This window comes from Melanerpes formicivorus, unplaced genomic scaffold (genome assembly GCF_026170545.1).
Source record: "Melanerpes formicivorus ecotype bairdi unplaced genomic scaffold, bMelFor1.0.p_v2 SCAF_13, whole genome shotgun sequence".
NCBI classification, from domain to species: Eukaryota; Metazoa; Chordata; class Aves; order Piciformes; family Picidae; genus Melanerpes; species Melanerpes formicivorus.
Window position 1 is genome coordinate 8,542,271 of NW_027142365.1, and position 144,179 is coordinate 8,686,449.

The 144,179-nt window shown below is 42.1% G+C and overlaps 1 protein-coding gene and 1 long non-coding RNA gene across 2 annotated transcripts; both read right to left on the reverse strand.

Moving 5' to 3' along the window:
- Positions 1–998: 998 nt before the first annotated feature.
- On the reverse strand, positions 999–11,307 carry SHH (sonic hedgehog signaling molecule). Its single transcript, XM_068146008.1, has 3 exons — positions 10,621–11,307; positions 5,554–5,815; positions 999–2,037 (listed from the first exon to the last, which is right to left on the reverse strand). Exons 1-3 carry the CDS (start codon positions 10,927–10,929, stop codon positions 1,331–1,333), a joined length of 1,278 nt encoding a protein of 425 aa, XP_068002109.1. The 5' UTR covers positions 10,930–11,307; the 3' UTR covers positions 999–1,330.
- A 36-nt stretch (positions 11,308–11,343) lies between these two features.
- LOC137444889 (uncharacterized) lies at positions 11,344–60,620 on the reverse strand. The gene is made up of 3 exons (XR_010988298.1): positions 60,381–60,620; positions 14,383–14,572; positions 11,344–11,536 (listed from the first exon to the last, which is right to left on the reverse strand). It is a non-coding gene; the product is annotated as an uncharacterized lncRNA (long non-coding RNA).
- Positions 60,621–144,179: the final 83,559 nt, after the last annotated feature.

Below are 144,179 nucleotides of genomic sequence, written 5' to 3' on the forward strand. Positions count from 1 at the left end.
ACGGCTTCTTCTGGCAATTAAAAGCTTTGTGTAACAGTCTTGAATTGCATGAACGTGGCCAAACAGCGTTTTGTCGAGTTTTGGGGTTTGGTTTGGTTCGGTTTGGGTTTTGGTTTGCTTTTGCTTTTGGTTTTGGTTTTGTTTTGTTCGATTTTTGTTTTGCTCGATTTTTGTTTTGTTCAATTTTTGTTTGTTCAGGGTTTTTTGTTTTGTTTTGTTTTGTTTTCTTTCTGTTTTGTTGGTTTCGTTTGGGTTTTGGTTTCGTTTCATTCTCGTTGGTTTTGTTTTTGTTCTCTTTTTTTTGTTTGTTTGTTTGTTATTTTTTATACAAAGCATGGAAAAAAACAATACAGAAAGGACGTTACATTGGCAGCTATTTAAATTAAAATAATATATTCTCGTATTTTACACTATTTCAGAAAACGAAATGTGATTCAGTTAAGTATTGATCTCTCAAAAAAAATCTAATTTACAGTTCTGTGTATAAAAATATAATTTACGGACTCCCCCCCTCCTCCCCCACAAAGTTTCTCTTCTATTTTTATTCTTTTTTTTTTTTTTGTCTTTTTTTTTTGTCTTTTTTTCCCTCCCTCCCTCCCCCTCCTCCCCACCCTTGCCCTGTGTCTGCTTGCTTGTATTTTAGACTCGGTGAAATGAAGGAGCAATGCAATGGAGAGATGGGAACGTACAGAATTTTGCTTGCTGAAAGTCAGGACACACGTGACACGTAGAAAAATAGACTCTGCGCGCTTTTGCTTGGCCTCACAAAATAATTTCCCCCTCCCCCTCCTCTCTCCCCTCCCCTCCCCTCCCCCCCCCCTCCCCCCACCTTGTGAGTACAGTTCACATGATAATAAATTATCAAAGAAACTATTTAAGGCTCTTGAAGGTCCAGTTTTCATATCCTTTAAAACATCTATTCAAAATACCAAAGAAATAAATATCCAGAAGAGGAGGAAAGTAAACAACCAACAACGAACAAAACAGCGAAACAAAAGAACAAATAAAAATATATATATATTTATAAACTAAACAGAACAGAACTTCCCGGGGTCTTTGTTTCCCTTAAAGTCTACTTTGGACTGTCCTACTTAATTATTATTATTATTTTATTATTATTATTATTTTAAAGTCTTATTCCGTGCTCTCTTTTAAAAATATGTAATTTTTTTCTCCTTTTTTTTCTTCTTTTGAGTTTTTCTTTTTTTTTTTTTCCTTTTCTTTTTCTTTCTCCTTTTTTTTTTCCAATCCTTTCTCTCTCTCTCTCTCTTTCTGTGTCTCTGTCTTTCCCTCAGAGGCTGGCGGGTGGCCAGGGAGGTGTGGGACGCTCTCAGCTGGATGGTCCCACCATGCCCAGCGGGTGCAAAGAGTCACTATCCAGCACCCAGCTGCCGATGCGGTAGAGGAGGCGAGAGTACCAGTGGATGCCGTGGGTGGTGGGGGCACCCACCAGAGCCCCTCCGCTGGAGGGGCAGAGGGTGGCCAGCAACCCCTGGAGCAGGCGGAAGGGAGCAAATGCCCAGTGTGCCCAGCTGTGCTCCTCGATGACAGCGTAGCAAGAGGCCAGCACCCGGTTGATGAGGATGGTGCCCTGGGCGGTGAGTGGAGCGTAGGCCCCCGAAGCCTCCTCCCGCAGCGAGACGCTGTGCACAGCTGCTGGCAAGAGCTGCTGCCCACCCTCACCCAACACGTAGACCCTTTGGCCCGGCCGTACACGGCTGGCGAAGAGCGCCCGGCTGCTGGGGGTCCCTGGCTGTGACTGGTTGTGCTGGGGAGCCACGAAGAGGAGGTGGGCAGCCGTCAGCAGCAGCTGGGCCCGAGGTTGCTGTGTCTCGATGACGTAGAAGAGCTTGTGGGAGCCGTCCTCCCGGTCGAGGAAGGCGAGGAAGTCACTGTAGAGCAGCTTGCCCTCTGTGTCAGCCACCAACACCCGGTCCCCAGGGCTCAGGTCCTTCACCAGCTTCGTGCCTCCTTGCTCCAGGTGCACTATGGCTGTGCCAGGGAAGCAGCCCCCTGATTTGGCTGCCACTGAGTTTTCTGTGTAAGGAGAGAGGCACAATGGGGTTAGAGGAGACACCTTCTGGGCCAGGATGTTGGGCCACAAGGGGACACATCACTTCCCCAGCCACCCCAATCCACCCAAGAGGCAAAGGTGCAGGATGCAGCCTCTGTGCCCTCTGAAGATCCTCAATCTACAGATGTGCTGTATTTGCACTCAGTGAGTCAAGAGAGAGTCCACCCACTTCCTGACAGAATTGAGCTGGTTCATCTCCCTCTGGATTAAGAGTTACAGAGGTGGTTTTTCTCATTAAGGAAATGCATTGAGAAAGCTGTTCCAGAATAAATCTCTTCTGGAAGAGCTTCCCACTTGGCTACTGTTTGGCCTGCACTGACACTTGATGGCAGATATCTCTCAGGATTCCAAAGACAAGCAGTTTTGCTGACATAAGGTTTCTCCTCTAGGCAAGTGTCCATGCTTGCAGTGCCCAGGGTCTCCACACAGCTCTTAAGGAGCCCATCTATGGCAACAAACAGAAGAGAGCAAGAGAAGGCTTTGCCCCAGGAAGCCCAAGGAGTTACACAAGGAGCCCAGATTTCCCAGGACACTCCCCATCACCCTGTACATGACCCCTTGCTGTCCTCAGCACTCGCTCCCCTCCTGCTCGATATGGCAACTGAGGCATGCCACCCCTGCAGCTGCCCTGTCATCCCCAGCACTCTGGTTCACCACTCTTCCCCACTGAAAAAATCATCTTCTTCTCCTCTGCCACACCACTGGTAGGAGGATGCTGTTCTCTGTCCCAGGGCATGCGGTCCTTGGGCAGCCCCATGCCTGTGCCAGACCCAAGCACTTCTCTCATCTCCTCCATCTTATGAAGTTACTCAGAGTTACTAAATGTTGTCTCTAATCACTGCTGCATTCCAGTGCTACCAAGAGGAACAATCACAGGTTTAAAGAAAGCAGAAATAGTGATGGGACTGTAAGTCACTCTTGCAAATCCCTTTCTGGAAGCTCAGCCATGAGTAGGTCAGTGGAAGAGGACCTCTGCCTAATTCTAGCCTGGTCTCTGACTCAGCCATGGGACTCTGCAGCATTCCTAAAGGCTCTGATTTTCTATGCATTAGGTAGTAGCCCACAGTATGTCATAGTGGCAAGTATCTTTGCTACAGCTGTTGACATTCCTCATTCTTCTCTTGCCTTCCCCTGGTTTGTCCCAGTTACTCTCTACAACAGTTCAGAGTCTTGGTGATTTATCTCCTAAAGGTAGTCATATTTTACATATTTATACTGAAGCTCTTATGATTTAAATAAATCCTTGGAGTGTCTTTTAATGACTTTCTCGGGAAGGACAGGAAGGGTGAAAATTAGACCATTATTGATTTGCTAACAACTTTATCACTTCTCCTTCAGAAACAAAGCAGCGAGATCTCCAAGGCCTCTTCAGGGAGGACATGGCAACAAACAAGGTATGTGCTTTATGTGGAGCCCTCCACTAGCAAACTACACCTTCCTACAAGCAGGCGGTAAAGGTCTGGCTAGAGCTTTGTTTGCATATTCAGGGACTTGATGAATAGATCTAGTAGTGTAGCAGCTCTACAAACATGCCAGTGAATTGGCAGAGGTGTGAAAATCTGCTTCTTTGAGCAGTGCTTGTTTGGGTTCTCTAATTAAAATCCAATAAAGGATCAGCATTGTCATTCTGATTCATGTAATAAATGCAGACACTCTTGGAAGAGAGGACACTTCCATTTTTTTCCCAGCTTCTTCCCCCCCTTGTCTCCCTCTCCCTATTTGTTCAGGTGCAGAAACCCTATGTGCCAATTCACACACATACTCTCCAAAAAACCCAGGACCTTCCAAGCACTATTTGCACAGCAGAGCCACTTTTCCAAGGCACTCAAGATCTGTATTTGAATTTTAAATGTAGAAGCTTGCTCTAAATACTTGGTGTAGAGCATTATCAATGTCCCTTTTACCACCCCTGCCTCTCCCTCCTCTGTCCTGGTGACAATAATTCAGGCTTTGGGGGGAACTCTTCTTTGCATTCCAGTCTCTGGGATCATACTTTTTGCAAACAGAGATCTAGATAAAGAATCTTCCTGCCTGGCATTATGGGGTTTAATCTTCTCATAAGATGCTCTGTCATGAAACGAGGTTTGGACAGTTTGAAATCAGGCTGAGAGGGTGGAATTCAAGCCTGCTCCCTTGCAGCCTGCGTGGTACAGTCACACGACCCTGCCTGACACCCTCTAAATATTGCCCCCAAGTCCGTGTGTGCCGAATCTCAATGAGCAGCTTGGGTCTGCGCCTCTGCTATGAAATACCCGTGGGGGTGGATTAGGGGGTGCGCTTCAGCTAAGGTCATTGCACACCACAATCAGACACCTCGTGCTGTAAAGCACATCTTCACCATTGAAAGGGACCTTTCTTATCACCACGCAGCTGACAGCTTTGGAGGGCCTCCTTTTGCCTGGAAAGGACTGGGGAGCTGAACAAAAGCAGTAGCAGGCTCTCGGGACAAAGCCCACATGGACCAGGAGAGGTTCTACCTCGGCTCAGCCCCTGGGGAGCTTCGGGCTGGAGTTGGGGGGATGAGCCCCTCTTGCAGGCAGGCATGGTGAAGCCAGGTCGGTTTCCCTGACATGGGGCTGCTGATTTTGAAGCAAACGGCTATATTTAAAGAAAGACCATTGTTTTCTTTTGCAATCAGGTGTTTCTTGACACTTACAGAGGGCTGCTGGGCTAGAAGATACTATTAAAAAGCGCTTTAGCTGCCACGCAGCTGGGTGGAGGGAGGTGGCAGGGCGGGCTGGCACTTGCCAACTGTTTTGGTCCTCTCCCCCGAAAAGTGTCAAATGTCAAGAAAATGAACTCGAAGAGTCGAAAATTTCTTGCGAGCTGTTCCCGGGTTGGGACAGCGTGTGGCGTTGTAAGCACAGGGGAAGGAAAAAATTACATGTATGTGTATGCCTAGCTGGGAATTTCCTAGCGGCTACCGCTGAAGGAGGCAGGGGACCACTTTTCTTATTTATTTTCCTGGCCGTCTCCCACTCGGAGATTAGCGATCGCGAGTAGGGCGTGCAGCCAGGGGAGACGGCCACTAGTGTTTGTCTTGAACATGCTCTTTGGATGGAGAAAGCAGCAAATCCCACGGGGGGAGGAGAAAGGTGTGTGACTGCTGTGCAAATTACCCAAACAAAAACGCTGTCAAAAAGAGCTGCAGCTGGATGGGCTCTTTTTTATTATTATTATTATTATTATTATTATTATTATTATTATTATTATTATTATTATTATTTCCCTTCCTTTCCCCCCTTGCCTTCGTTTCCCTCACCCTTGAGCCGGCAGGTTCACTAAGAGGCGGAGATGGGGTAGGCTGCTCTCTGCACCCCCAAGAAGCCCTGACGGGGAGCACGGGGCACCCTGCGAGGATGGAGAGGAGGGAGCCCGGGCGGCACCGGGCAGAGTGAGGAAGGCTCTGGGCTGCTGAGCTCTGACCCAGGGGTGTCCTTCCCAACCCCGACGTGTCCCTGGGCAGCTGGCCGCCTCACCTGCTTTGACGGAGCAATGAATGTGCGCCTTGGACTCGTAGTAGACCCAGTCAAAGCCCGCCTCCACGGCCAGGCGGGCCAGCATGCCGTACTTGCTGCGGTCCCTGTCCGAAGTGGTGATGTCCACGGCGCGGCCCTCGTAGTGCAGAGACTCCTCGGAGTGGTGGCCGTCCTCGTCCCAGCCCTCTGTCACCCGCAGTTTCACCCCGGGCCACTGATTCATCACCGAGATCGCCAGAGCGTTCAGCTTATCCTTGCAGCGCTGCAGAGATACGGGCACATGGGGAGGAGTGCATTGTGGGGGGGTGCTGCAGCCAGGGACAGACGCCCCCCTTCATCATCCTACCCTCCCTTCCCCAGCTAAATCGGCATCACGATCCCTTCCACCCCCCAAAAAAACCTAAACGAAACCAAACCCTCAAAACCCCAACCAAGGCCACAAAACAAACATCACCCCCAAAACAACAAACTGCTCCACAGGATGAGCAGAGCCAGGGCTGAGCATCCTGTCCCCTTGCTGCCAGGGAGGGACGGGGAGGCAGGTGAGGAAGAGGGGAGCGAAACTTGGGGACACAGGAGGAAGAGGGGATAAACACCACGAAGACCCGCGGGGACACCACCTCCTCCCTCGGCACCTGCAGCAGGGACAGGGGGAGCCCCGGCCCCATCCGTGGCTCTGAGGTGTGAGTGTGTCACTTCAAAACCACCTGCACAGAGCAAATTCCTGCAGCTAAGTGCCCTGTCCCCTTCCCAAGAGCAAAGTTTCTGCCGAGAACAAACACTCGGCGTGTAGCTCGAAGTCATAGATTCCCCTTCGGAATGTCTCTCGGGGTCTTTTCAGCTTAATTCTGTGTTGAAAGGGGTCTCAATACATGTTAACAGCCTTTATGTGCTGGAGGGAGGAGTGGGTTGTTTTTTCTCTCCCTTCGCCCATCACTCATTAGAACCCTCAAAGCAGCATGGGCTGGGAGCATTCACTCCGCTTCAAACATACATCGGCACTCGCCTACAAAGCCCAGCAAATCCAGACAATAATATAGCTCTTAGTGGGAAGATGAAAAGCAAGGGAGGGCCGAGGAGGGAAGTTAAGCGAAGCAGAGATGCTATGCAAGGAGAGAACCCTTGTGTGAAATAAAACATTTCCAAATCCTGGGAGAAGCCATCACCCTCCAGAGCCACAGGCCTTCCTTGGAGCTGAACCGGGCCCCACAGCCCCGGGGGCCTGTGAGAATCAAGCAGGACAGGGGGGAGGGAAGGAGGGAAGCAGGGGTGAAATTGGGGGGAACTCCAAATGAAACCCTGAAAGTTTGATGAGAAGATTCCTATCTTAGCCAAGGGGGGAGCAGGCATGCCAGCAATAGGGTAAAGGGACTTGGCAGCCCCCAGAAACTGGAAATCAGCACCGAAAGCATTGAAAATAGCCTCACTGAAGGTATGGAGTTAGAAACAAGTTGTCAACTTTTCCTCCCTTTTTTGAGAGGAAAATAACTCGTGGATATACACAACGTGGCTTGCCTGATGCAAGTATTGATGTGGATTAAAGCTGCAGTAGGATGCATCTGGCTTGACTGAGATGCTTGGCCTTCTGCAGGACCATTCTCTTCAGCATGTTCCCAGTACTGCCAGTAACAGACCACAAAGTCTGCTTTCACAGCCCCCCGAAAGGCACAGCCCTTCCACTACCCTGACGATGCTACTTCCAGGGACATAACAAGGTTGCTCAACAAGAAAGTTTCCATGTGTCTATCAACAGCCATAAAAAGCAATTCCAGTAATGTGCAGGTCCCTGAGAGATATAAAATGCAATCGTGAGCTCACTTTGGACTCTCTGGCCTACTGACTGCTTCATGGAAAGAGTCGGGCATTTGGGTTTCAGTACCGTACCCAGCAGCACAGCCCAGCAGCACAAGGAAGCTGAGTTTGATTATTTTTCTTTTCCCCTCTCTGCCTCGCACACCTGGGAGGATGGACATGCTCCTCCACTGATTTAGGGGGGTAAAGGGGGAAGGACCAGACATTGCAGCTACTGATAAGGCAACAGCCCTGTGTGACACAGTGATGGCAGGGGTGCGGATAGGTTGGCAGTGGTGTGGGTAGGGATGTGGGCAGCGGTGAAGGCAGTGGCAGGGTGTTCCTGACGATCTGGCCCTGTCAGCACCAGCTCCCAGCTTCAGGCGAAATAAAGAAGAAACGACCTCCTAAAGGACTTTCCTCCCTTTTATACTGCCTGAGCTGGATTGTCAGAGTCAAAAGCCGTGAAGCACAGACTATTTATTAATTCATTGGGTCGTGTGCCACAAATCAAGCCCAATTCTGTTCAGCCACCGTGAAGCTCAGCAGGGCTGCCTCCACTAACGCTTTGTGTGGAGGCAAAGTTGTTCAACAAGCCCTCTCCTGCCAGCTCCTAATCTCTTCACAAATGAATTGCTTGAAGGAAACACTTAACAGGTACCTGTCAGTGTAAACAACCTGGTGGGCTTCCTAAATGCCAAGTTGATCTCTAAATTCCTCACATCATGCACCGGTTGTGTGCCTGCATTACACGAGATTGCTATTTTATTTCATACAAATTCCAACTTTATCATACTGACCTGGCCTCCTTATCTCTCCCCTGAATCCAGCCAATGGCTGAGGTGGGGGGGAGGGAGGGGAGGAAGGGAGAGCCTTCAGCAAACTACTGTTGTCACCTGCAAAGTTGAGAACCTGACTTACCCACCTCTGTTTGCGTTTCCCCCCCTCCCCTTTCTGGAGTTAATATTAACTAGCGGCTAATGCATTCGGCAACTATTCTGCAAAGTTTAACAGTTCTATTCAAGGAAGATCTCTCCATGGTTGAAGGGTTCGCCAAGCAGGGGTTTAAAGGCTGGGATTTAACAAGAGGTTGCCGGCCGAAGGAAAGAGGGAAAGAGTAAAAAGCAAGGCAGCGAGGCTGGCAGCAGCACGGCACCTCGGGGCGCTGCAGCCCCGGTCGTGCTGGGGAGAAAGTGCGCAAGGGCAGCCTCTCCTCCCCCTCCTCTGCCCCTGCCTCGCCGAGGGGTGTCGGAGCCCGGCTCTATCTCCAACGTTGCTCCACTCTTTGCCCTGGGTACCCGGAGTTGCGGCCTCTCTGTCGCCCTACTCTCATCCTATCTCTGCTCTTTGTGTCTAAGGCACAGGAATAAGCAATGAAGGGGGGGTGGTGTGTGTGAGTTTAAAAAAAAAAAAAAAAAAAAGTATTTGTTTTCGTTTCGTTCGTCTGAGGGAAGTTGACAGAAGGTCAGGAGTTCACATGCTGCCGGCTAATGCAGGGAGAGCGGTCAGCCGCTTAGCCGGTGCAGCGTGCCCCGGGAGAGCGGCGGGGCCGGGGTGAGCGCGCCCGCTGTCCCCGGCCCGCATCCCCCAGCCCGCAGCCCACCTCTCCTCACGCAGGCTGCCGGCTTCCCCCCACGCCCCGCTCCGCCGCGCACACGCACCGGCGCAGCCGCGCAGAGAGAGATGCGCCGTGCCCCGGCGGGAGACCGTCTCCCGCGGAGCCGCTGCCGCCGCCGCTGCCGCCGGGCTGCGGAGGAAAGGGTGAAACCCGAGCCGCCGCGATCGATACGCGAGGGGAGTAAGTGGAGCTGAAAATGCGAGAGATGCGGCTGCCTCGCCGCACGCACCGGAGGCAGCTAGGGCGGAGGACCGCGGGTGCGCAGAAGGGCGCGGACCGCGCTGCATCCGAACCGAAGGGACCGGCACCGGCTCCGGCTCCGCTCCGCACCCTTGTGCGGGGCAGCGGTAGGCGGCGGGCGGGCAGAGGCGCGCCGCCGCGCTCCGAGGTACGGTGCGATTTAAGGTGGTCGGGAGGAGATGGTGGCGGCCGCCGGCCCCTCGCCCCGAGAGACCCGGCAAACGTGCGGAAAATCAGGCCGAGGAACGGGGAGAGTTTGGGAAATTCCACCCCCACCCCCCTTCCCCGCGTCCACTCCCCGCCTAGTCCTTCCAGGCGAGTCCTGTTCTAGCACTGAAGGTGGGGCTTAAATGTATTAATATTAAAAAAGCGCTGTTGACCTATATTTGGAGGAAACCCATTTCCAGTGACTAGATTGCATGTAGTTTCAGAAACTCCGGGATTGACAAGAGCAATTGACTTCACCGAGCTCTCTGCTGAGCATGAATAATAATTACGAGGTGACTATCGGAGAGATTCACTCTCCTTCTCCCTCTTTTTCTTTTCTTTTTCTTCCCTCCTTCCCCCCCGCCCTCTCCCCGAAAATGGTTCCGCAATCTGATTCCACCCGAGATCTAATATTTACCCAGTTATAAACCTTGTGCCATCAGATTTTTTAAAACAGAAGGCGCTGCAATGACGATAAGTTGCAAGTCCCTTCCCTATCCCTACCAGAGCATTGGTGGCGAGCATCCTTAAATATCAATATATTTACGCTCTGATAGGCACAATTGCAAATGATGGTATTGCAATACAAGCTATATAATACGGAATCAAGAGAGAAATGGTCGATCCGGCTTCAGCTGCCTTTTGTGAGTGCACGACTGCATGTCTTCTAAATTTAGAATATGATCGCGAGGGAAATAATAATAACAATAATAATAATGAAGAGTAAAATGAAATGAAGCAGGAAGAAAAAAAAAAAAAAGAGATTAATTAAATAAAATATATATTAAAAAATCAAGTCAGCAGGCGTAGCAACCGAGGACTGCGTTTGTAATAATGAGTGAGTGGCCTGGCGGTCACTATACACTTGGGGTCCTCTGAGCTGTATGCAATTCGTTTGATCAAAGTGCATCCTTGGGGACAAATGCAAACAGCAATCTCTAACCAAGTTACAGGGAACGCCATGGCACGGTATTAACTGTAAGTATCACACAGATTCCCCCGCCAAATATCTAGATAGCTCCAGCGCCTGCTAACTTGTCTGAATAGATGGCATTTACATTCAATGGGGGAAAACTAGCAGAGTTTGGAGGGGCGGGGGGAGGAGGGGGAGAGGGAAAGGGGGGACTTTCAAAAATACTAAGACAGATGCGTCCTTTAGGATTGCTCAGAGAGGTTAACAAACACAAAAACAGGTATCTCTGTGGCTCTACCTGAGTCATCAGTCTGTCAGCTCCCGTGTTCTCTTCATCCTTAAAAATAATGTCAGGGTTGTAATTTGGGGTTAGTTCTTTAAATCTCTCGGAGTTTCTTGTGATCTTCCCTTCATATCTTCCACTGGCCCCTAGGGTCTTCTCTGCCACATTGGGAATAAACTGCTTATAGGCTAAAGGGGTCAGCTTTTTGGGGTGTCTCCTTTTTCCAATGCCCCTGCCTGGTCCACAAGTCAGCCCAGAGGAGACTAAAAGAGCGCAGATGAAGCCCACCAAGAGAATTCTTGTCAACAGCAGCATTTCGTCCATTGAATCCAATTACTTCAAAGCTCTCTGTGCCTATCCCTGGCTGTCTCTCTAGAGCTCTCTCTCTTCCTATGTCCTTGTCTGCTTTCTGAATCGTATACTATCCACCGATCCCTAGCAAGACAGGTGCTGGAATGGCAGGCTTTAGGTCGCTGATAACGGAACACATCGGAGTTTGGTCGGGAGACAGCAAGCGAGAGACAAAAAAAAGGGTCTGATTTTAATGGTAGCAAAGCAAGACGCTTGTGAGAGGAGTCTGCCTTTAGTTCTATATTATAGCTGCCAGGGCCGAGAGCTGATTGGCCAAGGCGAGACAAGCTTGTCTTCTGATGTTTTAACCCTCAAAAAGGCAACAAATTCTTGAAAGATTTTTTTTTTTTCCTTTTACCTGAAGGGCTTGGAGCTGAGAGGGGTGGAGATCGCGCTTTCTTGGGATAACATCAATTACACACTGTTTCTTTTTTCTTTTTTTCTTTTTTTTTTTTTCTTTCCCCTTTTCTTTCTTTCTTTATTTTTTCTTTATTTTTTCTTTTTTTCCTTTTTTTTTTTTTTTTTCTAATAAACTTTCTTGGCAGAATGGTACATTTGTCAGCAAGAGGAACAGATGCCTCTATGAGAAAAAAAAAAAATAATAATAAATAAGATTAGCAGGCTGCCTCAGTGCAAGTCAAGTTTCTAAGGGCAGTTGCGGTTAAATAAAATGCCGAATTATCGGGGAGCCGTGCAAATAGAAACCTATTGGGGAAATATTAACGCCCGGGGGGAGGGGAGGGAGTGTGATGATGCCATTTAAGAGCGCACCCACCTAAGAGCTTTGTAACAGGTTTCTTCCCCCTGAAAAAGGCGATTGCTCTCCCCCCTAAAGACACACATTTTCAAACACACTTGCCTTTTAGCCGGTAAATGACTACTTTAGAGGCAAAAAGAAGTAAGTTTGATGGGAGGCGGCTGTTACATGAAGTTGGCGTGTTTGACTTGCATATCTCACAACTGCAGTGTGGAGAGATCTAAATGGCACCTTCTTTATTTATTTATTTATTGAAATAAACCCAGGACTCTCGCCCAGTTTAAAACATTGTATCTTCAGAAGTGCATGAAAAGTCAGCTGATTAAAAATAGATGGTCTCCTGAGCACACTGGGGCTATATTCTTTGTTTCTGTGGTCGAAGTGGAAGAGGAGCGTTTCAGAGTCTTCCACCCTCCTTGCGGGGTGTCATTAAGTTTTTAAGAAAAGCGTGGTGTTGAAAGCATCCGCAAACACAATTAACAGAGATCGATCCAAGCAAAGTGAATGGAAAGGGGATAAGTTTAATGTTAAATTAATTGTTATCTCATGCAGCGTGGCAAGTGATGTCTTTATCCCGATCTCCAAAAGCTACTAATCAGACAAAGGTGTTGAGAGACGAGCAAAATTGCAGAGATGGGGCTGATAGAGCAGGTTAGACAGAAAAGCAGAGTCCCATATGAACAAACACTTCTCTGCCTGCAAAGAGCTCATTTGCTTTTACTCCTAAGAAAATACTATTTGCCCTAAGAGTTGGAAACTTTCAGGAGGTTGTGGGTTGGTGGTTTTTTTTTGTCGAGTTCTTAAAAATGCCAAGACGACGTGCTCATGCAATTTCGAGTCCATTTTGTCAGGAAAAGGGGAAAAAAATCAACTTTATTTACCTTAAAAAAAAAAAAAAGGCTCTTTGAGGTGAGCAATTATATGGAAGTTTTCCGGTTTGTGACATCGAGCCGAGTCGTAATCAACTTAAACCATGTGAAAATGGACTTTGAAATTACTTTTTAAGTGGTAAAAAGAAGCTGTATATCCGCAAACTGTAAGAAGCAGGACAGCGCGGGCTTCTCAAGGGGCAAAGTGGGCTTTTTTTTACCTAAACTTCAGCAAATAGCCGGCAAAAGTGGTCGGAAGCTCCCACCTCGATTCTATCTGGTGCTGTTCCCTCTTTTTCATCCTAGACCTTTCTTCTGGTATTTAAGTTTCTTTTCAGAGTTTCAGCGAACCACTTATTTGTCTTTCCGAGCTTGAAATGTAGGAGTTTTGACTTGGAAATGGGGGGAAAGTTAGAAAGCCAGCAGCTTGGCTTCTGGTTTTTTTTTTCCCCCCCTCTTTACCAACTAGCTCAGTTGCAGAAACAAGTTGTTTGATAGCTAAATACCTGCTTTATGCTGTTGAAAAATAAATAAAATTTTAATAAAAGCACCCAACAACAAACCAACAACAAAACCAAACTGAAGTTTTATCTCCCTGTCTGCGTGCATGTGAGAAGACAGATACAAGGAATATATAATTTATACAAAAGAGGGCATGTTCTTTTGATGTGGTTGTTTAAACAGCATGACTTGATATAACAGTTGATTAAACAGTGCCAAGGAATAAAAGCTATTCTTAATGGTGTGGGATACTGCAAATCTTTTATCACCCCTCTTACCTTGTCCCCCTCCCCAAGGAGAGATGATCGATATCCCAGGCACTAGACGAGTGGACATCGCAGTGAAGAAGTATAAAGAATAAGGATAAACTCCCTCATTATCAGATTGCCATATGTACAAAGCAGTCACCCAAAGATTAACAGGAAAGGAAACGCAAAGAAGGAATTAATTAAATGCAAGTAATAAATGCGCGGGAAGGGGGTGGGGGGTGGACAATGGGAGAAATCAAGAAAAGTTGTAACTGTGGGAAGCTTGAAATCACCCTCCTATCAAATTAGATGTGAAAGAAAGCAGAGCTGGGGGTTACGGGGAGGGTCTGCTCAGTTTCAGCGCAGGCTGGAGCTGGCCGCGGCCCCGCCGGGAGCCGAGCGGGGGGAGCCGTGCGGAGAGAACCGGGGAAGCCGGGGGACGCCCGCCCACCCTCCCGTTCCCCGGGCCTCTGGGATGAGCCCTGCCTCTCCTACCCACATTAGGCTTTTTTTTTTTTTTTTTTTAAATTTATGCTTTCTTTAAATGCCACAGCTTCTGGGGAAGAATAACCCCCACCCCCCTTAAATTCACAGCAGTCCGTAAAGGCACCGGAACACATTTCCACCAGAGGGGTTCCTGTCCCCAGCACCACTACCATCCATGTGCAGTCACTCCAACAAATGCTGCTGAGGGGAGCATCAGCACCCAGCCCACAACTCCCCCTGCTCACACTCTGACAACAACAGCAAGAACTCCAAACCAAGATTCAACAACAGCCCCTGCTGTCCCCCATGGGGAGCAGCCCCCAGGGTCCCTTCAGGACTGCACAGGGTAAGGGTGCTGGGAAAGGACCCTCTATACAGGCTCACTTGCTCCACTGCCCCAGCTCACACAGTCAGGTCCCTCTTGAAGCTGCCACCAAGTTCCCTGTTGGGCCCTAAATCCCTGATGGGGAGCCCATTGGGTCATCTGGACCCTTTGCTCCCCGCCATGAAGCAAACATCACAGTCCTGGGAGCATCTACCACCAGCCCCATGGGGTCCTACTTACTTTTCTTGCTCATGTGCAAGCACCCATCACAGTTTCACTGCTCAGCTTTCCTCATTGATGTACAGACTCTTCCAGCATTTCTGCCAGCAGCATTCCTGTCTGTGGTAGCTCCAAGTCTTCCATCACCCTTCAGGGCCATGCATGATGCTGTGGGTATGCATTGGCCTGGGCCATCCCCATGGGGCCTGGGCTGAAGAGAGGCAGCAGTGAGTGCACCCTGGCCCAGACCAAATAATTTATCTTCTTTTGTGTGATTGTGGTTTTGTGTTTTGTTTTTGTGCTAAACCTGGACTCACTGCTGGCTCTTCACTCTATTCAAACCCAGAGAAGGGCTCATTTCTACAAGCAAGGTTGCTCATTGGCCATTTTAAGCTCCTGAGTTTTCTAATGCTTGAAATATTTCACTTGATAAATCCCAGAATACAGGATGAAAACTGGAGATGCAAATGTTTGTGGAGCTTTTAACTGGATCTTAATTACTTATCACCCTTAATAGCCACCATTTGTGCTCATCCTTAATGTATGATTTTTAATAAATTATCTATTTTCAGAGTGTCAAAGTTTCATTCTTGTAGCCTCTTTACAATTTGGGTGTTTTCCAAGACATTTGGGACACAGTCATCATTGACAGAGATATGCATCATGAACAACTCCAGTGAAAACAGATTATGGAAGAGTAAAACTGGTATAAATGGAAGAAGACCTACACAGGCTCTTCATCTGAAGCTTTGTTTGTTTCTTTTATGTATTCCACCCTCCTTCATAAAGATGTTAGATTATTTCATTTAAAGGAATTGTTAAACCTCCCTTGTTGCCTGTTGTGGTGGTATTGCAATATCTATCTTGAAAATCAATGTAGAGATTTCAGTTCAGAATTACTGGATAGCTGGCTGCTCTACCTTCACAGTGATGAGCAGAATGAGTCTTGTTCCTTGGAATTTCCTTCCAACACCCCTCCATCCACACCCCACACCCCTCCCTCCCTCCCCAGTCCTGGCACCAAAACCAAAAATTAAGCTTACAATTCTCCATTCATTTTGGTTTGATAGCAAAATTCAGGGATTCATGCAGCTGAAGCTGCATGTTCTTCAAGATGCCCTTAGTCTGGCAGTAGTCTATAAGCATTTCTGCTACAGGAAAAAGGTATTCTATGCATATGGAGAGGCAGAAAATTATTGCTTTCCAGAATAAATATCTATATGCATTGATTTTGCAGTTTTCATATTTATCTGCTTATGGATTTATGCTAATCATTGACTTGAATATGCTCAACAGAGCTGTCCATCATACACACACAAAATAGCCTAGGCAATGTGATTCATAAGACATTGTTATCTGTGCTGTGTGTATATTTGTTGTTGACCCAAACTTTAAAGCAGAGTTCCCCACAGGTTTCCTTATATCCTCAGCAGTGTAGTAATACATAGCATCTGATTAAAGATTTATAGAGAAAACCTCAGATTTCTTTTTTAGGTCTTTCTGCTTCTTGAATAACCCAACGTTTGCCTATACCAGAAATCTTGGGTAGAAATGATGAGAGTTTGTTTTTTGCTGGGTTTTTCTTTTCCCCCACCCCCTCTTCTTCCTGGATTGTGATCTATGTCCCTTTTTAGTCATTTCCTTCTGGTTATGAGTGGGGAAAATCCCATCCAGGGTGTTTCTAGCCAGGCAGGGAATTTGGAGGGGAAGTAGCCACTAGGGGAGCTCCATGTCGGGAGTAACCTTTGAGCATCTTCCTCACAGCTTACACAGCTTTCTGCGGTCACCAGGAGTAGAAGTTTGAAAATGGGTGTTCAGTTTTAAAACCCCCAACAAAAAGTAGCATACCAAACAGGCAAGGTTTGGGTTTGTCTTTTTCAATAGCAGACAATTTTACAAACAAGTATTTGAAAGTTATTTTCTTGTCCCTCTGTACATTGAGTTATGATGTGTGTGTATGAATTTCTTCAGTGTATGGAGGAGAGAAGCAACCATGCCACATACTTCTTAAGTGTCTAATGACCTACAAAATTAAGAGATATTGAAAGGCAGCTGCTTAAGCACCAACCATGAGTAGGAGAATAACCAATGCTTAGTCCCTGTTGTAATTTTTGTTTTGCTTTTCTGGCCATTGGCAGGTGACTGAGATCCAAGGCTTGCATCAAATAAATATTGCTAAGAATAAACCTCCAAAAGAAATCACATCTTCTTCTTCTTCTTATAAAAATTAGCTGGATTAGTCATGGTTAGGACATTCATTTGCATTGTGGTTTTTTGTCTAAGGAGTTTATCTGGGCAGCTGAGGCAATGGTCATTAGAGGTTATAGCTGTATGAAAAGCCAAAATAGATCATTTTCCCATGCAGACTCTTACTTGGTTTTCTTGGAGTCCCACCTATTCTCAAATGTACCTCTGAGTGTGAAGAAACCATTCATTTTAACAGACTTGCTCTCGTTGCTTTCAGCACCAGTGTTTATTCAAGCTAATAAAAGCCTATGTTAGATATCTATTACTACTCTCCATAAATGGTTAATTGGGGAATTACCTTTTAGCAAGATCCACACTTCTTCCTGTTCAGGAAAAAATAGAGAAAGAAAGAAAAAAGGGGGAAAAAGGGGGGAAAAAGAAAAAGGCAGATACATAAATAGTATTATGAAATGCAAGTAATGCTGTCTGGCTGATTTGGACTGTTCTTGCATTTTAGGGGAAAAGTGCAAAGTCATACAGATTTTGGAATATGGAGTGACAATAGATCTGGTCTGTATGATATGACAGCCAGACAGGAGATGCTAAGAGAAACCTGAAGGCATGAGATAAATTCAAACTTAACTTGCTGGATTTTGCAGTGTGAGGTTGGCTTGCCCAAAGTACACAAACCAACAGACTGGATCAAGGCTCTCTGTTTGGGCAGAGATCAGAAACAAAGCTTGCCCTCTGGAGTCCACCTCATAGTCAGATCCAGCCATGGTAACCACTGTATTCACTGGGCCATGGTAGCAGGAGAGGTATGTGCATGATTGTCTTAGTTTTTCTTGTTTCCTTACATTTGCAGACTATTTTTGAGCATAGTTTACGTGTTTTCTGTCTTTTTTTTTTCTCCCTGGCATATTTACACTCCAGCTTTTTAAAATGCTTTGTTCATGCCAGTCAGTTTAGCAATGTGCTTGTTAAAACAGTTGCTAATATATCATATATGAGTGAAAATGACTTAATTGTTTTGTTTCTTCTTTACTCCAATAAAAATGTCCCTGATATTGTTTGAATGGCTCTCTGTTCACAAGTGCTTACATGTATGTTCCTGGGTGACTCTGAAGCACTTCTTAGATACATCAATTTGATTGCTCTTATTTATTTATTTAGATTTGTAATAATGACAGTAAATGGCCATCTGAATCAATCTGGGCACTTTGCAGTCATTAATACTGCAGCATCGATATCACATAACACAATTATAGCGCAATAAATTACCCATATGCCTCATCTGTTGTCCAACCAAAATAAGAGCTCCCCATATCTACCACATTGTTCATTTATGTCCTTTCCCTCTGAAACACCTTGACAGCGGAAAAACAGGGCTCTGAAATGTTCCTGAAAGCTTAACAGAATCCTGTCCTTCCAAGCAGAGATGCAGCTCAGGAAATGGCGTGTGGGATGCTTCATCAGCTAATACGTCCTCATGAACGGAGAAAGGGCCAAACCTCTGCACAATCAACCAATGAATTTGCTTATATGGACCAGAAAAACCTCAGAAGGACATCTTTCATTGATCACATCTTCAGCTGGATTGTATGATGGTTCAGGAAGTCTTCTAGTCCCTCATCTCGAGCCACACAGGGCTTTTTACACCAAAACCAAAGCTTTGAATTTTGTGTAGAAACTCACTCAAACTAAGTCATCAACACCTGTGAAATACATAAGAAGGCAGAATCAGGAGCAGGCTGCCACAGTCCACATCATCTTCAGTGTCCAGACTGGTTATAGAATTGATGTAATGAAATGCCCAATTCAGCAGCTAACTTCCAAGTATGAAAGAACTGGATATCTGTAGAAATATTTGCATCTAACCTTGTTATCCTCTGACAGATGATGATGCAAGGAACTTATTAGCACAGCTTCTTTCTGGGTATGTGCTAGCAGCATCAATCATTTTTATCTCAGATGGTTTCTGGAGCATCTTCCTTGGGGTGACAGATGGAGGAAAAGTTCTTGGGTGAAAAGTTTCCTTTGTGTAATCATGAATCTCAGAGTTCCCATGCTGTTGTGTCATGGGCTGGAAGGGGAAAGAAGCTAAAGCTGAACCAATGATTTTGCAAAAGCAGTATCATGAAGCCTCAGTAATCCCTGGATTCAAGAAATTAGAATCCTTTTTCCAATTTCCCACAGGATCCCCTTAGAAAACCCATTAGGACAGCAGGCTTGACCCTGGTATGCCTTGATTCAAAGTCCTCTGGCTTCAGCCGGAGCCTTGCTGTTGTTTTCAGTGGATTTTGCATCACTTTGATGTTAAGTTCGTTACATTTGTGTTGCTCAGAGCAAACTGCTCTTGGTGCTGTTAACAATTCCTCAAATTCATACATAAAAGCAGAGAGGTAACACAATGGTTTTATAGCATCAAAGTAACATGCCCTGCTCAGTTCCCCAGTGAGATTTCTTAGGGTAACTCAACATGCAGCTCTACAGGGTAACAAACTGCATTAACTATTCATGCTAGACGGTTACGTCCTCTTCGCAACGGCAGCAGCGCTACCCAAATCTGCTGTAATGTCACAACTAATCCATTGGTCAAATTTGTTTGTAGAATTAATCAATTCCAATCACTAATTGCCTTTGGGCAACAGTTCAATTATGCCCTCGTCTTTTGGCTCCTGCTGTCATAAATACAGCAAAGTTTTGAAGAGCAATAGGCCTCACTACTGCTCACAGCTAGATACTGCTGATGTTGATGCTCATTGTATTCATATCACCACATCTACTGCACACGGTTTCTCTCTGGACATGGAATAACCACTTCATGGCAGTACTGTAGTGCACAGTGCACCCTGCTATGTGTAAAATAGCATTAACAACCAATAAAGGCCACTTTTGAGGAGTATGATGTATCTCTCACTCCAGTGCTGGCACTATGAGAACTTAGCATCTATTAAGGTGTGAACAAGAGATACTGTGTCTCTTTTTATTTCAGCTCTATTCTGTGTATACTTTTTCTATACAGAAGGAAAAAAAACCCCAAGTTGTTGGAAGTGCAGAGTTTTCTCCCTAAGAAAAACACCACAATCTTGAAATATTCATAATAAAAAACAACCCCAAGCCCCCACACTCTATTACCTCGCTCAGCCTTACTTTCAGAAAGCAAAATAAATCATAATTTATGCATGGAGACTTGAAAATCAAAATAGTCACAAAGTAGCATCAGGGCAGCCTGACAAAATAAGGCACAGATCACAGGCTAGAAAATAACCGACCATGTAAACAAGGAAAGTGACACAGACAATTGGGCACTGAGAGCTTAGTGATTTTTGAGTCAGGGGAAAATGTTTCACTAATATAACCTAAGGGAATTTTGAAATTGCTCCAAAAAGCACTACCTGAAGACAAGCAATTTTTGGAATGTGTTCATATTATGTCATTATATCTAAATATGCTGAGCAAAGAGCAAGATAATATTTACCCTTCCTCCATGCTGTTAAAATGAAGTCAATTTGGGGCAAAATTACTGAGCCTTAATCAGAGGTTTTTTTTTGCTATTAGTATCCAGCTGAATCTCAGGGCAAGTCAAATAAGCTGCAAACATCAGTGCAGCTTGCTACTGCTATTTCTGTTTACTGTGGCAAAGCTTAGAAGTCAAGAGAGAATCAAGCACCATTTTACCAGACTCCAACCAACCAAAGGCAAGAAAGTCTCTTCTTCAAAGATCTTCCTCTTTTATTTCTGCTGTTTGTAGAATCACAGAACTATAGAACAGTTCTGGCTGGAAAGACCTCTAAGATCACCAAGTCCAACCACTAACACAGTGCTGCCAGGTCACCACTTAATCACATCCCTCAGTACCACATCTACACAGCTTTGAAACCCCTCCAGGGATGGGGACTCCACCACTGTTCTGGGCAGCATGATCCAGAGCTTGACAAACCTTTTTGGGAGGATATTGTTCCTCATGTCCAACCTAAACCTCTGCTGGTGCAACCTGAGGCCGTTTCCTCTTGTCCTATGCTCCAATCTCCTTCCAGGGAGTTAGTTGAAGAGAGCCAGATCTCCCCTAGACTTCCCTCAAAGGACCCCAAATTCCTTGTCATGAGCTCATTTCGCACAGAGGCAGAGATGGCAGCAGGGAGGTCTGGGATAAACCCAATCCCTTTCGCTAAACACCAGTCTGCTCCTGGGGGACCTGCTGTCACCTCGATGGGGCTGGTGACAGGGACGTGCCACCACTGCTCACCTTACCTTGTACTTCACCTTACCTGCATGAAGACCCATTGAAGTAAGTGGAACAATTTATAGAGTGAGATACATTAAGATTTCCAATCTGATGTAGCAAAATGAAACTCCATGGAAGTCCTCAATTGTAATTAATAGGATGTAGTGTGAGAAATGCCTCCCTTGGCTTGGCTGAAGGCCTCATCCACATGTTTTAAAGCTTTCTGGCCAACCTCATCTCTAGATATTGCTGATGCAATTATATTCAGAGTGTTTCAAAAAGGACTGGGTACTTATATAATGGAGTATCCATGCTGAGCAGACAGTTTTAAACGAGGTGCAAGCTTTAGTAATTTTTGACAGAAAGTTCCATTAATTATCTGGAGCCAGGAGAAAACTCTCTCTTTAAACACTTTGTCATACAAATATTCATTCTGAGGCTTAGCCAACAGTAGTCACTGGGCCTGGACGGAGATAAGGGGGGAAAGGTTTCAAAGACCTCTCATGATTTGGCAGCAGAGGGGCCCTTCTTAGGGAGTGACTTGTGCATCTGCAAGGTCCAGCACAAGGTTGAATTGCAACAGCTTCATGAATCACCTCATAGTGAGTGTCTGATGGGGCATCTTCTCTTGTAAATGTATGAGAGGAGGTTTATGGGACAGTCTAGGCAAGCTCACATTGTTTGGTAGCTGCAGTATATTAGGAGCATGTGTAGCCAGTTCTGGTAGATAAGCTGCAGCACTAATTCAGCTTTGTCAGCTGAGTACTTCTTTGAATCTACAGGTCCATAAGTGTCTCAGTGGCTTTTGAAAATGTCATTTAGGTATGAAATGTTGTCAAGGTTGCTCAGTGAGCCAAGAACCAGACTGCAGACAGCAAGCCTGCAGAGGAAAGAAGCAAAAGAACCCCAGAGCTTTCCTCCTTGAAGTCACAAACCCCACATGAAGTAAAAATACATTTAATTTGTATTGCTATTTTAAAATAGATTGTCTTGAAATTAATTGTCTAAAGTTGTATTTTGACTAGAAATAAGGATTACTTCAGACTCTGTTTATAAGATATTGTTAGCTTCCAAAGTAACCTCTGCTAATACCTTAGACTTTTGTGCATGGCAGCCACTTAGAAAACCAAGATGGTTTTTGTTTTTCTTGCACTGTACTCTTTTTTATTTCCTGTTGAATGCACTTATTATACACTAAGATAATTACTTTAATTTATTACCTTAGTAAATGTCAGGCCCATAAGAAGATGTCAGCACATTATGCTGCACTCATTCTGTTTAACAAAGAGTCTCGAACAAATGATCAAACTAAGCGTCGACTTTCCACTTCAGGTAGGCATTTTGGGGTGAGCATTGTGCAATAAAATGTGCACTTCTAATTAAATTTTGCCTTTGTTTATACTTGTGTACTTCTGTTGGGCTCCATGCAGCCTGAGACCTGCAAAGCCAGGTCCAGCTGGCTGGGCTGCTAGTTCTAACCATAGTCCTTTTAATATATTAAATGACTTGAAGAGTGAAAAGGAGTATTTTCTCCTGCTATATGAGAATCTTTCCTTCATCAGTAAACCACAGCTACCAGACTGCAAAGGACCTGAGCTGGGACTGCCTTTGGTACAAAGGTGTAGTTCTTATTTTGGATTTGAATTCCATATTTACTTTTGATTAGAAATCAAAACCAGGGAAGTCCAACTTTGCAATTATCTGTTGCATGGTGCAAGTGCTGTGGCAGCAGATGGCATGACTCATAAAAGACCCCCTTCCCTCCATAGACAGAGAACATGGCACAGGTGGCAATAACATGTGGAACCTTTGCTCAGGTAAGTAGGTTGCAGCCTCTTGGCCTGCTGACATCAGTTTACATTTTAGTTTTTCCTTCACAACCTCATTTTGAGATCAGCTATGGAACAAGAGGATATTACTGAGAGTGTGTTGTGGAGTAACTTGTTTCCTTGTTATTATCTTCTTTCTGCTGGGATCCCTTGATGCATCCAGGATCCAGGATGTTTTCATGAAAGATGCCTCCATTACTTGTACAACTTTATTAGAATAAAATAAACCTTTATTAGAATAAACCAAACCAGGTTGGAAGAGACCTTCAAGATCATCGTATCCAACCCATCAACCAATCCAACCCACCCAAACAGCTAACCCATGGCACCAAGCACCCCATCAAGTCTCCTCCTGAACACCTCCAATGACGGCGACTCCACCACCTCCCCGGGCAGCCCATTCCAATGGGCAATCACTCTCTCTGTATAGAACTTCTTCCTAACATCCAACCTGAACCTCCCCTGGCGCAGCCTGAGACTGTGTCCTCTTGTTCTGGTACTGGGTGCCTGGGAGAAGAGACCATCATCTGCCTGTCTACAACCTCCCTTCAGGTAGTTGTAGAGAGCAATAAGGTCACCCCTGAGTCTCCTCTTCTCCAGGCTGAGCAACCCCAGCTCCCTCAGTCTTTCCTCATAGGGCTTGTGTGCCAAACCCCTCACCAACTTTGTTGCTCTTCTCTGGACTTGTTCCAGCAAGTCAACATCCTTCCTAAACTGAGGGGCCCAGAACTGGACACAGTACTCGAGTTTAATGCTATGAAGTATTGTACCCTGGGCTTTCTTCAAAAGATTTTTGGTGGAAAAATGAATCTCACATAAATTCCTAAAGCATCCCTTGTGGTGAATGCCCACCACACTTTCGGAACCTGTGCTTACCCATGTCCTCTGAATGAGTGCTTCAAGCACCTTCAAGTTTCGGGTGAATGCTAAGACTAATTAAAGATAGTTATCTTGGTGCTGTACCTCTTGAGTGAAGTACAGTAGAATTTATCTTTGCATGAGCTTTCCAGGAAAGCTGGGTCATTAGACTTCAGTCACAAGTGGCTAGCAGCTACCCGGTTTTACTCTGAGCAGAGACCGTCATCAACGTTGGATTTCATTGGTTTTATAATGTGGCAAAGCATCCAAAAAGTAGCAGTCTGAGGCCAACAAACTCATTTCATTCTTATTCTATGGTAGCTTTGAACATGGCTTTTATAGTGAAATACCAGGGCACAAACCAGCTGGTTGCACCACATTCTTGGTGCTGCCCCCTCCTTTAACCCACAGTAGCAGAATCACATGTAACAGTTTATGAGCTCATGTTCTCCCAACAGGTTGTGTTTCTTTGCTTACTGTACCTTTCAATCTATAAAAGAATTAAATAAATATGCTTAAATGAGTCAGTGATTATTGAACTGGGAAGCAGATCTGAATTTGACAACTCAATGTAACATGTCCATATTGGGGTGGGGGAAGTAAAGCAAAACCAAAAAACCCCAACCCCCAAACTTTCACATTTTCACGTGCCAGAAAAATGAGCTTTCATGTACTTTAAATAAAAGAAAGGTAAGACATGTTTGGGAATAAAGCTGTAGCAATCAAATTCACTCTTCAAGTATACTCTGTTACAGCAGCATGATTCCTTTTATGATTGTATCCATCATGCTGTCAAAAAAAGAAATCTTATCTTCACTCATTACTAAATATACAAAGAGCTGGGATTTCCACTTGGCAAATGCTCCTGTTTACCTGAAGGCTTGATTTTACCTGCACTTTGATAAAGTTCATTTGCAGAGATAGACTAAACTTTTTAATCCTTAAACTACTTGAGTTTGTAAACCAAGTTTTGCTCTGAAGTAAGGAGCGTGTGCATGAGGTTGCTGTTTTCTTCATGAAAATTAAAGATTTTGTTATGGAAAGAAGCCAAAGGGCCCATCTGGATCTGTCCTGTCTGACTTGTGAGTTCACAGCTCCTGTTTACAACTGTTCTGCAAAAAGAAGTCTAGGTAAGGATGCCTTCAGCAGTCATCTTCAGCCTTGTCTTAAGCTTTTTGTCTTCAGGAAAGGTCTATCAATAATGGAGATAATTTCATGGCAACTGTCATCCCTAGTATGCTTAGCTCTTTTTAACACTCATCTCATCACCAAAACCTTGTAATAAATATATCAAAAGAGCCTTGTCATGTTAAAAGACCTAGAGTGAGGTCCCTCATATGCCACATATGTACTTTCCTTTATAATGAATGTGAACAATACTCTCTGCACATGATGCTCTGAGTGCCCTGGATTGCTTCTTTCTGCTGCATTCTTTTAAAACAAAATGAGTATTTGTTGTCATTATTTCTGTTATAACGATGACCACAGACCATCAGGTAAATCGTGGCCCTTTGATTTGGGACTTTACCACCCACTTTACTGGCCACTACTGCATCTGCGTCTCAGGTTGGCAGAGCTCTGTGGCCTGTATGTATCTCTACAACCTCTACTACACACCATCTCTTTGCTCAGAAACCTGTCTCCTTTGACTTACAAGCTTTGAGTTGTGTGGGTTGGTTTTTAAAATCTTAATATTATTTCTTACTTTTCATTTTAGCTTTGTGCAGTTTCCTGCAGAATTCAGCCTTTAAACTTCACTCTGGAGCCACCAACCACTAAAACAATCCGGTCCTCCTCTGTCTAATATAGCAATGCACCAACAGCTGCTGCTGCTGAGGGTAATGCTGAAATTCATACAAATTGGGTAAGGAAGAGTTAGGCTGAAACAACAACAACAAAATAATCTACTTCCTCCCTCCCCCCTTTCCCCTCCCCCCTTCCCCCTTCCCCCCATTTAACACTTCTTGTCCTTAGTATTATCTTCCATTATAATACCATATATCCTCTACAGCATTTGGTCTCATTCATCTCATGTTGTTAATCTCAAGTTTGGAGCACTCTTCAATGACCATCCTTCCAAGCAGGTACAGTCTGGATAATTTAATCACCTGGTTCACTGACTCCTTAAGGTCACTGGCATAGCTACATGAGCAGCTCTCATCCATGTGCTCATAGTATCACAGAATCATAGAATGCTTTGGGTTGAAAAGGACCTTTAAAGGTCATCTAGTCCACCCCCCACTGCAGTAAGCAGGGACATCTTCAACTAGATCAGGTTGCCCAGAGTCCTATTCAGCCTGACCCTGAATGTTTCTGGGGATGGGACTTCTACACCTCTCTGGGAAACCTGAACCTGTGTTTCCCCACCCGCTTGTAAAAAAATTCTTCCTTATATTTAGCCTAAATCCTCTCTTTTATTTCAAACCCACTGCCCCTATAGAGCCTGCTAATACTAACTTTTGAGATTTCCCCTATTTTGAAATGATTTCACATGAACTTAATCTGTAGTCCATTTCTTCATCAACAGAGTGTCCTGCCCTTCAACCAATACTTATATATGATGTTATGCTTTCAATACCCAAAAGTCAAGAATTCTGATTTGCTTACATGTGACTTCTCTGTAGTTATGTCAACTATCTTTAGTTAAACAATAGCTTTCTAGGTGTTCCCCTACTGTGTTCTTGATTAATGTTTCCAGTAACTTCCATTTTATGGATCTAAATCTGCAATCTCTTATAATTTCAATACTATCATTGACTAAAATTCTTTTCCTGAAACAAAGCTGGACTTCAAACTCAAGAAGATTTTCCTGTGTAATGTGCAGATGCACAGACACACACTCACTCCCAACTTGTCCTCAGCTGCTTGACAAACATTCACCTATCTTTGTCCTCTTATTGACATTCAGAACTTTGGGTGAATGGCGTAAACCTCATGAAGGTTCAGGACAGAAGAACCAGCTATGCATGGCATTAAGCTTTATTTCCCCTTTATATTTCCCCACAAGTACTTGGTTGATTTTCAGTGAAGGGTATTTCATGTAGAAATCCTTGTGGAAAGCTGTGCTTTTCCCACACCTGGCTACATCCAGTGGGACTGGTGTATTTCATATGGGACAGAAGGATGTTAGAACCATAATACTCAGTGAACTTCTTTTGAGAATCCTGACTGGAATCCTGACTTAGCCCAGACAAGGATTAGAGGGTATCTTTGTAGCACTTGCACAGAAAGTTGCATCATTCTGTTTGAGAGTCAGGGTGGTTTTTGGTGGATGTGATGGTGCAATCAGACAGTGCTCATATTCAAAGGAGTCCCAGCATTTCCAGGTATTTCCTGGACTAGTGCACTTCTGTCCTTTCTCCACCCCATGACCCATAGTGGGTATTGCTCACTCCTGGGCCCTGCTCCTACCTGCCCTTGTGAAGGCTGAAATGAGGAAATAGCCATTAAGTACTCCAGTTGAGAGCAATTTTTGTTTGTTTGGGGGTTTTGTTTGTTTGTTGGAGTTTCTTTCTGTTTGTTTGGTTTGTTCTTTGTATTTTTTATTTTTTTAAAGGAATGATACTAAAAGTGACACTATTTCCTCCCAAAGTTCAGTAACTGCTTTTCTGATGACTGTTCTAAGAGATGTCCACCCAAATATCTGGATGACATGAGCTCTCAGTGGCAGAGCTTGGACTGGGTTTTTCCCACCGCAAAGGGCAGTGACAATATCAACCTCTTTCCACATCAGGATGAAAGCAAAAGCCAACAGAATTTTCACACAGGAAAAAAAACAAAACCCAAACAAACAAAAAGACAGAGAAGCACACCTGACAGCAGTGTCTGCACCTGGGATGCAGGAGACCACAAGAAGTCCTGGATTTATTTGCTGGAGAGTAGAGACTGAGGATTGGGTTTCCCGTATTTACAGCACGTGTTCTAAACGCTGAGATGTTTGGGGAGTGGATTTTCTCAGTCTTTCTTGTGAGAACTTGATAATTTGTATAAATAATTCATCACCACAGGGACAATATCCCACTTTTTTTTTTTTTTTAATTATCCATCATTATGTCCTAGCCATTAGGTTATTAAGACTCATATACACACTTACCCATTTTGTTTTGATCAGAACCTTCAGTCTGGGCTCGTGTAGGGTGTTTGGTTTCCTCCCCCCCCAGCTCTGTTTTCACCTAACTGGAGATTTCCAATGGAAAAATATTTTCATCAACCCAAAGCTGCCAGGACACAGCCCTGTGCAGCCTGCCATAGGTGAGCCTGCTTTGGCAGGGGGCTTGGACTCCACCTCTGGAGGTCCCTTCCAAACCCTAACATTTCGTGACTCTATGATTTCTGACTATGGGGAGGTTTATACTGTCAGAAAAGAGAAATCATGTCATGTCATGTCTTCTAATCAACCAGTGTAATTGATATCTTCAAATTAGAAACCAGACAAAAGGAGACACGTGCAGTGGATATACAGGTGTGCATGTACACACTATACTAATAACAACACCTGCAGACATTTTGATTGCTGTTTCTCCACAATTTTTGTACATTTCTGTGTATTTTTCCCCTTGAGAATGAAAAACAGGTAGCCAAGCAGTGCTTGCTGCCATTCTGACAGCATTATGCAGATGATGTGTTCTCCTTTCCTTGCCTGTTCTTTGGGTGAAACGTTGCTCTTTGAAATTAATTATTTTGTTTTGTTTTCTTTGCCACTGCCTTTAATGGGACCAAATATTTCAGCCATATTCTTTAGTCTTGCAAGATCCTCAGGGTAAACCAAACCTTAGTACCTCTATTCCCATTGAGTAACATACTCCTTGAGTAATCCCATTGGCTTCTGTGAGACTATTTGTGACTATCCAATGGGAGAAAAAGCACATGAGTCTGGCCTCAAGGTACTTACACACCCCCTCTCTCAGTGGCACCTCAGTTTCGGTCAGTGCCTTTAGGTGCTACTGCATTGCAGCCTTTAATAATCAGGTTGCTTCAATTCCCAGAGCAAAAATGTTATGAATAATCTATTAGGTACATGTAGAAACCCAATCTGTGACAGCGAGAAGATGCTCAAGAAAATGTTTTCCTACAGATGCTTCACAGAAGAAGAAAGGATGAACTCATCCCAGCAGCTATTTGCTGAGTTCTTGGAGATTTATGGGTCTACGTCAGTGGTTCAAAGGTTGTCTGAACTTGCAGTGGACTCAGACATTCTGTGTTTTCATTCAAGAACTTGCTTTGTGATGGTGCTGGGCTCATTGTCCTCAGAAGACTTCTCTGCTTCTGCTTTGTTCAGTCAAACCATTCAAAATTCTTGACTAAGCTAGGAAGGAACTTGGTTAGAGAAGAACATGCTTTGACAAGAGGACTGTCAGGAGGGTCAGGTTTCGACACGCCAAATCAAACATACGAATTTTGAAACGGGTTGGTAAGGTGAGGTCACCAAGATACTGTCAAGACTGAGAAGTCAGATCACAGGTCATCTCACCTAAATTTATCTCTTTGACACTTAGTTATCTAATCTAAATGGATAGTCTAGGGTCCCTCTATTGTTAGTGAAGAGATACAGTGCAATGGATGGCCTTCTGGAGGTATTTATGTCTCTCTGCGTTGACCATAGGTGGAGCCTAGACAACAGGTTTAGGGTAAATGTCTAACTTCTCAGGGGCTACAGTTAGAAATAGGTGGATCCCACCCTCAATTCATAAAGTCCTCATATTCCACCAGTGGCTCAGGAAAAGAATGATATCCATGTCTACATGCAAGGAATGTCCACACTAGAGGAAAATATCAATTTGTTGCAAATCCTGGCCTAGGCTGAGGGTATCTCAGAGGCATGAAGCAGGAGCCAGTCACCAGGTTCACTAGGGGGAGCTAGGAAGAAACCTGTTACTCTCACTCAGATAATGGAGCTCCTTATAGTTTCATTCAGGGTTGGAAGGGACCACAAGGATCATCTAGTTCCAACCCCCCTGCCATGGGCAGGGACACCCCACACTAGATCAGGCTGGCCTTCTGCAGAATTAGTCAAGAAGAGGCAATTGTGGTGAAGAGTCTGCTGAGGTTTCTTCTTTGCCAGCTCATGGACATGGTCCTGGATTTGTCACACCTAATTTTCCAGCAGGATTACAACTTCTTGTCCTTTTGATCTTAAACCCTGTTTCTGAACACTTTTCCTGGATAGGATTTGACTTGTGTACAGAGGTAAATGTGGTACCAAATAAACATGCATTTGTCTTCAGAGAAACAACAACAATAACAACAGTAAATCTATCTTCCTGTAAGACTACATTTCTGTCTCAGAAGTCTTTGGACATGTGGCCGCTGAAGTACTTCTAGGGTTGTAAGATGTGTTAGGTGTGTGTCCACATATGTATATAGAGATATATGTATCCTAGATCAAGATTTATATTTCTGAGGGAACATCAATAAAACAGGCTGACCTGTCTCATTTCCTTCTAAATCATCCAGGCCAGCTCACACTTCAAATCAATGGCTCTCCAGATACACAATATTTTCTATTTCAGTGGGGTGAGTCAAGACAAAAACCTTGTTACTGAGGTCACTGCTTCAGCAGCCATTGTTCTGGATTGCTGAACTCAGATGAGCATGAACTTTTCACAGGAGTAGCCTCAGCTCTGCTGGATCTAGCTGGTTTCTGTGAAAGTGCATGTCTGCCTGCAAAATTGATATCCCAAAGCAATCTATTTTTATTCTGCGAGTTGCTGTGTTGAGATCTAAAATATTCAGAATTATTTTTATTGGACAAACACAAGTACTGAAATCATGAGGTTCTGGCAGGCTCCAAGCTCTGCCAGCTTCACACTATTTGTGCTTGGCAGACAAACCAGTTTTTAATGTTTTAGATTTACTTTGCTTGTCTCTGCACAATGGGAATAATTCTTGGTGACTTTAATCAAAAGGTAGGAAGCATGCTGCCACTACTGTGAGACTTTTAATTGAATTGAATTGGATACAGCATTCTCTGATCGATTTTAACAGCAAAAATGTGAATTTAATTTGGGGTGCAAACTTGCATTATTTGCTGCAGCTTGTTAGGCAGCTGAACTACCTGGGTTGCTGTGTGCCTCATTGTACAGCTGAATGATTATGATTTATTTCCAGTGCTGGTTAGGGGATAGAAACCTGCTCTCTCTAATTCAGTGTAAAAGCCCAAACAATCCTATTATTTTGAAGGAAGTTATGTTCTGTTGACCTTGGACCCTCTCTCCTCTTCCTGCAAAATACAATCTCAGTGAGGTAGGTTTGGTATTTGCTTCATGCAATAAGAAGAGGGGGGTAAGGAAGGAAAGGAAAACCTGGATCATCTCCAGCAGTAAAAGAGCTCCAGGTAGATCATTGCCAGGTTCTTTTCTGCAGATAAGCTTAAATAAGTGTTACACCCAGCAAATGCTACTGTGACCTGCAAATGCACAGTGTGACAGAGCCTTGTAAAAGAGGTACAAATGAGAGAGAAAATAAAGGGAGAGTGTAACCTGCAGGGAACCAGCTCCTCTCTTTTCTTCATAATGCTCCTCTCTTTTCTTCATAATGCTGGAGCAAGTTTGGATTAATTCTACCAACATTACAATGAGACTGCAGCAGGACTGCTGAGCCAGGACTGTGTTGTAAAGACAAAGCAAGACATCCTTTTAGAAGCTGCTCTTGCAAAACACTTTCTTCCTGGTGATATGCTTCTTTGCCTCCTGATTATTATTTCTTGTGTGTCTGACACAGAAGGACAGTTGCATAAAATGCAAACTGAAACCATGGCCTCAGTGAGGATTCAAGCAGCTCAGTGAGCTCATCGTGGCTCAGCAGTCAGGTAGAACTATAGATTGTAATTTACAGCAGAGCCCAAGTTGTGAGCAGCAGGTTCAATTTTATAAGTGCCTTTCTAGTTCAGCCTAGGTAAAAGCCTCTGGAAGAGACATCCTCTGCCTGTCCTATAAATAGTGAGTGGTTAAATGTGTCACTCGCCTCCCTCCATCCACACCATTGATTGCGATGCAAAGCACATACTCGAGAACAGCCAGCCTCACCCACCTCATCAGGTACAGGGCTATTTATTTATGCCTTATTGTCATTACAGGCACATGAGAGGCTTGACCTAATGTAACAGAGAGGTGGAAGGCTGATAATTTTATTTCCACAGCTGTTGCATTGCCGTGTTTTATAATATGTTTATGAATCATCAGCCTACTGGCACATTAGTGCAGCTGGAAAGTTGTATCTTCAAGGAAATATATTTTTGTTTACCAAAAAGGCTTATGAACAGCTAACTATCTTATCAGAAAGCCTGTCTTAAGTCCAAGAACAAGGCCCACCCAGATACTGATTAATATCAACAGTATTGATTTTATTACTCATACTTTATAAATGACATTGGTATTCCTGAAGACTGCAAACATTTGCTTTGTTGTGCTATTGTCCTGGCTGGAGTGTAAATCTCTCACTTTTGATATACACACGGTGATTATTGTTCTGGTCATTGTTTCATGACTGGAGGCATTTTAATGATGATTTACAGGGTTATATATAGTTGGACTATAAACTTCTGAATGCAATTAAAAACTAGTTAAATGAAAACTTCCAGCTTGAAGGCAGTGTCTGCTTATCACAGAAGGACATAAAGGACTAAAGTGTGATATTCTGGGAGGGGGGGGAGGAAATCAACACATAGTTGGTTTTATTTTTCTCTTTTCATGCCACAAGGCAAAGGAAACTTAAAGAAATCATTACTTTCTGCAGATTTTCCAGGAGGAGAGTTTTAGAAATAAGCTACTCTACTACTTGAGAACAGCTACAGATTTCCTTTTTCATTATTTATACTCCAAGTGTGTGCTCAGCCTAGAGAAAAAGACCTTCTGCTCATGTTTTGTGAGAAGAACTGTGGACCAACGGTACAACCTGGGGTGCTCCTGGCTGCATCTTGCTGAGAAAGTGATATAAATCCTGCAGGTCATCAAGAAGAAGAAAATAATTGTATTTGGTATCACAGTGAAAGAGTTCTTTTACATTGAGGTTCTCCACTCCGGTTTCCTCAGGTACTGCATTTCTATTTCTGAGTCTTTAGGAAAAAAAAACAACCATTATCTCAGCCAGCACTTTTCCTTCTGTGTCATGGGTCCAGCTGTGTTGGTCACTGAAGACTCTGCCACCAATGGAGTGGGCTAGAGGTGGGAGGGGTAGTTAGGTAGCCTGAATTTGAATTTTGCTTAATCTTTTGCTGGTGCACCCTGTAAGTCTTGATAGGAACACTGTCCCTATCCAGTCCCATATTTCGGCCCAGTGTTATTCTGGGTTTGTCATTGACTGGGCTAAAGTTTTAGCCCTGGCAGTTGCAGTACTTTGTGAAATGCTATTTCTAGGGTGCACAGACATTTCTGATCTGGAAACAGACCAAAAATACACAGAGAGGCTGAGCTTTTCCATGCCCCGTCTCCTGCTTAAATCTCATCGCTCTCCTACAAGAGATTTCACACAGGTTGGTGCCATTTGGTATATCCCCGCCAAATACTAATGCCCTGTCTATACAGTGGAGCTGGGTCTCATTCCTTTCTGTTTTCAGAATACCACTAGAAGAAGCTGCATGTACACTCCCAAAACACCTACATACTTCATCCACACTATTTACTGGGTAAGCAAATGAAAGACAAGACATGCTGTGTTTAAAGTTGCATCCTTGACTCTAATACAGGTCTTGTATTAAGTATTCCCTGTAGCCCATTTATATTACCCATTCCCAAAGGCCTTTTTAATCTCTAGAAGAGTGTGTTTGAATGGTAAGGATGAATTTGACAATGGCTTAGCTCCTCTGTCCCTTGTGAACTTATACTCTTTCTGGGGAGCTTCCAAGGTAAAAAACTTGACAGTTGTTGGTGTCTCCTATTTGCTTTGTCTGTACCTAGCGCTGCACATGAGCTTGAGAGGAAATGCCTAGCAAGGCATTTTTCACTAGCTTGGGTTGGTAATAATATACTTGTCTGTAATGAACTACATCCTACTGAGCATGATCTTTTGAAATCAGACTTTTTTTAATAAGAGAGAAGAAAAGAAATGCTGCTTTCTCTAGTTCTGGTACCGACTTCATGTAGCTGAGGGACTCAGGTGAGCTAGTGTGTGCATGGATATTGACCATTTACTGATGAGTGTTCCAGGGCTTTCACAGTCTTATGCACATGCAGAAATGTGAATTTCCTTGAGGACATCATTCTTACCTAAACCAGGCAACACTATGGTACAGCTGACAGACCCGCCTCAGCTTTATTCCAGTTGTTTGCTCCACTCTGGTAGGGTGTTCTGGTGATCAAACCATTCAGCTGATTTTCTCTTTTTTTTCCCCCTTTCTGATGATCACTGACTCCTGCACTGACTCCTTAGGCAGAAGCTATGCAGAGCATATGTGGACTGGGTTGTTAAGGCTTCCTAATCCCTATACTTGAACAGTTGTTTGAGCCTCACACCCATACGCAGAGCTGTGGAGACTTTTATTTTCCATTTGCCCTTCCAATATATTTCTTTCTTAATTCCTGTCACCTCCAGAAAATCCAGAGTGGGCTCTTTCGAGTGACCTTCTGTTTCATCTGGCCAGAGGATCAAGGCCAGGTTGTGAAGAGCTCTGCTATATTGCAATTTAAGTTTATTGAACTTTCAACTGTACTTGAAAGTAGTTAAAATCAAATCATCTGAGGGAAAGGACACCAAGAGTTAGTAGATGATTACAGTAGAATGTATGTGGAGGCACTGCCTTTGTACCCCTCACTCCTTTTTAAGGGCCTTCAATGCTGTAGTGTTGTTCCCATTTCATACTGCTGTCAATGAAGTGAAGCCTTTTCAATTCCTCTGCTGTGATTGGAGAGAGCCAAGGGGCTCTACACAGGTTTTAAATATGAGAGCTAAAATCTTCTTAGGACATAAAGGATCTTGATGTCACCAACTGGCATGATTTTTGCCATGACTTTGGGACAAATTGCTGGCTCCACTGGGATCAGTATGTTGAAACATTGGTCACCTGCTGTGGGGTTTGATGGTGTTTTAAATAGCTATGAGGGTCATCTAGGCAAGAACCTCATCTTTTCCTTCCTTCATGAGGAATAAATATAACTTTAATGATGCAAAGGGAAACTGGACTGGAGCCTACCAGTACGAGCACCAGATTGCAAAGAAAAACATGTTTTTAATTAACCTCTTGTAGTTTGCTAGCCAGACTTACAGTTTTTTTGAAGCCTAACTTGTGATTTTTAAACACTCATGGCTGCTAATACAGTAGGATAGCTCCACAGTTATGGAAACTGACATCAATGGGCAAGCTAGTCTAGCTTAAGGTCTATGAATATTGGCCAACAACCTTAAGTCACCTTAAAGTGCAGAGCATAACAGATGGGGCAGTTACACCCTTAGACCAAATAACAACCAACAACATAAGCAGTTCTCAGGGGCTGAGGTTTATCATTGTGATAACCCTTAACTCAAGAACAGGACTGTGTATTTTCTCTTCTTGATCCACCACGGGTTAAATTGATAGTGTTATGTGTCTGCATCTGAACTCTAGTTTCTGCTGCAGTATTGCATGGGCTTGGGCTGCTTTGTAAGATGCATTTTTAGGAGATCTTGAGATTATTTAGGATGTGTTTGTTCAACTCAGGCAATTTACAAAATGCAATTTGTCTGGTGCTCTTCCTCTTTCGCCCCGGCACAAATGCAATAGATCCTTCTGACTCCATGGCAGTGACTCTCTCTGCTTCAGCTTCTCTGTTTCAGAGTGCCTTTATTTAATGAATCATCACTGCCTTCTGGATTTTTAGTAGCAGATACTGTGAACTGACATATTAAATGAAGGACTAGGTGAAACCTGCAAGACAGGTATGAAAAGCTGAAAATTCCTCTTTACTGTGGCTATAAATTTACATCAACTTTTCTTAAATAATTGCTATACATTGCTATTTTGTGATTAGTCATAGGCTCCTGTATAAGCCAGCACAAATGAAACCACTGTAGCTAATGAATCAGGCAATAAATACCTACAAAAGAATTATCTTAATAAAAATGCTCAAAGAGCAATATTGTAAAGGAAAGTCTCTGCCTGCACAAATCAGGTAGGAAATAATCTTAGAAAAATCTGAAAATGAGTACAAGCTCTACTGACTGTTACTCAGAGCAAAGAATTATTGATCCTTGCCTGCTTCTATTGATTTTATGTCACTTCTATGATTTAATCATGTTTTCCTTGTTATCTCTTTGCAGTCTTTCTTCTATTGTCTGGTATGAAATCTCAGCCAAGGCCTTTCAGCCTGTGGTGGTGGATCAAAATAACTTTGCCTTCCATTTGCATTGTTTTAAAGAAATGATTAAACAATCAAGCTTAGGTTATCCTTGGACAGGATTACACAGTATAAATGCATCTCTGAAAAACAAAAATGCCTCTTTCTTCTCCTTAGTCAGGGACTAAGAAAGGTCATGAAATGCTTCTGCAGACAATCCAGTATGCAAGCCTATGAGAAGCGTTTGCTTTTACATTAATCCATCTCTGTGCCTCTTTTTAAAACGCTCAAATTGTGTTAGAGATGCTGGACACTGAAGTCTATGGGAACAAATTTACATGTTGGAGAGACAAAAAAACCTGCATTTTATTAAAGCAGTGTGGTTACTGTCATGCAAACTTCTCTTCAAGATAGTACTGTGCTTTTCCTGCAAAGTGCTCGGATTTCACTTTCAGGATAATGGATGCAGTGAGGGGCAAGGTTTGGCCTAATGTCTGACATGCTTAGCCATACACTTATGCTTAAGTTCCCACTATTGGTTTTGAAGTCAAAAAAAGTAATCCTAGAAAGATCTGTCCTTGAAAGAACAAATATGAGCTACATATTAATAGGCATATGTAGTGAGGCAGATACTAATAGGGCAGCATTTAGATATCTACTGCTCTACAACTCATTGCTTTCAGAGTATATTTCTTGATTATTTTCTTCCCCCTAGTTTTGATCAGAATATGTTTTGTGCAAGCAGTTGCACACAACTGGGAAAAAAGGTGACTCCCTCATATGCACTTGAAATTGTTAACACTAGATGTTTCTTGCTTTCTGGATCTCTTTCCACAGTGGAGTACTTTTTTTCACTCTGTGTATTAGGATTCCATTTATGAAGGGTTCAGAGAGGTTTAATATAGAGTCAGTGGATTTATGAGTGAGTTATATACATAATTATTATAGATGGTTATAAGCACATCAAAAGGACATGTAATAGATGTTTGTAAGCTCTGGTTACATGAAACCCCTTGGACTCCAACCACTGAATCACCATTTATTAAATGTACTTTAATAATCAATCAGAGCCTGATTATAGCTTCCAACATAACATCTGATTGTTTATTTTTCCATTTTAATCTGGAGTTTTTAACCTAATATGAATAGGCCATAGTAAATTCCACCCCGTGAGAGGACTGCACTCCCAGGGGCTGGGAATTACAAAATGTTATGCAGGTTTCCACCATCCAAAGGTCTAGTCCATAGAAATACATATATATACACACACATGCTTGTTATGTTCTTGTTTAAACCTCATAATGAGATTGTGTCCCACTAGATGTATGAAGGACAGAAAAATACTTTGTCAGATTCATTCTTCGTGGACTATGGTTCTGCATGAATCTGTGAGATCTTTTAATACACAATGGACTATGTAAACCTTTCAGTTCTTTGAGGTGTGGTAGAAAAGGCATACAAAAGTGCCTTGGAGACCTCTAAAATTCAACCCATCAAACTGGTTTGTCTTAGGTGATGTGGTGACCCAGTTGGCTTTCCAATGGACATCTGCGGCAGGCAAAAGGTCAAATTGGAGGCAGAAATCAGAGTGGGTGGGGAAAAAATCAACACATAAAAATGCCACTGTGCTACTTGTTGCCATATGACAAAGATAGTGTGGGAAGATGGATTGGAAATACAAGTAAGACCTTCCCTGGGCATCCACAAGTTGTTCTTTGCAGCAGCCCAGCGTAACTTCTGTGTTCTAGTTAACAGCATGTGCTCAAAGTCCTCAAGTATAAATAGTTCCTGGTGACTCATTCGGTGTAATTCTTCAGCTATGTCAGTGGGATGCAAGGGTGGCCTTATGGGTAAAGCCATGGCTTTCAGGCAGGAAGTGCACATTTCATTCTTGCCACTTGCCACAAGATAAGTCATAAGGAACTTCTTTAATCTTTCCATTTGTAATTTGGTGAAAAAGAGAGAAAAAATGTGACTCCCTTCAAAACAGTATTGTGAATTCATCTGGGGTCAGCAAAGCATCCATTTGTCTATGGCAGGGCTGCCAAGGACTGCCAGGGCCTCAATGCCCACTTTGCTCATGCCAGAGTCCTGGAGAGCTAGTCTGGCTGCTGCTGCTGGGATGGAGGCTTAGGCCAGAGTAGTCTTCCTGCTAAGAGGCTGATCCCACTCAGAAAGCAGCAGACACAACTGCCCCTGCTCCTTCCACTGCTGCAGATCTACAAGCCCAGATCTCCTCCCATCCCTAGTACATCATCTGCTTCTCTACTACTATTTTGCATGCAAAAACATCTCCATCTCCCTTATGCTCCTATCCCTGATCCTCAGTCTAGCAATATTTGATTTTACAGCTGGTGCTGAGAAGCCTTGGCCTAATTCAGGTCAAACTCTCTTGCATATGTGACCTCTTGAGACCTGAGACTTGCTTGGGTACTTCAGGGACTGCAGCATTCCAGAGGAACAGATGTAGTATAAAGCTATTCAGTGCAGATATGAGCCATGGATTCTACCTTTCATATCCAGCATATCTGGAAATTATAAATTAAATAACACTTTAGAACTGTTCAGCTTTGGGTGGGAAAAGATGCTTCATATGCTGGGATTTTACAGCTGCTCATTATATGTGCCTATGATTATATATAATTGCACAGGATAGTATTTGCTTTTAAACATCAATCTCCTTTCCACAAGGAGAACAGGGTCACTCAGATGTTGAAGTTAGCAGCATTTGCAGTCTTCACTGTTCTTTGTATTTCAAGGTCTACACAACTTAGGCCTGAGCAAGCAGAGAGCCTACGCTCTGCAAGAAGACTACACAGTAAAATCTGAAATCAAATAATCAGCTGCCTCCTTGTCTGTTTGCTCAGGGGGAAGTGGGGTTTAATGGAAAGCTGGCAAAAAACCTACAGGATTATGAGCATTTCCTGCATGTTCAGTTTTTGGTCAAATGCAGAGAATAATGCTAGTTGATTTGCACTTTATTCAAGCTGAGACTCCCTTGTGCCTTAAATTTGCTTTCTTTTAGTTATGTGTAATGTATGTGCCCTGTGCATGTCCTCTCCCTGTGCTTCACTACTCCTGAAGGGTATAATTCTGAGCTGTTAGTCATATAAGCAGAAAACCATGAACCAAAGAGTTATGCTCAATGGAAAGCTTTTCCCTGTTCCAAATAAGGGCTTAACCTCACTTTTGTTTCTCACATGTTTGATAACAGTGTTTTCAGATGGAGCATTTCAACAGTAACACACAGCTCACTCCCATATATTCAACAAATAGGTTATTGGCAGTGTTAAAACTAGGGTACCAGGTAAAAAAGGGCAAGTATTTTCACAGTGTAATAGAGAATGTAGCTCTGTTGTGAAGCTAAATTCCTCTCATGCAGGGGAAAGACTTGATCTACAGTGAGAAAGCATTGCAGTGTGTGTATCTCGCTGCCTTCCCTAAAAGGCTCCTGACTTGATGTAATGTCTATATAATTGCTATTCTTTACAAGTTCACTTCAAGAGCTACATCCTGGTATTGAGCTTTGTTATATTATACTGCTGTGCTAACACTTACACGTTTGTTCTTGCTGATGAATGTCTCCTAATATTGAGTTATGTATCAGGTTATTGCAGGAAATCTGAGTGAAGATGTAATATTTCACATGCTTACCTTAAGAGGAAAGAACTGCTAATATCATGAATAATTTCTCACAATGGAGATCCAAGCTGTCAGCTCCAACTATAATATCTAGGCCCCAAGGGAACCCAGGTTTTCATCTGGAGATGTACAGATCCAAAGGAAACTTTGGCAGTGTTATCTTGACAGTGGTGGAGAGTTCTACGTCCTTGCTCCAGAGTTCCGTTAAATACATCAATAGATACACCGTATTATGAATTTTTAAGCACCTCTCCAGAGACAGTACTTAATACAGAATATTTGAGGACTCAGCCACTGCAGGGTTTGTTCAGTGCCTTAGAAACGTTTCTGTTTGGTAAAATTGTGTGGGAATGCATTTCAAGGTGCATGTGTTTGTTCTGAAGGTCCAGGTGACACTGGCAGATTCATTTAGCATTTCCACACCCCACGACTGGAAGATATTATAAATTTTATAGGATCATAGAACCATAGAATTGGTTTTGTTGGAAAAGACCTTTAAGATTATCAAGTCCAACCATTATCTAACTCTATCAAGTCTGTGCTAAACTGTGTTCCTTAGCACCACACTTATGCATCTTTTGAATGCCTCCAGCAATGGTGATAGCACGACTTTCCTGGGGAGCCTATTCCAGTGTTTGAAAATCCTTTCAGTGAAGAAGTTTCTTCTATTACCCAAGCTAAACCTCCCCTTATGCAACTCGAGGCCATTTCCTTTGTCCTATCACTTGTTACTAGGAAGAAGAGATTGACATCCACCTTGCTACAGCCTCCTTTCAGGGAGTTGTAGAGAGCTAGGTCTTCCCTGAGCTTCCTTTTCTCCAGAATAAACAACCTCAATTCCATCATAACACATATTCTCCAGACTCTTCACTAGGTTCTTTGCTCTCCTCTCCAAAACCTCAATGTCTGTCTTGTAGTGAGGTTCCTGAAACTGAACCCAGTAATCCAGGCATGGCCTTACCAGCACTGAGTACAGGGGGACAATCACTTTCTTACTCCTTCTTGTTGCTTTATTTCTGATACAAGCCAGTATGCTGTTGGCCTTCTTGACCACCTGGGCACACTGCTGACTTGTGTTCAGCCATCTGTTCATTACCAACCCCAGGTCTTTCTCTGATGGACAGCTTTCCAGCCACTCTTCCCCAGGCCTGTAGTATTACATGGGGTTGTTGTGACCAACATGCAGGACCCAGCTCTAGGCCCTGTTGAATGTCATACAATTGCCTTAAAATTCATTGATCTAACCTGTCCACATCTCTCTGCAGTCTTCCTGCCCTAAAGCAGGAAGACACTCCCTCCCAGATCAGTGTAATCTGCAAACTCACTTAATCCCTTTGTCCAGATCACTGATAACATTTTATAAGATGAAGTTTTAAAGTGTAAGAGTTTTTTATCATTGACCAAGACAAAATGAAATGTTCCACTGTTTTCAATGTTCTTATCATTTTCCTTGGGAAAAAAAACAAAACAGTGACACAGAGAAATCATTTCCCTTTGGAGGAGAAATGAGCAGACTGTGTTCTTAAAGAGAACACAATATGATCCTAGGACATCATCAGCATGAGCCCTCAAGTGTGTGAAATACTTTCTGCCATTACTGCAGACTGGGTCTCCCAAAAGTACCTTCTGCCTCACTTTTTAACAAGAGACAAGAACTACCTTTAGTATTGCCTGAAAGAAATGTGCTTGATTTTGTATAATGGGATGCACAACTGAACTTAATGGCTGCTTCAAATCCTACAGAAGACAAGAAGGCTCCACAGAGCCTTTTGTGCTTAAAGCTTTAATTGCAACTTCAGAAAGTTTCAGAACCACGCTGGAAGAGTCCAATGGTTGTCATTTGGCAGCCTATGTGATACTGCAATCCTTTCTACCTTGTGTACCAACAAATACATGGAAATTTATCTTTTAAAAGGACTGTAATAATAATTAATATAGATTTTTCTTCACTTGCCCTGGCAAAGGTCTTGCTCTGCTACCTGAAGTCCAGCACAATCTGCTATCTCAGTAGTGGGAGTGAATTGTTTTGAATGCATGACTTCATAGTGTGTAAAGAAAGCTTCACATTTAAGCTAAAACTGTGACAAATATGTACTATTAAATTATGTCAAAATTATTTAAAACAACAAAATTCTTCCCAGTGCTAAGTTCAGTTGGAAGACCTGGCTTTAAGGATGGGTAAAGAGACTATTTCAAAACCTAATATCTTCCTGTTGGGCATTGCTCTGCCTTCAACCTCGGGGCCTGCTGCTCAGCTGATGTAAATGTGGCAGACTTCTCACTTGCTTGTGCCAGCTTATGCTGAAACTAGCTGCTGTATTTAAAAACAAAACAAAGCACTGATGACTATATTTTTGGTGCATATGCAGAAAGCGTGTGAAAATAAACAAAGAAAATGAACTTGCAGCTAAATTTAAAGACACTGAAATACATACAGGGTAGTAAGCATCACTTCTGCAAGGAAAACGCTTACATCATTCTGATGTAAAGATCAGCCAAGGAGAAAAAGGTTAAAGAGGCAGGAAGACTCATTGGAGAGGCCAGTGACCTGATGGCAGGTGCTCAGGAGCATCTCACATATTCACATGTCATATCTTGTGCTAGTAAACATGGCAAGGGCAAAATCATGTTTGCAATTTGCAGATAAATAGTGGCTGTATTTAAGCTAATTTATTACCTAAGGTATTTTTATTTGCCAGTATAAGCTTTCCAGCTAGGCTTAAACTGCAAAATCAGATACTGCTAGCAGAGCTGGTATGTTAGGACAGCAATTGTGGTGCAAAACCCTGTCCACCTACACCAGGCTCCCTGCCTGAGTTACTGTGGTCTTCTTGTCAGCTATCTGAAAAAGTGCTTGCAGGCTCAGAGAAATTGATTTGAGCTTCTTAAATATCTCTGCATAGTCATGGGTGGTGGCTTTTTGATTTGGGCTCGTTAAATAGCTCTGCATAGTCATGGTTGGTGGCTTTTTTCAGACACTTGGTGTGAAGGGGCAGCATGAACCTGTATGCAAGTTTGCATGCAATAACATCAAATGTTTGACCACTTCCTTGAGTATGCCAACACTGTCCTCAGGATGTTTGACCAAGCAGATGTGTTGGAACAAGCTCTTCCTGCCAGTCCAGAATTAAAGATTCAAGTTATTTTGGCTTGGCCTATCAAGATGTGTTTGATATGATAGCACTGTCTATTTACAGTTGCTTACATGTGATAACTGCATGTGTTTGCTTTCAAATTAAACCTTGTTTCAGAAGATTTATAACAGTTGTGATGTTTTCTCGTCCCTGACATAAGGAGGCTGCTTATGTGTTGGAGTAAGAAAGATGTCCTATGCAAATAGTAGCTCTCTTATGCAAGGAGGGTAGTCACTTAGGAACAGTGAACTGAAGCGTTCAAAAGAGGAAATGTCTACCTCTCATTCATAAAACATTGAAGCTGTCCTACAATGTGAGATCTGGATTCAGCTACAGGGGTTGCACTCTTAATCACTGTCTATTTAACAGCAAAGAAGAGTTAGTACCTGGATAGATTTACCATTATGGCTTAAATTAAGCAAAACAGGGCTAATTGAGAGCAAGTGCCTCATCCCATTGTGATCAGTGGGATGTAAGTACATGCCCATGTTAGACACGTTGGGAGACTGCTGAATTGGTGCCTGAGTGAGGGACAAAACTGGTTTATTTATAAGCCCTCTATTTATAGCTTTTGCTGTGTTGGAATACACTAATTCATTTTAAGTGCTCTATCTCTGCGAATGAGCTCATAGCTCTTGAGAAGGTGAAGTTCTCTCTCTGTGCTGCCTTTTCTGATGCAGCTCTGCTCTCATTGAACAGATCTGTACTCCTCAGCGTGAAAAATACCACCTAGGAAGCAATCAAAATAATAGGCATGACCCATCATAATCTTACAAAGTTGAGAAATAATTGAAAAAATAATTGAGGGAGGGCAGCCACAGCAGTTTCTGCCACGGGAAAGCTGGGCCAACAGGACAGAAGTAGCATTGTGGCAGGGCTTTGCTGAAGAGAGTTTGGTGCAAGAAGAGTACTGCATGATGCAGGACTTATCTGTGGAAATGTGTTGGGAAGCTGCAAGGCTGAAGTGAGCCCAGGAACTCAACACAGAGCTGATATTTTAGGCTGTGGCTAGCACCAGAGTTTTGCTGGTGTTTGGCCAAAGGCAGCAGTGACCATCCCCTCCTTGTGGCCAGGTGGCCACTAGGGAAGAGCATTAAGAAGGATGCTATCCTGCCAGTCCTGAGGTCACCCCAAGACTGTCCACACAAACCTGCTTACTAAAGCCTTTCCATGTAGTTGAAGATTTGACCCACAGATAGCAGGATGAGTAATCCACAGCATGATTCTGCTGAGTACCACTTGCTTGTTGAGTTAGCTTAGAGTAAGCTCCACCTTGGGGGAAAAGAAAAGTCTCAGTGTTACTCCAGCCTTTTTGGAAGATGCCATAAGGCTAGCCTGCTTACAGGGAGGAGAGACAAGCCCCCAACCTCCAAGGAGCAGAAAATGTAAAACCAGCTGAAGCTGAGGCTGGAGGAGACACAGGGTATTTCTCTTCTTCCCCTTTAAACAGAAGCTGCTTCTGAAGCCATTGTCCATATCCCTGGTGATGTATGCATGAATTTCAGTTCATCTACTTCAAAGGATGCACACATGGAAGTGGGAGGAGTTGTGTTTCATGTGGGGCAGACTCCTGGCTTGCATCTCTTTCAGGGAGTTCTGAGTCATTATTTGATCCTGGTGAGCATGGCAAAGGTGGTTCTGGGCTGCCCCCATTTTCCAGGCTCAACTCCTTCCTCGTTTGTGGTCCTCTCCTAACTGCATCTTGAATTTCCAGTTTGGGCCTGGTCTAAATTTGAAACTGGACCAACCAGTCAAATCCCACCCCCAAGTCGGGCAAACCCTAAGAAAACCCCACAGTCCTGCTTTATTAATGGAGATGCCATCTGAATCTCCAGGAGGGGACAAGCAAACGGAAGTGGGTGACAGAATTCTATGCAAATTTCACAATATAACCACAGTCTCCTGTTTACAAACTGCAGAGCCTCACCTTTGATCACTTTCCCTTAAGCCTTGAGCACATAAGAGTGAGTAAATTAGACAGGGGAAAACATGTGCATTCCCCATGCTTGTTCTTTTCCAGAAATAACAAGAAAGTATGGGTTTAAAGGGCTATTTAAAAAAAAAAAGAAAAGAAAGAAAAAAGAAAGAAAGAAAGAAAAATAGAAATAAAATAAAGTGCTTTAAGAGTTTGTTGTTAATTTGTGAAAAAAAAAATACAGTAATACCAGTTTGGTCTCCTCTTGTGTTTCTCTCCCAAACACAAAGGAAATGTTTTCAAGAGCACAGAGGGTTTTTCCAATGCGGCCTACTCTTGGCTTTATCTTTATTTTCTATCAAGTAACTGAAAACAAAACAAAGATCTCAGACATAGGTACATCTTTAAGAGAATTTGCTCACTCTTAACTTTGTTTGAATGGGTAAACCTCCTCACTGTTTGCCCTTAAAGCTCTTCTAACAGAGAGCTGTTTTATCAACACTGGCTGCTCAGTAAGGAGAGGCATTTTCTTCCACCTTCAGCCCAGTTTTCTATGCCACCGTTGGGGGGTGGGAAGTTGACCTTATGTGGACCCTCAAGACAAAACCAGAGGCTTTAAGCAAGTGAAGAATAGGCAAACACTAGCCAGCAGTTGCCATATACAGAGTACACTGCTCAAAAATCTCAGAAATCTCACTGATAGAGCATTACCCTGTGACTGGGTAGTGCTTCTCCCCTTGTAATTTATACATGTGTCAATAGGAGATTACGCCTGTAAGTACAGACTCAGCAAACTCACTTCTAGTGTTTATTATGGAATTTGGGGGGAGAAAAGTAAAAGAGGCACTGCAGGTATTTTCACCAGTCACTGTGCCTCGGAATGATGAAACTGCCTCCAGAGCTGTTTTGTAAAAACTCTTAAAAAATTAGTTTAAACAATTATATTTTTTTAAACATAGGATTTTTTGGGGGGGGGCATTGTGGAGAGTGGTGGTAGCATAATGTTAATATTCACAGAGAAACAGAGCTGCAACAAACTGTCTGCTTGTCATTACTAATTGAAGAAAAGTCCCTAAACCCCAAGAACTCTGAATTTTGCAAGCTGGGAGAAGCAGATCTAAATTCTTCTGACCCATGACTCAGTGCTATGAGAAATCAGCAGTTAAACATTTAAAAAACAAAGCTTGCATTGCACAGACATTTTCTCTCAAGTCTGTTGGGATCAGGTTCATGAGAAAGTGAATTAAGCTACTATTTAAACTGTGGCAATAATGTCCACAGACCTTTTGCAGCAGTTTAATGCAATAAATGGAAGGAAAAGAAGTATGGTAAAATTCCTTGGAATGGGTTTGTGGCTGACGCACAGGAATGCGTTATAGGAAATCTTGAATCTAGTTCTAGCTTTGCTAAGTCATTTATCCTCTCTGTACTTCCATTCTTTACCATTCAAATAGCCATATTTCATATATCTCCACCAGGCATTTAGCAAGGGCGAAACTGGATTTGCTCAAAGCCTAAATGCCGTTTATCAGAGGAAAAACATAAACATGTACAGGGGAAGTTTTTCAACATACTAGCTGTTACCTTTCCAAAAATTCCAGGTCCTGGATATTTTACACACTTGGTTAAAAAGTGAAGTTTCTACCATGCATTGGTATGCTCAGTTCTGCTGCAAGAAAGTGCAGGGAGTTCTGCTGCAAGAAAGTGCAGGGAGTTCTGCTGTAGTGTGAAGGTTGTTCTACAGCTCTCCAGGAAGGACTTTGGTAGTTTGGTGTTCAGATGCCATACATCAGGGATATTTGCACACTTCCATATTAAAAACAACCAACCAACCAAACCAAACCAAACCAAACCAAACCAAACCAAACCAAACCAAACCAAAACAAAACAATTCCAGATGTCCAGATTTGAAGCTTTATCGTGGACATGAAGATTTTCCAATGGATTCAAAATGAATTTTCACTGCATTTTAGGGTCTCAAATGCTAGTCCTGTTCTAAGATTGTATATAGAGATTGATACCTCAGCATATAAAACCCCCAAAATTCTTTTCAATTGATTAAAAAACATAAAGAAGTAAACCTAAAACAACGCAAAACCCCCAAAACCCTGATGCTGAAGTAAAACTTAATCTCCCTTCCCCAGGTTTAATGTTAAAAAATCCCAAAGCCAACGTAAATAACTCTTTACATTATTAATTTTTCTTTCATTACTGAAATTCAACATATGTGATGCAAACATCACAGTACTGTGATCTAGAAAGTGCAACTTGCTCTCCGTTCAGCTGAAATGACTTAATGTGCTGCTTAGCCTTGCAGCTGCATTGCATAAATATTATTAGTGATGAAATGTGGTCTGGGTGTTAAAGCATTATGTTAGAGTAATCCAAGGCAATGTCCGTGATGAAGATTTTTAGATGTTATCTAAAATACAGCAGATGAGTCTCCCATTAGGAAAAATGTTTCTCAGGAGACAGGGTCATGCATTGGCAATTCTCACTTTATTTGATCTGCCAATTAAAAGTATGGAGAGAGATGCATTGGTATGTGGAATCCAGCTCTGCCTATTTGTGGATGGAGGTGTGGTTTACTGCAAGGTATCTCAATATAGCAATGAATAAAATAGGGGGTTTAATTCACACACACAGAGACACCCCAAATTTGTAGAATATTAGGGATAGCCATGCAAACTGTCATCAAAACTCTTAATAAAGGGCCTAATAAAACCTCTCTGTAAAGTCAGTGTTGTTTAGGAAGCAATTCATCTCAGCCTGAGCTAGACATTACAATAAGTCAGATGAACCTGTCCCTGTGCTCCTGGAAGCAGACAGACAACAGGTAAGCTATGCATTGTGTCTGAACTGGTTTGGTGGGAATTTTTAGCTTTCAGGTCTTCTATGTGAACTCTTGCTCCTACAGAAATTGCTTTATGGTCTTTGTTGATTATATGGAGGAAATGGGATCTTAGATCTAAAGGGCTCATTTGAAAGGCATGTATATGCACAAACGCACATGTTCAAATATTCACGCATCACACACACACAGAGGCAGTGAAATCTACAGTTTGAAAACACACTTTCAGAGCCTTCACTACCTCAGTGTCACTAAAGAGGTGCTGTCAGTGTTGTGAACCTCAGTGTTTCATCTCTCTAGATTTTCAGAATGGAAATAATGCCACGCTTTCTGTTAGCTTTCAGTATTTTGCTTAGCTGGAGCAACGATGAACAGCAGAATGCTCTATCTTTTCGTTGACAATTTTTTTCACAGTCACTGTGGATTTGATTTCAGACTGCACTGGGTGGTGCTCATTCAGGCCAACTGCTTTCAACAGGAATTTTTAAAATGTATTGTTATTTTTTTTTTCCCCCCCCAATATCAGATCACATCTATTGATTGAAGAATTGCCACACCGGGTTGCTGCTGGTTTTGTTAATATAAATTAAATTGATCATTTCCCTTAGTGCTGAGGAGCAAAGAAAGAATATCTTTGTTTTGAAACTGAGCTCCACCAAAACAGAAATCCCACCACGAATAGAGGACTAAACGATTACAACAGCCATATGTTTATAAATGAGTAATAACCTTTACATCAGCAGAGTCCTTCACCAGGAACATCACAGATGGCGATATTTACAGTAGTTCTCTCTGAAGGGCTGACACCTAGGGTGGGTGAGCCTCTGTTAGCACAAGCAATCTTAAAATGGCAATTTTTGACCTTCCAGGCCGGACAATGAAGTAGTTTCATTTTCCAGAGATTTTTTTGCCGCCCTTCTGTCATCAGTTTCGCCACGTTGTTTAGTGACCTTCCGGCACTTGACCAGTCGGCGATTTTCAGAATGCGGGAAAATGTCCATCGAGAACAATGCAAATCCAAGTGCCAGCTTTCCTCAATACCCTGCTTTTGTATCTATCTGTACAACCCAAAACCTGTAGGAGTTGGAGAGATATAATAGTGCAGCAAGTAGGCCTTTAAACCAGCTATTGAAAATTCATATGTTTTGATGAGATAGCACATAAAACAGTGACTGGCTCCAGGCCACGGTCTGATTGCAAGTGTTCATATTTGTTGGCAAAAATGAGTCTTCTATGACCTCCCAAGGTCACCTCTCCAGATTTCTCTCTCTGATTCATCAGTAGCAGTTTTGTCAGTGTGCAAGCACACAACTATGAGCTCTTCTCTTTCTCCTCTGCTGGCTGAGAGCCACCTCTGAGCAATAAAGTTTCCGGAATTGCTTCTGAATATTGCCTGTGACACTTGCCCTGCTCTAGCTCCCACTGCCTGCCTGCAGAGAGATGGCAAGAGACTGAGCAAAAGCTCACCCACGTGCGACATCAGAAAATCAGTTGGCTGCTGGAATGCCACGCAGTCTACAAAAATGCTGTGAATTTGGGGCATTCTAAGGCTGAGAAATTCTGTTCCAAGGGGACCAGAGTCTTCTGGCAGGGGAAGGGGATTTGGTTGCCTGAGGCATACTGAGATGCCTGGGTTTCTGGAAGATGCATGATGTTTCTGCTCTTGTTTGACCGCTCAGGTTCTGCTGAGGTTGGGTTTCAGCACCCACCAGGGATGTTTGTGTTCTCATTGTGCAGGGGCCAGGAGGATTTCTGGAGACACCTCGGCTTCCTAGCCTGCATTTTGGTCAGCTTCATGGGCAGGTGCATCTTTGCATTCAGTCCTTGGGCTGTCTCTTTGCTGTGCTGGTTAGCAGATGATTGTTTCAGGAGCACTTAATGCAAATGACAGGGTGGTTCCCAAATCTTTGATCTCCACATCCATTACCTTGTGGATGAAGACTCTGCCTGGACTCTAACCACTTTCTGTATTGGTTTCCCTTACTGCCCTACTGGAGTGTCCAGCTTGCACTGTGCACTTCAGTATTGTAGCTGACCTCTTATGAATCAAAATCCTAGCATAGCACTTTTCCTTAAACACTGGAACATCTTAGCTTAGAGTCTCCTCTGTTTTCACTCTGGTTTTAAGTTCAACTGATCCTATTTACACCTTCTCTTGTCAGTGAGGCACCATTCATTTCCCCTTCACTATGGTGAAAGGCTCAGGAAACTGATCTTATGACTTAAGCTGTACATTTTCATAGCCATTTTGTTCACAGTTAATCCAGCTCTGAGTGTTTTACTCCTCTCTATGCCTCAAGGTAAAACACTGGCCCTTCCAGTGAAATCAGCTAAGTAGAAACACCATAACTGCCACAGGTCCCCTGATGGTACCTTTGACTCCTCCTGCAGGGTTTCAGATTTAATGACTTGGAATGGGTAGCAGATACTAATGGTTTGCACATCTGTTACACTGCAGTTGGAGAGTGTGTTCCTGTGTTAGAGGCTTATTTCATGTACTGAAAGTAGATGGACAAAAATAAAGGCTCATTAAATATTGAAAAGAAAGATATCTTTTTTAGTCAGAATATTTATGTCTCTTCTGGAAATCAAAGTGTGTTCTGGTATGAAATTGTTCTCTTTAGCAAAGGAATACACATGTGTTTCTTGGAGTCATCTCTATTTTCACTTCAGTCACTCATCAAACTACTCCTCATCATTGCTGTGGTGCTGTAAGATAATCTTTGAGACTCAGTCCCTTCACTGGCAGAGAACTCAGACATGCACTGCTCTTTCCAGCTATTCCCATTGCTCCAATACAAATCGTTACCTATCTATTTAAAATCTTGCAGGTTTAGAATGTAGCAAACAACAAAACATTTCAAAAACCATCTAAAACAACCCAGCAGAAGAGTGCCTTACTTTCTGTGTTTTTCTAATGAAAACTGAAATCATTGTTTTGCTTTCTGTTTTGAGACCTTGCAGTGTTACCTCCTTTGAACCTCCATCACTCTTTGTTTTCCACCACTGAAGTGACACTACAAGGATGTTTGTCCTCAATGAAGTCCTAATTTTCCTAATATTACATTGTTCTGTGCAGGAAGAGCACCTAAATGTATTTGAACAAGTAGCCTTTCTTATACAAGAAAGTACAAAGAAGAAAGAAAGAAGTCAGATCCTTGAGAATCTGCACTGGAGTAAACAAACACAACGAAAATATTACCGTGACAATCAGTGAATGCTGACTGAACTCAGTGGGAGCTATCCACATCCATCTGAGCACTGGCTTTGACTTGCTTTAGGAGTGAGGTTTAGACATGAATCTGACCTTGAAAGTTCAAGGGTGTTCTGATTTAAAGTTCTGGTTTGATCTCATCCGCATTCACACCAGCAGGACAACAACTTCTGTTTTCTCCTGTTTGTAAAAGAGGTCACAACTTTTTTATCTTGGAAGAAAATGCAGGTAGAAGAGGGTGAGTTTGTTTGTTTGTTTTGTATCATATTTTTACAAGTAAAAAACAAAATAGAAGAGAAATGAAAATTATATAAAAGAATTGTTTTACCTGAGAAAAAACAGTGCTTTGTTACAGTAACTGGTTTTATTGCACAGACCTTGTTTCCCCACCACCACCACCACCTTCTCTTTGTACAGCAGACAGAAGATGGAATGGGTCTGACTGTGAACATGAGTATAAAGGTATGCATGGATGTGGGACTTTATGAACTGCATGGGGTAGCAGTCTTGATTAGTGTTGCTGAGTAACAGATTAATTCCTTTAGCACTTTCCTGTAAACATGCCTGACTGTTTTCAGTGTCAAGGGCTTTAAACTGAATGCATAACTTCAATTCTGCCTCTCTTGTCTGTGAGCTGACATCATCTGTTTCTTCAGCTCATTTCTCATATTTCTACCTCACCTGCCCTTTCCCCCTTGGTGCTTTGTGGGACTCGTTTGCAAAGGCTGTGTGATCACAGCAGAGCTTTGCATGCATTTGCAGGGAGCAGAATGGGGATGGGTGCCATGCAGTCAGATGCTGAGCAGCCACTCAGGGTTTCAGTACTGAAGGGGTTAGGTCTGCCTCTACTGCTGCCAACAGGAATCCTTCCATTGATTTTTCACCAGGAGCAAGTTCAGGCCCTTCTTTGGTAAGTTACTGACAAAAGTATCACTGTTGGTAATAGCGGCCCTGCAGCAGATGGAGAGCTTCAATTATCTTGGGCCCATGATGAATGAGAGCTATTGACAGCTGCTGCAAAATCCATAGCAGACTGAGTACTGCACAGACAATTATGATATCACTGGTAAACATATGGCAGGATTGGATCTCTTAAAAAACTACAAACTCAGGCTCTGCTGGCCTTGGGTTTGGTCCAGAGCCAAGTTCTAGGCTGAACTTCGGTCACACATCATTGGAAAATCCCATAGGGGTGGCAATCTGGGGTCTTAGGACTTTGGTATTTGGAGCTCACTCTGCCTTTTTTGAACATTGTCTTTGAGTGTCATTGGTGTTTATTTGGTGTGAGAAAAAGGAAAGTTTGTTTTCCTATAATACTGCTAAAAATGCATGTGTGAATTCTTTTCAGCCTATTTTAAGTCATCTTAATACATACAATACTGCCTACAGAAGAGTCTATGTTTGAGCAGGAGGCTCAGGAGGGGAATGTATTCCTCTACTGACCAAGCCAAGAGACCAGCAGTACTGTTCATTTCAGTCAGTGGCCTTCAGTTAGTATACCAGCTAGTGAAGCAGGAGAGTGGAGTTGGTTTTAACAGCTGTTCTCTTGCTGATTCCCATCTATCTTTTCACTACAAAAATCTGGTGGATTTGGGAGTACTCAGGCAAGCTTACAGTCCTAAGAAAGGAGCAGCAGATGAACTAGAATGGTTCCTCCACAAGATGATCCTTGCCTTGGCCTTGGCTGAGGCACAATCGTATCTGCATCCTTTGAAATGGAGGCACTGCCAGGCAGAGGCAATGGATGGACCCTGACCCTGAGATTTCTGCACCACTTTGTACTATATAGAATAACAGAATTGTTTGGCTTAGAAAAGACCTTTGAGATCATCTAGTCCAACTGTTACCAAACTCCACCAAGTCTGGTGCCAAACCATGACCCTCAGCACAAGATCTCAGAGACTTTTAAACACCTCCAGGGATGGGTATTCAATCACCTCTTTGGGAAGCCTGTTCCAGTGTTTAAAAGCCCTTCCAGTGAAGAAGTTTCTTCTAATACCCAAGCCAAACCTCCCCTTATGCAACTTGAGGCAGTTTCGTTTGGCTTATCACTTGTTACTAGGGAGCAGAGACTGAAACCCCCCTTGTTACAGCCTCCTTTCAGGTAGTGCTAGAGAGTGAGAAGGTCTCCTTTTCCCTAGAACAGACAACCCCAGTTCCCTCAGTGGTTGTGATCCAAGTTCTCCTCTGAATTGCACACAGGTGCTGAGGGCAGATTCAGACAGGGACCACATGTGTTATCTGTGCAACCTCACAGGAGCTTTCCCTCCTCACAGCTGGGATCATCCCTGTTACACTGGTTGCTGCAAAGGGCTCCCTGGATGCAAACTACCCTTTTGCTCTCTGTGGCCTCCTGAAAGTCATCTCCCACTTCATTTATGATTGCTTAGTGTTTCTGACAAAGATGCTTATATGACTGCACATCTGCTTCAGCCTCCAGGATCATTTTGAGCACAACTGTGTCTCACTGGGGTCTGGAGGACTCAGGACCTTCAAGCCTTCTCCAGGTTCAGTGGCTCACAGGGTTCTACCTCATGGATCTTCCCAAACTCTAAGATGATATCTTATAGTCTTGATGAGCTTTTGTTTCACTCAGTCTAGGATATAAAACAGAACTCTGGTTTTCTGTCTTTTTCTTCTGGGTTAGGATAGTTTTTCACTTGCTTTGTTATTTAGTTGTTGTCCTCCTTTGGCAGTGTTAACTGTATTATGTGATAAACAAACAGATGCAGCAAGAGCTGTGCATAATAAATATCCTATTATCTCAGAGGACTAAAAGAAAGGTTGGATAATAGCTCTTTCCTTTATATACTGAATTAAGAGTTTGAACCAATCCTCATTCATTGGGCCATATTCAGAGCTCTGCACGTACATTAGGCAGTTGAGAGCAACATTTGCCCTTCATACACACTTTGCTTCTCCAGTCACATCACATCTTAGTGCCTCCCTAGAAAAGGCACTGATTTTTATTCTTTCTGTATTGTCCTTAACGCTTATTATCTCATTGTCAGATGGAGAAGCTATGAGATCAAAGGCTTGAGTATAGCAGACAACCACTACTCTAAAATATTAGGAGCATAGCCAGAGCGATCTTATCCAATACTTCACTGTTTGGTTGTTTGGGAGAGACTTTTGGATCCTATTGTCTGCAGTGTCATTTGATTCTTTTTAATGCCAGCTTGTTTCTTAAATGTTGTAAATTACAATACCAGGTGCAAGCTTTTCCCAGCACAGACCACTCTCTCAAAAACACACCTTTAGTTGTAACAAATGTTTTTGGTCTGTTTTGAAATAAATAAAAATATATGAGCACACCTACGCAGGCAAGGTTGTATGAGCTTGTTTGCTTACTTTGAAACCTACTTACACACAAAGAGTTCAGAAGCTTGACTCAGACATCATGCTTTGCTTAGGGGAGGCGGAAAAAAGAGGCGATGAGGAGTGAAAGAGAGAATAAAGTCCAACCAAAAGGGGATCTGTAGATGGCCACAGTAGATGTAGGGGGCACCTGTTTGTACTGGACTCATCAGAGGTATCCTTCTTTGTCTGAACTGAGCATTTGGTGTTCTTTAAATACTAGAACCTTATCTCAGCTACTAGTATATGGTGCCTCTTTCCCCTTTGTTCATGGCACAAGCTTTTTCTTTGGTTGAAAGCAGGAAAGGGATTACCATCAGGTGAGAACTAGGTTTAAAGACCAGAGCAGAAAGTCTGTAAGTTTCAACCAGTATTGATAAAATACCTTGTCAATTGAGACCATTAGCTCTGTCACCATAAAGCCCAAGCCACAACCCATTCCCCTTTGCCCAAATAAGCAGAGGAGCCTTTTTGCCATACAACTGGATGAACTGGGTGGTCAACTTTGTTATCCTCTCTGTGCAAGGCTTGTTGTCTCCAGCCTCAGGCTCTCCTCGACCACCTCTTCCAAACAATAAGTGTGAGGCTAGCCTGTTGTAAAGTATTTAACAATTTTGTTGTTATTGTTTTTAGTTTGTTTTTAAAGGAAGTGGAGGAAGGAAAAAGGAATAGCCTATCTTTTGGGTCCCAATCTTGTCACAGTGAAGTTCAAGGTGGAGCACAGATTAAACAGCAAATTTCAAAATGCAGTAGATATCTCTGTAAATAAAAGAAAACATTTTCAAAATAAATTTAACACCACCACCACCACCACCACCACCCCCCAACACACAGAAGAAACAAATATATCATTTGCTAAAACCAGCTCATAAAGAAATAGAGGAACTGGGGACAAAAGTGGGCATAGATGTGCCCAGAAGACCATGGCACTCTTTCTCTGCAAGGCAATACCAGCCTCTAGTTGCCATTGTGCCTCATTTCTACAGTGGCTCCTCTTCCTTTTAGAATGCATGTAGGGGTTCAGCATAAATGATTGTGGGGTGTGAGATGCTTACCAGAGTCATATTAGTGGAAACACCAGCCTGATGTACAAATATGTTCTGTTCCATATGGGGTCAGATTGCATTTGTTATCATTTAAATTTAAAATGAGGCTACAGAAGATATAAAACACAGATACTCTAGGAACTGACACAGCCCCAGGTCTGACTTTGAACAATTTATCGCAGAGACTAGAGTTGTCAAGGGATCAGTCATAGCCTGTAGCTGAAAGTCATAGACTGTGTGCAGGAGAAATCCAAATATGCAGGAGGAAAACATTCTGTTATATTCCATTTCTCTGTAAACATAAGATTTTTGTCCTTACAGATGTTTGGGCACTTCACACAACACTAACTAGGAAAAATCCATAAATTGCCCCCCCAGATAGTAAGCTGGGACCAGCAATGCATTTTTTCCCGATTTTGGTGAATTTTTGTACAAGGGTGCTGGTAATTAAGATTAACACTATATCCACTTGACACTTAAAATGCATTTTCATAATGAAGGCTGGTTTTGCCACTGGTTTTAATAGTCTTGTCACTTAAATGGTCACAAAGGGGTTTAAACATAATATCCATATTAAGATGTATGAAAGAAGCTCAAACCTCTGCTGGATTTTTTTTCTTACTTCCTCCCCCCCCCCCCCCCCCAATCTGGATATAGATTTAACCAGATTCAGATGCAATGATCTGCACAGTACAGACAATGTGGATACCTAGAAATCATAGGCATTTCAGGACATATTTCCCCCCTCAAATCCATTAAATCGAGGAAAAGTTTCTGTGTGGGTGACTTAAGGGGAATAGTAGACTTGTGAACTTAAACAGAAGTGACCTTGTTGCTGAAACAGTTAAAGAAATGCTTTGAAACCCAGAAGCTTAGGAAATGCTTTCCATTTGGATTGATGGTAGCAGGGGGAAGAAACACCACGCCCCAAGTTACAGCCTGTGGAGAGCTGAGGTGCACCTTGCTCAGCCCAAGCACATGGAATGATGGACACTCAGAGGCCAGCATGTCTGCTCAGTCTGTTACTGTGGTCCCCAAACAGCTAAGGATGGACTTGAGGTGGGCTCCTCCAGAATTGGTGGTGTCTGCTGCAGTGTCTCAGTGGATGTGAGTTGTCAGAATGAATTTACTTTTTAACACTAGGAGATGTAAGGCAGTGGCCTGTATCCAGTACGCAGTGGCGTAATAATCTACTTCAAGACAAGGCTTTACACCCCTCCTGAGCCACACTCAGAGGGATGTAGCTAGTTTCTTACCAGCCTCTGCCAAACCCCACAGGTGCAGTCACCAGTACAAAGGCACAGTCGGAGTGCTTGGCTTGGAGGAACCCAGCTGGGTGCTGCTGGCTGGACTTCTCCCCATCTGCGTGTCTGGACATGGGTGGAGATTCATTAACTCTGTGCTTCTGTTGGAATTCCTGTGCTGTGCCAGTCTCCTGCTATCTGATCATTTCAGCAAATTATGTGGCCAGTCACGTAAAATTACGGAAAACTCTGACAAACTAGAGCAAACTATTTATTAAACCCTCAGATGAAACAATTCACCTTTGCTGCAATCATTTACACACAAACGGCTTCTCACAGATCCTAGTGAAAGACAAGGGGAAGCTTCAAGCAATACACCAGTGACATTTACAGCTCCACAGGTTGCTTTGATGTTTTCTTTCACTAAAAGATGTCTTAGAAAGAATTCCTGTGTGGACTTCAGCTGTGAACATGGCATACATCTCCATAAGCCTTGCAAGTCACTTAGTGGGCAGGCTTCCCTCTGCCCAAGACTCATTTACTCTACTTTGACCAACCTGTATGTTAAAACTGATATTCTCCTTCTACTGAAATCTCTTTTCACTTTACAGCTGCCAAATCCTCTCTGACTCTCTTTCTTCAGCAATCACAAATGCTTCAGCCCCGACATGGATTCAGATCCTACTCTTATTTTGTTTCCTTAACTTTATGCAGAACTACCTGTTCCCACCACTGGGGCTGCAGAAACCTGGAATGGTTAAGGGTTGGAAGAAATCCTTCCTCGGCTCAGTGTTGTGTCTCTGACATTGGCCTATAGCAGGTATTCAGGGTGAGAGTGTAAAAGCAGAGCAACCATACAGTGATACTTTCTTCTGGCACACCCTCCCAGCAGTCTGTGCCTCAGGGGCATCAGGAGCCAGAGATTGTATCTGCATCTTTGCATTTTGTAACGCTCGATGAATTTTTTCAGCCAGGAATTCGTCTAATTGCTTTTTTGAGCCCATTTATACTTTTGGCCTCTGCAACATCCTGTGGCAATGAGTTTTGCAGCTTAATCATATGCCATGTGAAAAAAATAATAACAGTAAAAATATATATATATTAGAAGTCCTTTTTTTGAGTTTTAAAATCTTCTGCTTGATAATTTTATGGCATATCCTTCCTTGATAGCCCCTTTCTGGAGTGGTAATAACAAATTCAGGATATACCCATCCTTATCTTATGTAATTTTCTCTTCATCTGTACTATCTTACATTTATCAACACTAAATTTTTTTTTTATTATTATTATTATTATTATTATTATTATTATTATTATTATTATTATTATTGTTGTTGTTATTGTTATTATTATTATTATTATTAAATGGAGGCAATGAGGCTGGTGAGAGGCCCTGAGCACAAGCCCTATGAGGAGAGGCTGAGGGAGCTGGGGTTGTTTAGCCTGGAGAAGAGGAGGTTCAGGGGAGACCTTATTGCTCTCTACAACTACCTGAAGGGAGGTTGTAGCCAGGAGGGGGTTGGTCTCTTCTCCCAGGCAACCAGCACCAGAACAGGAGGACACAGTCTCAAGCTGCACCAGGGGAGGTTTAGGCTGGAGCTGAGGAGAAAGTTCCTCACAGAGAGAGTTGTTAGCTATTGGAATGTGCTGCCCAGGGAGGTGGTGGAGTTACCATCCCTGGAGGTGTTCAAGAGGGGATTGGATGTGGCACTTGGTGCCATGGTTTAGTAGTCATGAGTTGTTGGGTGACAGGTTGGACTTGATGATCAGTGAGGTCTTTTCCAACCTTATTGATTCTATGATTCTATTCTAAATTCCATTTGACAGGTTTTATCAGCTGGTCACAAATTAACATCAAACCCTTCAGCAGCATGTCACATTTTTATTTTTGCTTTTGATATTTTTATTTTTTCTTTGTATTGCTTTTATTGATTGATTTTGTATCACACACAAAGAAGGAAAGAAAGAAAAAAGAAGTAATTTTACTGCTCAGCAACTTTTCCCAGTTTGTTTATGATTTTGAATAGTATAGGTCCCAGAACAGATCTCTGTGAAACTCCACAGATCATCCCCACCATGGTTAAATGTGACCATCAGTTCCTACTTTTGTTTTCTCATCCTTTATCTTGCTATTGGTCCACATCTTAATTTCTTTACTTACAAGTGCAGAGTTTCCCTTGCTGTAAATATTAGGTATCTAAGTGCAATATGGAAATAGCTGTGTTCTCACATTGCAGTGCTCTTTTCTCTCTTTTTTTTCTGGTCTCTTAATAACCCACACTTCAGGCAAGCCAGTTCACATCTCAGATTCAACTTGGCCCTCCCAGTGCAACATTTGACCTTGGGAGTCAAGAGGCATTTTTCACAGGAACACCTCAGCTGGGCCCTGTTTATCTATACTGGGCTCTGTGAGTTCAGGGAATACACAACATAGCCACAATCCAGGTGGTTTCCTAGCATTTCTGGTGTCTGTCTGTGTCTCCTGAAGGAGAAAGTGCCAGGCATGCACAGATGTCAGGTTTTGGTCCTCGGAGGTCATTGATGGTGAAAATGTCCCTAGTGATTATCTGAGGCTTATAATCACTGTACTTCTAAATGATGCTATAGTGGGCCCTCTCTAACTGGCACCTCATGAAGGCATTAATCAAATGCCCCTTTCTTTCTTGCACCTGTGTTCTTGATGAAACCTGTCCACACTGTCAAGAGGATGTCAATGCTTCACACAGAACTCTGAAGTACAGGCATCCTCATGGGGAAGCTGTGCCTGCTGCTCTAGGACCTTGCTTTTCAGGACCAAATAGTTCAACAAGTTGGGCACTCTCTCTTTCTGCCAAAACTAGCAAACAAGGAGACTGAATTTGCCCCATCCACAGATTGCACAGATTAAGGTAAAAAGCAACCTTCCACTTGCCCTTAATCACAGGAGAGACCTGTGAATTTCCTTCATCCTGTAGGGATGCTTGTTTCATATGTTACATTCGCTAGAGTCCCCAGATACAGCAGCAGAAAGAACAGCAGGAGTAGAAGGAGTGCTCAAACAGCAAAAAGGAGAAGGGTTGGGCCATGTCCCTGCTTTTAAGCATATTATCATGATAGAGGCAAGAGCAAGAACACACTGTGAGATAAGATCCATGAATCTGTATAAAAGTGTGCCACAATACATGCTATTTGATGGATGTGGCATATCCATGAAAAAAGATCCTGACCTTGGACAGAACAGGAGGGAACCAACCAGCGTAACCTGACCTGGAAAATACAGAGGAGCTTTCAGGCATGGCTGCAGAATGCAATGTAAATCTAGTCTCTATCTCCCATGTCAACATACTCCAGCTATGCACATAATAGACAAAACCTGCATGTCCTATCTCAACACAGTTCCTTCACCAAACACGAAGAATAAAATGCCTCTAAATTCTTTGCCTTCTTCTGTGTACTACAATTTGATCATATTTGCCTGGCTTGCCTTCATTTCCAGGACCCATAGGCAGAGGAAGAGCATCTCACAGTAGCATACATCTTCCAGCAGACTCAGTATCTACCAATCCGTCAAGCCTGACCTGTTTCTGCACACAGTTCTTGGCAACAGCTGTCTTGATTTTTGATCCCTGAGGCCTTCTTTTGAGATGCTGACTAAGTGGAAAGACCAGGGGTATAATTTTAGAAGTAGACAGAGAATCAGGAATTTTGTCCTTTTTTTCTCCCAAGGTTTTCTCTTCTATCTTTAGGTTAAGAAGTTTGCTGAGTCTCCGTAGTCTATCCAAGCTGCAAGAAATATTCATGTTTCACAGTGCCCATTTTCACAGGCTAGTAATATGCTTCTCCTTTGACACTGCTGGCCAATCATGGAAATAGTTCTGATTCATTTCTTCATCTCATCATCACCTTTTTTTCCACCCAAATAGAAATGTCCCTTTCTTCTTCAGACATGAGCATTTTTGTCCTCCCTTTGTCCACACAGTAAGAAACAGCTTCATCACTGCAAATTGACTGATCATTCTTCTTTCAGAAAAATATGAAACCCATTGCCAGTTATCTTTGTCTTTCAGGTTTCAATCAGCCAAATATGTCTTTAAAATTGGCTTCAATTATTTTAATTGAATTGGAATAAATGCCACAAGAAACACAAAGCAACAACAACAAGAAAGAACCCTATTAGCATGGTGAGTGAGTTCTTATCTCCAAAGCACATCCAGCACTATTTCAGACCCAGTCCCTGGTTTAAATTCCAGGTGCAAAGCATGGGTAATCAAAAAGTTTTTCTTAACTCACCAGCACAGCACATTCCAGACCTTAACTGTATGATGACTGCGGTGTCACAACAGCTCTTCAAATTCCAGGCAGCACAGTAGAAAATGTTGCACTGTAAATCAGCCAGAAGCTGTAACCTTCTCCTCACTGAATCTCATGCCTATGCACCAGTGTCATTTTCTTGGCTTCCTTATCCTTTTCCTTTTGCACACTGGTCATTAGTACAGTGACTCCATTCTTCTGAATTTTCAGAGGCCAACGTCTTGGTACTGCACCTAGAACAGGCATGCTTGGGTATTCATTACATGGGAATTTCTCATGATTCAGCATTTAACACTGTACCTTTGACTCTCTGTTATTATGTCACCTTTGTTTTCCTCCAGTGCCAAAGGGTTTTATAAAAAAAAAAATGCAACCACTTTAAACAGCTACTTGATAGCAAAGATCCTGTGCCCTTTTCATGTGGATCAGTCCAGAGAAGGGAGTTCGGAGGCTCATGCTTCAAGATCCAACATCAGTAGTCTGACAAGGGTATTTGCTACATCATCTGTGAGAAGGAAGGAGCATTTAAAGCAGTGAGCTTAGGTCACAGTGAGAACCAGACATTCTGCAGCGGTGAGAACGATTAGTGTTCCTTCCTGTGAGGAGCTGCAGTTTCAGGAACAAGATGTCTGCACTGTGGTCAGAGAGAGAGGACTCTGTATAAACATTTCTGATGAAAGGTGGCACAAATGGCTCTTATTTTCCTCCATGGGACCCTCTATAAGACATCACTTGTAGATCAAGATAAATAATGTATGAGTGCATGAGTGCAGACATAGATCACACCTCAGAGTTCAGATGTTTCTCTTCTTTTAGAGGGTTCAGAGCAAAAATAAAACCAGCATTGATGGTCTTATTCATCAACATATAACATGCCTTGAAAGTTAAATATATAATGCCTTGGGGGTGAGGACAATGAGTTACATTGCATTACATTATTTGGATACAGTGAGCAGAGAGTAGCCTATTTGTCGTTTTTGATCATAAAACACCTTGATTTCAAACTTTGTGAACATTTATAGAAGTAAATAAACCTCTGTATTTTCCTCTCTCTTTCTTATGCCAGCCAATACTATTAACCACTTGTTCTACCTTTACATCAGTGATCATGCTGTGCATTTGAAAGATCTTTTTATCTTCCTAGTGCAACACTTGAGCTTGTCAGTGTAGGGGAAAGTTACAGTAATATGCCATCATCTGATGAGAAGAAATAGAGGTCTCTTCTATCAGTGAAGGTCTTTGCCCTCATCAAGAAAGCTCTCCCCCTTCTCATCAGGATATTACAAATACCATGGTCAAAAGTATGAGGTGGTTGTGGTGATCTCTACCGGCCATGGAGTTTGTGAAATCTCCTGTTTTCTATTCATAATCCCTGCAGAGGAGAAGAAGCTCTCATTTGTCCCCAGTGTTACTTCTGACAAGGGAAACTGCTTTCAGGTAATAACAAACATTGGAACTCAGGCTTCAGGGACCAGTGAAGGAATTTCTCTTTGATGCAGAATTGTGTGCACAAACAAAATCAAACACATAACCACGTACTGGAACAAAAACAGTACACCTCACAGATAAGAGATGTCTCCAGGTGGGACAGCATGCATATTCCCAGGTGACACATTAAACTATCTTTGCCTGAGTCCTGATTGGCGTGCCTTGTTCATGGACTCGGGTCATGCTGATTTTCAGATCTTGGGGCTGGGCAGATATTTTCTATGAGGTCAGACTGCAAAGAACAGGATCTTTAAGGTTCCATTGCTCCCCAGAAAGTGAAAATCTTACAGGGTTCATTTGGGCTTATCCCAATTAATCAGTTCACTGTTAGTGCAGGAATCTCAGGCTATATTTTGTTTTCTTTGAGTATCATACAGAAAGTCAAATGAGATAATTTGGAGGAGACTCAGCGGTGACCTTATCACTCTCTACAACTACCTGAAGGGAGGTTGTAGACAGGCAGATGATGGTCTCTTCTCCCAGGCAGCCAGTACCAGAACAAGAGGACACAGTCTCAGGCTGCGCCAGGGGAGGTTCAGGTTGGATGTTAGGAAGAAGTTCTATACAAAAAGAGTGATTGCCCATTGGAATGGGCTGCCCAAGAAGGTGGTGGAGTCGCCGTCATTGGAGGTGTTCAGAAGGAGACTTGATGGGGTGCTTGGTGCCATGGGTTAGCTGTTTGGGTGGGTTGGATTGGTTGACGGGTTGGACGCGATGATCTTGAAGGTCTCTTCCAACCTGGTTTGGTTTATTCTAAATAAAGGTTTATTCTAAACCCTACAAAACCATGAAATAAGAATTTAGAACATTTGTCTTGTACTCAGTGGGAGACAGTGTTGTTGCTACTGTAATTTAAAGGGAGTTATGATGGAAATGGATGTAAAATACCCTTGAGAACTCCGAGATTTTATACCCAAAACAGATAATAGAGTAAGGGTGATGGGCAGAGACAGGCTGCAGTAGAGAAATTCTGGGATGTCTGGAGGCAGGGTGTTTGGTCTTGCCCATGTCCAGACCCCCTGCAGCTTGGAAATTGGAGCAGCTTTGCTGCAGTCAGCAAAACTCTGCCAATTTCTAGCCACATATAATTTGGCCCTTAATCCTCACATATGTAAATGAGAGTCATAAATGTGGGAAATAACAAGATACTCCCAAAGGTCACGTTGAGGGTGATGAAAGCAATGACTTGCACAGGTCTCCAGGAAATATTGATAGGAGAGGAGTGTCAGGGAGAATGCATGAAGTAACAAGTGGTAATAAGGAAATATTTTTCCTGGAGACCCAACTAAAACACAACCAAATACAGCTCTCTCCTTCCTCATACAAGAGTGTTCAGCTGGCAGCTCTATGAGTTGGTTCTTTATGACACTGTTTAGCAGCACTACTTTTATGAGAAATAGCTAGTAAAATATTCACCTTCTTGTGGGACTTAACATATTGGGGCCAGGATTCCTCATTAAGCGTGGTACTTGGTTTAAAGTGTTTTCCACCACTCTCTGGTGAGGATAAATCTAAGCTAATGGTGAACTTGAGAAGGCAGCAGTTTTATGATCCAAATACATTGCGTTGTCTATGGATATAACCTAGTTTTGTCAGTTACATTGGAAAGAAATAAATTACTCATCAGTCAATCCATTATTATTATAATAAGAGGACGGCACTACTTAATTGCGTCAGTTAAGTGGATATGACTTTGCCAATGCTCATAAATGCCATTACATCAATCCACAGAAATGGACCTGTTGATTTATTAGATGATGATGGACAAAGAAGATGTTGCAATCTCTTTTATAATTTAACCTGTGCTTAAAACATGTAGGTGCTTAAGGCCAATACATGTATAGTTATTATCAGAGAGAGGGAAAGTGAAAAAGGAATTGTAAACCATAACAGCCTCTATCAAGAACATGTCTATTTTGGCATGTGTAATAGCCCTGAATGTGCATTTATGTAACACGCTGGATGGTACTTAAGCTGCTGTGGGCTATCGTGTACAGTAAATCCACATTTAATCAAAGGACCTATGACACATGATTGAGTACTGTAAATTTTCTTTAATGTGCTGAAATGCAACTGCAGAATGGCAGGTCTGTAGACTAGCTGCAGCCATGCTGCCTGCCTAACTGTAATAAGCTTCTCAGAGGAACTTCTGATCTGTCATTAGCAATTCATCTACCAAGTGCCTGTTTTCAGGTACTCATATATTTTTAACAACAAACTAACCAGCATTGAGCCAAATGAATGCAGTCCTGGTAGTGCTATCCATACATGGAATGATGACAAGTAGGCTGCTGTGATTTGGTAATACGCCTGCAATAGCTCTCCAGTGATTTTTGTATGATTCCATTTGCCTACAATAAAGGCCTTGCATACACTGGATAAACAACACAGGAAATGGAAGTCAACTCATCTCTTATGAAAGCTGCTTCTGTTTGCCTTTCACTTTTCACTGCCTTGCTGAAACAATTCTGGGTTTATCCTTTCTTCGGTCTTCTACCTAAGTTTTGGGACAAAGATGATCTTTGGGAATGGCCTGGTTGGGGAGCTTTTAATAGGCAAGGTTCCAGAAGTCTTCTTCACCAATAAGAAAGGCCAAATTTTGTCAAGTGTCTGAGTCCCATTTAGACACCTGACAAGATCAATCACATTCAATGAACTGCTCTCACACAGAGCCCTGGAATCTCTTGGTTGAGAAGGTCTCTGAAAAGCTGAAAAGTGTGGCTATAAATACAGATCTTAGCTGTTTGAAATTCCCACTTGGAATATCTGTGGGGAAATCTGCATAAATTCTAAAGTTCACATGCAGCTTTAAGTGACTGAGAAATGAGAAATGGGCTGAAATTTAATTTGTTTCAATTAATTAAATATTGAGAGTTGATATTTTTACTATTTGCACTCTTGACTCCCCAGCGGGTTTAATATTATATTAGGCTTCTCAATAAGTCTTCTAATTATAATGCATCATATGAAGTCTAGAAGGTCAGCATCTTATTAGAAACAAAAATGGAGTCTTTGGAATAATACTGAACATTGTAGCACCTGCGAAGCTGCTGTGCCTGTGCTTTCAAAAGTCAGACTCTTGTGCCCATTATTCAAGCTGAATAAATACATTTCTTCGTGAGAAGCTTCCTTGAAGTCAGTGGACTGTGCAGTAAGTTCCCTTTTGCCGGGATTGAAGGCACCAGGGTCTGACCTCAAATAAGGAAAGAGATTTTGAGTTTGCAAAACATTTGGACCACATTGCACAAGCTGGTGGAGTTCCTGGTGTGCCAACAAAGGAGAAATCTGTACAACAGGAAAGGTTGCTGAGTTATCTGAGGAAGGAGCAAAATGGTCAGTCCCTTTTAAAGCTCTTCATTGGGCTCAGCACCTCTTTCAACCTTCTCCTGTGGGTGGCAAACAAGAAAAGCCACAAACATACCTTCATAAGCTGCCTCCTCTGATTGCCATACTTACCAAAAGGCATTCTTACGTCCATCCTCAAAGGAAAGGTGCTGAAACCTCCAAGCTCTAGAACTGCTGTTACAGGAAAGAAGGAGCCTTTTTCTCCCTCCAGAGCTCTGAGTTGTAGTGGAACCATGAAGCCTTGAATAAACTTTCAAAGGATACTGCTCAGAACGAGGGCTGTCCTTGATCACACTGTCCAGACTGAGATTTTATCAGCTTGCTGCTACAGATGTATTTCTGCTTGAAGAGGTTTGATGAAGCATGTCAGAAAGCACAAACCCAAGAGCCCATCCTACACATGTCAGAGGGGGATCTTGGTCTAGTGTCGATTAAAAAGCATCTCCAGTACATTGACTTTGGTAGCATAACTGAGAGCAGGATTTACCCCATTGTTTCCTGGGAAAATTAATGAGCTGTAAGAAAAATATCTGACCATCATTTGACTTATCAAAGCCATTGTGACTCCTTCCCTAAATAACATTAAAATGAATCACCTATTATTTGAGAATCGAGAGTCACGGTAGTGACTGAAGCCAAGTTAGGAAAATAGCACTGCCATTACTAGCTTTGCAGGATTGAACTTGACTTGGAATCTGGGGTTTTGCCCTGACAATACCACAACGTTTGAAATCTTATTTACTTTGTGGGGTTTCTTTTGTACTAACCTACTCACTCTAACATCACATGAAACCTTTAATAGGTGTCCTACATACACGGAATTTATCGTCAGCTGCTTAAATCCTGATCTCATGAGCAATGGTGCAAATAAGAACGAGGGTGCTGCAAACAGTGCAGAAAATGCCTGGTGTTCCTTCTCCCAAATGTAGACACTGGATTTGCAGTAATGAAATTGGATCTGTAGGTAGATTGTTGGTATATACTTTGGGGATGCATTTTTGTTTGATTTTTATTGCTTTCATACATTTTTAAAGTGTCTTTTCTACACTCTTTACTCTCTCACTGCTTCAATTGCACAAATGGAAAAATATGGGAACCCTCTGGTGGTCAAAATAATATCTGTAAATTGCACTCAACCTTAACCATCTCTGCATGATCTAGCAATAAGGTCAAATTCTGTCAGAGCTGCAATATTATTGTGTTTGTTCACCATCTTCCTCCTCCTCTGCCCATGTGCATTTGTACATAGCCTGTGTGTCATTACTTCTGTTACACAAAGTGTTCTGAATTTATCTATACAACTTGAACAACACGGGTTTTATTGTGGTTGAAGGTCTGTTGCTCTTTAATTGCTGATCACATGCTCAGTGATTGGGGCATTTCAGGACAATTAAATGGTGAACAAATGGATTAAACAGTAATCAGGACTGCCTATCACAGAGTCCTCTACACAGGTCAGCCTAGATGTGAGCACGCTTTAAGAGGATACTTTCTGCCTTTACCTTCAAAAATGCATGAAATTGTCTATCAGCTCTCTTCTCCCCAGTATTACTTTTGAGATTAAAACATAAAATCATATGATGTGGCTGGAAAAAGACCTAGTAAAACCAGGGATACTAATCTGGGGTTTGGGATCGGAGTGGCTGGAGAGCTCCCAAACAGAGAGGGACCTGGGTGTGCTGATCGACAGCCACCTGAATATGAGCCAGCAGTGTGCCCAGGTGGCCAGGAGGGCCAATAGCATCCTGGCCTGCATTAGGAATAGTGTGGCCAGCAGGAGCAGGGAGGTCATAGTGCCCCTGTACTCTGCTCTGGTTAGGCCGCACCTTGAGTACTGTGTCCAGTTCTGGGCCCCTCAGTTTAAGAAGGACATTGAAACACTTGAGCGTGTCCAGAGAAGGGCAACAAGGCTGGGGAGAGGCCTTGAGCACAAGCCCTATGAGGAGAGGCTGAGGGAGCTGGGATTGTTTAGCCTGGAGAAGAGGAGGCTCAGGGGTGACCTCATTGCCCTCTACAACTACCTGAAGGGTGGTTGTAGCCAGGAAGGGGTTGGCCTCTTCTCCCAGGCAACCAGCACCAGAACAAGGGGACACAGTCTCAAGCTGCGCCAGGGGAGGTTTAGACTCGAGGTGAGGAGGAAGTTCTTCACTGAGCGAGTCGTTTGGCATTGGAACCGGTTGCCCAGGGAGGTGGTTGAGTCATCGACCCTGGAGGCGTTCAAGGGGAGATTGGACGTGGCACTTGGTGCCATGGTCTAGTCATGGGGTCTGTGTTGATAGGTTGGACTCGATGATCCCCGAGGTCCTTTCCAACCTAAGTGATACTGTGATACTGTGATACTGTGAAATTGAGAATGATGGAATTAGCATGACCTGCCTGTCTGCTGTAGAGTGGCTTCTTTTCTACACTGCTCTCATAAACAAGGGACATTAGGCCTCCAGCAGTGTAGACTTAGTTGTTCCCAACTTCTACCGCAGTGGTGTTTGGACTCTTTTCACCTATCAACCTCATTATGTCTCCTCTCCTAATGAAAGCACAGACTCCTCTCAATTTGCTTTCCAAGTGCGAGGTAAGCCCACAGGGATGTCTCATTCTCCTTAGCAACTTTCCCTGGACACAGCAGAAGTATTTAAATTCTGCCAGACATCTATGGACCACAGTCTGCTAGTGCCCTCCAGGTTGTCAAATGGATGAAGATCTGGTATGAATCATCACTTTTCCATTTTGTGCCATTGTGCAATCAATATACACTCATATAAATGAGGATGCAATGGCCAAGGCTCCAGAGGGAGATGGGCCCCACTGCATCAAAAAGTGCTTGCATCAGATTCCTGCTCCTCTTTGCTGATGCTAACATAACGCTGACAAATTTGGGCCACTGAAAGGCTTGTGACAATTGAGACAACCAACATTTCTTGATCAATCTGTTGCTTGCATTTTTATTCCTTTCTTGAAGGGAAATGAAATATGTTGACTTTCATATATTAATGTCATTATTTTATTGGGGAAAAAAAAGTTCATTCAGGCTACTCTATGCTAATTTATGCTCATGAATATGCATACAAGCCATCTAAAATGTAAAGAGTCAAATTCTAAGAAAGTAACTTTTCAAACTCCTTTTAGTCAATGGAGAAAAGTAGGCACCAACAAAGAACACATTGCACTGGCCATCCAAAATAGGTCAGGAATCCCTAAGGAGTGAGCCCAGACACTGGACTTATGATCATTCACATATCTAAGTAGTTGCCCTCCTCCTTGAAAGGGTTTGTGTATATGCCAAACAGCACTCCCTTAGCCATTGTGTGGGTATATTTCAGAATACAGAATACACCTTTCTGGGGAAAGGTGACACATAAGGTATTCCTGGAACAGGGTTGCACCATACCAGCTATGGTTCACCACTGCAGCACAGCCCTCACAAGATTTCACACACTTGCAGCTCACAGCTCATGAAAGTTCTTCACAGAGAGAGTTGTTTGCCATTGGAATGTGCTGCCTGGGGAGGTGGTGGAGTCACCATCCCTGGAGGAGTTCAAAAAGGGATTGGATGTGGCACTTGAAGCCATGGTTTAGTAGTCATGAGGTGTTGGGTGACAGGTTGGACTTGATGATCATTGAGGTCTTTTCCAACCTTATTGATTCTATGAATACCATGTCCCAGGGACATGTAGGCAGCAACTGAAGCCCAAAGAGAACTGGAGCCAACTGTATGTGTGAAGCTAAGCCTTGCTGCTTGGTTTCAAGTTCAGTCTGCTTTTTATTCAATAGTTCCTGTCCTCTTTTGGTAAAACAGTATCATGGTAATCAGAGTTTCATTTGGTGTTTAAAAAGTAGTATTTCAGTCAAGTAAACTATGTGGTGATTTTTTACAGTTGCATTTTATTCAGGCAAATACAGGTAAGCAAAGCCCAGAAGCAACAAGTAGGCATAAATAATGGGGCCACATCACAAGAACCCATACATAATGGTCGTGTGACCATTACAGTACTACTGCATTACAGACACAAACCCCTTCAAAGGGAACCTGAAGAAATTAGTTTCCAAAGGAGCTTCGGAGACCCACTTCACTCAGCCAGTTCAGCCTTTGGTAGCAGATAAGGGCAGGGAAAAAAAAGCAGCCAAGTATTGACTGTCTCATTAATATGCTGCTCCTACAGTACAGGAAGAAATGCTTTGTGAACCTGACAGTACATATCTTACTGCTGCCTATCTGTAATGTGCAGGGTTGCTTTGTTCTGAAAAATCATTGCAAAGAATGGCACCTCCTTGCACTCCTGGGTACACACAAATGTAGCTCTAAAAGGGCATTGTGTATAATTTGCCTTTCAAGTGACAGGAACCTAGGACTGGATCTATTGCTAGATTGTTTTTTTCTCCTGAAAAGGCATCAGTTACTTCAAGGAAGCTGGATTGCACAGGATCCCTGAATTCCTGAAGACCTGGAGTTTAAGAAGCAGTTTGGTCTGCAGCATCCTGCCTGCAATGGCGAGAGACATTAAGAGAATTCACCTTCATATATAGTCCTCAGACTGGCTGGATAACATGGACAGTTAGCAAAAATAGGTTAGACATAAAGGGAGTATATGTAACTTGGGGTCTTTGGGATAGAGTCTGTGTAACCTTGCCATGCCATCTTTGCAGATACTGATAAGAGAGGAGTTGCATTTAAAGTCCATGTTGAGGCAAGTAGAGGGGAAATAGCTTCTCATTTCTCAACAGCCTGTATCAAATTAATGGTGTTTTGGTTTCATGGCTTGGGGAGGAGTAGATGAAGGCAGAGAACAGCACTCCAACAATGTGGGTTGTGTTTAGACCACCTACAATAGGTGCCTTGCTTAGCTGTCATGACTGTTATGGCAATTTAGTTCAATAAAGTACTGAGCACACCAGCTGCCTGCAGTCCAGGTCTGATAGATTTTGGCTCCCTGTGCAGTCAGTGGATAGAAGCAGTCATTATGCTCAAGTTAGGCATTTACTTTAGGAAGGTTTGATGAAGCCTCGTACTTCTGCCTCATCTGCAGAACTGTATTGCTTTCTACTCAAGGTTGCTATGTGATGTTGCCAGGAACTGATTAACATCTGAATCACGTTGTCCTCTGTCTGTTTGGCAGATATAAATAGGTTGCAGTAGAGGTGGGCTGTGTCTATGACCACTTGTCTCCTTAGGGAATGGTTTTATCGATGTGTAAAATAGTAGGGAAGCCTGAGTCTGCTCAGACAAAGCTTCCAAGCTGCTCCCCTTGCAATGAGAGGTTATCCTGCTGATCCTGTGCTATGGAATTTTCTGTCTGACTCCTTGTCTCAGAGGCTTTACTCTTGCCAGACTGCGACATGGCTCTCCACCCATTCGACCCACACAAGATTGGACAGCTGAGGACCTAGCGAAACTGCATCAGCTGAAATTCACTTTCAGTGTATTATCTATGTAGTGTCACTATAAAGGTCTGAGCTAATCTTAGCTGCATAATGGGCTGGTAGAAAGTATTCCATTTGTTATACAAATAAATATTTCCTTCAAATGTGGTTTCCCAAAGTAGGGTCACCTTGCACGCATCTGCTTCCAAAAATGCATCTGCTTTACAACAAGGTAGTAATTATCCTTTCCTCAAGGGGGTTCAGTTTGAACCTACTATGTGTACTAGACTGCTGGTGAAGTTTTTAATTTTGGTTTATGGTGTTTGTAGTTTTTGGAGGCACAGGATCAAACACTTGAAATGCAGTGTTCATCTGATACTGTGTACCAACCCCAAATACAGGTAGAGTTTGCTTGGTGGGCTTTTTTCTTCTTTAAAACCAGTTTTGTTTTGTTTTGGTTTTTTTTTCCCCCTGAAAACAACAATCAGTGGCTAGATGCAGAATGCAAGTAACTTCATTTCAGGGGTAAAATACCTTAGTGGAGTAACAGAATAGCACTACTGTCCTTCTGTTTTACTGGTTCTTCTTTTAATCTGTATGTCATAATAATGTCATTAGAAGGTGACTTCATCTTTTTAGCAGGCTATTTCTGCAGTACTTAATGTCTGTTTGATCTTTCATTCAGATATCTATTACCATACATATCTATTATAAGTTGAAAAGGTTTTTAGTCTGACATAACATTGGAGTGGGAAGAAATGTCAGCTTCATTAAACCTCTCAGTTCTGAGACTCGAGGTAAATTACTTGATCAGCACATTTTTTGAAGAAACATACTGGGAAAAGCTTACAAAAATATGTAGTTTTCCTTTATTTATCTTCCCTTCTCTCTTTAATCCACCTCAGGATGCACTTTGCTCTGCTTTCTCTGGAAAGAAGACAGTGACTGAAAGAGTGCCTTGAACTGAGAGAGATGGCAATACCTGAGCCCAGTTTCTCGTGGACTGAGCAGCTGAGGGCTGGGAACATGTGAGAGAAGGAGGCTGGGGAGTGACATGTCCTATGGCATAGTGGTAGATTGTAGTGGATGATTCAAAAGGTGCACCCACAGTTGTCCCCTCCAAGAGCATGCCATCCTGCCAGGATGAACTTATAGGGAGGGTCAGGGTGTTAAGGCAGCAGAATACTGTGTGAAGTCTTGGAACCATCAAAGTCAATAAGGAGACCAGGTTTTTTAACTCCTGATCCATAATGTTAGGTTGACATGCAGTTCAGGGGAATTAGAGCCTGATTCAGCAACAGGCATAAACCATTTCATGACTTCCAGTGCATAAACTGTCCCAGAGAAGCAGATAGGGTGCCCACATGGGTGATGCCTGTATTTATGTGGCTTGCTGAGCTAGGACTGTGAGAACATGGAGACAGTGATGACTTTTCTCCCAGGGTTTTCATCTCTCTTCATCTGTCTGATGATTCTCAGCAGTGGCACCAAGGCTGACAGCCTGGGCATCAAACAGCAGAATAATGAAGACCTTTTGAAGCAGGGAAGTGCAGAATGCATACAGAAAGGTAAGAGGAAGTGGATGCCTGGGGAGCTGAATGCTCAAGGGCATTAACACACACTGGATATCAGCTGTCATGAAAACTAATAGTTGATGCCTCCATTTCAGATTTTGCTCCTTTGAGGGATCTGACAGATGAGTTTAGCAGGGCAAAGGCTGTGTTTTAGATACGAACTACCACACAGACATTATGTAGGCTAGAACAAGGGTATGTTTGCAGATGCTTTGCTGCATCAGCCTGGCTTTTTCATTTAGCTTTCAGAGGCATGTGCAGTTATGCCTTGGTTGTATCGACTGAAAGAATGATTCTCTGTGTTTCAGCTAGATCTTCTTTTCTACAGTCCATAACAGAGCCATTGGTGGTTTTGTTAGTATCGCTACTTGATGGCTTTCTGCAACCGCACTTCACATTCCTGAAGCTGAAAGTTTTGTTCTCTGGACCCCCGAGAAACACTGCGCTCTTATTTTGGAGCCTCCCTGCATTCCAAGATAGCACTGGCAACAGAGGACATGCAAGGGTCAACAGCTCCTCGGCCAGCAGCACAACCTCATTCACTACAGCAAAGAGGTTTTCAGAGCCTGGAAATGCCCTAAAGAGCTTTTCCTTCCGTAGCTCAAAATGGCAGCCTTTTGCTCTTTGTTCTTGGGCAACTCAGGGAGACATAGACAGCTGTCATTAAACATTCTGCACCCAAACTTGTCCCTTCTCGGCACTGAAAACTCTCAGTGAACTTATTTGGGGTCTGGAACTCACGCTCGGCACCTTTGATTTAGTGATTGGTAATGGTATGTTTGTGTCACTGCTAGAATAGGAAAAATCTGGCAGCAAGGTTAAAATACAGTAGGTATTAACACTTGCATTGCATTGTTCCAGAAACACCTTACCCATTGGAGCAAGTGGGAAAACGAAGGTGAGAACTTTTAGCAGTATACAGCTTAAGCTGTGTGAAATTCTGCCCTGGATTTTGTTTGTATTAACCCATCAAATGAGATTTACAGTTGTAACTGAGGTCTGTACTTGGCCATGAGTAATATAGACAATATTGCGATTTAGGTGCAAAAAGAGAGCTCACGGTGTTTTGACAAGATATTTTATCTCCTGTAACATTTTTATCTCATTATGTCTGAGATGTGAAGTGCAAGGGGCTGACATACACTTGGTCTGAGGAGTTGTCACCAATTTTCAGGCATTTTTCTCCTCCAAGTGTTGAAACTTTTACAAGCAGCCTGTAAAGTTCCTCTTCATTCTCAGTATACAAACACAGTCATCTCAGATAGAATTACCATGACAGTGGTGACACCTCCCCTTACCCATTTCCCTTACTAGAAATCAAAGATCTCATTTCCAAGCTATCCATAGCTGTATTCTGTTGTGGCTTCCCTGCAGAGAAATAGGATGTTTTTTCAGTTCTTTCCAGATTTCTCATTCTATAGGTTTTTACACCAGGGTTCTTGTACCTGCCTATCAGATTGTTAAATAATACCTAAAAAAGCATGATGTAGCATTGACATTTCTTGAATCTTGAGAGTTTCCAGCAATTACTATTTTAAAACAAAGGTAGACAATAAGAGCTCTGTATTCATTTAGGATAACTCTTCTCAATCTGTGGCAAACACTAGCAATTTTATTTAACACACCAAAAGTCACCAATCTTTACACCTGTATCTGTCCTGTTTTCTACAGGAAGGTGTCCCCACAGCAGTGACAGAGATCCTCACACTACTGATGCAGCATGTAACAGAAGGCAATCTTTTACTGTTGTAGATACACAACCTCTTTGGGCAACATAATCTACACTGATAAAATCTCTTTCCTGTCAGTGTCCACATGGAAGGTTTTTTTCAGCCTAATTTTGGCTGCTGCTGACGTGAAATTTTCATACTGAAGCCAATGTAGCTGTTCTGGAAGAACATTGTCAGCCAGCCCCAACCTCCATAAATCAGAGCATGCTGAGCCCACATTAACTGAGCATCTGGATGTGAAGGCAGGAGATGCCTTTGGGAGCTGCTCTGCCTCTTTGCAAGGCAGCCAGGAGACTGAAAGTGAAACTCACCTGTAGGAGCCAGACTCTCACCTTGTTTTCATTCCCAGTGCCACGGTGTGGGACTGGCAGAGGGTCCAGGTTAGATCCATAGTGGGAAGGGAAGTGACATAAGTACTGAGTCCTCAGGAAGGACAATGCATGGGAACACAAGGCAAAAACCTGAGAACAGCCATACCCCTGTACACATCTCTAAATAGCTGGCATTTTAGTGAGGTTTTCCTAAAATACAGCATGCACAAGCCACACAGCTCGTTGTGCTGACACCAGTCTAGGAATAAGAGGGAGTCCTGTTTTCACAGTGAGTGGCCCAGTGTAGCCCTTTGGTCTAGGGTCAATCCTTAACCTTTGTCTCTCATTAAAATATTGTTCAAGTGCTAAAAACGTTCTTCCCACTGGTTATATCATTATGAATGTTTACCCTGCCAGTACCTGGAAAAAATTGCTCTCTGAGGTAGAGCCAAATACCATTTACTAGATCTGCAAAAGATTTGACAGTGAAATTAATTAGTTAATCTTTGCAAAGTGCTTTGAAGATGAAGAGCTCACTATGAGTTTTAGGTAATGTTGTTATAGGTTAGTGAGTCATTTTGTAAGTTTAAGGCAGAGTGGTCTCTTTCACAATGTCTTATAGCATGGCCTTCACCATGTCTGCAGCTGGCCAGTATTGTCCTCTTGCCTTCCACAACCTTCAGTTTGCCTGCGTTTCTGTGCTGCCTCTACCCCTCTGATGAAATCTATGTAGGTCAGGGACTGGGCACTTTTAGGGGCTTTGGACTTGAAGAATCTGCTTCTAAAAATTGCTTTCAGCAATTTTCACTCCTTGTGGCTGTTTTGGCAGTGGGCTACTGACAGACTCGGACTCCAATATGCCTAATCTTCTGCGAAAGGGTGGCCCAATCCACTCTGGCTTGCTGCCCTGAGCCCCACCAGGATGCTCTCTGATCTGCTTGTGGAGCTGGTGTCTGGTATTAGGTCAGGGACTTTCCTTCTGTTCTGTGTTTTTGCAGAATGCAACACACTGGTTCCCCACCAGACTCTGAGATACTGCTCTAATGCAGGTAATAAATAATAACAAGCTTTAAACCTCTAGTGCAAATTACAGCCTCATGCAACACCTACGTAATATTGTATAATATTAGCACAGTAGCTACCTCGAGACAACTACATTCAGATAAGAGCATACACAAGAGCATAATCCTTCCATCTGAAATCAAATGGAATTGTCTGAATGTCTACAGCTCCTTTTCTGTCACTGTGTTTTTTAAAGAGAAGAAGGAGCACAGAAGGGGAGAGAGGATATGAGATAAATACCCAAAGATAAATGGAACAATAGGCAAAAAATTAACACTGAAGCATAATAATAATAATAATAATTAATAATAATAATAATGCAATTTGCCTTCTATAGTACACCAAAAAATTTCTCCTTTCCCTTCTCTGAGTCCCCATTGCATCTACCACTCCATGATTACACTGAAGGAGATGAGCCCTCTCCCAGTGTTTATAATCTGAGGTTCCAATCTTGCAAACATTTACATGCATGGTTAACTTTATGCACACAATTAGTGCAATTGAAGTCATGCCACTTGCAAGACAAGATGCAACAAGTGAGTGTATCAAACGCTAGGTGGGAAGAGGGCGGCAGACAGATGAAGGGTAGTAATGATAAGATCGTGTGGTTACCTGGGCTAACTCTGCACGCTCAGTGACTCCAAATGCCTTTTTTATTTTTGAATCATCACTTTAAAACATTTCCCTGTCACTTTATAACTGCTGGTTGTGACTCAGAAAACGCTGGGCTTACTCGTGTTCATACAGTATGTAATTAGTGGACTTTTCCATTTTCTCTTCGTAGAAGTGATATCTCGCCGCCACCGCTCACTAACCCTACTTCAAAAATAAGAAAGAAAAAAAAATGACCCCCAAGCCTTTCTCATTTACTCTATTGCTTTCCTTCTCTCTCTGTTTATGTATTAAACTCCCCCTCTAGATACCTTCTCCAAATGAGCATCTTCTAGTTTCCTGAGGCTTTTCTTATCTTTGTTGCAGCTGTCCAAGAGTCAAGATCTGAGGAACAGGAAGGCAGAAATCTCATTGACCAAATATAGCAGGTACCCTCTCTTACTTGCAGGGCTCTGGAGCTGTGAACCACATGAGGGGTATTCTTGATAATACCCTGGCCTTGATGTGTCCCTCCTTGCTCTTACCAGTCAAGACAACATGGAGAACAGACCATGAAACTTGGTAGTGCTGAAATTACTAGGCTACTACTGGATCAGCCTGGAAGGGCAAAATAGTATTTTTCAAAGACCACCTTTCTTCCATGTTTCCTAACTCCTTGGGGAGATGGGACAGGCCCTTTTGATAGCTAAATCTCTCCATCTTGGAAGATCTTTTTAAAAGGCTTTTTCCTCACAGACTGCTGTGGGAGGCCTTACAAAGTCAGATTTGGAGAAGTCGCCCTGCGCCCCTCCACACACGCTGCCGGATACTCCAGGCAGGATTGTGGAGCAGAGGAGCTGTTCAAAGTGGGATGGACTTGGGAAGGCAATTTAGTTTGCATGTAACATTGTTATCACGTAAATTAGAATAATTATCACATTTGTGTTGTATTTTCGTGATATTTGCTTCACTTAAACTGTTGTTATAAAATAATTTTATGAGCTCTGTTGCTATACTCTGCGGCGATGTAGGGGAGTTTTCTGAACTCAATGGTAAGGCCATGTGATTTAATTGCCACACTATTTGTTAATTAGTCTGGGTGAAAATGCCAGCACCTGAGTGTGTTTGGAGAGTGGGCGGTGAGAATGTAGCTCCGTGTGAAGTAGTTCCAAATGCCAGAGAGCTTGAATTTGTGGTCCTGATTTCTTTATGTTCAGACTTCTTTAGCTCTACCAGCCAAATAGCTAGTATTTAAAGTTTTCACAGGCAGAACTTTTCTTGTCTATCTCAGGCATCTGAGCAGAGGAAGGAATGTTGATCTAATTCATCACTGGATCACATCTTGCATAGTGCAAGCAGGTTTGTATTACTCTTGGACCAGGGAGGGAATGTTTTAGGCCATGTGGCAAGGGCTTAAATGACTCAAAACTGGGGTGAGGGGGCAGTTTCTAGCTGATGTAGCTGTAGAGCAACTTGCTTTATATGAAAGGTAGACTTGAGTCCCTGTAGTCTTGCGGTAATTTTTAATGATCAGTTGTATACTTCGTGAAGTCTTCAGAGAGTCTTGGTCCTGTAGGAGAATCTGGTCAAGGCAGATACACCAGACAGCAAAGACAGTGTTGCTCGTGCATAGTTTGTATTAGGTATGGGTAATGATGTATAATAACATTGGCTTTTTCAGAGATATGTAGTGCTGTTAATGAAGCCTCTAATGGGACCCAAAGAGCCACATGTCATTTCTAAGCCATTGATCTGGTTGTAAGAAGCAGCAGCTACCAGTCTGACAGTCTTCTCAATGTTAATATGCCCAGGCCTCAAGCTGCAACTCATGCTTTACTTCATGTGTGCTATTTCTAGGCTAGCAAGTTTAAAGTTCCAACATTAGATGGGTTTTGTATTTCAGTGAGCAGTAAGGGGGTGCCACACTTTCATGTTTTTCTGACTTCACAAAGCAGACTATGACAGTTTGTGAGCTGGCAGAATCACCCACAGCCTTTAGAAAGCATGGATAAGAAAGTAGCCATGCTTCTGTCATGTTTTGGAAACACAGGATAAAACACTCCCTATATAATACATGTTTTGATGACTCCAAGGCTTAAGGAAGGCAAACGGATCTAGAAAGGATTCTTTTGCCACATCACCACAGACGAAGCAACAGCCTGGCAGGAGAAAAGCTTGAGAGAAAGAAAGTAACTGACCCAGTGATGGACTGACAGATCTTCAGTGCAGTCTAAGGCTACGGGAAAGATAGCTGGCTCATTGGAAGATGAGGAAGAAGTCCCACTTGCCAGTGGTCCCTGCCAACCCAAGACCCAGACTGGTTGCACACAGATATTAATCACACCAGGAATGCACATGTATGTGCTTGGGGTTAGCTGGCTCTGGGTTAGTTTTCCTGAGTTACTATTTTCAGCCCAATAACCCACCATAAAGTTGTGTCAGAAAAAGGTGTATGGCCCAAAAAATACCTTTCTCAAATATCATTGCATCATTTTTTGTGTATTTACAGAAATGGTCTTCCTTTTAGCAGGTGGGTAAACCTCCAGTCTATATCATCCTTGTCTTCTGCGATGTTGACCACTGATGGCAACAGTAAAGATGGCATAAAAAGGAGTTATGCACTTCCACTAGCAGGTGGGGGAAACTGCTGAGATCTGCACTATCCTAAAGGTAATTATTTCACTGACATTTCAGAGCAGAGTCTGCTTATATGAGAGGGAAACTGCAAGTCACCTGTGCTTAATATCTCAGTTCACATTAATTTATACACAGTGGGCTAAATCATGCCCTCATTTATATGCACCCTGCCCAGCAGTGATTATGCAAGAGGAACTGAGTGGAGAATTTGATCTAGTGTGATTTCAGAAATAGCATCAAGAAATAAAGTTGGTGTAAATGTGGAGGAAGTAAATCCACAGAAGGACATAACCTAAGGTGTAAACCAGCAAGTTTGGGTGACGCTGTTAATGAAAACTTGGCACCTGGACAGGGTCCCTCCCCAAACTCTCTCAAACATGCTCCAGTCCATCATGTGTATGCAGAGACACCAGCAGCAAGGAAAGGCAGGATGCTCCTAGGCATCATGAACCCTTGTGGATTAGCAGACCTCTGGCTGAGGAGTAGCAAAGGAGGGAAAGAATAAGCTGTTTAAGCACCCTGCAGATAAGATAATTGTGGCTCGAATTCAGAAGTGTAAGGTAAAATTTCACTACATGCATGAAACTAAAACTGGTTTGTTTCAGGAAAGCTGGCAGAGTGTTTCAGCAGCTTCCTGTGGCTTAGCTGCTATGACACAGTAGGAGTAACCTCTCTTCTGTCTGGGTGTTAGGAAGTATTAAGTTTCATCCTTACTGAGTGACCTGCATTTCACAGGTCAGATGTAAAACTTATCCAAGACTACAGTCTCTTGCCCCTCAGCATGTTGAGGGTTCATTGGAGAGAGTGGCTGGTGGAGGGTGCAGCAGGTACTTGGTGCTCATTCACCCTTTGTTGTTCGTAGAGCTGTCCACATGCCCATGTGTCAGATCACCATCCAAGATGATAGTTGGATTCAGTACTTTCAGAAAGGGAATTTCTTTCCTTGCTTTTCTGCCAGCCTAAGTGGCTGTCCCTTGACCTCACAAACACATGGCAGTGCAGGGAGTGAGCCAGGCAGACCTCCAGCTGCATCTATGACACGGGGTGCAGGCATGGAGTAGCAAATGCTTCAATTACCCCTGCTCCTCCTTGCATCTATTAGTTGGTGCCAACAAGGGCAGAGATTGTTAGAGATGGTGGTGCCTAGGAAAGCTCAGGGCCTTCTATTAACAGACAGCTGTGAAAAATCACCATTAACATCAGCAATCATTTTTTTCTGGTTTTGTGTGGTGTTTCCAGCAGGGACTAAAGTAAAACAAAGTCACTGAACTGCCATTCTTGGCTGATGGCGAGACTTCGAGCTGCATATTCAACACTGTGACTCCATCACCATGGCAAATGATGGTGCTTCATAGAGTATTTCTTAAGGGTATTTTGCTGAGATAATTCTTGTGCTGTGGTGTGCTCCATCATTTCCAAACTGGAAATACTCTGATGGTGGAATAATATGTCTTTTCCAATCTTTCCTTACTTCCAGGTGCATAATTAGTTTTTATAGGCACATAATAACACAGTATCTTATACTTAATTATAATGTGTGAAGTTTGAATAATAATAATAATAATAATAAAAAATCCTTTAAAATAAGTTGAGAAATAGCTGCAGAGCATTTCAGACAACTGCACATTGCCCAAGGTACTCTCTTGAAATCCAGCAGCAACCATGCGAATACAGGTTAGGTGCTGGACATTTCATAGAATCATAGAATCAGTCAGGGTTGGAAGGGACCACAAGGATAATCTAGTTCCAACCCCCCTGCCATGGGCAGGAACACCTCACACTAGATTAGGCTGGCCAGAGCCTCATCCAGCCTGGTCTTAAATACCACCAGGGATGGGGCCTCAACCACCTCCTTGGACAACCCATTCCAGGGCTTCACCACTCTCATGGTAAAGAACTTCTTCCTCACATCCAGCCTGAATCTCCAGCTTCATTCCATTCTCCCTAGTCCTATCACTACCTGATATCCTGAGAAGTCCCTCCCCAGCCTTCTTGTAGGCCCCCTTCAGATACTGGAAGGCCACAATAAGGTCACCTCAGAGCCTTCTTTTCTCCAGACTGAACAGCCCCAACTCTTTCAGTCTGTCCTCATAGGAGGAACCTTTACTAGCTTTCAGGTTCAGGACTTGTTCTTACAGCTGTGTACCATGAACCACACAGTGGCACATACATATACTAGCCATGCAACATCTTTAACATGGAGATCACATTGTGGTTTTATTCAGTATAGCTCACAAACGACCTCAGAAATGGCAGCAGTAGTTCAGCACACACTGGCAGACGTAGGGAAAATGCAATTATTTGGATGAAGGTTTGGAAGAAACCTGCTGCAGAATTGAGGAGTTTTGCCAGCACTGGAAAAATACAACTGGTTTTAAAAAAAATAATTACTTATAATATTAATCTTTTTTTTTTTTTTTTTTTTTTCCATCTGGTTGGTGGCACCCAAAAATCAGAGAGATTAAAAAAGAATATTTTCATTTCATTCCATTTCATGGGATCTGATCACATTTTTTCTTACTGAGAACGAGGCTATCTTTCAAAAACCCCAAATTCGTTTTAATCTGGACTGTCATCTTCAACCAGCACAAACATTTGTTCTCCCATTACCTCTGGGATGTAACTGTAGTTTTCAATAGATTGTCATTTCTGGTTTTCTGTGGAGACTTAGGCTTGGACACCTGAAGATGTCCCCTTAACACTTAACCATGCAGACAGGTGTTTGCAGGACTTTAAAAATCCTGAAGTGCCTTGTTCTTGATGAACTGTGTTTAGAAACTGCTGAAAATCCTTCCAGTGGTTGAAACCTGAAGGACCTTTAGACATTTAAAGATCTGGTTCTATGGATGAGATTCAACACAGTAAAGAGTGGCCACCAAAAAGACTCATCTTACCCTAAGAGAACCATCTTACTTACACCTCAAAGGAAAGTTCAGACCTGTCAGAGGGCAAGACAGCCTCCCTATGAAAGGCACCCAGCTCAGGACACAGTTGCTCACTTTGTGGAGGTTCCTCTTTCCACTAGCCCCAGGGGCAGCTGAGATCCATGGCTTAGATGAGATGCTTAACTTTTAAAGACCTAATTTATGGGAGATTAATCCAACAGTAGGGTGAGGTATGGTACTGGAGTTATCCATACTATCCATACTATTTCAGGCACATAGAACTAGTAGTTATTACTTCCTGACTATACATTTTGGGCACTTTAAATAGTCAAAACTTAGAGGATGAGGAGGCAAATACACTGACTTTTATTCTTCTCCATGACCTTGATCCAGCTGAAACCTACAGAAGAGATACATGGTGTTAATACAAAAACCTCCCAGTCACAGAACTTCTAAATGCTGAAGGTTTTGTGTAAGATTACTATGGGAGCTTCAGGCAGGTAAGCAAGTCACAATGTTTCTTAGGTGTGTAAAATTACTGTGGATCTCTTGAATGAAGTCCAACTTATCTCATTTTTATATCAACATAAGGCCCCATGGGCCCAGGGCTGTGCTTATGCTTTTCCAGCATAGGCATTTTTCTGTACACAAAAGCTCCACCTGACCAGAATGTTCTGAATATAATTTCTAAAGTTTGAAGTTTTGTGAGGTCCCTGGGCTAAATGCAGTGCATAAAAGCAAGTGGCACCATTTAAGCTGCTACACTACTAAAAGTGGGACTTTGGTGAATACTCAAACACAGGCTTGATAATTATTTGATGTGATGGATTGATTAAGAGTTCTTACAAGTAGTCAATAGACTACATTTGCTACACCCCAGTCTGTGTATTTGGGGCACTTTGTCTCACCTTTCCTGGAATGCCAGCTATGATGAGCAAGCTATTTTCAGTTTCTTATTAGGAAACTGCCTTTGGACCAGTTCCTAACACTACTTAGCATTTTGCCTGAGTAGCAAATTCAGGATCTGGCCCTAGCAAACCTGTTTTATTGGCACTTTGAGCCAATTCATTACTAGCGTAGTTACCTCTAATACCTGCTATGTGCTGTCTGCTGCAGCCTGTGTAGACACCTCTATGAAGACAGAGTTGTTGTGACACTTGTCTCATGAAAGAGCCTCTCTGGTTCTTTACTTTGAAGGTCCACTAAAGGTGTGTCTGTGATGACACATCTGTTCTGCTATAATTTTTTCTTTCTCATACAAAAAAAGTACTGTGATAAGTTCTTGTCGCTGTGCCAGGACGTCACTCGATATATGGAGAGGAGAAACAGTTTAAAGCTACTTGACTAACAGCTTCCTCTGTCAAATATGACATTAGAGTTATGATTGTCTCTTTTTTATCTCTTCACTTTGATGACAGGCTTATCTGAGGTAGTGAGACAAAGAGAAGAGTTGATTCAGCCTATCATGCTGTGCAGGTGAGAGTTTTGAGATCAAGTACAGCTGTTCGAAGGGCAAGTCCTAGTGCTGAATGACAGCTGCTTTCATCAGGAGCATGGCCTGTTTTTTCTCCCTTCTTTTTAATTCTTTTTTTCCTTTCTCTTTTTTTTCTTTCTTTTTTTTTTTTTTCTTTTTCTTTCTTTTTTTCTTTTTCTTTTTTGTTTGACAATGCCAAGAAATTCAACTGAGGCTTAAGGAATGTACAAGCTTAAATATCAAAATGTGACTGCTTGTGTAATAATGTCAGTCTGAGCTACTGGCTTCTTTTGATATTCTTAGATCATTTCAGATGCTTCTCTTAGAAAATCAAAGGTGTGATTGCTGATTCTGCTCATAAGGAGTGAATCTGTTTACTGATCCCATCTGTGGATCTGACAATACAATGAATCGCACCCTCTGTAATGCATGGAATATTAACATTTCTGATTTATTGCTAGAAAAGACCTGCAGCTTGTTCAGTGCTGTGTTTTTCAACCAGTGTTTTTCAAGATCATACTTTTCATCATCTTTTTTTTTCTTTTGGAGCAGTATGATATGCTTTCCTTGCTTCCTTGATTCCTTGCTTCCTTCCTGCCTTCTTTCCTGCCTTCCTGCCTGCCTTCCTGCCTTCCGTCCTGCCTTCCATTGTTAGTGATTTGGTAAGTTCATTAGCCCACTCTCCAGAAGCCCTCAGACAGTGCATGCTATTGGGAGTTTTGATGTGTGGCTGTTTTGACTTTCCCAGAATACTCACATATGCAGATGCAGTAGGAGCTTTAGCAAAAGAAGTGCTCGTCCTTTATTGCATGAACAAAATCTCCCATGTAAGCAAGCAAAGAGGTATGTGCTTATCCAAGTATTTATCTATGCCTGCAGGTATTTGAAATGTGTGAAGGAGTGCAGGGTTTGTACATGCACTGGTTGGACTATACATACATGTTTTTGAAACTGAATATACCTCAGGCTCTCTCTCACTCACTCTACCTATCCAGGAGGGGATATATTTATTTTTAAACCCCAGGTCTTATTGCATTCCCTGAACAGCACAACTTGAATTCTTCCTCAGTCTTCTCTTTCTAGTTGCCTGCTGCGTCACAAATTTAGTATCTTCCAGAACTATCAGGCGTATGGCCACATTCACAGTTTTTACCATTTCCTCCTACTTTTCCTCAAACACCATTCAGAAGATCTAACTTCTCAAAACTGAGGTTTTGAGAACTGGCAATATGGTGTTGCAAAGTCTTGCAGATAAAAACACTTACAAGCATCTCAGTCAGGTCTCCATAGAAGGGCTTGTCAAGTGTGGGTTTTGCACCAGCAGGAGACACTGCTTTTTGTGCCATGAAACATGTAAGAGCACAGGAGTTTATCTTAGGTGAGAACAATCACTCATGCTGGCCAGTAAAGACACTGGAAATACGAAAACTATTTGTAGCCACTGCAGCATTCCAGTGTATGGTACTTTTGCAGCTATTGATTGATAGTCACTGAAACCTAGAGACAGTAGGTTCTATTAATACCAAATCTACCTATTAACATCTATTAATATTAAAACAGGACTGAAAATAATTATGTGAAGAAGCCCAGGAAAGTCAGAGGCCTTGGATATATTGTAGCAATGTCTAATATTTCTACAAATCCCTACTGACTAAGAAGGAAAGAAAAAGTGTTGAAGAATTCCACATATATAAAATATATGTCCCATATATGCAGTACAACATTGTTATTATGTGTTCTTTTACCAATTTCCTACCACTGAAGTCATGTAAGGGAGAGCCATAAGCTTCCATGCTACCCCATGAGCCTGTCTTCAATGTAAGAGCCACTACTGTCACATGCCATAACTTCCACTTCACACAAGGCCATTGAATGTAAAGGGATGTATGGAAAGAGAAGCATGTGGCTCATTTTAAAACTCCTTGGAGCAAGAACATATGGCTAATTTAGTTTTGTTTTAAGAGGGAACCCAAGAGAACATCCACCACATAGTGCTGCAGTAAGGCAGACTTGCAGGGTGGTTAGGTGTCTAGCGCTGCAGGTATCTAGCTCAACACCGTTCTAATTCCACTGAAATGTCAGGTATTTGGTACCTTTTGAAAACCTATCTTTGCCCTTCTCAGCACCTAAATATCTTCAAAAATCTGGCCCCTTCTCTCCTCTTCCAGAAAGCCTTCCAAAATGAGATCCTTTCATGAAAGCCGGAGTGGTAGCTAATTGCTGCTGAGCAGCTTTTCACCATGCCAAACCCAACAATAACAAACAATAAAAATCTAATAATCCAAGCAATCGACTGTGTATTGAATAATTCTTCTGAAAGCACAGTGCAAATAGCACAGTTCTGAGCATACTGAAGAGAGTGAAAGATTAAAAACCTAAATGAACACAGAAAATGTCTGTCACGTCAGATACATCAACCCTGTCAGTCCAATACATGCACTTAATTAAAATGGTTCAACCATCTGTCCAAGAGGATGCATGGGAAAACTTTAATTGATCGCCTCATTTTTTTTTCCTGTGTGATCAGGAAATAGGGCTAAAGCTAGCTCTCCTGGAATGGATTTCAGAACTGTAAAACTGACAGTTGGGGAATTTTCTTCTCTAGCTATTTTAAGCCTCTCATTTTTCCCCTGCAACTTTGATCGAACTGGACAATTCAAAAATATAGACCCGTCTTCAGTAGCAAGAGAGCAGGTGAATCATGTCCCTCAGTGACAGCCAGGCCCTGTGCCTGAAGAGTGATTTGCTGTGAATAAGGGTAGGTGTTTTCTGCCCTCTCTGGAGGATACTGAAGAGGAGCAAAGGCAGCTTTCTTTTTCCACTGGGGCCTTTCAGGAGCTCAGTGAATGGAAACAGCAGAGAGGACATGCAGGATCCCTCACTGCTTTATTTGCCTCACTGCCTCTTGATCAGGCCTTTGCTCTGTAAAGAGATGCAAAATCAGAATTATATTTACCTGGGTGTAGCCAGCTCACCTAGAGCTGTACCTAATGGTGAGTCTTTTGGGAGGAGATTCAGCTCATCTAACTTCAGCTGCCTAAAATATACCTAGTCTAAGCTGATGGCTCTATGAATTCAGTGGAAGGAACCTCCAGAAGGTGGTTGAAACTGCTTTAGGCAGGTGTCTGTCCCTATAAAGTCAGTGGGAAGAAGCTGGTGCTGCTGAAGAATTCCAAAAGGACATAAAGTCTATATAATTTTCTTTCCTGAAATACACATTGTAATCAGCCACTGAAGGCAAAAGGCCCTCATTCATGCTGAGCTTCATGATCATCCTTTTCCCCACTCCAAACTGCTCTGGTTTGTTTTTTCCCAAATCCAGTCTTGGGATTACAATGTAAGGTAAGTTCTTTACCCCCTCTTTTCCAACATCCTTTGCCCTCTGCTATTTGCCTCCAAAATACCAGGTTCTTCGAGCAGCCATCCTCCTGAAAATGACCTAAAGAATAGTTTTACCATCTCCAGGGTAAAAGTGTTATAGATTCTTCTATGGAAACATCTGTACAAGAAATAAAACAAACAACAGAACTCGCTATTCTCTCTTGCTTCTAGGAGAATGTTTGCTGAAGTTCTCCAGTTGATACTGTGTCATCACTCACCAGCCTCTGAAATAACAAATTCCGCTGATGAGAGTGAAGAAAAGCCTCTGTAGAGCAATCAGTGAAGCAGGAATAGCTGACAGTAGGATCAATCCCTTTTGTAATCAACCCCTTAGGCCTTGCAAACTAGGATGGTGAGAACTTAAACCTTTATCCAGGGTCCTCTCGCCAGCCTCTGTGCTGTTATCATGGCTGCCTACTCTCGCCAAGACACACCGGCTCCAGCGGTATTTTATACTCCTTGTTGTGGGAAGAGGCTTATCCCTACCCATTGCTTCACTAACAGCTAGAAGAGACGACCAAGCAAGTTGAGCAGTGGTAGGAGCAAAACGAGTACTCCTTCAGCCTACTCAGTAGCCTCAGGAAATAGCACGGTTGAGGCACACCCTGCTCAAGCAAGCAGAGTATGTAGGAATTGAGTTTAAGAATTCTGCCTCTATCCCTTTAGACCACTTGGTATCTTCCAGTCCATTCAGGTGTTTGCAAAATGGACAGACCCCAGGAACCTTTTGTACACGTCTATGAACTAGAAGCAGTCACAACAGCTAGTTAACATGCCCACGCATCAGCCTGCTGAAGGAACACCTATGCAATGGCATTGCCACAGGGAGCTTCTGAAAGCTGTAACACACACCAACGCTTTCCAAGTGTCCCAGGAATTCACTTCTTTCTCTGCCTGTAGGGTTCAGGACTTCAGACCCACGAAAATGTTAAATGTTTGGCATATGTGGGACTGGCTGATGTCAGGGGAGCAGCCACATGCTGAAAATACACAGTAATCAGAGCACTTGCAGAACTGTTCCTGCGTGGTGGGTTACAGCAATGTTTTTTCACAAGCTTGTCCCAGCCCAGATGTAAAAATGTTGCAAACATCTAGGGACCTAGCAGTCAGGTGGAAAACTTCTAGAGGAAGTAAGGAAGTAAGAGTCGTGAACTGAGAGGTTATTCTGGGCTTGCTTCTCTGATGATCAAAGTGGTGCCTTTCGATTTCATTGACCTGCTCTTGTCTCTGTCTCTAGCACCCTCACTCATTTTCCCTTCTTCTCCCACCATCCGTTTCCTCCTGTCCCCAAGCTGAGAGCCCTGCCCTGAGCACAGAACTCTACTGTATCCCATATGACCAAACCATCCCTGGTGCTGCGCGGGATGACGCCAAAGCCATGAGTATGTCTTTTAGCAGGGCCCACGCCCTAATACCTTACCATCCACTCTATACTTTTCTCATCTAGGACTCCACAAACAAACTTCACTGTTGTCCTGTCTGGGCTTTCTCTTGTACTGTTCACTGCACCACGGACCAAGATGTGCATCAACCCCAAGGGTAAATTTGGTTGCAAATTAGACATTTTGTGTTCAACAAAGATTCTTAGGTTCATAGAGTACCAGGTTGGAAGGGACCTGAAGGGTCATCTAGTCTAACCTTTAAGGGTGAGAATATAGTTTGTATGAGAGAACTTCCACTCCTGAACATCAGCCTCTGTGCCTGTTGCACTGTCCCATCAGCTCTCAGTGACACTCCAGTTCCTCACAAAGTGTTTTTTTAACTCAGTGGCTTTTCCAAGTGGGGTCATACTATCTATTTGTGTTCACTAAGGCAAGCCTTTATCTTCTTGCCACATCACACCTGATGTATTATTATCCTAAACTCACTTTCTCGTTTAATTTCAGCTATATAATTGTGTGATACATGTGGAAACTCCTGTTTCCATTAACAGTAGCTGCTGCTTGCTGTAAATTACACTGTATTACGACCTCTCATTTTTTCTGATAAAAAACCAGATTGTCACCATCCCAGCTTGCTGGTAAGTAGTTAAGCTCTCTGCAGAAACTGGAGAGAGTTTACAAGAAGGCACATCATCCTTAATATTTAAAATACACTTTAAGATGAATGACTAATTGTGTGGGAATAATGTCATCTGTGTGTTTGCATTATAGCTCCATGATCAAAGACAGACTTCTAAGATACAATCTAAACTCACTTAAATCCTAATGAGAAATTACATGGGAATGTTGGTATTTCAGCAATCCACAGGAGTAGCTGAGCTCAATTATCCTGATGTCATAAGGGATTTGTTTGGATAATTGAGACTTCTGACCGTTGAGACAATGTTCATTGTAACTAATAGACATGCAGGGATAAATCTCTGTTTTGAGGAAGAGGGAATTGTGGACAGCTACAGCTTTGGATAATCAAGTTGCACTGTAAACCAGTTTGGATTCCCATGGATCCTTGTGGTTAATAAATAAGTAACAAGGCAGGCCTGGAACTCCTCTGAGGGATTCGTCAATTGGTTCATAAACACGATCAAGTTAGTACAGAGATAAATGGCTCCACCTGTTACCCAGCCCTGCAAAATTTATCAACTTGAGATTAAAATCTCTTTGCCTATCCTTATGATGAAGTCCATAATTATGAAAAAATGTATCATCTCTTACTCGCAAGTCAAAACAAATACTGTTCCTTACATTGGTGGACCAGCAAAGTTACACAAGCCTGCCTGATACTTTCTCCTTGAATTAATTAACAGGGTGCAAAATTGTACAAAAATTCTTTGTAAGGGTGAAGTCTTGCTAAAGACATTAGTGTCTTTCTGGGTCTCTCTGAGCCAAAGTAGATATTTGGGGCCAGCTGGACAAGATTCAGTCCATTCCTCCACGGTTTCAGAATCATCCCAAGGTAACAGAAAGCCTGGAGATGGGAGCAGAGATATGGGCAAAGAATTCACTTTTTTTTTCTTCTTTCTTTTTTTTCCTATCTGAAGACTGTGAAAATAGGTCAGGTAGGTTTGTTTTCCTGTTAATGGAATCTTTAGGAGTTTTCCTATTTCATCTTTAGGAGGTTCTTTTTGTAGCACCTAATAGCATCTGACTGGCTGAGAGGATAAAGCAAGGGTGAAATCTTAAAAAAGATGTGTGATTGTGCATAATGATGCAGTTTTCAAGAGCATCTTAGGATCACAGCTCTCACTAAGTGTTAGTGAAGGCTATACTCAAAATTCACCTCCACATTTCTGAAAACTCCACTTTAATTAATGTTGATTTTAACATCCTCTGTTAATGCTGACAATAGTGTGGAGAACAGAACAAATCACAGAAAATGAAGAACATCTTTTTGCCACTCTGTAATTCCACAGCACTTGCATGTCTTGTGTAAGGTTGCTTGAAGCCTCATCCATCCTGATTGTCCAGGGATGAGGCATCCACAACCACTTCCAACATCTCACCACCTTCATAGTAAGGAACTTCTTAATGTTTAATCTGCATCTACCCTGCTCTAGTTTAAAACTATTGCCCCTTCTCCTTCTACCAGATGCCTTCATAAAAAGTCCCTCTCTAGCTGTCCTGTAGCCCCCTTCAGTACTGGAAGGCCACTGAAAGTTGTCCCTGGAGCCTTCTCTTCTCCAGGCTGAACAGACCCAGCCTAAGCCTGTCCTTTTAGGAGAAGTGATCCATCTCTCTGATCATCTTTGAAGCCCTCCTCAAGCACCACAAGTACTAACCTGTTGCTACAGAAAGTGGTGGAGCACAGAAATGCAATGGGCTTAAGAAGGCCAGAAACATTCCACATGAGACAAAATGGAGAGTGGTGGGTTTTAAAAATTATGATGGAGACCTTTACCTACTAACTGCCAGGACTGGAGATCAGATGACATGACAGCATGATGTAGTCCTTTCAGTTCTTCAGCTCTTTCCTGACCGTGCATACCTGAATGGTGCAGAACTGGGCCATCTAGTTTACTGCCACAGGCATCATAGTCACAGAGTCAGAAGTGCATGATGCCTGTGGTAGTAAACTAGATGGCCCAGGACACAGGCAGGAGGGCTGTCACAGTTAATTTATCAGTTCAGTCCCTTGTATGTGTTTGATCTGTGCCAACTGTAAGAACATTTTCTTACCAAGAAAACATGCAGAGACAGTTTGGGTTGCACAGACCAGCAGTTATTCACAATGGCAGTTTCAGCGTGGCCACCTGCTTTGGAGCTATGATTCTGCATTCATGGAAAGCAAGCTGGGTAATGTTAGTTAGCCTCAGGGCCCAGCTTAATTTGGCCCAGCTTAATTTGGTAGTGTAAGTGCAGACAGTATGGCTGCCCTTACATGACTAACCCAACAGAAGATCCTGTAAAACCAGGAGGGAAACCTGTGAATGTGACCTTCTGAAAGTTTCTTTCATAAACATGAACTTCAGTGGTAAGTAGAAGATGTTGCTGAAAAATGAGCCTAGGGATTTTAATCTGCAGATGAGTGACCTTAGAATCATGAAGAAATTACCAGGTTTCAGAAGATAAATCAATGAAATATGAGCATCTCAAGAAGAAGATGGCAGCAAAAGGCTTATTAGAACTTCTCATGAAGAGTAGGAAAATAGATGAGTCCTGAACAGATCTAAGTTCTTATTTGAATCAGTTTTGAAATCATAATTGAAATTGCAACACATTAACTATGGATTCATGAGGATTCCGGGTATGAGGTTCAGAAATCACCAGGGGCAGTGTGTGATGCAGCACCTGTATCACTCTTGGAATTAATCAAGGGAATCTGATTTTGCACTATGCACCACTATACTGTTAAGAATGTGGGCAGACATGGTAGACAGGACTTCTTACCACTTGATTGATCTTGGCTCTATACTATTTTGGAAGCTAAGTACTTTAACCTTTATCCCATTGCTGCTTGGTGTGATGTAATAGTAGAGCTCTTAAGTGCATTTCTTGTCAGGAGCATCTTAAATCATGCACAACTTAATCGAGCTATTAAAAAAATAAAGTTTCTTCTCTTACTTAGTCTATTTTCCATCCCCAAATGACTGAGGTCCACTAGTAGGAGTCAATCATATTAAAGAGCCTTGCCTTGGTTTGTCTCATGGAACCACTGCCCTCCTTCTCTGGCTATGCTTCTTGGAGGTCAGATCAGCCAGACTGGATTGCAGCAACGGCTCAGAGGCATCACGTGAATTCCTAGGGTCATAGCTGAGACTCTTCCCACTACAATGTTACTGCAGAATTACAAAGACAGGGTTTGGCAGGAAAGATGGGAATGGCTGTCAGTTCACAATGACATAGTCACAAAGAAGTCCTCCTTTCTTTCCACAGCCTGTGTGAAGCAAGCAGTGTCACACCAGTGTGGTTTCACCCACTTTTAAACCATTTTCATGCTTTTCTTCTAAGGTGACTACATCACAGACCACATTCTACAACATGTCATTCAGTCTTTATGAAGGGCCATGGAGGCATATGTTCAAATCACATGCAATGGCACTTTGCATTGGAACTTGTGTCTTGAATGCCATCTACATTCAGGAGATTGGTGAGGCAGACTACCTTGCCAATCCACCAGAGTCTGCATCCTTGTCTAGTCTAGTCAGAGAGACAGACACAAATACTGAGTTATGCATTTAGCCTAGGTGGTCTGGTTGTGACCTCTACTTCTTTCAAGAACCTGAATAGGCCATGATAGTTCCTTTTCAGTTATGATTAATGGTATATCTTAACTTCCTGGCTTGCATTCAAAACAACGTTATCTGTGCCATATTTGCCCCTTTTCTGTTCTAGTCCATTAGGTCATAGTGGAGGATATGCATCACCCTGGAGATGGCATCATTAGTTTCCACTCTGGGGTCTGTAAGAGTCTCATCAGCAGAAGGCACCAGATACTATTAAGCCTTCAGTTGTCATGGCTACCTTCCTTCCACCTCACTCGTAGAATTGCCTTGGGAGCTTTAATGGAGAAGACACTGGAAATCTTGCATTGCTGCAACTCTTTTTAAGAGATTGTGAGATCCCTAGGTTTCTGCACCTTTCCTGGGAGGCAATTTCATCCTCAGATTCCCATCAGTCACTCCACAAGAGGAATCAAAGGATGAGGTTTGGAACAGCTCTGTAAAGAGAAGGGAAAAGGAGAAAAAGGCTGAAGAAAATAGATGAAGATAGAAATATGTCAGTAGAGATTTAATTATAAGAATGAGGAACTAATGCAGGTTGCAGGAGAGAAAATCAGGAGCAGTTTGAGAGAAGAGCAAAATGGATCAGAAAAGAGAAGAGTAGATCTACATTTCCCTTTCTGGCAGTCTGTATCACATATCTTAGGAGTTAGGATTTCATTGTTGTACAGCAAAGAAGATCTCTTCTCCAAAGCTGCAGAACATGGCTCAACTTTGGTCCTAGATCTTTCTCATCCCTTGACAATCACATCTGAAAAGCAAGGTGAGACCACTGCACTTTTGCTTGATTTCCCTAAGTTCATGAAGGAAGATGAGAGGGGACCTGGTGCCCTGGATGGCCTCAGGCAGTCTGAGTCCATGAGCTAATTACCACAGTTAAGTAGAGAGGACAGGAGAGTATTGCTTCCAAGTGCACTCTCCCCAAAGATGGACACATGTAAAGGGTTTCATGCCTGTTGAGAAGCTGGCTGCCTGGTAGTACTGTACCCATACCACAGAAGAAAAGTAAGAATGTGTGACTTTGATGAAGAAGACCTAATGTGCTATACATTTACTGCCCAGCCTGATCCACTGTAATACATTCCTATACCTTTATCATGGCAGCAGAAAATGCTTGTGATGCATTTTAGGATTTAGTAGTGGGGAAATACTATAGGGTCCTTTATTCAGTAATGAGTTTTTACAGGTGATGTGTGTTACATAGATGTCCTTCAGTAGTAATATGTTGCAGATACATCTCTTTGTAACGCACTGTGTGAAATTCTTCATTTGAAGGTCTTTTCAGTCTGCAGAATACACCTGTGGTTCTCATTTTCAGACACTAGAACAGAGGCTATTGCTGTCTTTATTGCAGGTGCTGGCCTAGGCTTAGCCTTCTGCTTCTCTGAAATAATCTTTGGGCTCTCACGGGTCTCTCTCCAGCAAAACACTTATGATATGGAAATTCTGAAGCACTGAAATTTTAAGCACTGAGGTCACTGGAAGTCTGTGTGACTATGCATGCTTGTCAAGGGTCATAGGCAGCAAGCAAGCCCAGTCAGTATAGATTATCTCTCCATCTTTCTCATTGAGTAACTCCTAACCTGATTGCCTACTGGCTTTGTAAATGATGCAGTTACTTTGGGTTAGGTATAAGAAAGGCTTAGAGAGGTTTTCCTCTTGCAAGCCAGGCACCATCATTTTAAACACTGGTAGGACACTGATGCTCTGAAATGTTTGAGATATCTTTTTTTTCTGTATTTTTCCTGACAGAAAAAAAATCTCCATTGTGCATTTAACTTACTTGCATAGCATCACTGAGCAGAAAGCCTCTCTTGGTGTGCAGGATAAACAAAGAGCGTGCAGAGCTATTTTTAGTCTTCATTTGGTTGCCTGTTTTCTAGGCTTGTTCTGTGATGGAATGATTTTTTAATTCATTATTTATTAGAATATTAATTAACAGCCATCTATTTTCCTGAGCTTCGTTTCCTCTTCAGATGAAAACACTGTCTGCTCCCTTTTTCTCTTAATGTATAAACCATTTGCTACATGTTTACAAAATGATATCAAGTGTAAATCTAGTCCTGATAAGCAACCTTGACAAGGAAATAACTTAGCATTCAGTGTTCATAAGAAGGGAGGGTGGGAGAGAAGGAGGGAGAGGGAAAGAGAGAGCAAGGATAAGATCTCAAATGAAATCAGCACAATGTGCTCGTTTAGGATTGGTTCTAGAGTAGATAAGCTTTCTATTCCTGCATAAACAGGGCAAAGAGTCTCGGCATCAAAACTGTATTTACCAAAGTTTGCTGTCATTTGGTGAATTGATCACACATACAGTAAACAAACCTCTGCAAATATGAAACTAGATTAGCATTTTCAGGTTTTTCAAATGCAGCATTCTCTTTCACATGGTTGGCCATTTTTCTTAGACATTTAAATCCTATGCAAATAGTTACAGCAAATACATGAATCAGAAAAATGCACTTTCAACTGCAGTGACCACTCCTTTCTGTATCTCCTTTTATTTGAAAATAGGCAAACACAGTACTGAGTTATTTCTATTTGCTTTTTCTGTTGAATATTTTTAGTGGTTTGTACTGACGAGGGAAAAAACTGATGTTTAGTTAAAGCTGATACAACCCACAAGTGGACATGTCAAAACAAGCTATAGAAAGTTACTTTTGATGTGTTTTATTGAGATATCTATGGTACTTTCCAATTACTTTATGCCAGAAAAGGCAGCTCTACTCAAAAATTATTTCTTTTGAAAACCACAGATACAACTTGTCAGCCTTTTGAACGTGCTTCGGTGTACTTAAAGGGATCCTTCGTTAAGTAGCAATTGCCTGCTGCTGGAAAGAAAACAGGGCAGCTAATGCAATAAAATCAGTTCAAAAACCTGTAGATGAAGTACATAATTTCATTCAGGTGGTGATATCAGGTCACTTGTTTTGTGTGCTTGCATACACGTGTTTTTGTCTTCAGCAGCTGCATGTGCAGGAGTTAAAAAGTAGCAATGCAGCGAGCCAAGTTATTAGCTCTGTGATTGCTAGTGCTCTGAGCCAAAAGTACGGAATATTTGATGACACTTGGGTGTCCTTTCTATTTTAAGCTCCTTCCTCTTGCTGCAGAGAAGTAATCCAACATGAAATTTTCCAGGATTTTCTGCTCTCTCCTATTTTAATCAGACTTTAAAACTGCTACTGAGAAGGAACAAAATAAAACAAAACAAAACAAAAAAAGAAAGAAAGAAAAGAAGAAAGAGAACTCATTCTTTTTCCGTACACAGAGATATGGTTTTCCCCACCTTAAACATACATGGTTTGAGTTCAAAGGAGGCTCAGCTTCCTGAGTGATAGTGAAGGTCTGTTGTTTAGCCAAAGGATCAAGAGGATACTGGGCTCTGAGATGTCAGAGAGCGTGTCTAGGCAGGGGTGGGAGGTTTCTCAGTGGAAGTGGGAGGGATGATAACCTTGATACTTAAATGTCCTGTCTTATCCATGGCTGCTATAACCACAGGGTGAGAAAATGGGAAGGAAAAGCCTAATAAAATGGCTCATGACTTTTACAACTTGAAAATGTATGAGCCTGGGTGCCTGTGCATTCCCTTCTGCCATAGAGGAAAGCTGCAGGCACTGCTTGCCGGGGCCCTGCCCTTTGAGGGAGCATGGCTGAATCTACCAGGAGCCTCATGAGAATTGTCCTCACCCTGGGATGCTGATGGGCAGAGTGAACACACACAGCCCTGCTCAGGGATGTCCACAGCAGGTGCAATCAGGGCTCAAAGAGAAGTCAGAGGTGATGCCCAAGGAAGAGAAACTTCATCTCTCTAGGAATATCTAGCACAGCAGTGTGGGTGCATACTCAGACTGGAATAAAGCAAGTGTTACAACAGTGGGAGCATCCACAGAGAGCCCCCAACTTGAAAGATCAACTATTTCTGAAAATCATAGGTCAATTAAAAGCCCTTACACTGCCCAGGATCCTGAAGCACTAACACTGCCATCCTGGCATTACTCTCTTAGGGCAGCTTTTGCAGATCATACTTAACCTTGTTACCAGTGCCAGTGTCCCACATTCCTGAGGCTGAGTGGGTAGGTAGGCTTGTATCTCTGCCATACACCAGGAGCAAACTTAGACACGAATAATCCCTCTGTACTGGGAGTTTCCTGATGAAGAAACTAACAGCCAGTGTAGAGCTGGGGTGCTCTGTACCCATAAATGTGATGGGGTGGGATCCCAGAGCACAATAAAGGGCAATAAAGATTCCCCTGTAGAAGGCCCAAAGAAATATGACAGAAGGCAGCTTAAAGGTACAAATTAGCTCCATTAAGCTTTGAAACTCTTTGCTATTTATGTCCAGCCATATTCTGTATTTATAAGACTCCTTATCTCCATCGCATTGGTATCTCTTAGTAGCCCCTCTGTGTTCTCCTTCCATCCACAAATCTACCTTCTAGAGTGCTTTCTGGAAGCATGCAGACTTTTAAGGATCTGTACCTAGCTATATATCTATATCTATATCTATATCCATATCCATATCTATATCTATGCATCCTTGAGTGAGGAGCCCTGCTTTGGGGAGAACTGGAAATGGCTAAGACATAAAATTTGTCATAATAGAGCAGGGTAGAAAAAAAAAATGAGAAGAGGACAAACTGCAGATGACATTAATTTGTACAAAACGTTTACACATGTTTTGATAAGGCTACTGCCATGATGTAGTGCAGCCTCTGGTAACATACACAGCTTTTAGTGCACAAAGGTGTTGTCATTTTTACTGTTTTCATTGCTGTTTTACTCTTTTATTAGCTTCTTTGTGTTTTATCTTTTGATAGATGTTGGTAGCTTTCCCCCCTTTTGTTCATTTGAGCCTGTTGAAACATAAATCTGCTGGTTTGGAAGGTATAGTTAGAGATATTATGATAGGATTAAGAGCACTCTTTCCCCTTTAATACAATAATTCATTAAAATGAGTTTTCATTAAATTACAAAGTTCATGTTGCTGAATTTTATCATTCCTTACTTTTGGTACCTGCAACAGAAGTCTTTTTTGACTCTTTTATTTGAATGTGCCCTCAAGGAAGGTTATGGGGGGGTTGTACTGTTAAGTCTCACTAGATGAACACAAACATCCCAGGAAGAAAGAACTTTAACCTTGATCAGTGAATTTGTGTATGGCATTAAAGGAGAGTGAATGGCACTAAAGGAGAGTGAAACAGCCTCAAACACAGTCTTATATCAGAATGCTTGAGACTTTTTATCAGTATCTGAGCAAAAAGGGGTTGCAAAACACTAATAGGTGTAATATTTCCTGCAATTAATTATGACTGTTGACCTCTGTGAGTAAAGACTTTGCCTAGTAGAAAATATTAGCAGTATTGGACCTAAGCTGGCTCCTCATGGTAGCAAAGCATGCTACAAGCCAGTAGATTTCAAAAGTGAGCAACTTGCCAGCATAGGGGTGAGGTTTGGCTCTTCTGTGCAACCAGGAATTCAGAGGACATTGCTATTTTTTGACAGTGGAAGAAACCAGATCAGGTTTTAACTTGACTGCAAATTAAGAGCTCACTGGGCATAAGAAGAATACTCCTGCAAAGAGCAAATAGGCTGAGAGAAGTGTGTGCCTGATCTTGCAGGGAGCCTATTAATGGAGTCATTAAAAAAAAAGTACTGTTCTGCCACTGGTGAAAATGTTGCCCATGAGTCACGGACTGTATCAGCACAGCATGTCGTTCTCTGCCCACAGCCAGCTTAGCCTGCAAGCTTGACTCCTGCACAAGTGGTTAGCTACCATTTGAAAATCTGCTTGCCTGCCCAGTTACTCTGGCTGTCTGCAATTACCTCCTGGCCAACCTGCACGAGTTTGGGATAGCCAGGAGGTAATTTGCTCCCGTCCCTGCTACTGTGTAATCTCACAGTCGGCAAAGTAGGTAGATCCAGATGTTAAAGCCAGCTGTTGAAAACCACCTCTGATGCCTCCAGATCCCTGCGATATTGACTCCTTTTCTGGGAGTCATGCCACAGGGCTTGGCTCAGACAATGTTTCCTCCTCCTTGCCTGTTTTCTCCAGCTCAGAGCTGGAAATCCCCTCTCCCCCAGCCCACGCCCCCAGGGCCAGCATTCGCCCATCTACCCTGGGTGATACTTTCCACCCAACATTACTCTCAGCATGCTCCACGCTTCTCATGCAGATGAGACTGCAAACTCATGTGTGCTTGCTCTGTGTGTGCGTGTGAGCGGAGGGCTGATCTGTCCTTCAGAAGGGAGCATGGGTGAACCAGACCAGCCAGGAGCTGCGGTGACATGGATTTCACCAGATGTGAAATCCTTACATCTGCTTATTCTCTGTTGTCCTCTTCCATCTGTTTTATTCACTGACTGGTCTTAGGAACGGCTAGAAGGTCAGAGGCCTTCCCTGAACTCCACGTCTTCATGTGTATCCATCTGTTCTTTTTATAGCCACACAACACACTTCCAGCAAAGCTTGCTTTTGATGCTTCAGAATGGCCAACGAGAAATGTTGAGAAATTGTGAACTCACCAATAAATGGTAAAATTTAAATTTAGCAAGCATCCAGGCACGTAATTTTATTTGCTGCATAGTTGCAACGAGTTTGAGATACATTCTGATCATGTGTCCCATCTCAATCCTTAAGTCTTCAAGGCTTTTATAGAATGATAAAATGTCTATTTTGGATCAAATTTCTGATTCCAATAAGATAGGGCTTTTAGAAAGTCAGCAGCGAATATGAGACACGAAACAAAACCAAACATGGGGGGCTCTGATATGTGGTAGCAAAAACTTCAAAGCAAGTTCAATCAGAACATGAGTTCTTTACATGCTGAATCTCATTATGACAAGAGCTAAATGTTTTTTCTCAGGGGTGCTAAAAGTATTTATTAATTTTCTAAAGCAGAATCACCAGTGCAAAAGAAAAAAGAAAGAAAGATAAAGGAAATTTAATATATAGAAAAGTCAAGTTACACTTTTTCAATACAGACAAAAAAATTTGTTTGATGGAAAGTGCCTTTGATCAAAAATGTTTAGGGAAGCTTTGTTCCATCTGGTAGCCAAGTAAAGCAGCCGTGTATTTGTTATTCCTGCTATGCTTCACAAGTCAGACTGGGCCCGATTGTTGTCTTTACACGGTGTAAGCACACCTGTATATGTAAAATGCGAGATAGTCTAGAGAAGTATGTGTGAAATGTTGCTGGTGATTTGGCATGCACAGGATGGATTGGATAGATGGAGAATACTGATCAACATTGTAATCTCCATATACTCATGCCCGCCTTCCTTTTCTTAACCTTTCTTTCAAGTTTCGCTATTAATTTCCAAAGACACAACAGAAAAGAACTGGGAAAATATGAGCTGTCTGCCTGCATTTACCTGTGAAGTCACATCACATTAGCTTCTTCTGCTGGAGTGCAGGACCAGATGTCAAAGAAGCCTTGGCACCAACTGTATTTTTCTAAGTTTTAAAGCTTTCAAGTTTATTTTTACCAAGCAGTCTTCTCTGAGTCACCTGTCTGAAGTAGAGCAGAGACATGCAGTATCACAGTATCACAGTATAACTAAGGTTGGAAATGACCTCGAGGATCATCGAGTCCAACATGCAGTTAAGGACAAAAAGCTTGTGCATCTTCACCCTTGCTGAGGATTACTGCACCTGTGTGCAAGCAAAGGCAGTAACATGGGCAAGAACCTCCGTGATCCCAAACTAAATTGCCTAACAGCTACTGGTTATGGGAGGCCACAGACATTCTCTGTTGCAAGACTCACTTTCCTTCCAAAACCTCCCTGCTGGTAATCATAGAATATTTGGGGTTGGAAGGGATCTTTGAAGGTCATCTAGGTCAATCTACTCCAGCTGATGGAAAAGGAAGAGGTTGAAAAATCACCTGCTTAAGAGAATGTGAGAAAAAAATGGTCAGTTTTTCCTTACCTTTGCTTAAAAATTAACATTATGTGAAAGGGATGAAATTAGTTATGGGGAAAGGCAGAGAAGTGTCAAAGCCTTTCCCCCATCATTTTATACCCAGTAGAGTGAGGACCAGGAACACGCCTGATCCTCTGCTACACCTTGTCCAATGGGATGGCAAAAATGGGAGAACTAGATATAGGGTCAGTCAACAGACTGCTGGCCACCTCTAGTGGTCGCTGGGAGTTGCAGGTAATTCATACTTTCCAGAAAAACACTCTTGCTATGTCTGAAGGCAATTGGCACTGACTATTTTACTCTCTGAAATCTGGGGAAGATCCAACCTGACTTGCTCAGGGAGGCTTTAGCAGTGCTTCTTCCAAGTTGGGGCAACCCCTTACTTTGGTTTCTCCTCAGCTAAGAAGATAAATGGTCATTGAGCTTCCAGCATTCGTGAGTTTTATGGGAAAATGAATGAATTCTCCAGCAAGCAGAAGTGTGCCTTTTCCACCCTTTGCATTGCTCTCAGAGGGAGCCCTGCAAACAGCCCACATCATGCAACTGGCAAGGTGGTCAGGTATTTGGAGATACATACAATAAAGGAGAGCATTAATTTAAGAGATTCTGCTGGAATGCAGCGGCAAGGCTGCACTTGGCGGGGGGGGGGGGGGGGGGGGGGGGAGGGAGAGGAGAAAAACAATACCCACAACCCCCCAGAAAAACTCAAACAAAATACTGTTTGATGGGAAAGTAGGATGGTCTGAAAAGAATTGTCAACTTTGGTGAGAAAAAGAGATGCACACAAGAAAAATGTAACTTTAAAACACACAACCGCATGATGTCGGGTATGCTTAATGGAGGGAAGGACTATATTAATCTGTTTGAATTGCTAATTGGGGATTTAGTTGGCTAGATTGGGAGTTATAAGATTAAGGCTTTTATTCTGTGTTTTTGTTCTTTTCCAAAGGTAGGAATCCTCTATAGATCCCTGCTCTTGGGAATCTAATGCCCTCAAATGCACAACCCGGCAGCCGACGAGCAAGCTGATAAAGCATTCCTTGCAGATACTTAATGGGTACATTCTGTATCTCTGTCTGCATCTTGCTGCCTGCCTATCTTTCTTTCCCCCTTAGCACACTTGGAGGAAGGTAAGCAAACAAAACAAACTAAAAGAACTACCTCTTCCCTTCATGTTTATAGCTGCTTTCCCAGATGTAATTTCTGTTTCTGGAAATAACTGTAAATTTCTCCTGTTTCAAGGGTTAAGGTCTTTATTTCAAGTTGCTTCATCTGAATAGGACAAATTGGACAGAGCCCATTGTGCATTACAGTGGTACAGGAAAATGTGCTGGACTCACTGAGAAGGTGAGGCAGCCTCATGCAAGGTGGGTCCAACATGGCAGGACATTTCTCACGTTGCTAGATCAGTTCCATCATTCACTATGTTCCTTTCTTGGGCACAGAGTTCACTGCAGGAGGTACAGTTCCCATTTCTCTCCAAAAACTGCAAGTCCTTACTGCAATTGTTACAGGGCAATAACTGAAGTAATAAAAATAATTTGGAGCAAAGGAGAGCCTTTGTTTTTTTAAGCTATCAGGGGGCAGTTGTTTATTGAAGTTGTTTATTTTGGTGCCCAGGAAAGCTGGCGAGGTTGTGTCCATTGCAGAGCTTGCAGGGAAGAGCTTTGACATTTTGAAATTGTTGACTCATTCTTTAAAATGCAAAATACAGTAAAAATATGCTATGCAGTAAGGCAACCAGCACCAGAACAAGAGGACACAGTCTCAAGCTACGCCAGGGGAGGTTTAGGCTCAAGGTGAGGAGAAAGTTCTTCACTGAGAGAGTCATTAGCCATTGGAATGTGCTGCCCAGGGAGGTGGTGGAGTCACCATCCCTGGAGGTATTCAAGAGGGGATTGGATGTGGCACTTGGTGCCATGGTTTAGTCATGAGGTCTGTGGTGACAGGTTGGACTTGATGATCTTTGAGGTCTCTTCCAACCTTGGTGATTCTGTGATTCTGTGACTACAGAAGTCCTCAGTTCTAAAGTATATACAGAAACCCTCTTTAGGTATCTCAATGCAATAATTACCTGCAACATTACTTTTAGAAGAAATGTCAGCACAGACATTTTTGTCAGTCAAGGGAAACCACCGTAAGTTCTGAATTTCTGAAAATGTGGTAGCTGTCCTCAGGCAGAAGGTGAAAAACATATTCTTCAGATAGTTTCTTATCTACCCTTGCAGGGAGCTTCTCTGCTGGGTACAAAATAACAACCAGACTCATTTATATCTTGCTGCTTGTACACGTAAATTCCTCAGTGGGTTGCAACTACTCAGAAAAGTGTAACCACTGTCTAACACCCAAATTACTTCTTTACACACATTTTGCACCTGTAAGAATGGCTATTTATGGTGCAACTGTAATGAAGAACTGAATTGAAGATTTAGCAAATTTGCATGCCACATTTTTCCTGTGGGGTCCAAAATCTTTATTGTCTGTTGTGTGGGCATATTCCTACCTCGATCAGAGCATTAATGAAGTCAGGAAAGGACAAGGAATGCACAGGGATGCACCAGCTTTGTTAGTAGATCAGGGACCCAGCAGGTCATGGCAACCTGCCCACTTTTAATGGGATGAATCTCATAGGAAATTTTGCGTAAAATTCATTGTCAAAACAGTGCCAAGTCAAATCCTTCAGTTATAACAGAAGAACCAAAATATGGCTCTGCAGGGAGCTAAAAGCACAAGAGATGCCGCTGCTGCATGGCTAGGACTACCACAGAATGCAGGGGAAATCTGAGAGGGAGACTTTTGAGCAATTGTTGTTTAAAATATCGTGCATAATGCAGCAGTGAAGAGAATTTGAGAGAGTTGGGGGCACGAGGAGTGACACTGATAAACAGTTACAGAGAGGGGAACAGCAGGAGGAGTGTACCTGAGTGAGAAAGGTTTTCTAATCTGTTTGGTGTGAAGGAGGCTCTAATAAATTACAACACAGGTGACTTGCTTTTGTGGCACACTTTATCTCCACAACGCATCCACCTTGTTGAGATGGAGCTTGTGTTTCTTCCAGGCTGAAAGCGGAATTACCACATTTCTACTCAGCCAAATGAGCTGTGCTGGAGAGAATGAAACTGCTACTCCTGGAAGACACTTGTCTTCACTGATCCAAATTTTAAAGCATCTTACAGAATTCACTCATCACCCTACATCTGTCCCCTTGTCAGTTGGGCTTGATCAGTATTTCTCGGTTCCTTTGTAGAGATTTAAAAGCTTCCCATTCTTCCTTTGAAATGTGGGAATAAATCGCATATTGGGTTTTGCAAAGTGAGTGAACGGCCCCTTTCAACTAGTCAGCAAAAAGTTTCAATAGAGGAATTAAGGCCAATGGAGAAGGAAATGTGATTCTGGGCTTAAAAGTTGTTTTTGGTGCAGACTTCTAGAAACCTAGTGCATACATTCATTGTGTGAGTAATAATGGAAAAGAAATGTCTTAAACAAATACCTTTTGTAGGATAAGTTTAATGCCACAATCATATTACTTGGGTTGACTGCAGAAATGAGAATGCAAATGATAAACCTTTCCCAACAACACTAATCTGAGAGGAGCTCTAGGGGAAGAATAGCATCTGAAATATTGTACACAATGAAATACTGTGTCCTTCCCTACCCCCAAGGTTGAGGTCTTCTTCCCCTCCTCAGGCAAGTGGCACTAGTCGGATTACAGTGCAATCATAACAACTAAAGATGGAAAAAGCTATTGGGCCATTTAATCTCTTCCCCTGCCAGTAGAGGATTACTCCTGAAGCATGTTCTTCAATGCCTCATCCAGTTCTGGGTGACTGGAGCAATAGGCTTCCATCATTTTTTAGGGAGATTATCTTTTAGATAAGACCTTAACGACCTATGTCCTAACTACTCTGCACGAATCCTCAGAGCTGGATTCCTCAAAGTTAGGCTCAAATACAGCTGTGTGCATGCATTTGCCTGGACTTATTTTTAAAATCAGACTTAGAGCTGTCACAGCAATTTGGATTAAGGCTGTTAACAGTTCTTTGGCCACGGCTCCCTCCGCTCCCACATCTGTATTACGTGCAAAGAAACTATGTGGTTATTTGCTTTCAATGCATGTACAAGTCCATATAGGAGGCTCTTCTGCAAGTTTTTTACTTTCTAACAAGCTTTAGGGTCTTTGAAAATCCAATCATCCATGAATGGACTAGATTGACAAAAAAATTCTCTCTAGTTATAATCTGGTATAACTTGCTCTTTAAAAGAGCCTTCGATAAACCCAGGTTTATTTATTGATGATTTTGTCACTTTTTTATTGTTCTGTCTCTGTGTTCAGATTTTATTTCATTTTCTTTTTTTTACTTGAGAATTGTTCTGCTATTTTGTCAGGGGTTTTGCTTACCAAATTATAATTGTGAGGTTGTGGCTATTTGTGAATAAAAAAATTGGGGAGAAATTTTGTTTCCTCACCCCTTTGCTGCATTTCCTCCATGTTACTATTACTGCTAATTACTAAAACTGCATATTATTGCTAGTGTCCATACACAATTGCACGTGCAGGAATACATGCAGGGCCAACAGTGTCCTAACTTCTCTGCTTTGTTTTAAAGCAAGTGCCCAGAGACCTCCAATTCTGCAGACTTTAGAACAGAAAGAGAATAACAACATCTATTTGATGTTCAGTGAAATACCAGTCCCTTCCTCCCCAGTGAAGAGGGGTCAGCTCTTCCTCCCTTCCTCAGGCAATGGAGCAGTCAGATTATTAGTGCATTTCAATGATGAAAACAGAGGGGGAAAGTTAATTTAAGTATGAACTGTCATGTATTTAAGCTTGTAGACATGTAGGATCAGGACGTAAATTGATACTGTACCACTGAAGATTTGATGAAAGGAAAAGGTGTTAGGTACTCAGATTTAACAGGAATCTTTTTCATGATGCTCATGCTTTTGTATCTGGATCTGTTGGTATTTATTAGAAAAGAAGACTGGCCCTTTCCATGTTTATAATAGAATTTATATTTAAAGGAGGATTCAAAGGAAGACATTAAATAAGAATGTGATTTAGCTTGCCCTGAAAGCTGGCATGCTGCCAGAGGAGAAGGGCATACACAATGACCATCCACAGAGGGATGTCAACAAACTGTGATGGCCTTGCATGCTGAGTGGCCAGAGCATTGTAAGATGGAGCAAAAAGCATAAAAAAATACGAAGTCAGCAGCAAGTAAAATTATTTACTTTCTTGTCAGAAAGGGAAGAAGAAAGTATAAGTGAGGATGGCAATGATCACGAGTCTTCTCTGATTGTTAGTTAAGGTGAATATTGTTTGTCTGTGTTGATTCTGGCTCATTAGTTCATTCCTCTGACACTGCAGGATGCTAATGGACTTTAGCTGATCACTGAATTATTTACAAATTTTCACCTTCAACATTTTTTTGTCAGTAAACTTACACACACACACCCCCTCCAAAAAAAAGTCTAAACTACTTTTCAAAGTTTTTCATTATTAAACATCCATTTATCTAGTATGGCCTCTACTGAGAAAAATACGCCTGAGGGGTATCTCTGCAACCCACAGCAACATCAGACAGCTGAAGGCTCTTTTGTAATACTGAATGCAGCAATTTTCTAGTGCTGAAAATCAAGAATAACAGGAAAATGAGTGCCAGCAATAGGCAGGACTGATTGATTTCATTACATGCTGCTAAGACAGTCTAAACACTTGTGTGTAGAAGCTAGATATACAGTAGTAAACAAATGGGAGTTTTCTTTGGCCCAGAGGCCAGCTGGCATGGCTTGGCATGGCCTGGCATGGCTCAGACCCATGTGGCTTAATTTTCTCTGTCCCTCAGAGGAGTAGCTTCACCCCCTGCTACTTCTTGGCAGTAATCCCTGGTCTACACCAACCCATGAACTGTGCCCAGACCTTGTCAGGGAAAAACAAGACACTTGGCACAGGTTAAAACTGTACCACGTGCTGAGACAACAGCTTCCCAGCACGGGTGATCACTGGCCAGCGCTCAGATGTCACTCCAGGTCCTGCTTCAATTTCCAAAGCAGGCTGCAGTCCTGCGTGCTCAGCCTCATCGTGGGCTGCACGTGCATGGTTTTATTGATTGCAAAACTATAAAAGAATAAATAATTTGTCCTCTTTTTTCCTTCTTTTTAAGCTGTGACAACTTTAGAGGGATTCCTGACATATGGCACTAGGTAGCAGGTGAAAAGACTGGGATACTGGAGAGAGCAAGCAAAGTATATAAATGATGCAAGAGACACTTGGCTTAGGATATAAAAATAGAAGGGGAAATGCAACGAAAAAGACATTAAAGCAAAACAACTGGGCCTAGTGTCTCTCTTTCTAAATTGTATCTTCCAGAGGAAAATGTTCCCAAGAATGTTAACACTTTTCTTAAAAGCTGCTTGAAGCCACTTAGCAGATCTGATTAAGTCAAGGATAAATTTAGTTATCCCCATAGCTGATCTCTCTCGGTTGCATTTTTGGACTGGTTAGTTGTAATTGCCATTTTTATTTTATTGTATCCCTAATTGGTACAAAGTTTCTTTTAATTTAGTGGCATCTAACTTACCTTGCAGTGTGTTTTGGTTCTAAGCAATTTCAGTCTTAAGCATACTTAATTCCCTTCTGAGATCCTCCATCACTAACAACACAAGATCAAATAACCAACTAATTAAAATTTATGTCCATCTTCTATTGAAGTCATCATTCATATCCCCTTGAGTAGGTGATTTCTGACTGTGTGATCCCACAGGAATATTTTTGTGTCTACAGTAATATGTGAGTGTGGAAATGTGGAGTTTATTCTGTTTCATTCCTGTGTAAATGGGATAGGTTTCAATTAAAGGGCTAGGTTTCGGTGGGCTTTTAAGGTTTTGGATATATTGTGTAAAGATGTAGCTAAATTTGATTTGTTGCAAGGAAACAGTGTAAAATTATGTTGGCTTCTCATTAAAAATGTACATCAGATAAAAGAAACTTCATCTTCCAAGAGCTTTTTTCTATAGTGTTCCATTTAAACACAACTGTTTTGCTAGAAACAGGGCTGCAGATCCTTTCTGAGCAGTCAATATTCATCTGAACATGTCATGTGAGGTCTGAGGTTACCAGTCATATCTTCTATGGGTGAAAAATGGCTTTAGCTTGTACTTAATGACAATCTTTACCTCCCCAGATGCATGTATGCTTGCACACAAAGCAGGGCTGGGGCTTAAACACAGACTCAACAAGTGGTTCCCCACCATCCAGGCTGTTTCATTGCACACTGGCACTCCACCAGACACATCCTAGTCCCCGTCAGGGGATGGCATGTGCCCATGGATGTTCCCAAGAGGCTGTAAGGGTAAGATTGCAAACCTTCTGCCTCCCTTCACCTTAAACAGTACTCCAATTCTATCCCAGAAGGATTTGTACCCTTAAATGCACAGTCACGTGCAGAGTCACCTGATGCAAACAATTCATACCAAAGGTTTTTGCTGTGAAGACACTGCTCTGACAGTCAGCAACACAGACCTCACAGTATTTAAAAAGCATGGAACTACAGAAGCACATGCAAAGGATGATCACAACTACCTGAAGGGAGGTTGTAGCCAGCCGGGGGTTGGTCTCTTCTCCCAAGCAGCCAGCACCAGAACAAGAGGACACAGTCTCAAGCTGTGCCAGGGGAGGCTTAGGATGGATGTTAGGAAGAAGTTCTTCACAGAAAGAGTGATTTGCCACCGGAATGGGCTGCTCAGGGAGGTGGTGGAGTCACCATCACTGGAGGTGTTTAGGAAGAGACTTGATGGGGTGCTTGGTGCCATGGTTTAATTGATTAGATAGTGTTGGATGATAGGTTGGAACTTGATGATCTCAAAGGTCTTTTCCAACCTGGTCAATTCCATTCCATTCCATTCCATTCCATTCCATTCCATTCCATCCTATTCTATCCTACCCTAAGGCCTCCATTGACACCACAATATGGTCCCAAAGAAACCCAGGACCAAGTGCTGTGCAGCATAGATTTGATCAAGTCATCTCATTTGGCCTCAGGCCCGTTTTATTTAGCATGAGTTGCAACATTTCTTTAGCAATACAGATACAGCTTAACACAACCTTTACGAACTCTGCTTTCAACATGAGGGCAAGGAGGGAGAATGGTCCTTCCTCTATGGTGCACTCACTTAGTCCTCTCACCCAGGTGGAAGAAGCTGTCTTAGGATAACCCTATGAGTGCACAGACATCTGAACTGACCTCTAAATGGAAAACCACAGTGCTGCAGAGGGACCTCCTGTCAGTGAGAAATGCTGATCACCATGGAAAGAAATTAGAACAGAACTTGGACCATAGTGATTGTCTAAAAAAACTCTTAGGCATGCAAAAGTGGTTAAGATAAAGCAAAGGCAGTCATGGCTTCCTGATAAATTGGGTCATCAACAGTTTTTCTGAGCTAAATTTAAAGGCCTAATGACATTTCCAGCACTCTGTGGTTTATTTACTTTTATTTAGATGCTTTCAATGATTTTTATGCTGCATTTCTACTGAGTCAGGTGAATTTCTGAGCACATCCAGTTAGTATGAAGTCTTTCCAACCAGGACAATTCCCAAGTACACAGTGTCCTTAGTCCCTCCAAGATAATGAAAAGTTGCTGTGAGACTGGGAAGCTCCTGGAGCAAGCTTGTTCTACTGGTTGTTGGTGCTCATGATAGCAAGATAGTATCAAGTTGTGATTTGTAGTCATCACAGATACATCTCTCACTGATCATCCACTATATGCTGCTGAAATCAGAAACCTGGGAGAGGGATGTGTACTCAAGCTGTGCAATAAGTGTGGGAGAGCCAAGCACAGCATGTCTCTCAGTCTACAAAGGACAAATACCTTCACAGGGAGAATGAAGATATCCTAAGATAAAGGTCTGAAATAGAATGAATTATTTCCTTCTGGAAGTGGGACTACAGAGAAAGTTGTGTTGTCTACCTTCTAGACACTGAAGTTAGGTGAGATGAATCTGACCCTTAACACCTTGCCTGCACCTTGCACTAAGACTTGTTTATCTGGATCACTAAAGAGAAGCATATGTTGTGCTGTTGGTGCTCTGAACTGGTTTCCTCCTGATGGTGTCTCTGCTTTAGCACAGCTTGCTATGCCAGGCAAATACAACCAGCCACTGTAGGACTCCACTGCAGCAGGGCATGCATAAAGCTTCCAGATCTCTGGGTTGAGGAGGTCACACACCTCCACATCTGCCTGCGGATGTGCAATGCAGACTCTGATGTTGGGTAAGAAGGAGGGACAATGGGCTTGGCTGCTCAAGGGTTAGTGCTGCACCTCATATCCAAATGAGGGGTTTCTAGCAACACCAAAGTTCTTCCCTCTCAGATGAATCAACACGTGCACACTGAACCTGGCAAAACCCTCAAAGCTGAAACAGAGAAAAGAGAAGCTTTGCCAGAAGTCTTGCATCAGAGCAGTGGAGAAATAAAATAAGATGCTCTGATATTCCACTGCCAAGTGCTGGTTTCCTCCATTGCCTTTGAACTTAGAGCTCCCACTTGCTGCTGTGGTCTTTTGGGTCTCAGGCTATGCCACTGCTCAGACTCCCTGAGGGAACAGAGAGGCTACCTGCAGAAACAACCAGAGAGTGTGTTGGAACTGATACTAGCAGTAAGCCTGTTTCCATCTCAGGCAGAGTTGATCAGTTACAAAGCACTTGCACAGGGCTTGAGGCTCCTCTGATTACACAGGCTTTTGATGCAGGGATTTCCAACACTGATGACAGGAAAAAGGGCCTGAAGATCCTTGCCTGAAAGCAATTTAGATGAAATAACTTATACTGGTGATTGCTAGTCATCTCCTTGCCAAGCATGCCAGTTCTGTTCAGAAATTACTGTCAGATTGATGGATTTTAAGCAGGAGGATGTGACTGAATGCTTCTAACACAAGAAAGAGGACAAGAGATACCATGTAGTGGTCCTAGGAATGTATTTCTTCTCTGGCCTCCTGTGTGGGGCCATAATTAGACACACGATTTACCATTATTGCATGATTTATTTCCTTTACTTCTTGCTTCCATCAAGTCTAATAGATTTCTCATGTTATTAGATAACCTTCTCTCTGAGCTGTTGTATAGATAATGGTTTTATGCCCCAGACCCAGAGCTTTAATTTTCACAAGTGCACTTAAAAAAAAATAATCAAGCAATGAGTTATTAGTCAAGTTATTAGTCTCAATTGTGTCATCATTAAATAGTTTGGACTTTTTCCTAGCTACAAGAGCAATCAGCAAAATGTCCTCCTGGTCTCTGGGCTGCGGAACAAGTCCGATGATACCTTCATTATGCCATCAAAAGGACACACAACACTAGGATGCCAGCACTTGTTTGGCCTGACATGTTCAAGGCTCTAGTTCAGCACTTAAGGCAGCACTTGCATCTTGTAGAGTTCAAGGGAATTAAAGCAGATGTTTTGTTAAGTAGAAATATATTTAAGTGTTTGGCTCAATTTAAGGAAAAACAGAAACGCTTTATGGCATTTTGGCCAGGGTGAATGTGGTTCCAGTTCTTCAACCACAGCAGATCCCCAGAAGAGCCACTCCCAGCTACTGGCTTGAACTTTTCCATTTTGAAATTGTATATCGAGTTACTTGGGCTTTGGGAGTCTGATCATATCAGAGGCAGAGTCCACTGCGGAGTGAAGGGCACTTGGTGCGTAATGGATGTCGTTCGGCAGCAGGGCGAATCAGGCTCTTAAGCTTTTACTACATCCCACAATGTGAAAGTGGAGAAGTCCGAGTTTTATTTAGCTCCATAAAATATTTAATCTCAACAGTGATGGAGTTGATAAAAATCTGTATTTTGTAAAAAGCTTTTGTTTCAAGGCTCTCCTTTTTATGATTAGCCTGTACAATCACAGGGACAAAAAAATAAAAGGCAATATCTGTTATTACCAGCAAATGATCCGATAAATGTCTGGGGTATTTCTGCAAAACTTCTGTTCAGGTTCCTAATGAGGGAGATATTAAGTTAAAATCAATGTGGGAGTAGTTCTTGTAGACCAGGGGAAAGTGTGTCATTATTTTTGCTGGCCAAATATAGTATCATCATCCATTAACTCCCTAGCTGAAAAATATCCTGTATCTCACTGGGATGCTGATCAAGTCCTGTTCTTGTATATCATTTCTCTTAAGACATGCCTAGCATGTATTTTAGCAGGACGACTTATGGCAGAAGAATCTCAAAGCACTGAGAGATTTTGTGTGGCTAAATTGTACCTGTATCCTACAAACCTCCAAAACTAAAAAGAAAACCCAGCAATGACACAAACCAAAACCTTGTTATAGGCCATAGGTAGCAATTTTATCCAAAGAGACCACTCTAATTACTTGAATCTTAAGCTAGCAAAGCTTTCTGGGAAGGTAGATCCAGAGCCTCAAGAAACATAACAGCAAACCTGAAAGTACAAGAAACAAATAATCATCACTAGGAAATTCAGGATCTGGTGTTCAAGTTAAAGTTAAAACTATGAAAAGGCAGTTTCATCCATGACACGCTTTTAAGGAGTCAATGTTCTAACTAGAGCTGGGTAATATTTGTGTGAATATTTTGTATCCTTAAAACACAAATTGGGCTTGTCTGAAAGTATTGATGGATGTGGCTAAGCAAAGTGAATAATTCTGACTTAAAAAAAAATGCTTTCAAATGCACAGTTCAGTTCTTCATTGAATTCTAATTTATCATGGGTACTGCTTATGCTCTGAAGGAAGAATTTAAAATAAATGCTCAAGAAAAGTGTAACAAAAGAGTTCTTCCTGTCTTCTAGATAATTATCATGGTCTGTATTGCTAGTTTGGTCACAAAACTGTAACACAGTTATTCAGACAGCTCTATACTTGCTCACGTCAGTGTAGAAATGCTACTGAGAAATTAATGTCATTGAGCATCTGTAAAAGGAGATACCTCAAATCTAAAGCTTCTGCTCGCTTCAGGTATAGCAGGAATCACTAAGAGAAGCAAAAGATTTCTAAGTGAGAGACAGCACAAATAAGTCTACCTTGATTGTCATTTTCTGGTATTGTGATCACCTATGCTATGGCCTTCTCAGGGAAAACAGTAGAATGTGCTTCAAGAGCCTTTCATTCAACATAAACAAGATGCAGCTACTTGGAAAGGCTGTGCCAAGCTACAAGTGAAGTGCATTTGAAAGACATGCCAACTGAAGCTGTGTGGGAGCAGCTCTGCTGTGGAATCATGTGCACCTGTGGTCAGGGGCCGTGTGGGGACACAGGGCACCAAGCTCTGCTGGTGAGAAATGCCAAACTCCAGACTCTCCTCTCTGCCCTCACACAAGCTGCTCAGGGAACTGTGTCTGGCAGAGGGTTTGTCCCAGGGGAATCTCCTGACATGCTGGTGGTGGCCATGCCATCAGATCTCGCAGCAGCTCCTGAGGGTTGCTGCCAGTGAAGGTTTACTGCTCCACTAGGGAAGGGAAACCAGGCATGTATGGGGCAGCCCTTTATATTAAACACAATCCCTGCTCTCGTTAACAGCCTCATTTGATAATGATCCACTAATGGAGAGAATTAAAGTTGGCAGCCTTTGCCTTGCAGCTGTTCTGCACTCCCTCTCGCTGAAGACAGGCTTTGGGGAGTGGATGTGCCGTCGGGAGATGCTCCTTCCCTTAGGCTCTGCCTTCTTGCATCACACAATCCTAGCCCTGTGGCTGTCTGTGTGTGGATGAGGCACCCAAATGGCTCCATTTATCTATTACAGTATTGTTAGAAGCCAAGAAGGTTAATTTTGAAGCTTGGATGTCTCAGAGTTTCTGCCAGAAAATTAAGAGTCTGCTATCATCCTCACATTGTGTGCTACCAGAATTGCTTCAATTTCTGTTACATTTTTGTCTTTTTTAATTTATTTCTTGTTTCTTTGCTCGTTACATGACTTTTGGAGAAGTCCTTTCAGTCATATTATAACACTGTAAATCACCTGCCGAACGAGTGGGATTCAAGGTGGTTGATTCCTCACAATTTCTGCAAGATCAAAGGTATGGCTCTCCTCCAAAAGCTACGATGCTTCACATCAAAGTTCACCATGAAAACTCTCTCAATTTTCCTCTTCAGGATTTGGATTTGACTTCACGACAATAACATTTCCACTGGCATGTTCAGTCTCCATTTGCGAGAGGACGTGGCTGTGCAGGTTAACGGGGCAAATGCAAAACCAAATGGAGCAACCCTGATTTCATATCTTCTGTTCCTAGAATCTGTGAGCCTGTTTTAAAAAGCAAATGTCTTTAGCACTGCTATAAATATCCCTTTGGTAAATGCCTTGAGTATCTTTCAATCCATGCTGATCCTTGTAATCACAGCTGCATTGTTCTGGTCATGTCATTGAAAATGCTTTTGACAGAACAAATGATGATCACCTGTGCTAGAGTTTGTAAAAAGCCTAAGATCCAATCTGCTATTTCATCAAGAAAAAAACAACATTCAGTTCATTTCTTTCTCTCTTTCATGTGCCATGCTTTTCACTGGGACACACTGGGTTTGGTTTTTGTTGTTGGTTTATTTTTTTTTTCCCCACTAGCTTTTTTAATTCTTTTTCTCCAAGAGCCTTACAAAACAAATAACTGGTGGGAAGTTCATAAAGGAATTGCTTTTACTTGCTTCAGGTGCTGACGGCCTGGTGTGGCTTGTTATGTTGGTTTTGTGGTGGTGTGGGTTTTTGGGTTTTTTTTCTTAGAACAAGAAGTTTAGGGACTGGACTCTGCTTTGCTTGAAAACAAGAGCTCTGCAGATGTGCAATGGCTGATATTCCTGTACCTCTCCTTGTACAGACTTTAAAGTGTCTGAAGTTGGTATAGTCAGGGAATATCAGTCATAAATACTTTTATGTCTGACTCATTTAAGCTAGAGTTGTAACTTTCACATTGCCATGTGCTTTTATATTATTGAAGTTTAAAGGAATGCCTTTAAAAGCCTAATGTTTGGCTCATGATGAAAGAAAATCAAACAGCTTATTCAGAGTTACACTAAATAATTACATGTGTAACCCTTTAAATACTAGATATGCAAATAAAGTGTTATACGGTCACTTCTACAGCAAAGACTTAAGGCCAAATTCCCCCTGCTTATCCCCCCCTCCCCAATTCCATTCCTTTTTCATCTTCTGAAGTTACCTGAAACAGAAATTACCACCAGCAAAAAAAATGGTTTGATTAGACAAAATGCAGTTTAATTCCTGGAAAAAAATAAATATTCCTGACAAAAGACTCAGTTCTGTAACCAGCATTATGACTGATGACACCCTGGGAAATTCAACTGAATGAACACTCATAGGTTTATTTCCTATTTCTCACGCTACTTACTTTGTCCCCCAGTACTGTTGTCTGCAACAGCAGACAACATGCATCCTGGCCTGCATTAAGAACAGTGTGGCCAGCAGGAGCAGGGAGGTCATTCTGCCCCTGTACACTGCACTGGTTAGGCCACACCTCGAGTCCTGTGTCCAGTTCTGGGCCCCTCAGTTTAGGAAGGAGGTTGACTTGCTGGAACGAGTCCAGAGAAGGGCAACGAAGTTGGTGAGGGGCTTGGAACACAAGCCCTATGAGGAGAGACTGAGGGAGCTGGGGCTGCTTAGCCTGGAGAGGAGGAGACTCAGGGGTGACCTTATTGCTCTCTACAACTACCTGAAGGGGGGTTGTAAACAGGCAGAGGTTGGTCTCTTCTCCCAGGCAGCCAGCACCAGAACAAGAGGACACAGTCTCAGGCTGCGCCAGGGGAAGTTCAGGCTGGAGGTCAGGAGGAAGTTTTACACAGAGAGAGTGATTGCCCATTGGAATGGACTGCCCGGGGAGGTGGTGGAGTCGCCGTCACTGGAGGTGTTCATGAGGAGACTTGACAGGGTGCTTGGTTACGTGGGTTAGTTGATTAGGTGGTGTTGGATGATAGGTTGGACACGATGATCTTGAAGGTCTCTTCCAACCTGGTTTATTCTATTCTATTCTACTGCAAAATTTTCTACTTGGGAAAAGATACATTGCAGTTACAGATGTCCTTGACAAGCTCTCACAGACTCTGAAAGTCAGCTGCTGCTGTTCATGTCACTGAAATGGGCACACCAGTGAGAGTTCGGATGGTACTCAAGTGGCACAATGCAGAACCTGGGCAAGAAGACTTGTACCTGTGTACAAAGTATATCAACTCAGTAACTACTCTTGATATGTACTAGACCTTTCTTGTGTTAGCAATTCTGATGTTATTTCAGACTTTTACACAGGAGAAGGAGCTGAAAACCTAAATACTGTAAAGCATCTAGGCCTAGATGAGTCATTCAAGGTAATTTAGGAATTGTTTGGAATTAGGCCCTCTGCTCCAACCCCTGTTAAGGTTAATACACAGAAATAGCTATTTAGGATCTGTCATTTCACTCAAAGCATTTTAAAAAGAGATTCACACTACAGAGGGGCTCATTTTCAACATATTATGAAGTCTATTTTATGAGATCTTGTTAGGATGCTAACTTTTTATTAACATAATTGCTGTCCACAACTAAAGAGAGTCAGAAAAAAATTGCCTTTTTTCATGGGTTTAAGTACTTCAAGGAGAACATTGGGCTCATTGTATTAGAGAATTCTGGGCTGCTTCATTGCCCTAAACCAGGACAATTTGTTGTCAAAATATGTGAGCAAACACCATAAAGCTTGGGACAATGAGCAAACTTTTCCCTAATCTCAGAGAAGATTGAGTTTAAAATCTGGGCTCCGATTCAGATCAGGTTTTTGTCTGTTTGTTTGTTTGTTTATGTCTTTTTGTGTTTCTTTCTGTTTATTTGATCCAAAATAATCTTTCCTTCCAAAGTCTTCTTTTTCATTCTTTTTTTTTTTTCTGGCAAAACTCCATCTGTCTTCAGTTTGGTTTGCTGGATCTTGTGTTTATGTACCACAAAAAAATGTCTGTCTTCACTGAAAGCCTTGCCAGACTAAAAATTACAATAGTTGACCTTTACATACAAGACCAGGGATGGGCATGAACTAGTTCAGATCAAATGCAGAAAGAAGTTTTGGCCTTAAAAAAAAATAATTTAAGAACACTTAAATATACCATTATGTATTTTTTTTTCTCTTATTTTTAAAACATTGCAAAAAGAACATAAAAGGTAGAGAAAAACATATTTCCGAGCCACAAACAAAACTCTAGCACTCTGAGAACTAGAAAAGAACAAATGTATTTTTAGGTGCTTGTTACCACGAGATTACTCTTTTGTTTAGATCACACAAACAGGGCCATTGCTTAACTTTGTCATTCACTTTCTAAATATTTTACAAAAGGGAATAAACCACCTTCATTTTTGACAGAGTGCTGTTGCATGCAAGGGCACTCACAGTTTGTTTATAGCATACCAAAAGCATTCTGTTAATGAAACATTTCAAGGCTAATGAACCAAAACTTTGCACCAAACAGAGAGCGGCTGTGAATGCTTTCTTGTCTGCATTTGTCAGAGTTCACGTTTCAGCAGCACTCTCCACTCCACCCACTCTGAGAAGCTGCAGATAAAACAACATCTGAGACTGACAAGTCAAATTTGCAAGATTAGCTTTCTATGAAAAAACTGCTGCAAGTCATGCCATTAACTCTTTTGAAGCAAATACACTCATGATTTTGGGGCAAATTGGCTGCCTCTGGAGGGCCAAGCTGCTGTCTTGCTCACCAGAAGTTTCAATCACAAAATCACAGCATGGTGGGGATTCAAAGTGACCTCTGGATATTATCTAGCTGAGTCCTCCTGCTAAAGCAGGTTCACCTAGAGCAAGATGAATAGGATCAAGCCCAGGTGGGTTTTGATTCTTTCCATAGAAGGTTACTCCACAGCCTCTTTGGGCAGCCACTTCTAGTCCTGTCAAAGAGTCTAGCAGAAGGACTAGAAGAAATAATGAGAAAGTACCATTTGCAAAGAGTGGTTTCATGTGTATGGTTTGCAGTAATGGTCTAGTGCTTCTGACTGTATAAAATCAATGGTTATCTTGGCAACAATGAGGACATTTCAAACCCTTTTGCTGTATTTAAGGATCTAATTCATTTGGAAGGGTATTTTTGGTGGCTGCTTACAAACTCAGTTATGACCAAAGCAATTCAAGGTCTTCATACTGCAAGTCTGTAAGCAAGACATCAGTGGCAAAATCGTGATCCAAAGCTAAGTGGTAAAGGCACTACACCGTCTCATTTTCTTTGCATCATCAGCAAAGTCCTCTTACAAGACTCCTACAAAAATCTTACAAAGACTTTTTCTAGCTATGCATTTGCACACTGGCAAAGGCCCTGCTCTGATTTGGCACCCTCGAGTAACACCCTGAGTATGTGAGTTATACCATCAATTAATCTGGGACAAATCTCCACACTGAGTGAAAATAAGGTCTCAGCTGGTCGTCTTGCAAATGTATGGAGTAAGAAAAAGCTGTAAGCAGAGAATGGACATATGTGGAAAGAGAGATTGTTCTAAATCTTTTTTTGGATCATGGTGAATATAACCACATTGTTGTGGTTGCACTTAACTCTATTCACAGCCAAAAGACCCCCGATGCTGTAAAAGCCCTGTGAACACAGAATCAGGTTTGTGCTGTTATTGCTGCCCTTGTAAGGTCACCATCCCTGCAGTGCTCCTCACCCAGGCTGTCATCAGGAATCCAGTGTGTCTTGCTTAGACGGGAATCTCCTTTGTATGTTAACCTAAAAACACACGTATGAACACAAACAGTTGCTTATTTTGACGAATGTAGGGTCAGAAATGTGATCTAGAGCAAATACTCAAAGCAAGCTGTTGAAATCCTGGAGTTTCATTGCTGTCCTTGTTGATCACACAGCAGAAGAGTGTAGATACACACATCAAGCACTTGAAAAGATGCTTTCTGAACAGAATCTTCTGTATCAATGGGCAATCCTAGAGCTTGCCACAGGACTGAAGGCAGAACAAAAAGGCATTGGCCAGTTTCTGCCAGGTGGATTTGGCACAAGGAAATCTGAGGGAAGAGCTAATCAGGAAGAAAAGAGTGTGGTAGGAAAGGGGTAAGTGAAAAACTCACAGCCTATATTTGGCATTGTGCCATCATTCTCTACATTAGAAAAACAAAAAAGAGAGATATTTTTGAGCCCACAGTTGCAGGTGAACATTCTGTCTACCGTTCTCCACTTGTGATTATAGTTATGACTCTGATGTAAATCTGTTCCTTGGCCATTATCCTTCATTATTCTAATAAAGTTACTTCTTGTACTAGAAAAAAAAAAATAAATTAAATTATCTTCTTCCAAATTAATAGTGCCTTTGAAAATAACAGCTGTGTATAGGCAATAGGTGCTATATTTTAAAGAACAGTCATAATCTTTCAGGCAGCTGGGAAGGTTATTTTTACTGGGTTTGAATCTGAGATAATCATCTTCACCAGCCACAATGAACAGGCCCTGTCTGGAAGTAGAGAGACAACATCTTTAGCCTACTTTTCTCCCAGGAACACATTTGAGTGTGGTTTTTGGTTTGGTAGTAGAGTTCTCTGATGTGTATCAACTGAAACATAGGAGTGCTTTTTTTATCACCGTCATTTGTAGATGTGGTCCAAGTTAGCACTGGGTAGACCTACTACCTGCAAAATGAAATATGAATAAATTCACCTGCTTTCTCTGGACTCCTGTTATTCAGTAGCTCTGTTGTTTTGGTTTTTACCCCAGGCTTCTGACTCCATTAACATGTGAGGTAACTTTATTGCATGGTATAAGCACATTCAATTTAGTGATTACTTTTGCTTTTTCTCTCAGTGAGATCTCGCTGTTGTGAGGTGGAATAGGTTGCTGTCATGTAGTAGGATCATTATCACATTGAATATTAGGTGGAGATCACAGAATCCTCAGCATACATTAAAAAAAAACCCTCTTTAGATGATGTCCAAAGTGGTCATTCTGCTGCTCCAAGAATGTGTCCTTCAGGAATAAAAACCAGAAAAGTGAGAAATCAATGAATTACAAGGAAGGGGTACTGCAAAACATTGTTCATGGGCCACTCTCCAACTCTTTGTCTCTCACACAAATTCTTGAGGAGATAGACCTGTCATTTGCTAGAGATGATAGCCACTAGTACAGGGCTACTACCGCAGAGACAAGCTCAGAGTAAGTCCTCTTAATAACTGCTGTGTTTGGAGAAAAGAGAGAAAGATTTTTCCGAGTTAGTTCTTTGATGGAACAAGCTATCTTTGAGTCTATTGAAGCTTCTTTGCTTTATCCCATTACTGTTACCATTCTTCTGTTGCCAGCATTGCACAAGGTAGCAAACTCCCAGGGAAAAATGAATGCAAATGACAAGGACAATATTAAGAAGATGACATTTTGCTTTGTTTGATACAACCCTCTGTGTCTTGGATGCATTGATGAAATCTTCAATACAGTGAAAGCTGATAGCTTGATCAAAACAGAGATGAAGATCTGAAATCAGCTATTTTATATTTCTTCAAGAGAAATTTGCAAGAAGTACATAGATAGAACAGATCATGCAAGGGGATTTTAGCAAAAATAAATGTCTGCATTTTATAAGGCTATAAAAGTAGCTTGAGATTTTCTTCTATGTGAGCTCAGAAATTGAGACAGCACAACACAGCCAGCTGTTATCTGGTCTTTCACTGTTTGGAACTGAGTCTAAGACCTCCAGTTTCAAAAGTGGGTACTAATTTTGAGTATCTAACTTAAAATTTCTTAAAAGTAGCATGCTTTATAAAGTAGTAATAGACTGAAAGAGGGAATGGCTCAATCTATGCAAATCAGCCTTTTCTAGGCAGCTCAAGCTACTTACCCTGAAGTCTTTAGAATCATAGAATCAACAAGGTTGGAAAAGACCTCAAAGATCATCAAGTCAAACCTTTCACCCAAGACCTAATGACTACTATGTCATGGCACTAAGTGCCATGTCCAATCCCTTCTTGAACACCTCCAGGAATGGCAACTCCACCACCTCCCTGGCAGTGAAGAACTTTCTCCTCACCTTGAGCCTGAACTTCCCCTGGTGCAGCTTGAGGCTGTGTCCTCTCATTCTGGTGCTGGTTGCCTACGAGAAGAGACCAAGCCCCTCCTGGCTACAACCACCCTTCAGGTAGTTGTAGACAGGAATAAGGTCTCCCCTGAGCCTCCTCTTCTCCAACTTTAGACAAGTCCAACAACAAAAGTTTTCCAAATTACTTTTCTCATGTGTGAAGGTGGATGGCACACTGCAAACGCACTACAAGTAATCACAAAGCACCTTTTATGTGTGCTGCATATTTATGCTTAATCCTGAAATCACAGATTCATGTAAGAAATATTAGTAGAGAAGCAGAGTATTGGTATAGGAGAGTGTTTTACTGTGAAATCTTAATTACTTCACATGATAGAGGTAAGCAGTATTAAATGTGTTGAATCCTTTCCAAACACTTACCCTCAAGAGCCAAACAATGCATGAAAGCAATATTTATAATATTTTTAACATAAATGTTGGGGGGAAAAAAACCACCAAAGAGTTCATATTTTAGGCTTAAAAGAACTCAATTTCATTACACTGGTAAGGCAATTAAGCGAGGAAAATGTAGCTGACATTTTCCTGGAATGTGAAAGACATTTTACATACTTTAATTATTTTTTTTTTGGTGATATTCTGCTGTGTAATAGGAGTCTGTAATTATCTGTCAAAGCCACCAACCTAACCTTTTTTTTTTTCCCCCCAAAAAAGCTACTCCATTATAAAGAATACGAACTACTGTCATAATAGCTATTCTACTTTTCTCTCTGAAGTTCTTTCCCACTTGGAAGAATAATAGGTATTGAATATAATTCCATAGAATCAGCTTCTGTAGGGCTAAAACAGGTGTTTAACTGGAAAAGAATAATGTTTAAAAAGGATTAAAATTTAAACAGGAAGTATATTGTGCCAAAAAATGTTGTGCTTAATGTTGCTCGTGAGCTCAAAGTTGATGTTTCAGACAAAGGATTACTTTCATTTGGGTGGAATGATTTCTTTTCCTTTCACATACCTAGGCAGAAATGTTAGAAAGCCCAGCCAAATGGATGGACACACCCCTTATTTTGGCAATTTTGTGAAAGTGACACCTGGACAAATATCTGGGCGGCCTAATCTGTCAGTGATAGCGAAAGTCAACCAGAAAGGTCAAAAACGTTGTAGACAGTTGTCATACTTTGACTTAAAATACTATGTTTAGCTTGAAGTTATGGGGAAGGCTGGTTCAAAGAAATGCAGTGAAGGTGGGTGGGAATTTGATAAGGATTGGGAAATAAAGATTATCCACAGAGAAGGTCCTGGGTTAGCCTGGCATTGTCAGAATTTTAGTACTGTCCCTCAGCTGCCCAGCTGTTTCAGGTGTCCCAAGGGAAAGAACACAGGCCCTACCAGAGGCAGGTGGATACATAGCTGTGAGGCTGGGGGCTGCCAGCCTTGAACGCTTTTTATACCTGGAGAGATTTTTTTCCATAGAGAATGGGACCAGACATTGAAAAATGTGACATATTCTCTGAATAATATGGCCAGTTCTGATAGCAGGTTCTGTACCTTCAACATGTTCAAGAACCATTGGTTTCAAGGCACAGCAGAGCCAGAGGCAAAGACGGAGACAGTGTTTATGCTTTACCACCATAAAACTACGCAAAGTCCATAATGAAAGAAAAATTTGATGGCCTTAAATCCTCACTGTCATCTTGACTGAGGTTTCTCCAGAGCTGGAAAGACACTGAACAGCATAGGATGTAGTTAAATTATCCTAGCTTCACTGCACCTTCCTGTAGTCCTCAATACTCTAAAATCTACATCACGATTTATCCTGTGACACCAGGATGTTCTTTTTTCACCTGAAGTGCCACTTGGCTGAGCCACCATGCCACATTTTATGAAGGAACATCTGTGAAACAGCCACATAATTTACCTCTGCCTTGTGTACTCTTTTCAAGTCTCATGTTCTCTTTCAGTTAGCAGAGTGACTTTTCACATCGTTGGTAATGGGATTGAGCAGGTGGTTTTTTCACAATAAATAGATTTGATTTCTTTAATATGAAATTTGTGCTATTTCATCTTTGGCAAACCATGTGACATTTGGTCTGTGATGACAAGAGAACACAGCCCAGGCCTGAGATCTGACCCTATTTTGCATTTTTGATTGAACTTGATCCCAAACTCAAAAAGGCAATGTAGTCTAAATGGGATGTGGTTTGCCCAGTAAAATCTAGGATCCTTTTTACTCTAATCTGCTTTTTTGACCTCAGAGATGAGGTCAGGAGCTTGGCCACCATGTTGTTATGTCTGGGCACAATGGCCAGACAGAGCCAATTCTATTGAATTCACTCCTGCTTGTTTCCCACAGAGGAGGTACTTGCCTCTCCTCATGTAACATAGCAGGCTTCACAACAAGTGGTCAGTATGGCTCCAGCAAAACTCTACATGAGTAAAGGAGTAGTAATCTTGCTCTTAATAAGCAGAGAAGTACTACTATGGCTTTGCTCATGGAGGAGGAGATTTCTGTAATTGGGATGCTGATTTTGATACCCATCCCATGACAGCTTACTGGCAAGAAGGGAAACCAGTTCAAATTTTTAACAGGTGTGATGCTATCAACGTGCCACAAATTCCAAGAACTTGACTCCTGCTTCCCAGCATCTCCAATGGTGTGTTACACTTCCCTTTGCAGGGTTGCCACCATGTTTTAGATGCTTCCATCCCAGGTGTTAAGTTTATGAGTACGATGACTGCTTCACACCTGCCAAGCAAATGGACATTGCCCTTCTTAATGGACATCTAATCAGCCCTCAGTTTCATTTGCATACGTTTTCAGTTTTCAACAGGTGGCACTAAAGAGCCAATAAATTAGGCTGTTCCCAGCCTCCAGCATGCAAACTCCTGGGCAGGCATTTTTATGCATGTTTATCTATTTAAATATGGTATTATAATTCCAACATAATTAGTCATCTAATTGAATTGCATGACCACATCCATCCAAGACATTTGCATGTACAATTAATTAGGATTTATCTAAAAACACTCTTTTTGTTGTCTATTTCCTGTAAGTTCAATTACTCAGGGATGGATTAGATGCTGATTTCATTTTGAAAGTGTTACAAGATACATACTTGGAGAAAAATAAGTGTGCAGAAGTGGTAAGCAGCAGAAGGGCAATGAATTCCTTTTCTTTTCCTTTGAATTTTATAATGACACCAAAGGCCAGTACTCTAGAACACGGTCAAGGAGACCCAGAATTGCTGTAGTCCAACAGAAGTATAAGGCTGTAGTGTTTTCTTTGAATTCCTTCATTTTAGCAGGAGAAAGATTTACAAAAGCAGAATAGCTTTGCACGTTTCAGTCTTCCTCCAGTACATTTTACACTTAGGCTTACATATTCCTGATGGTTGCACTGCATTTGTCAATTTTCATTCTTGAGAAATAGTGGACAGAAAAAGAACTGCTAAAGACATCATTGGGAAACTGCCTTACTTCCATGCAAAATGTTTACACCCATCTCAGTTCCAGGAGCAAATGGAGTCCCACCTTGAGATGTGTTGTGCTATGCCAAATGGGAAATTAAATGCTATGAATGGCCCAAAAATAGAAAACAGCTTTTAAGAAGTGTTCAAACTTGATGAACCAAAATATCTCAGAAACAGGAAGGGCAATATAGTGGTGTTTTTTTTAATTGTTTGGCAAAGCACATTTTCATCTCCCTGCCTATGGTATCATGGTTGGACTAAATGGTCTTTAAAGGTTACTTCCAACTCAAACCATTCTATGATTCTTCACAGCCTGTGTGCTTGCTTCATTGTTGGGTGCTACAGAAGAGTGAAGGTCTTTTCACTCTTTCCTTTGTCAACCAGTTTCAACCAGTGCAGGATGCACCCAATCACTTCCAATGTTAAAGAAACAGTTAAAGAAAAGCTTTGAAAGCCCAGCTGAGATATCTATGAACACCACCACCACCACCATAAATACAGCTGTGCAAAACCAAACAAATAAGTGTGCTATATCTAAAATATATTGTTTCCATATGGAGTTTTAAGGACAGTGTAGTCCTGGAAACTGTGTAGAGAACAGAGAACATGGTGCTGAGATAACCTGTCTTTAGAAATTCTTTCCCAAATAGGATAGAGCACACCAAAGTGGCAACACTGCAGTGTAAAAGGGAGGAGCAAGCCAACATTACCCATTTCTGCACAGTCTTTGAATTGACCTATGCACTGCATCTTTCTTTAAGAGAAATTATCTCCTGCATCTCCTGTGTGAGCTCTTTTAGTCACATTCTCAGGGGATTTTTTGTTTGGCAAATGGCTTCTGATGAGGCTGGTTTTGGCTTTTTGTTTGTGTGTATGTGTGGTGGATGAATTTTTATCAACAGTTAATAATTTTTTTTAAAGCTCACCCTAAACTATCTAGAGAAGTAAACTGAGTCCCCAAGGGGTACACTGGCTGCTGATCAGGTCTTCAGCAAGCATTTTTGATCTGGGTGTTTCTCTCGCTGTTACTATTTTTAGTGTGCTATTAGAAGTAGGCTGGATGGATTTTCTGCTGGCTGAAGTGCATACTGTCTGACTGGAGTAGACTTTTTTTCCCATCTCAGAAAGTTAGTGGAAAGAAGTTTCTTTTTCTAGTTCATAACATATTAGTAAGTTCCATCAATCTCATTGAACAGCCCATTGCTGATTGCAATATTCTTAGCTTCAACTTTAATCTTACTTATATTTTCAAGTGCTTTGCTGAACAGAGTGCAAGCAGGTTCAATTCTTTGCTGAACTGCAGATGAAAGAACTGCAGCCAAACACACACATGTACAGTGAGTGACTGTAAGTTGTGACAGCTGATGGACAGTGCTGCATCTGACAGATATGTATTTGAAGGATGATTACAGCTACAGCAGAATTAGAAGAAATAATTGGGAGGTTGGAACAAAATGAAAAGAGGACTAGGAAGGAAATTAATCTTCTGTAATGTCTAGATTTGTAATGCAGTGTAAGGCACAATTTTCGAGTGGCCCAGGGGGCATTGGAGCAATCTCCTAACAACCTGCTCTCTGTCTGCTTTGTAAAACTCTTCAGACAATGCACTGCACTCCGTTCTACTGAAACTCTGCTGTTCACCATCTCATTTTACAGGATAACGCCATCCTTTGCAGACAAAGGTACCTATTTTTGATTATTTATTCTTTTTTTGGCAAATATAGCATTATGAATAAAAGTTGTGAACTTCTTGACCTCAGTGGAAATGCCTGTCTGTGACTCCAGAGTGCACTTTGCCAGTAGTCTGTTCTCCTTTGATTGTGACAGATGCAGCAGTGATGATGACGTGTATGTGGCTTTAGATGCTCCATGAAAGCATGAAAGGTCTAGAATCCATATTTCAACAACCTGCCAAAGCTTCTGCTGAAACAGTGGACTATAATTCAAGCATCTAATTAATGTTTGTAAGGCTCTAACAAATACAAAGTCAGGAAACTCTACATAGAAAACTATTTAAAAGCCAATTGACTCCTACTTTTATACCTAGTAAAGAGATTGAAATTCCTAAAGAGTGTAATATTTAAATTTGTCTGGGGGGGGGGAGGGGGGGAAAGGAAGATATTTTACTTTGACAAAAAAATTGTTATCTGCAATTTAAAAGGCAAGTAAGGCAATAATTCCCCAGGTGCTGACCGGCAAGAGGTCAGATTGCTGGAAACAGAAGGAGGCTGAAAACCAGATGAGAAGAAGGGGAAGTCAGTAGTGTCTTTACTAAAATCTAATTAGGAAATAGCATCTTTTCCTCTGCTCTGGAAAGAGCAGAAACTATCAGTGAAATATCAGCAAACAGTTTGGCATCTTCAAAGATATTAATTAAGTAAAAGTTGAAAGTGCTTTGAAGATGAAAAACGGTAGGGAGTGCTAAGTATCACTATTAGCAGGACCAATGTGTCAACTGATGTTGTCTGTCTGCATAGTATTGGGTGAACACTTGGGTAATTAAGGTCAAATGAGTAGCCTTGTCTGGTCAGTTTATTGGATAAAGTATGTCTTGTTGCTAGCTGAAGCAAGATGTTGTATCTGTGCAGCTAACAGACCTGGAAAGTGAATGTCAAACATCTTTCATTGCTTTGTAAGACATCAGTAGCAGTAGCTACTTCTTACTTTCTGGTCCTGTCTTAAATGCCCTAGAACTGGGACAGCAAGCAGTTTTTCATAGCATTTAGCAGTTTCTAAACTTGTGATTATTAGTTTGACATCATACCTGCCTTCATTAAAGACCTGCATGCCATCTCAAACTAAGACAATACTTCATACTCCAGGTCTAATTTTTCCACCTTACCAATATTTTACTACTAAAACATTTATGGAATTAATTTGGCAAAGGTTGGGCTAGTGAAGCATTGCTATTGCTGACCAAGAGGTGCAATTCAAACCTCTATCTACAGTCTGCATGCATGCTTCAGCCCTTGTGTTATTACTCTGGAAGCTCTTTCCATGGGCTGACGCCAATTTGCTACCAATTCTAGGCTATTCAAATGGAATGAAGCTGGAGGTGGGGAGATTCAGGCTAGATGTGAGGAGGAGGTTCTTCACCATGAGAGTGGTGAAACCCTGGAATGCGTTGTCCAGGGAGGTGGTCGAGGCCCCGTCCCTGGGGGTGTTTAAGAGCAGGCTGGATGAGGCTCTGTCCAGCCTGATCTAGTGTGGGGTGTCCCTGCCCATGGCAGGGGGGTTGGAACTAGATGATCCTCGTGGTCCCTTCCAACCCTGAATGAAACTATGAAACTATGAAACTATGAAATGAGCTTTACCATAAGCTTTTACTGTACTTTTGCAGTACCAAATAGAAATTGTATATGTAACAGTTGGTTCCAAACTTCAGTGTTTATTTTGACCTACCTTAATGAAATCCCTAAAGCACAGTCCAATATACACACCATAACTTCCACATGAACATGCAGTCAAGCAACAAGTGAGTGCAGCTCAGTAGGAAAGTAGCCCTGAGCAATGGTATCAGCAGAAGGTACAGAGTGGTGTGACACAGGAAGGAACAACAGACCAGGACTTGGAGCCCAAGACCCAATGAGAACAATCACCCAGATATTCTAGCAGGAAAGTTTGAGAGGTTATAGACAGGCGGATATTGGTCTCTTCTCCCAGGCAGCCAGTACCAGAACAAGAGGACACAGTCTCAGGCTGCACCAGGGGAGGTTCAGGTTGGATATTAGGAAGTTCTATACAGAAAGAGTGATTGCCCATTGGAATGGGCTGCCCAGGGAGGTGGTGGAGTCACCATCATTGGAGGTGTTCAGGAGGAGACTTGGTGGGGTACTTGGTGCCATGGGTTAGCTGTTTGGGTGGGTTGGATTGGTTGATGGGTTGGACACGATGATCTTGAAGGTCTCTTCCAACCTGGTTTGGCTTATTCTAAATAAAGGTTTATTCTAAAAGCCCAGGTATCTCAAATGGTTGCTTTTGTGGCAAAATCAGTTTAGGGGCAACTTAAACTGTCCCACATGAAAGTTCAGAAAGCAGGAGGAATCTTCTACTGAAGCCCTCAGTCTCAGCTGGGAGACAGCCAGAAACACTAGGTGGGAGGTTGCTGCAAGTGCTGGATATTACCTGGCTAAGACTTTAATCAGATGAGAAATTGTTTCAGATGCTGCTTTCCAGATGCAGTTGTTTCCATCTATGTCCAGTGCCAGGATAGTGTGGCCAACCTTAGCACATGGTATGTTCAGTGTAACCACTTGCTTGACTTATGAGCAGGTGTTTCAGTTTTGGGCTGCAAACTGGAACCTCTATTTCATAACCGATCAGGTATTCTTGATCATCCCTTTCTGTTAAACATATTTTCTGTTTTATCTTTTTAAATGTCAAAAATCCTCCTGACACATTTCACGTAGGAGAGCACCAGATGAGTATCACTGAGGTAGATTCAGGCAGAATGTTGTCACTCACTGACAATGAACAAAAAGCTAAACTAAGCCAGCTCTCACATCTTGGGTTTAGTTTTATGGGTTTGCTTGTTTGTTTGACCTAAATGCACTGTAATCCAATTAATACTATAAAGATAAGGTATCCATTCCTTTGTTCTGTAAAAATTCACAAGTGGTGGATACCACAGAGCCCAAGGGAAACAAGGATGGGGCAGGCCTGGCTGTGTTAGTTATGACAGATCTGCACACATGTAGCATGATCAGAATATCCTCAGTGGCCAATAATGCAAAGTAAATCAACTGGAAATATAACTAAAAGAACAGCTTTCCATTTAGCATAGCTCCTTGATTGAATCCAAGGCAATTCTTCTGAGCAAAGCAAATGCAGATAAAAAGATAAAAAGCTGTGAGTCCTTTCACAGAGTTATAGGCTAATACTTAAACAGAAAATGTGTATCCTAATAGAGACAGAAAGTCTGCTAGAAGTCTTGGCACCATGTTGCCTGTTTCTTTGTTCCACACCTGATACAAATGCACCTCAGGATATCATTCTATAGCAACACATGAGCAGACTTCAGATGCATGTATTCAAAAAGCCATCACTGAGCACTGCCTTTCAGTCAGCATCTCTCTTTCAGATTTCAGGTGCCTGTGTGAAGAATCTGTCTTCACAGGAGCAGCTACCTCCAGCCTGACTGTCTGATGGGAACAGCTCTGTTAGGTATGCTCTGAGCACAGAAATGCTCTTGGGTGCACAGTAGAGTATGATCCTTCTTTCCTCCACACATAAACCTGCTTAGAGCTTATGGTATACCTACTCATACACTAGATGTTGCAGCATGTGCAAACAAAGGATCTAAGATCTAATATTTGAGTTCTTAAAGTTACTTTAGGGATTTTTAATTATGGATGTTGGGCTTACCTGTTTTCCACCATAGCTCAAAAAATCAGCACCTAGGGTGAAGAACAGAATCCTATGGAGAATAAATAAGAATAATTAAACTGAATGACAGACAGAGCCACCCACTATCAATACCTCCTACTGTCTGTGTCCCAATCTCACAGGGAGCTGTACCCAGCTACCCCAAGGATCAGTAGCTCATTTAGCATTTGTCATACTCCAAGGATGAGTCAGCCTATGACTTAACTAATCTGGCACAGTGCACTTCCTGCAATGCCAAGTTTGATCAGACTATTTCAGTGGTTCAGCATTACAGAAAAGAGGCACTAAAGACTAAAAGTGATGTTGACTCAGCCATTTGGCTCCTGCCAGTGAACATTAGTGATTTTTGAACTGCTCAGAATTCCACTTCTAATGAAAATCCATTTAGACAAAGTAATTTGCATGCATTGCTCATTTCCATATGAGGTTTGAAGCCTTTGCCTCATTGCTACAAAGAGATGCAGTTCAGAATGCAGTCATTTGTCTCTGCTCTCATACCATACACAAATGATTTTGTCTCACATAATTACTTGATATCAATACTCAGTAGATATATTTTGACACATGTCTGAAGATAATGGGATTTCCCAGGGAAAGGAGTGAAACAGAATATTCTAGTAGGAAGACAGGTTTTGTATTGGATTGATTAAGATTTTTAGGCAGTACATCAAGAATGCTTTATCTCCACAGCTAAATCAAAAATTTCCCAGTCATAGCTGGTAGCAAGTAACAGGCTTTTAGCTCCAAGATAATAAGGGAAAATTTCAGCTGTATTGAAGTCAGTGGTAAAACACTCATTGGTTTGCAGGAGTTGAGAATGTCATCCTACAATAGGAGTAACATCCAAACAAACACTTCAGCACTTACATGCAGTTTTCACAGGCCACAGTGAAAAAAACAAACAAGCAAACAAACAAAAGGCCAAAAAAAAAAGGCCAAAAAAACCCCAAACACCAATACAACCAAACCAACCAAACCAGCTTTAGGCATCTAGAACAGAATTTGAACTGCAGGTATTCATGACATCAACTTAGTGCCTAAAGGTTTGTGAGACACTGGGGGATTGGGTCTTTATAAAACAAGTAAAACAAACTCTCCTCAAGATGTAGTCCTAGTTGGGTTTGGGCAATGGGGAGCTCAGCCAGGTGAACTCTCCCTCAGTCTGAGGGGATCAAATTCATCCCACCCCAAAGAGAATATTGGTTTCGCACTTGCCGGTTGGTTTTACTGGGACAGTCTCTGCCTGTCCATTTTGATCTTTTACAAAAGAAAGTAATGTAAAATTCATGTGTGTATGTGATGGAGAGACATAAGAAAAAAACTAGGTAAGGCAATTCTGATCCCATTACTGGGAAATAACAGAGATCTCAGTTTTGATTCCTGATCCCAGGGCTTTTCCTGTATGTTCTATTAGGTATTAGATAAACTAGACTTTCTCTTATTCTGAGGATATAAAATTGAGATCCTGAAAAGTTACAAAGATTTAACTAAGACCCTACTTTGAGGCCATAGTGAGCTAATAGGCCCCTCACACTCAGTTATTTCTCACCAAGTAGAGTAACGTTACCAATGTTGCAGTTCTATGCCAAAAAAGATCTTGCTAAATTATTTATTTTAGACCAAACAACCCCTTGACAGAGTGTTCAGGTGACAGGTAGCCTAGGGGACATTTTGCAGATGTGTTGCCTTTTCTTTCTAGCCTTCCCATAATGTTATGGTCTTTAGCAGAGCAGGCACTCAACTGCTACAGTGATGGTGTAAAGCTTTAGGCAAGAGAGATGGATGCTAGAAGAGCAGCTTTCACTGACTCTTACTTGCCTTTTCTTTAAGTAATTAGAGCCCTTTTTTTATCCTGGCACTGCTCACAGAGCCTACATTTACAAAATGAAATCATCTGTGAGGCTTTACACTTTCAGAAAGCCATTTAAAACTGCAGCTCTGAGACAACTAAGTGCCTGATTTTGGATGGTGCTGAGCAGACCTAGGTGAGATGTTGGGGTTTGTTCTTTGGAGGGTTAAGGGGTTTGGCAAAAGATAGATTTGCCCAAATATATGCTTCTGTTCATGTGAGAGTATTTGAAAATTGAAAATAAACACCTTTGGATTCTGAAAGAGAAAATAAAATCAAAACAATCTTATTTCTCTTCTACTTATGGTGCAAGTTGTTACCCTTTCACAGTGTTGCTGTGAAAAGTTGGTAGTCAGGACTCACCCATGCCCAGAGCAGTTTTTGATGACAGCATTCCCAAAAGTTTTCTGTTTAACTGCCAGGCTACAGGGGAATTTTAGGTAAAATGGAGCAGCTCAAGTAATGCTTTCTCTCTGTTCCAAATGCTCAAGGTGTCCCCTGGCTGCAGATTTGGGACATCTCCCAAATCAAGCAAGAGAGCGATGGTTCTGATGGTCTCTGGCTCAACATAAAGATAGTGCTTACCAAGAATGGAACACCAAAGGAGAGACTGAGGCCCCCTGCACTACACCAAGACATGCTTTGGGTGGGAGCGCTTCCTGAATGGGGCTATGGACATCCAACTACTGCACTTAAAATGGTCTCTGGGCATTGCTGTAAATTTCTTCTGTCTTGTATTGAATCTGCCATTTTGGATGCAATTCATGGAGTAAGAGCAAAAGAGAGCAAAGGAAGGAAGACAGAGGAGTGGTTGTAGCCAGTAGGGAGGTGGTCTCTTCTGTCAAGCAACCAGCACAAGAGGACACAGTCTCAAACTGTGACAGGGGAAGTTTAGGCTCGAGGTGAGGAGAAAGTTCTTCACTGAGAGAGTCGTTTGCCATTGGAATGTGCTGCCCAGGGAGGTGGTGGAGTCACCATCCCTGGAGGTGTTCAAGAGGGGATTGGACGTGGCACTTGGTGCCATGGTTTAGTCATGAGGTCTGTGGTGACAGGTTGGACTTGATGATCTTTGAGGTCTCTTCCAACCTTGGTGATTCTGTGAGATTCTGTGAAATACTTCTAGGCAGTGAGCTACCAAAACAGAGGCAAAAATAAATAATCCCCAGGCCTCAATTGTTTGTAATCTTTTACATCTATTTTACAAATGTCAGATCTTTGGTCTAAAGAAATACAGTTCTCAAATGTTAAATTTGATGTGTAGCAGGAATGTCAGGTCACGAACGACCCAGTGCTGCATTCTCAAAGAAGGCAGACAGGCTATAAAGGCTTTGGTCTTCATGTGAAAATTGAAGTAGAGAGCTAAAGCAGAGTAGAGTAGAGAGCTGAGGCAGGATTTAACTCACATATCAATCTGTCTAAATACAGGTTCATGTGTGTTTGTTCACACAAAAGCTTTCTAAGCTTTTGCTGTTGTTAGTGAAGATCTAATGTAAGTTCTAGCCAATGTAACCTCAAGAGCACCCTCTGTATTTGGTACCTACCTGTTCTCTGATAAGGATTTGGAGCTAATAGCAGTGGAAAAAAAAAGTTAATATTAATTTTTCTCAAACAAAATGTTTTATTTAGGTGCCTGACAAACTGCAATTTTACAGAACACTAAAGTACACAACAAAACTAATATCTCAACTTTTAGTCTCAGTTAAAGGTAGAAAGCTACCACAAAATGTCAGAATTAATTCCAGTGGAACAGTACCAAAATGCCTGACTGCTTTGCTTCTGCAGTAATCTGTGAGCTGCATTTGTTTCTCTTGCCAAGCTTCTTAGTAGAAGCAAGTCATACTGGCACAGACAACTTTAAACATCTTCTACTGGTTTGCTAAGGTGTAGAGTAGGGGATTTTGGAGTTAACTGATAGATCTGTGGCTAAGGAAATATATGTTAAGTTTGGTTGAGTCCTTATTAACCAACTTTGAATGTGAGCCTAGGCTATGTTAATTGATGGAGTCCATTGTTCAAGCATCTGGCCACTAACTGGGAAAAAAAACATGTTAAAGATAAAGATGGGTTAAGCTCCTGTGTGAAGTTCCTAATGAGAATAAAAGTGTGCAGGCTATATTCCATTTAATATAATTACCAATCATTTGAAGTCTCAAGTGCCAAGTACCTCTTTTGATTGCTTCAGCCTAAATTTAGCTTTTAAAAACTGCAAAACAACAAAACCTCGCAAAATCCTTCCTTAATTTGGCCAAAATGTTTGGTCTTGACTTTAATTGCTTTTAAATCCTGTCAATTAAGGTTTATAATGGAGAAAACCTGTTAATAGTGAAATGAATCCCCTTGCGTTCCCAAAGTGTGCAGTAAGTCTCCTCACTCAATTGTAATAAAATTTGTTGTGGCATAGTTTTGGGGACCAATACAGCAGACCACTGTCAATCAAAGAATTTTCTACTTACTTAAAAGTTAACAGACTTTTTAGTGTCTTTGTGTTGGACTGAGGACAGTCTGAGTTACCACAGAAGATTAAATCTTTAATTTTACATTACTTCAGCCATCTCTATAGAACAAAGTGGGCTTTACCTGTTGAATATGAGGCTTATGTGAGCTGAAGTGCTCTTGAGACATTAAGAGGCAGCCTTGAACAGTCTCTGAGATTTAAGCTGAGAGGAATTCTAAAGGGATTACTGCAGCATTTTACATAAAACGAGAAATAAAAACAGACTTGAGCAATGCATGATCATAAACGCATTCCTGCTGTGATCAAGAGTCCTGTTCCCATTGCTGTTCTGAGACTAAAGCAGGAAGAACTGTCAAAGGGCAACCATACTTGTAAGGATTTGTACGAGTCCAATCTCTAATGAAATTAAGGGGCTGAGTAGTTTTGAAAGATTTGTTAAAAAAAAAAAAAAAGGAGATACTTTTCATAGTCTTTGCAGCCCAGAGGTGAGAAACACAGGCATTATTGGAATACTCTTTTGAAGAGGAGGCATCTTGCCTTCCAAGAACAGACATGGCTAACAACTCACACACAAATAAACAGAAATTCACAAAGATTTTTAAAGAGTGGTTACCCTTTTCTGAAGAAAGCAGAGGAAAATAAACTATGAAGAAATATCTCAGAGATAAAATAAATACTGAGTGGCTTCTGTCTGCCCTTTCATGCATAGTGTGGGAGAAAACAAGTAATAATAACTACATTCTTGCCAGCTGTGATTCACCTTTATGCTACAGCCCCCTTTAGCACAAAACGCTCCTGTGCTGTCTGTGCTAAGAAATCTCTCCATGTTTGTGTGTGTAAAACATGCACACACATCCCAGTATGCTTACTGATTTAATAAATCATAGAATCACAGAATTGTTGGAAGGGACCTTAAGTATCATCTAATTCCAACCCCCTCCTCTCTGCAGGAACACCAGAAGAAGAACTTGGATACAAATTTTCCTGCAAATTCTCAGGATGTGAAAGACAAGTTGTTGTTACCTGTACTGAAAGTACCTTGGCAGTTATAGGTCCCCTCAGTCTTCAGCAGCAGTAGAACACAGAACCTGCCAGTCTAGGTCAAATGATGGTCAAATTTCCCAACACTGAGCCACAGGTCTCAACAACCATGTAAGCCAAAGACACAGCAATGTACCACCTACATATATTTGAGTGTGAAGACAGTGCAGTCCCTCAAGACCAAGAGAACAGCTTCTCTGGATCTTCCATTGCCTTCTTGCAAAATGGTTTTAGGTTGAGTGTACTGTGAGACTCAGGACAATCACAAGCAGGTACTGTATCAGCAGCCCATGACAATGCTTGTGTCTGTGTCCCAGCCAAGGATCAGCTAGACCAGCAGCTCCCACTTCAGCACCAGACCACTGTCCTTAGGCAGAGCAGAGCACAGCTCATCATGTGGTCCTCCTTGTCTTTTCAAAGTGCAGTGCTGGCCAAAGTGTTGGGTACACTGACAGACAAGCAAGGCTAGACTTCATTCTTTTTGGCTCTTTTGACCATCTTGCCCTCCATAACAGCTCTGCAGAGTGGTATTTCTCGATTGAGCTGCTCCCTGTGATGTCCAGAATTTAGTTCAGGTGTGGAAAAAGCAACTTACACCTTTTTTCTTTTTTGTTTTAACCCTCCTGGACAATCCTTGAGTTTGGCCTTCAGGCTGTGGTGATGATCTTGTGTTTGCTCAATGTTCCAGGTCCCAAGCTAATCAACTAAACCGTTTCCCATTAGTGAGTGTTATAGATCTAAACCTTCCTATGGACTGCAGTGCCAAGCCATAGCTTCATTGATTATTTCACTATTGGTATCAAGAAAACATGAAGCTGCTACTAAGAAACAAATATAAGTATTATATTTTGCATTTGGTTGTGCCAACATGATAAGTAAAACTCTTCTGCTCTTCAGAAACATAAAATAGCTTAAACTTGTGGAGATCTGTGAAATTCAGCTTACAAAACTGGTCTGAATGGAAGTTGAATTTGTCCATCACTAGACACTGTGATTACTAAATCTCAGCAAATATTTACTTGGGGAAAAAAGCATGAGAGTTTTCCAGCTCTATTTGTATATCTATATGGCAGAAATCCCTCTGTCTCGATCTCTTCTTTTCAATTAGAAGGAGCATGAAAGGCAATGAGGATCACAGAAAAGAAGTATTTGATAGTTGTCATCTGATAAAGTATGGTATATTAATAGACATCAAGCACACATTGTGAACCATACTCATTAATATCGTAAACTTTTATGATGAGTCTTGCTCTTTATTACGGCCTCATCATATGAAAGATGGATCAGCTTCACTTGTAGTAATTCTAAAAACAGATGGTCACCTTTTGACATAGTTTCTTAAACATGCAGTGTACTGGATGGATAAATAATTAATTGAAGATATTAACGTTATGTATATATGATTATCCCACACTTTCCTCAAAATAGTTAAGTAGTAGTGAAGGCAAGTCAAGAAAGGCCCATGCTTGAGGTGCAAAGTGGTAAGGGTTGTGCTTAACACAAGAAGTTTGATCCATAGTGGTGCAAATCTCTCTGCCCTTCACAGATAAGCATGTCCCACACCTTGTGAAACTGCATTTTGCTCAAGGACTCCAGTTGGTGTTTGCATCTTCATCAGATCTCTGTGTTCAAGTGGAAGCACAGAGGGACCACAATGGCATGGGGATATCTTGCAATTTGCAGTATGGCCGCAGTGACTATGTCTGAAGGGATGAATTGTGGAGACAGCTCGTAGACCCTCTCTAGTGTGAGACCCTCAGCAAACACCATCACCTCCCAGTAACATACAGCAAACACCCTGTGACACTGTCACACATCTTCTGCAAGGGAAGTTTTGTTCTACTTTATTATTTGCTACAGCAATCAGCAAAATCAGAAGATAATTTGGAGAGTCAAATACATCTGATGTCATCTGTCCTTGAGTTCGTAGCAAGCTTTCGTAACACTGGGCACAGATCAGACCAGAACAGTGACTGTTGTAGCCCCACACTGTAGCAATTAGATGCCAAATTAGAAATGTGTTTAAACTAAGTCAAATTAGAAGTTAAACACGGCAGATGGTTAACTCTGTAGTGACTGAATTGTCCCAAAGTACTGACCTCAGCAAGGAATGATGTCATAGCAGACAGAAACCTATTATTTGCAGAACTGTCATGGTTTTTTTCACTAATTTCTCCTAATTTTTCTCCTGTTGTCCTAACTCTTCTGCCTTTTCAAGGACTGATGGTCAGATGAAGGGGATGGAAATTCTGAATGGTTGCTCAGGAATGGTACTGAATCATTATCTTTCCTTTGATCAACGCCTACCCAAAAGTGATTACTTGCTTCTCAATCTCACCACCTTTCAGAAAGTGCAAGCTTTGCATCTGAGGAAATACAAACATATAAACATTCAATGTTTGTAAATATTTAGAAAGAACTGGGGATATTCCACAGCAGTGAGGAAAACATACCTGAAAGCTCATGGGAGCAGTAAGCACCTAATGAATTTAGCTAGGGATTCTGTCATTCTGCTGCAAAGCCATCCCATTGTGAGTTGAAGATTAGATAGCCCAGTCTGGGCTGTGTTTGTTTTGTTATGTTGAAAAAGATATCTCAGTTGATTAAAATAATTTTTATAGATTAAAGGCATTTTTGTCATTTTTAATGACTTACTACTAGTACTTTATGAAAAGTATTTGAGATTATGTTGACATATGCTTTAAAACAAGAAAAGCTTAAGTGGTATTTAATGGATAACTTATTACAAAGAAGGAATTCTCTAGACTTGCTTTACCTTTAATTCACATTGTTTGGATGGAACACTTTTTCACATGATAAAGCACTATGTGTACAGCTAGAAAGAGGTGATTCGTGTGGCCAGAGAGCAAATTAAAGTCACATTACTGCAGACAGGGGGGACACAAGTGCTGTTGTACATTCAAGAGAGCTCAGAAATGCTGAAGTGTATCATGAATGTCACATTCCACAGAAATCACCCCAAGTCCCTGAAAAGACTGATGGAGCCACACAGACATCAGCAATATCACTATTTGTCTTCATGTTCTCAATGTTGTCCTCATCAATTAGGGGCCAAAACTGGAATTGTGGTGCCCTTCCTGGCTCCAAGTGTGTGTAGTCTCAATGGATGGTGGGAGGACAGGTTGTGAGTGGGTCTCCCGTATCAGAGTTGTTCCTTTGTGCACAATCAACCCAAATTAGTTTGGGAATGAATTCTGTAATCCATGTCTTTCTCACTTTGAGTTGGGTTCCATTCGCTTGACATGTGGTCCTACCATTCTCATCTATCTGTCCTTACCTCAGCCCTAGCCACACACTGTGCCAGGGGTCCAAGCGAGCTGCAGTTCTTCTGTGCTGTAATCTTGAGACCGTGGTGAAACCGGTGATCTGTGGGATATAATGTCCCATAATTCAGTGCAAATTCAGCCATGTGAAACCAAAGTTTCACCCATTTCTGGGATTTCTGAGTGTTTTCTCTTCATCAAGGATTTCCCCCCTATTTCCATACTTAAGACAGGTATCCTAACTGGAATGATTATGAAGGCTTTTGGTCTTTGACACTTTCCTTTGTGGACTGTCATGATGAAGTGTCTGCTGCGTCCACAGACAAATCTTTTCAATAGCTCTCTCACAGACTACATTGATCCTGTCACCCAGCAAGGCCTTTTTCCCTTAAAGATCAGCACCAGGTCCCACCAGTTTGCATTATTTCATTACTCACCACAAAAAAAGGCTTCCAGCAAGGAGCTTCAACAATCACTAGATAATGGTTGGGAAGCATAAGTAGTCATTAAAAAACTTATGTGACTTTAATCAGCATGCTGTTTAGGCAGGATTTTTATGTTGCCTGGTAGGAGAGCGTGCATAATGGGGCCTCTTCACAGGCATTTTTCACAACAGATTACTCAGCATATAGCAAGGGATATAGTCAGTATTAAGGTGTCTGAGCCAAAAGAACTGGGCAGGAATGGGCAAGCTCTACCAATTCATGCAGATAAACTTGGTAAGAATGGCTTTGTTTGTGTGCACCTTGCAGGCATTGCTCTTGTGTCACGACAGCTTTGCTTGCACGGGAGCAGCAGCCCAGAGACCAGTCTGCTGAGAATTACCAAGCACAGAGATGAGACCAGCAGAGCCCTGGAGGGGTGCAGGATTTAACAGAAGGTAAGAAAGGACTTGCATTGTGTTAGTAAAAGTCAGACAGACTGTGTCATATTGCAAACAATACAGCTTACCTCTGTAAAGAAAGAAGAAAAATTCCCCATCCGATGGATAAAAAATAAAACTGAAGCAAGAAAAGAGAATTGTTTAGGCTTTTGTACTGGTTTAGCAAACAGAATTCAGATTTGTCTCCTCAAACTAGCTGGAAAAAAAACCCAACAGCAAAGACTCAAATATCAGTCTAACCCATCTGCATAGCCCATGAGTTAATTAGTCTTTAAAAAAACCAGATTGCATTAAAAACTAAAAACAACATTAAAATCGTGTTGTAGGTTGGGCAGAACACTGCATGAGAATGAGATAAAGTGCTAAGGGGTGAGGGTCTGGATTTACCTCACCAAAGGTCTCTCTTAAAACATAGCAGACCTTTTTCCTTTTTTCTTTTGACAAGAGATAATAACCCTGGAAGAGTTTTTTTGGACCTGAGCAAGATTATATGTATGTCATCATGCTGTTACATTTTAGAAGAGGTTTTAGATTGTAAGCCACAGAGAAGCTACTGCCGATTTTACCTTTTCCTGCAAGAAGTTTATGATTAACTTGCTTACAAGACATCAGTCTCTCACAACACATCCAAAGGAAGGTTGAGCTTGCCTTTTGATGTCCCTCTGCAGAATGTCCTGAGTGGCACATGCTGTCTGCACAGATTTGAGGACAAAGAAGGAAGATGTATGAAAATGTAAACTGGAGCACAGTGCCTCACTCTGTTGAACTGTTAGAGGTAACAAGGCACATTACTTCCCTTTGCAGTTCTCAAAACCATCCTCAAATAGTTATTTCTCAGATTAAGGTTTTACTCGACACAAGTAGCATGTCTCTTGCCACAGTCTGCCCGTTCAAATCACCCAGGAACAAGGGCTTGAGTTTTGCACTCGGATTGTCCTCAAGAAATGTTTATGGTTAAAAGAAATATACTTACAGACTTCATGTTGCAATCTACATCCAGCACTGTGCAAATATTTGCATGCTGTAACTCAGCTCAGCATAAATCACGGATCTTGTCAATGAATTGCTTGATTAATCAGTGGATTAATTTGTGCATCAGAGCAAGAGAGACAAAAAGCCAACCCAAAACAGCTGTGTGGTTGACTTTTTCCCCTTTGGACCAGCCCAAAGTACTGTATAAATAACTAACCTCGATTGTGGTTAACTTCCGCAAAAGATAAAGAGGGAGGCCAGAAGCTTGCTTTTCCACAGTCCTCACTTGAACACTGGTAGGTCCCTGGCTGTGAAAACCCCAGTACAAGTCTAGGAAGGCCCAGGGATATTGAATTTTGAGCCACTGAACTACACCAGTTAGATCAGGTTGGGTGAATTGGCCCAGAGTATCTACAGTATAGGATTTTTCAAGAGTTTTGAAATGATCTTCAACTTCTGATTTCTCTGTCAGGGTAAGCTTTGTTGTACAGTGTAGGATGACCATTCAGATTCTCAGAATGTCTAAACTTGTTCAGATTAAAGGTACATGTAGTTGAGGGTGAGATTCTTGGGGCCAGTAACAGATTATCTAACTGCAAAACAGCATACAGATCATCAAGTAGTTGATGTTAATCAATAAATGGACAATTAATCTCTGTTGAAGACCCTGACACTTGGTGACTCCCAGCATATTCAGTGCATGGCTCGCCTTGGATTGGCTGCGTGTCTGCCTTGTCCTATCCCACCAGCTATTACTTTCTTACCGTGCTATTTAAGAGCATTTTGAGCTGGGCTATGACATCTCTACTGGCACAGCAGGTTGGAAGTGTCTGAGGAGGAAGATGCCCTTTTGTGCCTCAGCAGCAAAGGCAGAAGACAACTGCAAGATGTGAATTCTCTGCAAGGCTGAAGAGGCTGAGGTAAGCAGGACAGTCTGTTTAGAGCTTGGGCTGACTTTACCCTCTACATCACACATGGATGCTTACTGGCCCTCCATATTTGTCATTCTATGCATTCAATGGGGCAGATAAAATAATGTTACGTTTATTGAAGCCGTGTGAGACTGCTTGTGCCTCAGAGTCAGCGCTCCCTGCAGTTGCAGGTTGGCAAGAACAAACTTGCTCTGGTGCTACACCTGGTTCCCCAGTCACGTTGGGAGTCAAACAGTGGGACATGTGTCACCATCTGGGTGATGGGAATTGGAGTGTAAGCAATATCCTTTTCCTGTTAGACTGAACTGAACTGAAAGGTCTTGGAAATTTGTCAGGTGATAAGAAATTGAGAAATAGAGGCTGGGCTTCTAGAAGCATGTGGTGTGGAGGAACAAATGGCTTTGTGTGAACTCACTGAAGGAGCCTCAACAGTTTCTGTGTTTGCCTTTGCCCCAGATTCCTGCATGACAAAGAGAAATGTAACCTCTCTTGGTTGTGGTGTGAGGTGGGTACAGGAGAGTGGTGAAACACTTCTACTCAGGAGTGCTCACCACATTTTGCTGGAGGGGTGCAGAAATAGGGCCTATGGCAGGAGACCCTTTGAGATACAAACCAAGTCAGAGTCTGGAGCTGAAGTTACCGCAATCTCTTTGATCAGGTCATGTACTTAAGTAACAAGAGAAGTCAAGCCACTTTAGGGACAAATGGCACTCAGCATATTTAAAATAGATAAAAAAGCATTCAGAAATACCATCAGCAGATTAGAGACTTATTTTTTAATTGTTATTTTATTGATTGATTGATTGTATCTTTCTTTACCTCTTTGCTCTCTTCTGCTTTGCCAGCAGTGTCTTCCACTGAAAGACTTCCAGTGTTTGGCCAGTTTCACATTTACCCTGACAAACCCCAGAGAAATGCAGTGGGAAGGAGGCCTATACAAAATGCTGTGTAGCAGGAGACAGCCAGGGTCCTCAGGTGCTTAGAAAGCCCTTCAGGACTGAAGTGTTGACCATCCTTTGCCAGGCACTGTTCAGTTTTAAAATAGTGATTACACAGTGGGAGTTCTGGTAGAAGCCTCACTGCATTAAAATTGAGCAGAAGAAAAAGAAAAAAGGATGGAAAAATACAGATTTCCTGTCAGATGTAACATAAGATGCAAATTCTTGTTACTAGAGACTCCAATACAAAAGGCAACACCATCATGGAGGTCTGAGATGGATGCATTTGGGATAATGCAATTTTAAATGTTTGATAAGCACCTAAAGAGCAGGCCAGTGAGAGATGAGGCAAGATACTCCTATCAGTGTGAGCACTCCTGGAAGTCTTCTAGAAACATCTAGGATGATGTTTTAATGGACTGTGAGTTACCAAATCCCTAAGGCAGTGCTGAATATTTCAGGCCTATACAACACTGGACATACTATACACAATAAAAACAGCAAGTGCATTCTCCCGCAGCAGGAGGTCAGATACCTTGTTTCCAGCCTTGGAGCTTTCCACATCCTGATGGGTTTGTCAAAGATGCATGTTTAAATTTAAGATTTGGACTAAATGTAGGGGAGAATGTTTCAATAAATTCTATGTATCATTTGGCAATGCAAGTAGCAGGTTTTGAGGAATAGCTCAATAAATTAAAGACAGTAACAAGAAAACAGAACGCACAGCCCTTTGATATTGCTGGAAAAGATGGGTAAATATGCAGGTAGCAAGGTCTGTACAACAGCTCAGACAGCCACCGGTTCCCAGGTGTTGCTCCTGACAACAGTGATGGGGTCCCAAAGGAAGAAGCAATGTTCCTAGACATACTGGAGGATTGTTTCCTTAAAAGGTTTGTTTAGCAATCAACAAGAACAGACACTGTTTTCACTGCTCCTAGGAAATGAGCCAGGTATAATAAATAAGTAAGGAGTTGGTAAACATCCAGGGTCTCCTGTTCACAGTATCATCAGAAAAGCTCCTGGGGATATGTGCAGAAGTCAGCAGTACAGAAATATTGGCAATGTGGGAACAAAGAATGAGGTAAAGAAAGTTGACTGATATTGCCAGAAGAAACATCTTGTAAAAGTGGAAGACATAAAAGAGAAAGTCAGAAGCGATTTCATTTCAACAAATAAAAGCGATGTTACTTTTCACATGCGACATACGGAGCAAATTCTAAACAAATTGGTAAAGAAAAAATATCAGTTTTAGGCATGCAAGTTTTGGCTTGTTTACAAGCATTAGGTAAATATGGCTACACATTCAGAAATCAAACCCAGGCTTGAGGCAAATGTACGCTCTTTTCTTTTCTGTTCCCCATATAAAATGACTAATGACAACATCAGCAGTTGAATTTGCACTAATCTGCATGTATCATAAAACAACAGTACATCCCTTTACCCTTGTCGTGAGAAAATAATCTCATCTTGCCACTAACAAAAGCAGCTGAGGTACCCTCCTTGTCTTAATATACCTGACATCCTTTCCCAAGTCTTTTGAAACTGTTAAGAGTCTTTGCTACGTCATGGCTATGGGATGGTTCTGCAGCATAAAGGAGTGCCCTTCATATTCAAGCTTGTTCCATCCTATTTGATGCTCCTTTGCTCCTGACTCAAGTGGAGTAGGTAGCTGCATTCATTTTGTCTCTTCCCACCTACTAGTGAACAGCCCTATCATGTTGTTCTTTACCTCCTTTCCCTCTAAATTAATTTCTCATCATACACATGTCAAACAGAAGGGTTCCTTGCTCCTACTCATCTTGTTTGTCTTTCTTTGAACTGCCTTGTTTCTGCTGTGTACCAGTCGTAAGACAGATTTATCTCATCTAATTTTAGATATGTAGAAGTTAGACCTAATCTAGTCTGATTTAATCCTGGCAAATTCTCTGACTATCTATGGAGGAAAACAAGCACCTCAAGGGGGCATCTTTTTCATACATGTTTCAGAAAAATCAGACCTCTTTCTTTGGTTCAGATATTAAATACTTAGCACTGCTGTAGATGTCCAAGGGAAGATGTCTGTTCTTTAAAGATCTGAAGGCAAAGGGGAACATAAGACTTCTTCCTGATGAAGGAGCCAGCCTGGTCTCTTTATAAGGTCAAAGCAGATCTAGTGACCCATTGTCAGTGGAAGTTTTGGTGCAACTCTTCCTCCTAAGGCAAAATAGACTAGATGAACCATTCCCAGACTTCTAACATGGAGACATCTGCTTAGGATTACCTAGAACTGATGAACCCATTGTCACTGGTGAGAAGCTCTGATACAACAGTAGCTGATTACTCTGAGAAAGTATTGTATGAGGGAGATCATTTACCTGGCAGACCAGAGCCATCAGATTTCCTATGGAACTTCAGGGAATATAAGGAGGATCCATTGTGTACTTTCAACCAGTATAGTACTACATTCTGGAGCCATTTTCTATCACATTTTGTTTGCTGTGGCTTTGACCTCACTCTCTGCTGATATTTTATGCTGAAGAATTCAGTGTACCAACCACAACTGTTTCTTGAGCTATCGTTATTAATTCAAAATCATGCAAAAAATGACTGCAGCTGCACACAGTAGCCTGCTAAACATCCATGCATGGCCTGGGGCAGATTCACAGTATATTTGGCACCCTTAGAGAAAAAAAAAACACAGCACTTTTACCATCTTTAATTGGAGGTGAGCTATTCTTTGTAGAAGCATGTATAGTACAAGGAATGGGGAATACCATGAGTACCAGTAATACCTTGCATAACAATAAAAAGTTAAAAGGGAACTTGTTTTTAAGGGCTTCCATAGCAATAGGCTCTGCATCACATGAGCAATCCCCTCATCCATCTGAAAATAAACTGCATTTAATTGGCTGGATAAGCAGATCACATTCGTTAAAGCTAGGAATGCCCCTTCAACTGTAACTTTGAACTGGAGCTTGCACACCCTTTGGCAACAGATTTACACAGAAACGTGTACATCCCTTGGCTATAACAGTAATTTTGGCTGCAACAGTAACATGTACACCCTTTGGCAAAGCTCTTGCGCAGAGGAGAAGACTTCTTTTGAGAAGTGGAGTGTTTCCCAGATAAACCCTGGTTGTACAGCACACTCACTTTATTATTGCG

Coding starts and splice junctions, on each gene's coding strand:
- SHH (XM_068146008.1), bottom strand. CDS start 10,929: ATGGACGAAATGCTGCTGTTGACAAGAATTCTCTTGGTGGGCTTCATC. Junction 5,816..10,620: donor CTGACAGACTGATGACTCAG/GTAGAGCCACAG, acceptor GTATCTCTGCAG/CGCTGCAAGGATAAGCTGAA. Junction 2,038..5,553: donor TCATTGCTCCGTCAAAGCAG/GTGAGGCGGCCA, acceptor CTCCTTACACAG/AAAACTCAGTGGCAGCCAAA.